The 137,320-nt window shown below is 47.5% G+C and overlaps 13 protein-coding genes and 1 pseudogene across 22 annotated transcripts; 5 read left to right on the top strand and 9 right to left on the bottom strand.

The window, feature by feature from the left end:
• The first annotated feature begins 7,061 nt into the window (after positions 1-7,061).
• On the top strand, positions 7,062-13,478 carry LOC120704141 (annotated as a pseudogene). The gene is made up of 19 exons (XR_005687462.1): positions 7,062-7,188; positions 7,737-7,862; positions 8,008-8,063; positions 8,149-8,205; positions 8,290-8,401; positions 8,514-8,551; positions 8,680-8,781; positions 8,884-8,940; positions 9,019-9,090; positions 9,228-9,329; positions 9,449-9,644; positions 10,113-10,219; positions 10,476-10,670; positions 10,749-10,835; positions 11,668-11,772; positions 12,302-12,399; positions 12,484-12,562; positions 12,888-12,976; positions 13,078-13,478. The product of XR_005687462.1 is annotated as a V-type proton ATPase catalytic subunit A-like (transcript).
• Positions 13,479-14,758: 1,280 nt separating this feature from the next.
• LOC120704140 (glycosyltransferase BC10-like) lies at positions 14,759-25,164 on the top strand. Its single transcript, XM_039988420.1, has 11 exons — positions 14,759-15,073; positions 15,776-16,263; positions 17,065-17,163; positions 17,981-18,081; positions 18,159-18,230; positions 18,372-18,462; positions 18,648-18,728; positions 24,053-24,109; positions 24,195-24,317; positions 24,390-24,428; positions 24,627-25,164. The coding sequence occupies exons 2-11, from the start codon at positions 15,919-15,921 to the stop codon at positions 24,753-24,755; spliced, it is 1,137 nt and encodes a 378-aa protein (XP_039844354.1). The 5' UTR covers positions 14,759-15,073; positions 15,776-15,918; the 3' UTR covers positions 24,756-25,164.
• A 482-nt stretch (positions 25,165-25,646) lies between these two features.
• Positions 25,647-28,921, top strand: LOC120704138 (cryptochrome DASH, chloroplastic/mitochondrial). Its single transcript, XM_039988416.1, has 12 exons — positions 25,647-26,072; positions 26,253-26,392; positions 26,520-26,738; positions 26,816-26,956; positions 27,042-27,233; positions 27,309-27,355; positions 27,527-27,603; positions 27,769-27,844; positions 27,939-28,008; positions 28,105-28,228; positions 28,335-28,384; positions 28,637-28,921. Exons 1-12 carry the CDS (start codon positions 25,766-25,768, stop codon positions 28,829-28,831), a joined length of 1,638 nt encoding a protein of 545 aa, XP_039844350.1. The 5' UTR covers positions 25,647-25,765; the 3' UTR covers positions 28,832-28,921.
• Positions 28,922-28,999: 78 nt separating this feature from the next.
• Positions 29,000-31,343, bottom strand: LOC120704139. 3 transcript variants are annotated; one of them, XM_039988417.1, is made up of 5 exons: positions 31,120-31,343; positions 30,121-30,203; positions 29,890-30,031; positions 29,676-29,736; positions 29,000-29,443 (listed from the first exon to the last, which is right to left on the bottom strand). In XM_039988417.1, the coding sequence occupies exons 2-5, from the start codon at positions 30,161-30,163 to the stop codon at positions 29,264-29,266; spliced, it is 426 nt and encodes a 141-aa protein (XP_039844351.1). In that variant the 5' UTR covers positions 30,164-30,203; positions 31,120-31,343; the 3' UTR covers positions 29,000-29,263. The 3 variants fall into 3 exon arrangements, with proteins under 3 accessions (XP_039844351.1, XP_039844352.1, XP_039844353.1); XM_039988418.1 differs by having other exon boundaries at positions 30,121-30,185; positions 31,120-31,334; XM_039988419.1 differs by lacking the exon at positions 30,121-30,203 and having other exon boundaries at positions 29,890-30,120; positions 31,120-31,330.
• Positions 31,344-61,104: 29,761 nt separating this feature from the next.
• On the top strand, positions 61,105-65,680 carry LOC120704134 (TBC1 domain family member 5 homolog A-like). 2 transcript variants are annotated; one of them, XM_039988410.1, is made up of 5 exons: positions 61,105-61,490; positions 61,953-62,056; positions 62,610-62,786; positions 63,278-64,941; positions 65,282-65,680. In XM_039988410.1, exons 1-5 carry the CDS (start codon positions 61,348-61,350, stop codon positions 65,426-65,428), a joined length of 2,235 nt encoding a protein of 744 aa, XP_039844344.1. In that variant the 5' UTR covers positions 61,105-61,347; the 3' UTR covers positions 65,429-65,680. The 2 variants fall into 2 exon arrangements, with proteins under 2 accessions (XP_039844344.1, XP_039844345.1); XM_039988411.1 differs by lacking the exon at positions 61,105-61,490 and adding an exon at positions 62,159-62,531 and having other exon boundaries at positions 61,507-62,056.
• Positions 65,681-66,026: 346 nt separating this feature from the next.
• Positions 66,027-68,115, bottom strand: LOC120704136 (diphthamide biosynthesis protein 3-like). Its single transcript, XM_039988413.1, has 2 exons — positions 67,725-68,115; positions 66,027-66,357 (listed from the first exon to the last, which is right to left on the bottom strand). Exon 1 carries the CDS (start codon positions 67,996-67,998, stop codon positions 67,753-67,755), a length of 246 nt encoding a protein of 81 aa, XP_039844347.1. The 5' UTR covers positions 67,999-68,115; the 3' UTR covers positions 66,027-66,357; positions 67,725-67,752.
• An 83-nt stretch (positions 68,116-68,198) lies between these two features.
• Positions 68,199-69,267, top strand: LOC120704135. The gene is made up of 2 exons (XM_039988412.1): positions 68,199-68,761; positions 68,984-69,267. Exons 1-2 carry the CDS (start codon positions 68,326-68,328, stop codon positions 69,040-69,042), a joined length of 495 nt encoding a protein of 164 aa, XP_039844346.1. The 5' UTR covers positions 68,199-68,325; the 3' UTR covers positions 69,043-69,267.
• On the bottom strand, positions 69,255-73,433 carry LOC120704137 (putative clathrin assembly protein At5g57200). Its single transcript, XM_039988415.1, has 15 exons — positions 73,199-73,433; positions 72,976-73,045; positions 72,772-72,869; positions 72,378-72,516; positions 71,951-72,078; positions 71,745-71,837; positions 71,582-71,632; positions 71,423-71,488; positions 71,260-71,325; positions 71,084-71,164; positions 70,786-70,863; positions 70,515-70,691; positions 70,348-70,426; positions 70,057-70,175; positions 69,255-69,921 (listed from the first exon to the last, which is right to left on the bottom strand). Exons 1-15 carry the CDS (start codon positions 73,283-73,285, stop codon positions 69,526-69,528), a joined length of 1,728 nt encoding a protein of 575 aa, XP_039844349.1. The 5' UTR covers positions 73,286-73,433; the 3' UTR covers positions 69,255-69,525.
• Positions 73,434-75,779: 2,346 nt separating this feature from the next.
• Positions 75,780-81,346, bottom strand: LOC120704133. Of its 3 annotated transcripts, XM_039988407.1 has the most exons (9): positions 81,265-81,346; positions 80,973-81,128; positions 78,475-79,507; positions 78,109-78,169; positions 77,916-78,004; positions 77,705-77,795; positions 77,282-77,329; positions 76,483-76,558; positions 75,780-76,388 (listed from the first exon to the last, which is right to left on the bottom strand). In XM_039988407.1, exons 3-8 carry the CDS (start codon positions 79,404-79,406, stop codon positions 76,523-76,525), a joined length of 1,257 nt encoding a protein of 418 aa, XP_039844341.1. In that variant the 5' UTR covers positions 79,407-79,507; positions 80,973-81,128; positions 81,265-81,346; the 3' UTR covers positions 75,780-76,388; positions 76,483-76,522. The 3 variants fall into 3 exon arrangements, with proteins under 3 accessions (XP_039844341.1, XP_039844340.1, XP_039844342.1); XM_039988406.1 differs by lacking the exon at positions 81,265-81,346 and having other exon boundaries at positions 80,973-81,249; XM_039988408.1 differs by lacking the exons at positions 80,973-81,128; positions 81,265-81,346 and having other exon boundaries at positions 76,503-76,558; positions 78,475-79,406.
• An 8,270-nt stretch (positions 81,347-89,616) lies between these two features.
• LOC120704132 (B-box zinc finger protein 32-like) lies at positions 89,617-91,094 on the bottom strand. The gene has a single exon (XM_039988405.1). The coding sequence runs from the start codon at positions 90,615-90,617 to the stop codon at positions 89,889-89,891; it is 729 nt and encodes a 242-aa protein (XP_039844339.1). The 5' UTR covers positions 90,618-91,094; the 3' UTR covers positions 89,617-89,888.
• Positions 91,095-95,301: 4,207 nt separating this feature from the next.
• LOC120704130 (protein STRUBBELIG-RECEPTOR FAMILY 3-like) lies at positions 95,302-102,680 on the bottom strand. Its single transcript, XM_039988404.1, has 17 exons — positions 102,171-102,680; positions 100,843-100,972; positions 100,693-100,761; positions 100,460-100,525; positions 100,303-100,374; positions 100,139-100,210; positions 99,972-100,043; positions 99,813-99,878; positions 98,990-99,055; positions 98,356-98,825; positions 98,228-98,281; positions 97,825-98,147; positions 97,463-97,731; positions 97,216-97,354; positions 96,295-96,434; positions 96,005-96,161; positions 95,302-95,875 (listed from the first exon to the last, which is right to left on the bottom strand). The coding sequence occupies exons 1-17, from the start codon at positions 102,268-102,270 to the stop codon at positions 95,789-95,791; spliced, it is 2,352 nt and encodes a 783-aa protein (XP_039844338.1). The 5' UTR covers positions 102,271-102,680; the 3' UTR covers positions 95,302-95,788.
• Positions 102,681-108,184: 5,504 nt separating this feature from the next.
• Positions 108,185-112,570, bottom strand: LOC120704129 (ubiquitin-conjugating enzyme E2 22-like). 3 transcript variants are annotated; one of them, XM_039988401.1, is made up of 7 exons: positions 112,128-112,570; positions 110,047-110,146; positions 109,790-109,934; positions 109,419-109,496; positions 109,166-109,278; positions 108,906-109,009; positions 108,185-108,717 (listed from the first exon to the last, which is right to left on the bottom strand). In XM_039988401.1, exons 2-7 carry the CDS (start codon positions 110,047-110,049, stop codon positions 108,420-108,422), a joined length of 741 nt encoding a protein of 246 aa, XP_039844335.1. In that variant the 5' UTR covers positions 110,050-110,146; positions 112,128-112,570; the 3' UTR covers positions 108,185-108,419. The 3 variants fall into 3 exon arrangements, with proteins under 3 accessions (XP_039844335.1, XP_039844337.1, XP_039844336.1); XM_039988403.1 differs by lacking the exon at positions 112,128-112,570 and adding an exon at positions 110,513-112,104; XM_039988402.1 differs by lacking the exon at positions 112,128-112,570 and having other exon boundaries at positions 110,047-112,104.
• Positions 112,571-113,708: 1,138 nt separating this feature from the next.
• On the bottom strand, positions 113,709-117,239 carry LOC120704128 (ubiquitin-conjugating enzyme E2 22-like). Of its 2 annotated transcripts, XM_039988400.1 has the most exons (7): positions 116,958-117,239; positions 115,586-115,682; positions 115,327-115,471; positions 114,936-115,013; positions 114,736-114,848; positions 114,465-114,568; positions 113,709-114,262 (listed from the first exon to the last, which is right to left on the bottom strand). In XM_039988400.1, the coding sequence occupies exons 2-7, from the start codon at positions 115,586-115,588 to the stop codon at positions 113,947-113,949; spliced, it is 759 nt and encodes a 252-aa protein (XP_039844334.1). In that variant the 5' UTR covers positions 115,589-115,682; positions 116,958-117,239; the 3' UTR covers positions 113,709-113,946. The 2 variants fall into 2 exon arrangements, with proteins under 2 accessions (XP_039844334.1, XP_039844333.1); XM_039988399.1 differs by lacking the exons at positions 115,586-115,682; positions 116,958-117,239 and having other exon boundaries at positions 113,713-114,262; positions 115,327-115,521.
• Positions 117,240-123,855: 6,616 nt separating this feature from the next.
• LOC120704127 (auxin efflux carrier component 2-like) lies at positions 123,856-127,560 on the bottom strand. Its single transcript, XM_039988398.1, has 7 exons — positions 126,447-127,560; positions 126,020-126,201; positions 125,573-125,888; positions 124,768-124,853; positions 124,512-124,669; positions 124,318-124,394; positions 123,856-124,205 (listed from the first exon to the last, which is right to left on the bottom strand). The coding sequence occupies exons 1-7, from the start codon at positions 127,448-127,450 to the stop codon at positions 124,139-124,141; spliced, it is 1,890 nt and encodes a 629-aa protein (XP_039844332.1). The 5' UTR covers positions 127,451-127,560; the 3' UTR covers positions 123,856-124,138.
• Between the last annotated feature and the right edge of the window lie 9,760 nt (positions 127,561-137,320).

Below are 137,320 nucleotides of genomic sequence, written 5' to 3'. Positions count from 1 at the left end.
TCTTATCAAGAAATTATTCTATAAAAGTAAAGGCACACAAATTGCTAGTATGAAATGCGGAAGTTTAAAGAGCAGGATAAGAGATAGCAAACTCTTGACGCGGGTGTTTATCCCGTGGTTCGGTTAGCCATAAAAGCACACCTACATCCACGTTGTTGTAGCACTCACTAAGAGTATTGCTACTCGGCCACCAAGTCTCTTCCGTGAACACAATCACGGTCGTCTTGGCCCCGGGTTCCACTAAGGAGCTTCTCCACAAAGGATGGGGGTCTCCACGTCCCCCGCACAAAGATGTCGTCGTCGCTCCACACCAAGTCGGAGGGTCGATGACGTTGCCGGCGAGCTTCACGCTCCAAGGTGCCAGCGCACCAAGCTCTTGTTTTGATTCGCTAATGAACCACAAGCACAAAGGCTCTAAGCCTTGCAAACTCACTCACTAAGAGCTAATCCTTTACACAACACTCTCAAAGTGTGCTAAGGGCTAAGGATATGATCTTGATGCTTTTGTATGGCTTGGAGATGTTCTTGGGTGTGTGTGGGATGTCCAGCAACTCCAGCAATCTTCAAATGGCCGGGGTGAGGCGTATATATAGGCCACCAAGTCTTGTAGCCGTTGCTCCAACGGTTAGCTGAAAATCTGCGTATCACCGGAAGAACCGATGCCTCTGGCAGGGGTAGCGTCGGTTCATCCGGTCACTCTAAGACATAAAATAGCCGTTGAACTTCTGACTGCTGCTACAGTGACCACCGGTTGAATCGATGCTTTGTACCGATGCATCACCAGTTCATCCGGTGCTTAAGGATCTTCTCTTGGGCGCTGACATCATTACACCGATGGTATGCACCGATGCCTCACCGGTTCAACCGGTGCTGAAGACTTGTCTCTTGCGCGACTTGCATCGTCTCTGGAACATAGGATGCCCAATGCACCGATGTCCTTTTTTGACCCGTCGGTTCAACCGGTGTCTATAGGCTGACTTGGCTTCGACTCCCTTCTGCACCAAAGTACCATGGCGTCGGTTCTTCCGACTACCATCGGATGCTCCGATGCCCATGGCGGAACCCCCGTAGGGGCGGCCCTTCGGGCCTTGCTACGACTATCTTCTCTTTCTCTTTGTCATCACTTGAACCTAAAAGTCTGAGAATGGTCATCTTAACAATCATATTAGTCCAAGTGTTGTGTTGTCATTCGATCACCAAAATCACTCGAAATGACATAAATAGTGCCATGTTCGTTACACGGCTCCCACGGCGGTGCTGGAGCCGCGGCGCGTCCCTGCGGGCGAGCTTCGCCGGTTGGGATGGGAGGCGGCAAAAGTTTTCACGCCCGGAGAGAAGAAGCGTGGGCGCGCCGGATCCGTGGACGGGTACAGCTGCGGGTAGCAGGAGACGTGCAGTGACAAAAGAATTATAGTTTTGTCACAAACATCTCCTAACCTTCAATTTTCACGGGTCTCCACCCCTCCCACCCCCTCGGTTCTGACAGGTGGGTCCAGCGTGAGGGGTACGATGGACCCAATATGAATGAAAAAAAATTTCAATTATTTTCGATTTTTATAGTATAGATTCTCAAACAAATAAGGTAATAACTCCTGTACAACCGGCTGTAATCTGTCCGTTTCGCACGGCCGGCTGCATCCACCGGTGCGACCAGCTGCCCACGCGCTTCTAAGGGCTTGATTGGTTGCCTGATTTCAGCCGAACCAGGCTCTCCAGATGCAAGCTGCTGATGATTGGTTGCCCAGACGAGTCTTTGGGCCTGGCTCACGCGGTGCAAAAATGGTCTGCTGGCCAGGCTCCGCAGATACGAGAGAAATGAGCGTATCTGGCCGGCCAGGCTCGTGCGAGCACAACAGATGCACATTGGAGATCGTGCACTAAGATAAAAAAGTGAATTGGTTGAGCACTGGTCGGGCCAACCAAACGGAATCTCCCATGAGCCTGGTTGAATGTAGACGTAAACCAAACATAACGCTGCAGCACCCAATGAGCCAGGCCCGCTAGAGCCTGCAGCTGTCGTGCGAACCAGGCTGCCTTGCTACATGAACCAATCACGCCCTAATATGGCGGGCCCATGCATCAGCCAGCAACGTTGATTTTTTATTCAGAACATCAATAATGTGTCTGTTCATTTCCTCAGTCCACCCCCCCTCTTGTGGGATCATTTCCTCTCCTCATAGTCTCTCTCTAGGGTTCCTCTCTCTCTCCTCCGCGCCGGGGACATTTGCTTAAATCCAGCACCATCCGCACACACATCTGGGCTCTCGTGAGAGCATTTCTAAGGAGGATTGAAGCGCAAATCTATCCAGGTTGGCGTTCACCCCCTTTTTCGTGCCCTGGTTTGATGGATTTTACTCCCCCTCGCGCATGCAGCGATTTTATTTTTGATTTGTTTCGTGGTTGTTTTTTTGGCGGAGGTTATCATCAAGGTCTCATTTGGAATCGAGAGATTGCAGGAAGTGCAGATCCGTGTAGGTGAGTTGATGCCCCCTCCCCACAAATCGATGCCCCCCATAGTTGATTTGTGCGTTTGATTTTCTGGGGTTTTTGCGAGCGGACGTGATCCTAATCATTCTTGTTTGTTTTGTTTTGGTGGAGGTCATTGGCGAGCACATCTGCGGGATCGAAGCGCAAATCATCTGGGGGTTCGGCGGAACCTCAGATCCGAATCAGGTGGGCAATCCCCCATGCTCCCAGCACCCCCCTACCTGGATGCCCCATGCATGCGCTCTGTGAATTTTTAGCTGCGCATGATCTCAGGCCCGCATGCCCTCTGATTTTTTCTGTGGTTCATACATGCACAGTGTCTATAGGCTAACTGTGTGCTTGTGGTCTGAGATTTTTTTAGCCACGCATCTCCTGTCACTAGTGTTTTTTCTATCCAAGTAATTATATCTGAACATGTCTAGTTATTAGCCTTTTATCCATTCAGATAATTAAATATGAACATGTCTAGTTATTTAGCTAATTAAATCTGAATATGTCTAGTTATTAGCTTCTTTGTATTTTTTCAGATAATAAAATCTGAACATGCATGTCTAGTTTTTTTCTGAACATGTGGTATGTATGCATGCTTACTTTTCTGAACATATTTTTGTCTAACCGCACACCTTGTCATGCTATGCATCAAGTTAAGAGAACTAGACCACACATTGTCCCACTACGTATCAAGGTTTAAGAGAACTAGGCACTGCATGTTACTTTAGACATTGGTTCACACAGAGCACCACCACCAGCACCATTACTTACTTCTTCATTTGTTAATGTGCAATTTTTTCTCTTTCAAACACACACCAATTACCAGCGTGGGCAAGCGCGTGGCGGCACGTGCGGAGCGGAGCAGCGGAGCCGAGCCAATTATATGGTTATTAGGATTTGTTCTTATAATCCAAATGACTATTTAGGCACTTTTCTTGTACGATGCAGGCACTTTTTACATAAATTGCAAGCAAGCTTTCAATATCAAGTATGCAATTTTTATTGTTATACATGGGACTACAAGTTATAATGGTATGTGCTCAAAACATAGGTCCAGTTTTAGTGTCATTAGTAATTCTAGCTACAAGTATTAGTGCATTTTTGGCCTTTTTTGCTATCAATCATTTTGGATTTCTACTAATCAACTTGTGGACTTCATTTGTAGGCAAGTTATGCAAAAGCAACAGGCAAAATATTCATTTTAGATTAGCATTTTTTATTTCTGCATAGATTTGACATGTTGCCAGCACTAATATAGTTTTTGGTTATTCATTCTATAGTGCCTAGTGATTGATTATGCCCTTTGGGGAATTATTTGAGCATCTTGCCTGTACTATTGTGCTGTGCAATTTTTGGAACATGCATTTTTAAAGTTGTAGGTGCTAGGAAAGTGTTTATGCATATATCGATGGGGTATTTATATAATTGACTGGACATTCATTAGTTCAATCCTTTTTTGGACCATGATTGAGGGCAAAAATTCAATTCTAGATCAGTTTGGACAATCATTATACCGTTTTCGTCATGAAATACTTAGAACATTCTACTTAGAAACAACTTAGCATGTATGCTCCTTTTTTCATATCTGTATATTCACATCCCAGTTGTTTCTTTGCTGTACTAGAGAGAAGGGGAGGTATTTTTTTTCTCTAGATAAACTACTATGGGTAGAACTATGAGTGTTGTTTACATCTGGATATGTTCTGTCCGCAGAATTGCTGATTACATCATGTACTTTAGGTGGGAAATAGTTACTGGTTTCTGACATATTTTCAGGTCAGAAAATTGGAGGCATACATAATAAGTTATTGGTTATCTCATTCTTTTTCATATCATCATAAGTATTTCAGTACTTTGCAATAAGCATTTTCATCAAATAGTAGAAGCATTTTTAGTACTTTCCTATAGAGAATTATATCAATTACTAGAAGTATTTTCATTACATTCCAGTATGCAAATACATCAATTACGAGAAGCATTTCAGTACTGTCAATTAGGCGTCAAATAATTGAAGCATTTTCAGAACTAGGCAATAATATCTTTGATATTGTTCTTTTTGTTTGGAATCACCTGCATTAGTCATTAGTCGTAGTGTCTCCTCTCCATTTCGTGCCAAAGCGATAACATGAGCTCATCATATCTTATTTAATTTGATTAGGTCGGCACAACAGTGGGCAGCAGTTGTTTTGACGTCGCAACAGTAGCAACTTCTGTTATCAGTTTGGGCAGGTAAGTATCTCCGCAATCTAGCAAGGTTTTAGATGTTAGATACATTGAAGATCTTTTTTCATGCTATAATATTGCAACTGTTGGTTCTGCTGTTTAGGTCAATGTAATTTTGTTCATATCGTTTAACCTATCCCGTAGCTTTGCTAGTCAATGACTTTTGTTTAGAGCAGCTGCACAGTGATGAATAGGGTGAATCACATCTTACGCATCTAGGAAATCATAGCCAAATTCTTGTGTGTGCTTATTTAAATCCATTTTTATCTTCTGTATCTCCCCGTGCTCAAACCTACACAACCATTCCGTAGGTCACAAATCTGATTAGACAGCAGGATCCGATCATTTTCTTTATATGCATCAGAAGCAACTGGTTATCCAACATAATATACTTCATTAGGCAATAACATGATTCTAATTAGGCAATAATATGATTTTGAACCATGCAAAATAGTTTGCTTGATTAGGTAATGTTTAATTTAGAATTTTATAATCCATTTTTCATTGGTTGGCTAAAGTACTAGGTAATATACAGCTATCAGCATTAGTTTTTAATACGTAGCCTGATCTGACCACATAGGAGTAAATGCTATGTGCGCTGTCATTATTTGCTAAAAAATTCACATAGAAGTAAAACTCAACTTACCAAAATCGTTAGATTCCTGAATGGTTGTGCTTAATAAACTACACTACCTTCGTTGTTGATCCTGAAAAATTTCAAACAAGCAAATGTGGACACAAAACAAGGCAAAGAAACTAAGTATCATTTGCTAATATATCATTTCTAGCATTTAAGTTGAAGCCAAGCTGTTTAGTGATTATTCAATGCCAATTTAGAAATCTAGTATAGGCAGTGATATTGTATTTATTAGACAATAGCATAATTTATTGACTAAACATTCAGTTTACTGTCTGTAGATTGCCTATGCTAAATCAACAAGCATATTGTTCATTTTGTCGTCTACATTGTTTTGAATGGAAAGTATTATCACTAAAGATATGTAGTAAATATTTGTGAAAAACGCTAACTCTGCATAAAGTACAGCTGAACCTAATCATAGCAATTCTGTTAGTGTGTTTTTGATCTTGGTGAAATTGTTTTAGTGCGGGTAACAAGCCCACCATTTTGCTATGTCTTTGACTATTTCTTTTTTATCTCCTACCATCCAAGGTAGTATTAAAATATGATTATGCAGTATGAGGATGCATTAAAGTAGGGATGCATCAAAGTAGGCAACTCAGTGCATTTTATCTCGGCAACTCGATGCATTTATCTAGGCAATAATGTGTTAAGAACATGGCAAACTAGTTCATTTAACTAGGCAATTCTTCTGAATTTCTATTTATGCAACTCAGTACAAGTACTCAGGCAACAATGTGTCAAGAATAAGGTAGAATAATGCAATTCTTTAGGCAATTTTATCTTTCATGCCTCACTATTTTTGCACTGCTACAAGTTCTCTAATCAAAGCATTATTTCGCAGGTCTCCCAATAGCATAGGAGGAAGGAGGTACTTATGTGCAGTCATGCTGATAGTATAGCTCAAGAACTTCAGGAATATATGCATGTGTATGTAGAGCACCGGACAAAAGAAGATTGGGTAGATCTTGTTGGAAATCCTAGATCATGCCTTCAAACTATGTGGAAATACAGTGGATTTTGTGTGTATAAATCTTGGTTATTGCATCGATCTTCCTTTGCTGTGATTTTTTGGCTGAGCAATTTGGTTGCTGCCCCGTCGTCGAATTTGTGCGGCTGGGGGAGACAGATTTGCTTGTGGTTTGGGATGGCGGCAGACAAATTAGGGGGAGTGGATAGAGTCACGGAGGATAGAGGTGGGTCCGCCTGGCCAGCAAGTCCCATTTTTGGGCCCGTGTGCACGTCGCACGTGGGTCTGTCTTGGTACTGCTTCCAAAAATAAAAAGGTTGTACGGAAAAGTTATATTGCAGCCGGCTGTAATATAGCCACGTCCAACAAATAATGACGTGAATTATGGGTGATGCATGATATTATTTATTTTCCATCCAAAAATAACATATTCTATAACAAATCTAATGATACTTATTTTGTATTATGAATATTAATATTTTTTATATAATTTTAATCAAAATTTGAATTGTTTGATTTTTTATAAAACGAGAATTGTATTTTTTTGGATATTTTGGGGCTAAAAGTGGGGGGCAAAAAATTAGCCCAAATAAGCACCCTTGAAGTCTTTTTCCCAATCATTGCGATTATTTATTCCGTGATGAACAAAACGGAAAACAATAATGCGCCGATTTCAATTTTAGCTCGGGAAAAGAAAACGTAGAAAAATCCAAGATCGAGCGGGACCCTTCTCCACCTCCCCCCCCCCCCCCCCCCCCCCCCCCAAATCCGACGCCGGCCTACGACCCCTCAGCCGGCGGCGGCTATGGCGTTCGGCGAGCGCATCACCACCTTCGAGGACAGCGAGAAGGAGAGCGAGTACGGATACGTCCGCAAGGTTCGCCGCCTGCACCCCCTCCGCCTCCTCCCCACTGCTACCGGATGAATAGACCCTGCCGCTCGTCTCTCATGGCATCTGCTGCGCGGGTGCGATAGCCTATCGGATCGTCTCTGCATCACGAAACTTTAGCCTTCCTGTCTGTGCGTGTTGTCCCGATCATATCGTTGGGGGTATCTGAGTGCAGGTATGCGCTGCCCGTAGTTGCCATGCAGCTTTGCTGAAGATTCCAGTGAATCAGAGATATTCGAGTCAAAGTTGAATTGCCAGGGGATTTGTTGAATTGGGCGGTCGAATTTTTAGGGTTCAGATGGTATTTGGATTGCAAGGTGCTGTTCATTGGTGTGGATTGCTGGCATGTTTAGTGCAGCAGTGTGTTTTCAGTTAGCCACTATATGCAGAAACTAGTCTGATCGTATAATTCGGAGTTATGAAAAATTGTTCTCCAGTGTGTGGATAATGCAACCGAGCAATTGTTGTTGGGATTTAGCCAGTTACTTCATACCGCAGTCTCTTATGATGTATTTGTATCTTGTGTCTTCTTCTAGGTCTCTGGACCTGTGGTTGTGGCTGATGGAATGGGTGGTGCTGCCATGTATGAACTTGTTCGTGTTGGTCATGACAACCTCATTGGGGAAATTATTGTCTTGAGGGTGCCTCAGCTACAATTCAAGGTGTTGTGCAGTGCAGTTCCAACTTCCAATCCACATGGTCATGTTGATTATATGGTCGGAAAAAGATTATATTGAGACTTTTTAGTTTTTAGCCAAATCAAATGTACTACTTGGTTTACACAAAAGATATGTAACTGTTTTGCAGTTTATGAGGAAACAGCTGGGCTGATGGTAAATGACCCAGTGTTGAGAACAAGAAAGGTATTGTTTCTGTTGATTTCTGTGTGCATTTGTGTAAGTTTCTTGTTTTCTCCCCTTATAAACGTGTGTTGGCTTTTTCATACAGCCTCTCTCAGTTGAATTGGGGCCTGGCATTCTTGGCAACATTTTTGACGGGATTCAGGTAAATAAACATAACAAACACTCATTTGGAAGGGTCAACACATTTACCTTCTTCTAATGGTATGGTCCTATCACCCTGTTACAGCGCCCTCTAAAAACCATTGCTATTAAATCTGGGGATGTGTATATACCACGCGGTGTATCAGTCCCTGCCCTTGACAAAGATCAGCTGTGGGAATTTCAGCCAAACAAGCTAGGTAATGTGTGTGAATAACTGAATATGCTACATAAAACTAAGTGTGGTGTTCAATACCTCTTTTCACGTTTTATGCTGCACAGAAAGGCACTAATTTTAGTCATTTGTTTTAGGCGTTGGAGATGCCATCACGGGTGGAGATTTATATGCTGTGAGTTAAAAAAATAACTGTTTTTCTTTTTCTTTTTAATTTACTATCTTGCTGAGGGTTTCTGATTACTCCACCCATTGATGCCTGCTGTTAACATGCTCAATTTAATGTTGGTGACTATCTTGCAGACTGTATTTGAGAATACACTGATGGAACACCATGTTGCCCTTCCTCCTGGTTCTATGGGGAAAATAAGCTACATTGCCCCTGCTGGTCAATACAGTTTGCAGGTTTGTAGATATCACACAAAGGCATACTGTTTTTCTGCTTCATTGCCTGTTCATTTTGCTCAATTTTACTTGACCCCCTTTTCGCTATTTCTATAAATGCAGGATACAGTTTTGGAACTGGAATTTCAAGGGATCAAAAAGCAATTTACTATGCTCCAGGTAAAGCATTATTCCTTTATTAAGTGAACTTACCAAAGTTATGGATTTCCGAATAATCATCATGTTTGTGCTCTGCAGACATGGCCTGTGCGCTCACCAAGGCCTGTTGCATCAAAGCTTGCTGCCGATACACCTCTCTTAACAGGACAGGTATTTGGAGCTAGCTATCCAAGACTTGTTTTAGTGCCAATATTTATTGCTGCATGCTCTAAACCCAACATTAATTTTTTCCTACTCCACTCTATTGAATCTTTGTATATCTCACATCTACTGTGAATTGGTTTCAGCGTGTGCTCGATGCATTGTTTCCCTCAGTGCTTGGAGGGACATGTGCTATTCCTGGGGCATTTGGTTGTGGAAAAACTGTCATTAGTCAGGCACTTTCAAAGGTCTTGCTGCTATTCTACTTCTATTTCATAGTTGCCTGTTTTTTTTGTACTGTATATACTAGCCTTTTAGGTGTCTTGATGAACCCACTCCTTTTGCTGACCCAAATTTGCTAGTACAGTATTCCAATTCTGAAGCTGTGGTTTATGTGGGCTGTGGGGAACGAGGGAATGAGATGGCTGAGGTCCTTATGGATTTCCCTCAATTGACAATGACATTGAAGGATGGACGTGAAGAATCAGTCATGAAAAGAACAACTCTTGTGGCTAACACCTCAAACATGCCTGTTGCTGCTCGTGAAGCATCCATTTATACAGGTATACTTATAGTCTTATACGGTTATGTTTCATTCACTTGTATAGGCACGAGTAACGAGTTCTTCGTCCAGATATTTTTTTTGACCAGATCATTTTTGCTTTTCAACAAACAATAATACTCTATCATTGTGAGATGGCATTGTTGCAAGCTTGTATTGCCTACTTATAATCTATCTGTGACTATTATACTACCTCTCAGTTTTATTTTCTAGTGCCATATGGCCGAGATGGGAACAACACAAAATCTGCAGAAGTAAAAGAACATGGCAAAGGATCTATATGCATCCGTTGACAACTTGATATATACCTAAGTATTCTTGTGTACGGAACTACCTAGAGCCCTAAATCTCGTATTGAGTTAATGCCATCAGAGCGGTCACCTACATTCATGCTTACATGCTGAAAGGACTCGATTGATGTTTTCTTTGTCAACAGAATGATGATTTGCGTTTCTATACTTGTACCCAGGAATTACAATTGCTGAATACTTCCGTGATATGGGCTATAATGTGAGTATGATGGCTGATTCTACTTCTCGATGGGCTGAAGCATTGCGTGAAATTTCAGGACGCTTGGTATGATGCTTTTCTTCCTCCCAGTTATTGTTTCCTTTTCGTTCCCTGAATATACCTTGGTCAGTTGTATTGGAGACCACGTCCATGTCTGTATGGCTTAATGCTTTAGTAAGTTTACGGACAACATGATGCGCCACCGTGGTGTCATTTCTGCTCCGTTGTCTTGATTCAGACTATGGTTGATTATGCTTTACTTAATCTTTACTGCGTACTATTGTGATTTTCCTTTTCTAATGGTGCAATCAATATGTTCTAGGCCGAAATGCCTGCGGATAGTGGTTACCCCGCATATTTGGCTTCACGTTTGGCGTCGTTTTATGAACGTGCTGGGAAGGTCAAATGTCTTGGCAGTCCAGATCGGACTGGCAGTGTCACAATTGTTGGTGCTGTCTCTCCTCCTGGTGGTGATTTCTCAGATCCTGTTACCTCTGCAACCCTTAGTATTGTGCAGGTAACAAAACTGCTCCACTACTACAACATACCTAGAACCTCTTCATTGGATATTATTTTTGATTGCTCTTGATTGCAGGTGTTCTGGGGATTGGATAAGAAACTGGCTCAAAGGAAGCATTTCCCATCTGTGAATTGGCTCATTTCGTATTCAAAATATGCCAAGGTTATTCCCTCACATGCCTTGGATCTTAATCCAATTACAGTCCTTTGAATTATCTACAATAAAGCACGGAAATGATTGGAAGAAACAAACTGAGAACTTTGTCTCTGCCCTATACTGACTCTATAGAACATGAGTTCCTTATGATTTCTAATGATAGTCTTTATGAGTTGTCCGAAGTCAAACAATGATTAATTAGATTCACTCATTATCATTGTATTAAATATTTGATATAGTGAATAAGCATATGAAACCTCTGCAATTTGAACTAATGCCTGGGTATTGACTTACCAAACCACATAGGCACATATATACGGAAATAGTCCTTCTGTCCCCAAAAAAAATGCAATTCCAGCTTTGTCTTAAGTCAAGCCATTTTTATTTTGACCAAGTTTATAGAGAAGAGTATTAACATTTTTGACACTAAACTACTATCATTAGCTTCATCATGAAATATATTTTCATAATATAGCTATTCGGTTTTACAAATATTGGTACTATTCTATATAAACTTTGTCAAATTTGGGAAGTTTGACTTGGACAAAATTCGAATTGCATTCTATTTGGAACAGAGGGAATAGGCAGCAGTAACTGATCAAAGGTATAGGCTCCTGTGATATTTGTGTTACTTCCCTGTTTTAAAAAACGTTTTAAAACTAGTTTAATCTTGATTAAACTCTAAACTTTGGCCTAGCGTTGCGTTTAATCACAGTGTCGTTTAATCACAAAAGACGTTTAATCTACGTTTAATCACAAAAAACTCTAAACCATAGGCTAGCGTTCACCTAGCGTCTAGCGTTTTTTAAAACCTTACATACTTTCTTCTCCTCTGAAGGCTCTGGAATCCTTCTACGAAAAGTTTGATCCAGACTTCATTGATATTAGGACAAAAGCTCGTGAAGTGTTACAGAGAGAGGATGATCTAAATGAAATTGTCCAGGTATCCTTTTCCTCTGTGCGCATCAGATGAAATATCGCATTCTGAGATTTTATTGTCATATCTTTTCTTGTGGAATAATGTATAAATTGGAAAAGATAATCCCAATATGAGGGAAATGTGAGTGGACGCTCATGTCAGGGCAGAATTTATTTGGATATTATTTTTATCTAGTATCTTTGTGATTCTATTTTCAAGCTCCTGATCTTTGCATGGTATTTCCCATCACACTGGTGCTTTCCAGTTCAGTGACTCTTTGAATTTGTGAGGTCTATATCTAGAATAATAGAATTGTCATAGATGTTTTGGCTGAAACACTCAAGCAAGTGCTTTTGTTTACCCTGTTCCTTTTCCAGAGACTTTCTTTGTTTTTTTCTTGTTCTAATATACTCTGAATGTGCTTAAGTCAATTCGATTTGCACAGTAGTTTACTGGAAGTTCTGAAAGGTTCCATATTAAGGTTGAATTGTCACTTATGTCTTTATATATTGTAACTGCTGACATCTGTTGGACTAATGTTTTCACCAAACAGCTTGTTGGCAAAGATGCTCTGGCAGAAACTGACAAGATTACTCTGGAGACAGCAAAGCTCCTTAGGGAAGATTACTTGGCCCAGAATGCATTTACACCGTGGGTGCTACTCTAGTTAAATTGATCTGTTTGGGTTTCCCGTCTGTGAATGCATTCTGACCATGGTTCCACTTATCAAAACAGATATGACAAGTATTGCCCATTCTACAAATCTGTTTGGATGATGCGCAACATTATTCACTTCAACACATTAGCGAACCAGGTAACTTTACTTACTATATTACCTTTTACCCCTTCAGGCTTCAGTGTTATATTACTCCTGAAGTTTGATCATCTTTAAAGGATGTGAGTTTTCTCAATGAAACTGGAAATGCTGCCCTTTCGGCCTTGAGTTATCATATTGCTTAATAACAGACATGGGCTCGTGACAGAAGTGGTTTATAACTTGATGTTTACATAATACAATAAAACTTGCATGTACTGGAACTTTTTGTCTGCAAGCATTGATATGCGAAGGTAGTTTATCCAAATTCTTCGTGCCCGAAAGAGAACAAAATTGAAGCCCCAGTAATTTATGATCCTTTCAGGCTGTGGAACGAGCCGCCAATGTTGATGGACAAAAGATAACCTACAGCGTTATAAAGCATCGTCTCGGTGACCTTTTCTACCGTCTAGTGTAAGTTATCAGTTGCATACTCAAAATGTTAATGATCATTGTATTCCCCCTCTATGTGATATATTGATGGTTCTGCTAAACACTATCCCATTGTATGACAGTTCCCAGAAATTCGAGGATCCTGCAGAAGGTGAAGATGCCCTAGTCGCAAAATTCCAGAAACTGTATGATGATCTTACTGCCGGATTCCGCAACCTAGAAGATGAAGCACGATGAATATTGTAAATCCCGCATAGACAATATGACCACCAAATTCCCTGGAAGGTTCTGGGAGCAGTCTGTTTAGCAAGCCTGAGGTTGTAGATGTAAATTACGTATCAGATTTCCCCCTACAAACGCTGTTATTTTTTGTTAATTCCCTTTGCCCTCCGGTTATCGATGGACACACCGTTTTGATGTACCATTATTTATTGTAAGATGCTTGTGCACATGTTCATAGTTGAATAAGCACGATGCCCCTCTGCTCGAACAGCAGTATATATATTTTGTTTGTGAACTTTTATCTTCGGTGCACAAGAGTTTTGACCTATATATGTATCGATTTCTCAATTTTTCCTTCAGTTCACTTTGGATATCCAGTAAAAAAGGAAATTAATTTTTCTGACGATCAAAATGCGGATTCGTTTTCCTCCTCTCTTCAGAAGAGATTGCTTGGCTGTAAACTATATATCAAAAAGGTTACCTTCATCGAATCTAGAACTGGATGACAGTAAAATATGTTAAACCTCATCAAATCAACTGTTTTGACACGATGGATTTCAACAAGGAAGCCCTGGGATAGGGGTAGATCGTACAGAACTCATAGAGCAGACAAGGGGATATCTGCCGCATCATCAGCTGCGACTTTTGGAAGCACGCTGATGCATGGCATCATCCAGCATCCTCTTGGAAGTAGCTGGGGGCGGTGACGGAGCCGAAGCAGCAACGCCCGGCCACAGGCATGGCCATGGCCAGCCCACCTAATTTTGTCTCTAGCACACCTCGCCCTTGCCCGGATGCGCGCCCGCAGCTGGATGGAACGGCCGGCGACCGCTTTCGTTTTCTGTTAGGGCCGCGGATGCTCCGCAGATCCAACATGGCGAGCAGTGAGAATGTTTTTTTTCTTTTTTAGCTGCTACTACTAGGTAGTCCAGGGATTTCCCCCTTTTCTGCTAATGGTCAAAGGTTCTTTTTCTTGGCGGCGCGCGAATATTCTCCGGTGTCTGCAATTTTTGGTATTCATTCACACGGATGTGTACTTGCTTTTGTACCCAAGGTACCGGCAAAGACGAGTATTCAAGCAACGGTATTCCTCTTTTGGACCCTGGGGAAAGTTTTCAAGTACAATTTGAGGATAACATTCTTCTGGAGAAAGGTGAAAACATTAATTTGTCAGGAACAGCCTCAAGCAAAAGTGGAATATTCACAGAAACCGTCTTATTCTGTGGTTACACAAATATATGAATAGTTTGGGCACGGAGAAAAACTTCTGTTAGCGATTTCTACCATGATAATTAGCAAATATGTCCGAAAAAAATAGATAAATTCACCTTTCTCGGAACATGTAAACTTTTCTCATCCTATGACCCTAGTAATTTACAGTGAAATACTTCTACGACATGTCTCGGGATTCAATGCACGGATTGAAACATACTCCAGTCTCTGCATAAACAATCCCAAATCTGGAAACATGAGAAGGATAATTCTAATCCCACGGGAGCTCCGAAAAAGAGAAAGTTTATGGGGTCCCAGGCGCAAAAGCACACGCCCAGGCGTTACTTAATCCAAATTTTCCCAACCCCCATGCTTCCCCTCCTCTCTTCTTCCTGCCCACCCTCCAATTGGAAACCCATCACATCTCCGCAAGCAAAGCAAGCGGCAAGAGCCAGCCAGCTTCCACCTCTACCCCAGCCAACCCACTGAGCATAACCAGCTAGTGCCAATTCTAGCTTAATTAATCCTTTTCTTTATACCACCTCCCTCGTGGCCTCGGTCGCCTCAGCTCCGCCTCCAAATCCGATCGATCTCCGCAGGCTCCAGATCCCCGGCGGCCGGAGGCAGCGAGCTCCCGGCGGTGGACCCCCAAGCGGCGCTCGTGTCTTCGCGCTCTCCAATCAGGTATCGACTCTGTGCCATTCATGCTGTGTTTCTATCTGTTGCCCCTGCTCGGCCGCTCCTGGCATTGGGTTCCGCTGCTGGATGGATGGCGGCTTCTATGCCGTTTGGTATTTCGTCTTGCTGTTCTGGGCGTAAAGCTTCGGTTTTTACGTGAATTTACGAGCGAATTCCGGTGCTGGCGCTGTGATTTGGCTTGCTTTGGTAGTTGTGGGCGGGGGCTGGGCGCTTACTGGATCGAGCCGGTAATGCGATTGAGATGCGGTGGTTTGGCTTGGTCAGAGCTTGACTTTTCGCAAGCCGCCGCCGTGGACTCGCTCGCTGTCTTTTTATGTACATCGCCTGATTTGGACTTTGTAGTTCACCTACCTCGACATAATTGCTGAGTTGCTCTACCAACTTGGAAAGCCTGCATATTTCAGGGATTTGGATTAGTAGTGCCCATTCAATCTTAGTAGCTCGCATCGCAATTTCAGAACAGATCACTACTGATCCATACTAGTTAGTGCATTGGAAATTGTACTAGAACAACCATCAGGTTACTGGGGTGGAGTGCTTGTTTGTAGAATTGTAGGGGCACATCTTGGTGACTGACTTGAATACGCCACAATAAAAAGTATGTAGGAGCATTCTTGGTTGATTTTTTTGAATCATTTGGATGGGTTAATGTACTAATGCTGTGCTTGTCGTGTATTGCACCTGCAGAAAAGATCCTTGACCTGAAATTTCATCAGGCCTCGTAGTAGCTGTTGAATTACTGGATTTTGATGGTGACAAAAGAGCTTTAGATGATCTGAGGATGGTGAGGAGATAGAAGTTCCACAAGTGTACAGTGGGGTGGCAAGGATATGACTGTCATGATGCCTCAGCGTCATCGGGCTGCGGCCAAGAAGCCCATGTGGATAATCGTGCTCTTGTCAATGGTTTGGGTCGTGTTGATTGGGGCTTATGTTTTCCCACCACGGCGCTACTCTAAGTGCTACCTCTTTGCTTCAAGCGTATGTACACCTTTCAAGGATTGGCTCCCTTCTATGGGCCCGCGGGAGCGGACTGATGAGGAGATTATTTCATCTGTAGTCATTAGGGATATCCTTTCAATGCCCATGCCTGTGTCAAAAAATCCAAAGATCGCCCTTATGTTCTTGACGCCTGGTTCATTACCCTTCGAGAAATTGTGGGAGAAGTTTTTACAGGTTGGTCCAAATGTACTTGCTGTCTTTGTGCCACTTTTTTTATTTATTTATGGAAAGTCTTTGTTTTCTTCAGGAGTATAATTCTTTCTAGGATTTTTGTGCTTCCTTTAACTGGAAGGTGTCATAAGGCTTTCAATTGTAGATATGTAGACACCCAGGTTGGGTCCATAGAAACAATTTAGTGGCTTATTTCCTTGTTTTTAATGTTTATTATTATAATAGGATGAGTAAAGACTGCAGTATTATTGAAATATTGGTTCCATAGGAGTGCTTATGTTTGTTTTTTCTGGAGAGGAGGTAGAAATTAGCAGTAGGGTTGAATACTTGAATCACCATGGTATCTTTTTTAGACAGCTATGCTGAATCTTGAACTTGTCTGTGTAAACTGTAATGTCGGTATCCCCAGCAGACATATGCTTGCTTTCTGCAGGGCCAAATGTGGTCCAAATGTGAGAATGAATTTTTCCAATATGTTGATTCCCCTATTAGCCTATGTTAGATAGTGGTAAAACTGCCCAGTTGTGCTACATTAGAAGTCTAGAATCATAGATGTTGCTCAAATTTATGTTTTTATACTTATGCTGATAGCATAGGATTCTCATGCATCTTTTAGCATTGCATGTTGAAGAATCTATTTATCTTATCTGTATAGATAGGTTAAGCATGTTTTCACCTTATTGGTACCAAGCCGGTAATATTTATTGCTAGTAAGTACTAGTCCGTAGTGATAATTCCTATCTCTTATATAATTTATTATTTTAGCTTTATATAAAATTGAATCACTCTAACTTCTCTAAACAGGGGCACGAGGGAAGATACTCCATCTATGTGCATGCATCACGTGAAAAGCCTGTTCATACTAGTTCTTTGTTTTCTGGTCGAGATATTCACAGTGACGCGGTAATATTTTTATCTGTGTTTCACACATTTGGATTTAACTGTCTTAAGATATATCCTTTATCAAGGTTGCCTGGACCCTCCCTCTCAGATTAGTTGTTTTGGCCTAGATATAGAGTTTGAAGCTTGTTCAGTTTGTTGGACAAGTTTAATATTTGGTTAGGATTTCTTAGCTCGGTTTGTTAGAAGATAAGTTAAGATGAGTTGTAAGCTTGAAGGATGCGTAACATGTACCATCCCTATATATATATGAGGGGATGCTGATCATGGAAATCAAGCAAGAATTAAACCTAAATACAGAGTCTCCCTTCGAGGGAGTATACATTTATCCTTGCTCTATCTCTCCTACTTCTCTCCCAAATTCAAATCCCACATCATCTGGTATCAGAGATCTTCAAGATCCTGTGCCGACCTCCCATCACCGCCATTCCCAACCACCATCAAGCCATTGGTGACAAGCTGCTGTCGGTCGTTGAGGCCAACATAGCGGATGTCACACACACAAGACCCAGTACTATTCCAGTCCTTCCCTCAACATTGCTACCCACCTCCAGTCCAAGCATATTGACGGCACGGGGACATCGGCTCCTAGGAAGGCGTCCACAGCAAATCCTTAACAAGATCACTACAAGCTTTTTGTACTGATATTTGAGAATACTAATGGTAACTGTTGAATCCACCTCTTGCAAATTGAAGGGATTGTTGTCCATGTCCATGAGTATGTTCAATTGGATTCTTTTCCGCTAATGGACTATAATACTGCTATATGTCATAATTTTGTGGCTGTTGAATTTGAGCATAGCATCTATTTATTATGCAGGTAATTTGGGGATTGATTTCAATGGTTGATGCTGAGAAGAGGCTACTAGCGAATGCTCTGGAAGATGTTGATAATCAATTTTTTGTCTTGCTCTCTGACAGGTTCTGTCTCTGATTATGGTGATTGCATTTTGATCCTTTTTTCTTTATTATTGAGCCATCTTTACTTTATTTTACAGCTGTGTTCCACTGCATTCATTTGATTATGTGTATAATTACCTGATGGGAACGAACATTAGCTTCGTTGATTGGTAAGAACACTGGAACTTATGTTTCAAAATCAATTTGAAAAAATCATATGAGAATGTTTTTTACTTTTGTTTTTATTTCTTGAAGATGTTCATATATACACTCACTTCGATTCTTGTTTGCCTTTGTTTTCAATATTTAAGTTTCAAGGATCCAGGTCCACATGGCACTGGAAGGTATTCTATTGAGATGTTTCCTGAAATTGACGAGAGGGACTTTAGAAAGGGTGCCCAGGTACGGTTATTCTCTATAATGGTTTGTTAGTATATGGAATACTTGCTGCTACCAAATTCATTCATTTAGTAGTATATCATTTGTCAAAGAAATTACATGGCATAAAGCTGACATGTTCAGAATTTGGTTGTTGCTTACCGAATCATCTTAATTTTTTCTTGTGTAAATTTCTGTTCTTGTTGTAGTGGTTTGCAGTTACGCGGAGACACGCTTTAATGATTCTGGCGGACAGCCTGTACTACAAGAAGTTCAAGCTATATTGCAAGGTATATTTATGGAGTTATTATCTTTGATTAATAGAACAAAACTAGATACCAAATGATAAGGTAGGAAACATGCATATAATACAACCATAACTTGATATGCAAATTACAATATGTATTTTTGATATGAAGTTCAGTGTTGTTTCAGTCTCAGTAAGAAATTTGGAAACACTGTTTGGATAAGATACTAGCATCAAAAAACATCCAGAACTCACAAAACACCTTTGATTTTTTAAAAAGCAAAATGAACTTCAGACACTAAGGTTAAAGAAACTGAAGTAAACAGTTGAATATGTACAGGGACAAAGATAAATGCGTGAATTTCATTGCATAGTTCCTCATAACAATCTAAAAGGTATTAGATATATGTATAACTGACTTGTATTGTACTCCAACTCTTACTTGTACACCAAGCCGTCCCGGCTATATATATGAAAGGTCACCCCCCCAATTGGGTGTGTGGTGTTTCCCAATCTTCTGTATCTCTACATGGTATCAAGAGTCCGGGCCTAGTTCCTCGGATCTCATCTACTCCGCTGCCCTAGCCCCGTCCGCCGCCACCCCCGGCCCGCACGTCCACCACTCCCGGCCGCGCCGCCCGTCCAGGCCGCGCCGCCTCCCCATCGTGATCTGCTGCGATCATGGCCACCATCGGAAGCTCTTCGTCGGCGACATCGGCGGCCTCTGGCACCCCGTCTTCTGCTGCTTTGACGGACGCCAACGCTGCACCGATCTTCGTCAACCCGTACGCCTCCGTCTCGGTTCGTCAGCACGTGCCGTTCAACCTCAGCTTGGAGTGCCCGAACTACTCCAAGTGGAAGGCGTTCTTCACCGCCATGTGCGCCAAGTTCGGTGTACTCGGCCACATCGACGGCACCGTCGCCGCGCGCACCAACGACCTCACCTGGTCGCAGCCGGACGCCTGCGTCCGCGGATGGATCTACGGATGCGTCGACGACACCGTCCTCGACCTCGCCATGGAGCCGGACCAGGCGGCTCGTTCCCTCTTTGTTGAGATTGATAATCTGTTTCAAGCCAACAAAGAATCCCGTGCTGTCATCCTTGAACAGGAATTCCACAACCTGCTGCAAGGAGATCTCTCCATCGACACCTACGCCCAGCACATGAAGCAGACAGCCGACGCCCTTCGGGAGGTCGGCCATGGCGTCTTCGGCCCTCAGCTCGTGCTGAACCTGCTTCGCGGCCTCAACCCCCACTTCGCCAACACTGCCGACATCATCGCCAACTCGGCCGTCCTTCCGGACTTCAAGTCGGCGACCAACATGCTGCGGCTGAAGGAGATCCGCCTCGGCAACGAGGGCAAGACCTCCTCCGACACCGCCCTCGCCGCCTCGACCACTTCGACCTGCACCTCCCCCTCCTGCCAGTCCTCCTCGTCGACCTCAAACCACAGAGGGGGCGGTGGCAAGGGCAAGAGCGCCAAGGGTGCCAAGAGCGGCAACGGCGGCCGACCAGCAGCGGGCCGCGGCTCCTCAGGCCTCTGCGGGCCCTTCCCAGGCTGCACTGCCCACTGGGCCATGGGTTTGCTTTAACCCATGGACCCCTAATCCGGGATGGGCCAACCAGCAGGCCTGGCGTCCGCCCATGATGCCTCTGCAGCAGGCCCACACGGCCTTTGCGCCCACTCAGGTTTCTAAACCTGTGGCCGGGCCCTCGACGTACGGCGCCCCGGGCGGGTGGGACCAGCCGGGTCTCATCGCCGCGCTCAATCAGATGGCTCTGTAGGGCGCCCACGGCGCTAACCCCTGGGTCCTCGACACTGGAGCGACATCACGTATGTCCTCCAACGACGGTATACTTCTTTCCCGTCTTCCCCATTTGCCATCATCCATCACAGTTGGCAATGGTACCTCTATTCCAATTTCCTGTCGTGGCACTTCCACCATACCTATAGCTGAGCATACCTTTCAACTCAATAATGTTCTTATCGCTCCGCATCTTGTGCGTAACTTATTATCCGTTCGCCAGCTTACTCACGATAATAACTGCTCTATTGAGTTTGACGCTTTTGGCTTCTCTGTTAAGGATCTGAAGACCAGGACCCCAATTCTTCGGTGCAATAGTAACGGGGATCTCTACACCCTCCCACACCTCACGCCATCAGCCGCCTACCATGCCGTTGTTTCTCCAGCACTTTGACACTCTCGTCTTGGTCATCCTGCGCCTGCAGCCTTAGCTTCTTTGAATAAAGTATCAGTTATATCTTGTAATAAAAAGACTCGTGGGCTTTGTCATGCATGTCAACTTGGCAAGCACACACGTCTTCCTTTTACTAGATCGTCGTCTAGCACCTCAGTTCCCTTTGAACTCGTTCATTTACTAGATCGTCGTCTAGCACCTCAGTTCCCTTTGAACTCGTTCATTGTGATGTCTGGACATCTCCTGTGCTTAGCATGTCTGGGTTTAAATATTATCTTGTCTTCGTTGATGATTTTACCCATTATTGCTGGACGTACCCTCTCAGGCATAAATCAGAAGTCCATAAACATATTACTGACTTTGTTGCCTATACTCACACCCAATTCAGTTTGCCTGTCCGCTGCTTTCAGGCCGATAACGGCACCGAGTTCATCAATAACGCCACCACCACCTTCCTTGCTGGCCGTGGCATCTTGCTCCGCACCTCGTGCCCTTACACCTCCGCGCAGAACGGCAAAGCTGAACGGATGGTTCGGACGCTAAACAACACAGTCCGCACACTGCTGATCCATGCCTCTATGCCGCCTGGCTATTGGGCCGAAGCACTAGCTACTGCCGTCTTCCTCCTTAACCGTCGCCCCTCATCGTCCATCGCCAATGGTATTCCCTACCATGTCTTGTTCCAGAAAATGCCAGACTATTCTCATCTTCGAGTTTTCGGCTGTTTGTGCTATCCGAACCTCAGTGCCACGACACCTCATAAATTGGCTCCCCGCTCATCTGCCTGCGTCTTCCTTGGTTACCCTCCTCATCAGAAGGGTTACCGTTGTCTGGATCTCTCCACTCGTCGAGTCATCGTTTCTCGACATGTTATATTTGATGAAGCTTACTATCCGTTTGCGGCTGTGAAGCCGTCTCCGGATTCACTTGATTTTCTCCTGCAGGACCGTCTACCCGTGCCAGCTCCGTCCTCGGACGTTGAGCGCACGCGGGAACCCTCCACCACCCTACCGGACCCTGCCGATCTCGACCCTGCTATCATCTGGCACGGTCTGATCGGCCAGGTCCCGGCCCCCGGCGCTCCTCAGCAGGTGGGCGCTGGCCCTGTGCAGACTCCTGTCGATCCGCTGCCGGTTTCTGCTGGCACCTCGACGACCCAGCCAGCTGTTGGTATGCAGCAGCTTTTGGCCGGCGACAGGCCTCTCCGCGTCTACGTCAGGCGACCTCGGGCTCCTTCTGCGCATCCGCCCGCCCCATCTCGAGCGGTGACCCGGTCCCAGACCGGCTCCTTACCGCCACCGCCGGATCGTCTGGCGCTCTCGGCGAGCTCCACGCTTCACGCCTCCCCTCTCCCGGCTACCTATCGCAGCGCCCTCGCTGATCCAAATTGGCGCGCTGCGATGGTTGAGGAGTACAAGGCGCTCATCGACAACGGCACCTGGCGGCTTGTTCCTCGACCGCCCCGCGCTAACGTCGTCTCCGACAAGTGGATTTTCAAGCACAAGTACCACTCCGACGGCTCCCTCGCTCATCACAAGGCCCGGTGGGTTGTTCGCGGGTTCTCGCAGCAGCACGGCATCGACTACGACGAGACCTTCAGTCCGGTTGTCAAACCGGCCACCATACGGGTCATCCTCAGCCTGACTGTCTCCCGCTCCTGGCCGATCCACCAGCTCGACGTGAAGAATGCCTTTCTTCATGGCCATCTAGAGGAGACGGTCTACTGCCAGCAACCGCCTGGTTTCGTCGATCCTACTTCTCCGGATCACGTCTGCTTGCTGCAGAAGTCCTTGTACGGACTTAAGCAGGCACCTCGGGCGTGGTACCAGCGCTTCGCCAACTACATCCGCACCCTCGGCTTCGTTGCTTCGGTCACGAACACCTCTCTTTGTTTACAAAGAGGGCGGTCAGGTCGCCTACCTGCTCCTCTACGTTGATGACATCGTCCTCACAGCTTCTTCGACTGATCTGCTTCACCGCATCACTGATCGCCTACACTCGGAGTTCGCCATAACAGATTTGGGGGACCTTCATCACTTCCTCGGGATCTCTGTCTCTCGATCTACTGATGGCCTCTTTTTGTCTCAGCGACAGTACGCTGTGGATCTTCTTCAGCGTGCTGGCATGGCCGAGTGTCACTCTACAGCGACACCTGTTGACACTCGTGCCAAGCTGTTTGCTACAGATGGCGATCCTGTTGAAGATGCTTCTCAGTACCGGAGTCTCGCCGGTGCTCTTCAGTACCTCACGCTGACTCGGCCCGACATCGCCTACGCCGTTCAGCAGGTGTGCCTCTTCATGCATGATCCCCGCGAGCCTCATCTTGCGATGATCAAGCGGATCTTGCGCTACGTGAAAGGTACACTATCTACTGGTCTTCACATCGGCACTGGATCAGTCGATAGTCTCACAGCCTACTCTGATGCGGATTGGGCTGGTTGCCCTGATTCCCGGCGGTCTACGTCAGGCTACAGTATCTTCCTCGGCGACAACCTAGTGTCTTGGTCATCAAAACGCCAGACCACGGTATCCCGCTCTAGTGCTGAGACTGAGTATCGTGCTGTTGCACATGCTGTGGCTGAGTCTTGCTGGCTTCGTCAGCTCCTTCAGGAGCTCCATGCGCCCCTGTCTTCGGCGACGATCGTCTACTGCGACAACGTCAGTGCTGTGTATATGACGGCTAATCCTGTTCATCATCGTCGCACGAAGCATATCGAGATTGATATTCACTTTGTCCGCGACAAGGTGTCCTTGGGTCAGGTTCGGGTGCTCCATGTTCCCTCTTCTCATCAGTTCGCGGACATCATGACGAAAGGCTTACCTGTACAGTTGTTCACTGATTTTAGGTCCAGTCTTTGCGTCCGAGATTCTCCCGCTCAGACTGCGGGCGGGTATTAGATATATGTATAACTGACTTGTATTGTACTCCAACTCTTACTTGTACACCAAGCCGTCCCGGCTATATATATGAAAGGTCACCCTCCCAATTGGGTGTGTGGTGTTTCCCAATCTTCTGTATCTCTACAAAAGGGTCCATATGTTCAAGTCACCGTTTCTCAAATCTGAACCTATCGTCATTATTTTCACCTTTTACAGTTTCACAAATACTTTTCTAGTAAACTCAATTCTTTTTTCTAAGGGAATTACCTTTCTCCTATAATCTGCAGCCAGCTGAGGGGCGCAACTGTATTGCAGATGAGCATTATTTGCCAACCCTGTTCAATGTCAGTATTCGCTATCTATAAAAGTGACATTCAGCTGTTATTTCTTTAGGTTGCTTGCTTGCTTAATTCATGTCCATAACTTCAGATGGTAGATCCTGGTGGCATCTCTAATTGGTCAGTTACACATGTGGATTGGTCTGAGGGAAAATGGCATCCAAGGTCATATAGCGCTGCAGATGTCACCTATGATCTCTTAAAGAATATAACGGTATGTTTTTCCTAGCTGTATGAGTTTTTCTCATCTTGCACATGATATTAATGTCCATTTTCCGATGTGCAGGCAATTGATGAGAACTTCCATGTAACAAGTGATGAGAAGGTAAGCACAACAATTTGTAGCTGTTATTCTTTCTGAGTTTTGACGAAAAATAAATAAAGAAATTGTTCATGAACTTTATCATGGATTATGCCAACTCCTGAATTGTATTTCACATCCATGAAACAATAAATTTTCCAGCTTCAATGCATCTTAACAATAATTGAATGCTGGTGTGCTAATTTATTTTTTCTATTGCAGAAACTTGTGATGCAGAAACCGTGTTTGTGGAATGGATCAAAGAGACCATGTTATCTTTTCGCTAGGAAGTTTAATCCTGAAGCACTTGACAACCTACTGAAGCTATTCACCAGCTATACATCTGTTTAAGCCCAACCTAATTCTTTGCCTTGGGCATATGGTCTGATTGAAGCCACAAATTCCACAAGATTTTCCATGTTTATGTAAATTGTGAGGTCTATACTTCTTAACAAGGATCAGAGCCAAAAGACACCGATTACCACTGCATCAACAGTGACGACTTGGAGCTCTCTGTCCCAGGGAAGGGCCACAGCAATGTTCATAGAATGACACTGCCCTCATAGTAATTTATTGTGTTCAATGTGTGTTATAAGTAGTCCCCCTCTCCTCCCTCATTCCTTCCAAGAGATTTTTGTCATACTGTCATTATATGATCCATTCTTTGTAGACACAAAGTGATAGCTAGAGAACTTCCACATAACTTTATAAATTTTTTTTTAGTTACCAAAAGGTTAATCTATGAGTTGTAACTTCCACATGAGTTGTTACTTTTAATATCTTAATTGTTACTTTGCTATGAGATTTTCATATACAAATTCAAATCAATATTATCGCGATTAATATGAGACAAAAAAAAGGCACATTGCCTCTGCTTCTAATGAAATCAAAATAACTGCAATTTAATTAGAGATAATTCCCATCTCCGTGACAATATTCTCACATCTAGGTCCACCTGTCAATTCTATCGTGGCCCACAAAAAGGCTCATTGCCCCTGCCGCTTATGAAATCAAAATACCTAGAATTTAACTAGAGATAATTCCCATCTCCTAGATAATATTCTGACATCTAAGGTCCACCTGCCATAATTCTGCCCTGGCCCACAAAATCCACGACCTATTTCTACAGGTCCACATCCAGCCACGTAGCACCACTCAGGTGCGTACACGTGGCACCACTCCCCGCTCCTCCCTCCACCTTCCCCTTCCATTTCGCAAACCGCTCCCTAAATTTTCAAAACTTTCAAATCCCCGGTCCAAGAAATGCTTCTCCACTTCCTTTCTTCCTCTCCGCCTCCTCCCTTTTCTACCCCCGATTCCTCCTCCACCCCAATCCACCAGCCAGCCTCCGTTTCCTCGCCATGAACGCCGCCGCCTCAAGCTCTTCGTCCCGGCCGGTGCGCGGTGCGGCGGTGCCGGTGCCTTCTCTCAGCGCCGACGAGACCGGCGCGGTGGCTGACGAGACCTTCCAGAGGCATACGTCGCCGAGCTTGAGGAGAGGCGGGGCCGGGGTGGCTGTAGTGTGGTTCAGGAACGATCTCCGGGTGCTCGACAACGAGGCGCTGGTGCGCGCGTGGGCGGCGTCCGAGGCGGTCCTGCCGGTGTTCTGCGTTGATCCTCGGATCTTCGAAGGGAGCACGCACTACTTCGGGTTCCCCAAGACTGCAGGTGAGGACCGACCAATCCTGCATTTTGTTGGTTGCTGCTGAATTTGACGCTCGAGAACGATAAGGAGTTTGATGATTTCTTGGCACCGTAGAGCAAAATGCAAGCAGTTCCTGATTGGGAAATCTTGCTGATTTATGTGTATTTGTTTGTGTTTCCGGTGAAATCCAATCACCTGCTCAGCATTGAGGGCACAGTTCTTGGTAGAGTGTGTGGGAGATCTGAAGTATAATTTGAAGAAAAAGGGTCTCGATTTACTAGTTCGAACCGGCAAGCCTGAAGAGATCCTTCCTACAATTGCAAAGGCTGTCAGTGCACATACTGTAGGTTCCTCTGCACAGTTCTGTCACTGAATTAATTCTAGAACAGCTTGATATTGAATTCTAGATCTTCGGGTAGTGGATTCATGGTTGGAAGCAAAGAATAAGTCAGTACGTGGTGTGTCTCCAGGTTTATGCTCAAAAGGAAACCTGCAGTGAGGAGCTCTTCGTCGAGGGCCTCGTGCGCAAAGGCCTAGAGCAAGTTCAGATTACTCAAGGAGGAACATCTGGCCAGAAGAAATCTCCGAACCCCAGGCTGCAGCTCATCTGGGGAGCAACAATGTACCATATTGATGACCTCCCGTTCACTGTGAACAACTTGCCAGACGTGTACACACAGTTCAGAAAGGTAGGGATTTTCTTTTGCAAATTCTAGGCTGTTTTCCAGGAGTGATGGGTTGATGTTGGAGCAACAATTTTTACCAGGCGGTTGAATCCAAGTCCTCGGTTAGGAATTGCAGCAAGTTGCCGCCATCGCTTGGACCGCCCCCTAGTTACGGCCTAGATGAGATTGGAGGGTGGGGGGCAATACCAACACTGGAGTCTCTAGGCCTGAGTGTCACAAAGGCAGGTTTAGTTGAAGCCAGTTGTGCTTTCGTCAGAAACTTCACTAGTTCTAATTTTGTTCAGTATTGTTTCCTCCTCTCTGCAGTCTGAGAAGGGAATGCATTTCAAAGGAGGAGAGAATGCAGCTCTCGGAAGAGTCCATGAGTACTTTTGGAAGAAGGATCAGCTGAAAGTCTACAAGGAGACCAGGAATGGCATGTTAGGTCCAGATTACTCCACAAAATTCTCTCCTTGGCTTGCTTCTGGCAGTCTTTCGCCACGTTACATTTGCGAAGAGGTAAAGAATTCATGATTGACTGAAGAGATCGTTAGCTTTGCATAATGCAATATGTTGTGTCCTTCCATGGTGCAGGTGAAAAGATATGAGAAGCAAAGAGTAGCAAATGATTCTACATACTGGTTAGTGTTCCTTATAAGTTTTACTGTTACCAGGCTCAAGTTCCAGCTAAATTGCCCATGAAATCAAATTTATTATGTTTATATTCTAGTTTCATCTTTCATGCTGAACTTGTTCAGGCACGTTGTTATTCATATATATTGGGCGCATTTTTCTGATATGTGAGGCTTCAGGGTTTTGTTTGAGTTGATATGGAGAGACTACTTCAAATTTCTATCAGCAAAATATGGGAACTCCATTTTTCACCTAGGTAAGACTAAAGATGACGCTGTCTCTCTTGTCCTTAGATTTTGTATAAGATCTTCTTAAACTTTTATAATGAAAAGAATGTACAACTGTTTCATTGGGAAAATTAAATATTTCTTGGATCGTAAATCTTAGAATACTGCATTCCTGCTGCAAATTATTGTTGTAGGAGGTCCGAGGAAAGTAGTATCCAAATGGAGTCAGGATCAAGCATTGTTTGAATCTTGGAGAGATGGTCGAACTGGGTACCATATTTCTCAACTGTTTTCGATATTTCAACATCTGGAACTACCATTCATTATGCCTATTGATTCAGCTATGGTGGTGATAAATTTACAGCTACCCTCTTATTGATGCCAACATGATGGAGCTTTCAGCCACTGGTTTCATGTCTAACCGTGGCCGTCAGGTGACCTTCGGCATCCGAGCACATAACTGCTGAGGAGTTAATTCTGTGGGTCACAAGTCCCGAATGATTCATCTCTCTACCATTGCTTCTATGTAGATTGTCTGCTCATTTCTTGTCCGAGATATGGGTATTGATTGGAGAATGGGAGCAGAATGGTTCGAGACATGCTTATTGGATTATGACCCAGCTTCAAATTATGGTAACTGGACATATGGAGCAGGTTGGTCCTGTCTTTTATTAGTACCCAATATTACAAAATTCTGGATATAACAGTATAAACAAAGAAACATATTCTACTGACAAATTTTATTGCTGTACTCTGACAGGAGTTGGCAATGATCCACGAGAAGATCGATACTTCAGTATCCCAAAGCAAGTAAGCATCAATACTCCAGAGTAACAAATAAAATCTGAAATACTTCTTTGACCAGACTGAACTCTTACCCGAAAAATCAGACTACTGTAATGAATAGGTAAATTAGCTAATGTTGACACTCGTATGCAATTGTAGGTTTTCTGCATCCACTGACCAAGATATTAATTTTACAACATGCTTGTTTACAATCATAGCAATACTAGTGATACCTCAATCAACTGTCGGTGACCGTGCGTGAACATCCTTCTGCAGGCCAAAACGTACGATCCTGAAGGGGAGTACGTCTCATACTGGTTACCAGAACTCCGGTCGCTGGCGAAGGAAAGAAGAAACTTCCCAGGGGCGTCATACATCAGGCAGATCGTCCCACTTAAGTTCGATGGTGGAAATCAGAAAAAAGATCAGCAGTTCAACAGGCAGAGAAGGCCGAACATGTACAGGAGATGAAGTAAATTAACATAGTTGGTTGAAGAGTGAGGATTTACGAATTTCTATATGGCCTTATGCAAAAGTTCATTGAAGGATTCTTCTGTGTTTTGCAATGTTTGTCAGCACATCCAGCACAGAGCATCAGAAGGCATAAACATCCCACATCCAGCACATACACAGAGAAACTGAAGAAAGGCCAAACATTTTCATTCTTGTAACCTCATTTCTCAACAAAGTTTACAAGTGTTTATTCACCAAAACTAGCTCCATTAACCAAAAAAACTAATCAAAACGATATTTACAACACTGCCGATGACATGCTCTAAACACTCAAATGAGACATTTCATACCTTCAAAAGGCACGATGACTCTATATACAAATTAGCCTTGCTGGGAGAAGCAGAGTTACAACTACGTCACTGAGAGGTCATGAAACTGATAAATATAGCTTCAAGCCTTCGTAATAGATCCTTTCGTTGCACAGTAGTGAGCATTGTAGCCCTTGGTCGGTATAGGAATCCCTATAGACTGATCAACACCTTGTACCTTCCATGCACAGAATTGGGCATCATGAACAAGAGGATTGGTTGCACGAACTGGCGGAGACCCCATGAAGTATGGAGGTGAAGCCTGCAGATTGTGAAACCTTCTAGCTTAGAATATCAAGATGGTTTGGTTCCATGTAAAGGGTGGCACTTTAAATTTACCTATGCTAGAAATTTACTCCAACACCAACTCAAAACAGATAGAGAAAAGGGAAAGGAATGGAACGCTAAAAGGCGATAGTATGAATAGAAAACTGGAAGTACATTTCAAAAGGCATCATATAGTAGTATTATGAAAGAACTGTAGAGTAACAAACCTTGCTCAGAATGAAATCAGAAAGATCTTGTGCAGCTCTCAACTCACGATCCCTATACCACCTGAGTCATGAAAAAGAAAATCACGAGCACGATTAAACATCAGAATGTTGAAACTCAGCTTTGTGTATGATAGACTATACAAATATTTAGAAGTACGATGGCAAGTAAGTACCACAACTTCCAGATGGATCAGATCAGAGGGCTGGACCGTACCTGCTGCTTTTACACGGAATTGGACATCTGATCGCTCCATCTCTACTTTCTGGGGTTTGGCAGGGTTCCTTCAATGTTTCTGCTCTCAGACCCTGTAGTCTTTTCATTTCCTCCATTGCTTCAATTCCGTAAAATGGGAAACCTTTTCATAAGATGGTATCTCAGTCACGGTTTCAAGGTTTCCTCCATGCTGAAACTATATTATTATGTGCAGAGAATCACAGGTAGAACCTGATGAAGGATTAGCTGAATTCGTCAAATGTTCCAAACCCATGACAGGAACAGGAAATAGGCTCCTTCAAAAATCAAAGCCCCTACACAATTAAGTACAAGTCCAATGGTTTATAGAGTAAATAAACTTATAAACGGTAAACAAGCGCCTTCGCACATTGGCACCCAATATCAAACACCCATCAACAAAGGAAATAACGATGACCCGTGTCTTCTATCCAGAAGCAGGGTTCAAGTATTCCCAGTATCAACGGCAGAGTTTGCATTTGATGTATTCAGCATCTTTCAAACAGGGACCCAGAATCATTACTGCTGGAACTTCTCACGTCCACAGAGATAGAAAAAAAAATTACTTTTTGAATACATTAGGCATTCTACCCCAAGGTACAACCAAGTATTTACGCAAATTCGCTTCCTTTCCCCCACGAAAGTACCCAGCTTGTAAGAAAGAAAAAAACCATAAACTAAGGACCCGTTTGGATCCAGGTGCTAATGGATAAAAGTGCTAAATTTTGGCACTAGTGTATGCAAACAGGAGTGTTAACAGGATATGCTAAAGTTTAGCCAAGACTCAAAAACTCTGGTCAAGGTATGAGTGCTGAGAGGTGTAAGTTTAGCACTCAGCTTTAGCCACTCAACTTTTGCCCCCTCTGAACAGGGCCCTAAGCCAAATCAATTGGCACCCATCTGGAATATTGGTCCAGTCATCTCAGAGGCCCTGAAGCACCTAAAGATGCAATAAAAGCTCGTATTTTGAACCCCTAAAATCGTGAAATGAACAATGCTACTAATCTACAGAAGTCACCCCACACACGACTCTTGGCCCAACCTAAGCCAAGAACCGCCTCAGCCTTCCGACAATACAGCGATTAATCCACAGCAAGCCGAACGCCGCCTGGAAAAAGCGCGGCCGCTAGCGACCTCTTCTCCGCCACCCGGTGCTAGTTCGCCAGATTGGCGGCCCTCAAGGCCAAGAGGAGGAATCGAAGAGGAACTCACCTGAACCGCCACGGAGAGGGGGCGAGGCGGCGACGGAGAAGGGCGTAATAGGAGTAGGACGTCAGGCGTGGAGAACCGCCCCGCCGTGCCGCGCGCTCCCCGGCCAGCCGCCTGTCCTCTCGGCGAAAGTGAAGGGAAAGCGAGAGGGAGAGAGGTATTTATCAGAGAGGACGGGACGCGACGCAAGCGACCGGGCGGGTGGGCGCTAGGGCGCGAGCCTCACGTGGCTGGGCTGCGACGCGACGGCCGAGGGCGAGAGGATAAGGGAGGGTTTGCGTCGCGGGGACGAGCGAGATCAGAGAGATCGAAGCGAAGCGAAAGAAGCGAGCGGGCAGGCGGCGGCTGACGGCGCGGCGCGTGCGACCGCGTCATGTGCAGTGCAGTTGCGCGGCGCCCTTCCCGTGGGCCATGGCACCCGCGCGCCGCCGTATTGGGATATGGGATGCACGACGACGATTTTTATGGTTTTCATTTTATACTATGCTAATCTCTACCTAGGATTCCTGCACCAAAAGCGGACAAACCATCGCGCCATGTCGCCCGTTAGCCCTCTAACCGTTGGATCTAGCAAACTTACGATATCAGCCGTCTGATCATCACCGTCACGGGTCTCTTACCCGTTATGCCACAAACCCGGACGCTCGCGAATCCGCTTGCCCGCCCACCGTCCTCAGCCTCTCGGTCCTGCCGCACCTCCCTCCGTCCTCCATAGTTCCGGCTGCTGCGCCGGCCACCGACCGACGCCGTGTTCCGCGTCCCGGGAACACAAAGACCAGCGGACGCTCGGGTCGTGACCCTGTCGTCGTCCCTGCGGCGTCGCGGTGGGTCATGCCTTATTGCGCGGCGGCCGCCATGGCTGATACGATCCGCGGATAGAGACTGCTCGATTTTCCGGTCGATTTGTTTTTTGGTCTGCGAGGCGGCGCGAGTCTCAGGTAGAGCACGAAGGCCGGTGGCTGGCTACATCCGGCCGTGAGCACCTGGAGGAGGTGAAGCGGCGGAGGAGGAGTCGAGGACTCTGATTGGAAGGCAGCAACCGGCCGTGAGCACCTGGAGGAGGTAAAGCAGCGGAGGAGTAGCAGCAGGCACCATCGAAGCCATTAGATTAAGGATAATTATTAATACTAATCAAGGCATGGTATCTTATACAGTAGAATATATTCAACACTTAAAAAAATCATATGATAAACGATCATATTTAGGTGAACCAAAATACCAGTGTAAATATTGTGGAGCTATATTACCAATAAATGTAACTAAACTGAGAGCCGGCATATAGCAAACAAATTATATACACAAACTGTTGTAAAAATGGAAAAATAAAGATACCACCATATAAAGACCCTCACGGTTAATTAATGATAAAAATGGCACAAAATCGAAGCATTTCTTATAAAGAATAAGGCAATACAATAGTCTCTTTGCCTTCACCTCAATGAGAGCAAATATAATAAAAGACATTAACAAAGGAGAAGAATCATATGTATTTCATATTAATGGCCAAATACATCACCTTATAGGATCATTAATTCCAGAACAAGGTCAAGCACCACAATACTGCTGAACTATATATTTTTGATAAAAAATGAAATTGAAAATAGAATAAAAGCTTTAGACAGCCTAGAACATTTGTACGCACCGTATCACAACGTACATGATGAAATGGTAGATTCTAAGATACCTATCTTTTGAGGAGAAAAGTTAGATTCACTGGTGTTGACAGTTTCTCACTTCCCACAATGTTATACCTCGCTTCACCAGAGGAACAAGAAAAAATGAGAGGCCAGACACTGGTGGTGTTGATAATTTCTCATTTCTCACAATGTTCTACCTCGCTTCACCAGAGGAACACAAAAAAAAAAGGGAGGACAGACACTGGCCATAAGCGGCAACCCCGCGAGCATTTCTAGTAAATGGAGATTTACTATGCTAAACTTGATAGTGATCTAAACTTCTGGCTGCGCCAAGCCAGTGCATAGTCAATATCCTCTCTGAACTTGATAGTGACATGAGCTAGTGCATATTGTTAGTGTTGCCAAGTCAGTGTAAATTGATGGGTTTGGTAGAGCCAATCTGAAGAACTGATACAATATTTAATGACCGCACTATGCAGGGATCATCCCCTCACTTGGATGTTCACCTTTTATATTTTTTGTTGTTGACACATAGTACATATTATGATGTATACATGTACAATGTTATTGTCAAATTGAATAGATCGAATTCAACTTATTATAGATGTGTATGTGTGTGTGAAAACTAGCATGCAACATGTACGCATAGATATTAGCATGGTACGCGCGCACGCTCCGTGCAATACGACATGGCAAATGGTTTTTTATAGTCTTTCTAGCAATTTATTTAAAGAAATACATTATGCTTTGTACATTTATATGGCGTTATTGTCATTGCATGGGTTGATAAGCTAATGTTTTGTTGAAGTTGCAACCTATGGACGTCATCGAGCCTCCAGTGGTCATGAGTGCTGACATTATTTATTATTTATCATGGTACTCATAACCAGGGGTTTTTTTACCAACCGGTAAGGTCAAACCGCCACCTCCCAGTTCCGGTTTACCGGTCCGGTTTGACCGGAAACCGGTAAAAACGGTCAAATTCAAATTTCAAACTATAGACGCCAGTTCAATCGGTTTCCACCGGTTAGCCGACCGGTTTGACCGGTAAACCGGTCCGGTTTGAGTGGAAACCGGTCCGTTGAACAAAAAACCGACTTTAGTTCAAAATTTGAATTTTTGTATAATATGTTTGTTGGTGCAGAGCGTCTCCGGAATGGAGGGACACTACAACAGTAATGAATGAACACGCAAAACAAGGAGGAAAAGTTTTCTCTCTCTATTACATCTGTTCAATCAATGGGCATGACAAGGAGTATTTATAGGTGGTGTTACATCTCCTATATACAATTACGCTTTTGCACCCTTACAACAGTCATATTCTCGGAATATTCCTAAATGTACATGTAATTTTGCTAGGGCAACGTGAGTGCGCTACAGCTCAGACGGGCCCGTACTTCCAGACGGTCCTCTTCGTCCATCTCGTCGAAGGTCATGGGACCCACTTGATGACTCCTTGCCCTGACAGTTGCGTCGCCAGGTCTTCGCGTATCTTCGTCTTACTACCCGAAGAAAAGCGAAGATGGATGACCTCTACGTTCGCTCCTGGCGTTGGCTTCAACGTACACGCCGTCTGGTCTTCGCGGACCTTCGGCGTCCGATCCGAAGGTGGTGTCCCCAATAGTAGCCCCTCGGAGCCTCGGCTCGACCTTCGGGAGGGGCGCGGCTTCGACCCCATGGGCGCCATTAGCGCCCCGAAGCGCCACCCTTCGGGCTGGGCGCCACGATGGTGTCCGGCACAGCACAGTCCGTGTTACCCTGCAAAAAATGTTACACTTCGGGAGGGGCGCGGCTTCGACCCCGTGGGCGCCATCAGCACCCCGAAACGCCACCCCTCGGGCTGGGCGCCGCGATGGTGTCCGGCGAAGCACAGTCCGTGTTACCCTGCAAAAAATGTTACACTTTCGCCGAAGGAGCAAAGATTTCAGAATTGAGCCGTTGGTTTGTGCTCAAATTATCGAATTAAAAAATTCTTGGCGGGGAATTTTCTCTTTGACTCGTGGCTTTGAAAAGACAAAAATGGCCCCTCGGTTCTCTAATCTTAGACGCGTAGCGCGGGGTATTGCCGTCTTTCCACTTCGCGACGCCGCGCATGATGGGTCTCGCGCTCGCCCCCCCCCCCATTTAAATAGCGGCGTCGCGACAGCGCAAAGCTACTTCACGTTGCCTTTGCTTTCCAGCCTCCTCGTTTGTCATCTCGCAGAGGTTCTATTGGAGTTCATTTTTGTTCGAACTCTTTTGGTAATAAACTTCAAGAGTGGCGACCGCGGAACAATCTGGATCTTCGGAGATGGCTCCGAAGAAGAATCACTCGGGAGCTCCGACGACCAACGTACTCGGCTTGTCGAAGATGACTCCGTCCCTCCTAGATGATTTGGCTCGTCGAGGCTTCGTCTCTGCGGACGATGTCCGCGCTCCTCCGACGGGTGAGACTGTTGCTCATCCCCGCGCCGACGAAGTGATTGTCTTCCGTGACTTGTTCACCGCCGGCCTTCGGAAGCCCTTGGATCCCATGGTGGTGGACATCTTTCATCTGTTCAAGGTGTACTTGCATCAGATGACACCTACCTTGATCGTGTGGCTGAACCTGTACATGTGGCTGGCGAAGACCTGCCGCCTTTCTCCAAGCGCCGAAGGCTTCGCTCGTGCCTTCAGGGTGCATTATCAACCAAAGAAGATTTCTATGCAATCGACCGGAGGTAAGGAGATATCAGCCATTCCCCAATATGGCTGTTACACCTTCGCCTTTCACAAGAACCTTCCGAGTCCAGTCCCCGCGAGCAAGAACAAGTGGGCCAACGATTGGTCATCCTACTGGTTCTATCACAAGGTGACAATGGACCCCGTCACGAAGACCCATCCCCTCGTCATCGACCGCATTGCTGCTCTTGGCGATGTGGCGAAAGCCGCCTGTCATGTCTGAGCCGAAGATGAGGCTCTTCTCACCCTGCTGCGAAAACTATCGAAGACCTTCAGCACGTGCGACATCATTGAAGAGTTTGTCGCATGCGGCTGCTTTCCCGTCAGGGTCGGCAAGGACATCTCCAGCTGGTTAGCCGAGGACCGCTGGATCGAAGGCATTCCGGTACCTGATTTCGTGACCGTCTTTAGCCTTCGGACCGAACGTGAGTTTTCGTGCATAAGCTCTTGTTATGGATGTCTATGCTTCGCTCTTTTGCTTACACTTTGTGCCTCTTCGGTGATGCAGGGGTGGACCCTGTTGTTATCGAGAGACGGGCCGACGAGATGGTCGGGTCAGTCTCGAAGGACGAGTACAAAGCCCTTGTCGGGCATCTTAGCGGGGCTCAATGGAACCAGGTGTTCCACGTCTTGGGCCTCGCCGCTCCTCCGCGGGCGGCCGAGTTGAAGCTTGCTGAGGGCCAGGGCGGCCCGGAGAAGGCGAAGGCTTTGGAAAAGGCAAAACGGAAACGGGCATCTTCATCTACAGAGCCGAAGAAAAGAGGCCGGCTCATCGACGCCATCTTGCAACAGTCTCCCCTACAAAGCAAGGGGGACTCCAAAGATGACGGGAGCGAAGACAGCAACCACGCGGCTGCCGAGGCGCGACCCTTCTCTGTTCCTAGAGAGGCGCCACCCTTGAGGGCGGTTGCTCCGAACCTGGACCTTGAGTTCAGCACCGCTCCGGAGAGCGATGACGAGGAAGGCGACGAGGAGGTGAACATCGTCATCGACTCCCCCCGTCGCTCGTCTGCGATGCCCCCAGTCTCTGCCTCCGGCAAAGATGCCGAGAAGTTGCCTGAGGGGAACACTATGTCCAGCTCCGGGACAAAAAAGAGTGCTAGCGAAGAGTCAAGCAGCACATCGGACAGCAGCAGCTTCTTCGTCCGCAATGCTGACCCCGAAGCAGTTGCCACGGAGCTCGGAGCGAAGCCCACGGCCGTGCGTCTTGGCGGCAAGATCGTCAATGAAGCGTCCCCTCATAAGAGAAGACTTAAATGTGATACAAAGCACCAGTCCCAGGAGGCTGATGCCACATTTATTACATCAGATGGTTCAAAACCGTACAAACCTTGGAGGACACTCGATACAGATAATGATAATAATTAACCAAGCTACGACATAACACCAGACCGCAAACCACATGGGGTCTAGCACGGGCTCAGAGTACTGCGACAGCGGAGGCATCTCGACAGGGCCGGTTCCACAGGCAAGGTTGGGTGCAGAACGATAACCCTACTCAGCGTCGTCTGGCACGAAGTCTGGGTCTTCTTCTAGTAAAAAGTAAGAATGTGGTGAGTACGAACGTACTCAGCAAGTCCAACCACACCCACGGAGGGGGTTATATCAGAATAATATGCAAGGGTAAATCAAGGATAAGGTTACGGTTTAATTTGCAGAAAATCGATATTTTATGCAGGGGTTTATTTTAACAGAAAACCTTTTTGAAAATCAGATTTTGTAGTAACCCGGAGTTCAAGTTTTAAACTGCTACCGGACTCCCCGTCCGTCGTAGCACACGGCACAACTGCCGGACACATTTCCAAAACAACTCACGCTAACCCATCCCAAAGTAAACACTAGCGGTGAGACCACACCGTAACTCGCCCAATACCGTGGGCACGGCTATTCGAATAGCTTTTGACTCTGCAGAGGTGTGCAACTTTACCCACAAGTAGGATACCACAACTCGAACACCGTCGTGTCGGTGTAGATCCCAACATAGCCATTACCCACCTTAGCTAAACCTGACTAGCCATCACGGGATGCACCAAGGGGTCATCGACCGTTCACTTAGGTATAACCGGGCATAAGTCACTCTGGGCTTATCCCTTTTCCTTAGTCACCCGTTGCTCTCAGCTCTCCTGATGGCTATCAAATTAACTAGTGGGATTTATGCTAAGCCGTTGCCCATTCAACGGTCGAGTGGTTTGCACGATAGTGGAGTTAGGTGAGATGTAACACCAACTCGGTCCTTAGGGGTGACAAGATGGATATCTCCCTTCCTCGCTCTGCCACACCGGCACGAGCACACCAACGGCAAATCACACTGAAATGCCATCCATCCCGTCTAGACTCATCTTTCAAAAATCCACTTTTATCCCTTCCCACACACACATTTTCTTTATAAAAATAAAGCATATTATGAGTAAAGTCCTGAGCGTTCTAATATCGATTAACGTCCAAGCAAAATCAGACATTAATCTAGGTGGTCAAGGAATGGTCATCACAAATCAAGGGGTGGCTATCCAACCGTGTTTGCAAGCAAAACATATGCAATTTTATAAAATAGGCCTTTGGGTTGTGTTTATAAAACTAGGACAGAAACATGCATCAAAGGATGGGATTGAACTTGCCGTCTTCGTAGCCTTCGGGGAGGTCCTGTCCTTCGGGCTCGGGGTCGTGGAACGGGTCCTCGTTCACCTGCTCACAGCACTGCTCGTTGACGGGCTCTCCTTCGTTCACACCGTGGTCTATGACACGTACAAACAAACACACAATTAAGAAAAGAAATAAAAGTTTTATCATTGAGCTCGAATCGGAAATAAATTAGGAAACGATGGTAGAAGGAATATTTTTTTTGGAGATTTTTGTATTGCATGGTCGGAATAATATAGGAAATGGTGTGGTAAAGTTTCGGGACGATCGAAGGATTTTTGGCGCATGAAATGATAAGTTAAAGGAGTGTTTACGGGCTAAACTAGAATCTAGGAACCTATCTGTAATTATTTTTTTGGAGTGATAGGGCTTAATTAGGATTTCTGAAAATATCAAGGCTGCCCTAGAAAATAGGTACAATGGATAGTATATGAGTTTTTAGGAACTTAGGAAAAGAATAGATAGAATCGGAGTGGGTATGGATTAGATATTGTGGTTATAAATTGTAGTGCTTAATTAATTTCGAAAATAGAAGAGAGTATTGCTTATGTGCGTGATGTCCTCCTAATTAATAGGTGCTGCGCGGCTGCTAGTCATTGGTGGGCTGGCCTGGTTCTCTAAAAGAAATAAGGGGGGGGGGTTTCTGGAAAAGTACCTAGAGAGTGGGGGAGGGCTCTTAATAGAAAAGGAAGAAAGGAAGGGGGCTCAGCACAAAAGTGCCTTCTTCTTCCTCCTCACGAACGCAAACAGAGCAGGGGAGGGGCTCACGGTGGAGGCCTTGGCGCTGGCTCTTCAGGGCACGGCGGCGGCCGGGGCTTGGGGCAAAACGGAGAGGAGGTCGTAGGGGTCCGATTCCCCTACTCACCTCGCCGGAGGTGGAGCGAGGTGGCCTGGCCACGGCAGCGGCCCGAGCTCGGCGACGGCTCTGGTGGCTGCGGTACTGCAGAGCTTGGGAAGGGGAGGTGGCAGCCGGAATGGCTTGGTGGTGGTGGAGAGCAGCTTGGGGCACCTTTTATAGGCAAGGAGAGGCGGTGGAGGGGAGGACGCGGTGGCCGGCCGGTGCTCTGCACACGGGCAGTAATGGCGTGGGGCGGCGGGGCTTGCGCAGGTGATGCGACGGCACGGGCGCTGCGCTGTGCGGCGTCAACGGCGACAGTGGGCGGGGCGAGCGTTGGTGACGCGACGCCTCGGCGCAGGCGGCGCTGTGCGTGCGTCAACGGCGAGCAGTGGGTGGCGTGCGCGTGCTCGCGTGGGCGGCTTGGCACGGCTGGTGTCGCGGCGTGCGCGCGAGCGTGGCGAGGAGCAGGGCCGGCGCTGGCAGGCGGCCGCGGCGTGGCGCGGTCGGCTCGGTGCGCCGGGGCTCGGTGCGCGCGGGCAAGCCCGGCAGCTCGCGCAGCGGGGCAGGTGAACTGGGCCGAGGCGCGTGCGGTGGCGAGCTGAGCAGCGAGCGGCGCGGGCGGTGCACGTGGGCACGCGCGCGGGCGGGGCCGGGGTCAGAGCAGAGCGGCGCGCGAGAGAGAGTGAGGCCCGAGCCGGGGCGGTGCGCCGAGCGGGGCGGCGCGTGCGAAGCGAGGGAGGGGCCGGCCTGGCGTGCGCGGGCGCGTGCGGCCAAGGAGCAGAGAAAGAAGAAAGGAGAAGGGAGAAGGGAGAAGAGAAAATGGAGAAAAAAGAAAAGAAAGGAAAGAGGAAAAGGGAAAAAAAAGAAAATAGAAAATGGAAAAAGGGAAGTAAAAATGGGAAAAAGAAAAAGGGACGAGGGAGAGGGGGAGTGAGTGCGCTCCGGCGGCGTCCGCGGCCGTGGTCGGCCACGCGCGGTGTCGGTCACGCGCGCGCAGGCCAGGGAGCGAGCGCGGCTGGGTGCGCGGGCCAGGGGGCAAAGGCGCGTGCGGCCGGCGCTAATTGCGGTCGGCGGTCGCGCGTGGGCGATAGGCGGCCGTGTGATGCGGGATGGGACGGCGGTGAGGACAAAGAGAAAAGGGTTCGGTCGGTGGGGAATAAAAATGGAACGACGATTGGAACCGGACGGCGGAAAAAAAATCTAGGAGGGAAAATAGGGTTTAGGGTTAATCGAGCTCAACGATGAAAACGAGTTTTGCACAAAATTTTAGCGTGTGATTTATTTGGTGAATTTTTGGGATGTTACAAACCTACCCCCCTTAAAATGAATCTCGTCCTCGAGATTCGGCTGGCTCCTAAACAGATGGGGAAACTCTTCCAGAGCGTCTTCGCGTTCCCACATAGCATCTTCTACTTCGTGTCTGCTCCATTGAACTTCTGCAAATCCGTACCTCAGATCGATCTTGGAGAAGTGTCTGGCTCCTTTTAGCTGGTCAAAAAGGTCGTTAATTCTGGGGAGATTGTACTTATTCTTGATGGTAACCTCATTCAGGGCACGGTAGTCTATACGCAGCCTCATACTCCCATCCTTCTTCTTGACAAATAGGACTGGGGCTCCCGTACCAGCGACTGCAGGGTTCCGATTGCGGGAAGCCCTCGCAATGCTTCGGGAGGCCATCTGCATATGGGGTAGGGTTTTTGTGAGATTGGGATTAGGTGATGTTTAAGTTGTTTAAATCGTATTTTTGAAAGGCAGCATATAACTACTGCCGAAAAGCACACAACTAACAAGCACACAAAACCAAACAACAAGCACAGCAACTTTATTACTACAAGGGAGGGTGCAACACGGGTAAGGCCAAACGCGTACTACACGTCCGGGTACACAACTTCAAAAGAAAAGGGGCACAGATCTTCTTCGGACCACACGGCTTCATCCCTTGACGGTCGCTAGCACTTTAGGCAGGCTCATCGGTTTGAGTGGGTTCCTCCCTCGGAAGGGAACTCACGTCCTCCGGGGAAATGAGTGGTCCTGGCTCGCCGTCCTCTAGATCTCCATTTTCCCGGGGTTGTGTCGTGGCTTCTCTTGCGGCAGCGGCCGTAGACCTTCCAGGGTTCTCGGGTGGGGCTAGTGGGTTTCCAACGAGTGGTCCCCATCCTATGACGGGCGTTCCGAGCAGAACATGGTCTTCTCCTATTGCCGGGACTGGGGTTCCACTACTAGTCCATTCTTGCATACGCCGGTCTCGGGCTTGCCTGAGGCTCTCCTGAGCAACTGCTTCACTGCTGACCGCTGCTGCGGCTCTTGCCTCGGCTTGGACTGCTCGGATCTGCTGCAATCTTAGCGCGAGCTCTGCTTGCTCGGCTCGATGGGTCTGTTCCCTCAGCAAGTTGGCTTGCTCGTCAAAGAGCTGATCCAAGGAGGCTAGGTAGGTAGCTACTTGGTACAGGAGGACTTCTTCATGGCGGCGCCGTTCCAGGCTTCTCATTCGAGCTTCCCAAATTGGTGTCCTGATGGCTGGTGGAAAGAACCTCATTGGTGTGGGGGTGAGGTGTCCTTCGAAAATCCGGCACAGATAACGAAGTGCTTTCCTGACGGCTAGGGGATAGGTGTCCTGGTGCCTAAACCCTGTAGCGGTCACTCGCCATGACAGGATGTCGGGGTAGCGGTCACTTCTGGCGATGACCAGGATCACCCTGCAGCGGAGAGTGCCATGATGCTCGTACTCTCTGCTGTAGTACCTTGGGTGTTCCGTGACGCCAAGGCTTTCCAGGGCGTTGATCAAGAGGCTGGGGAAACCAGGTGCATCTTGGCAATCGCCCTGGGTCCATCCTTCCTCAGCCATCTGAAAACAAAGATAGGGTGAAAAACTTGCACAATTATTTGAGGTACACAAAAGGGGGGGTAGATGACATTTATTATGGTAACATGGTGGGGTACAACTTTATGGGTACATGATTATTAGAGCAAAGGTTCTAGCTTAGAGACTACTCCTATCATGGGGACTCTTCCTCGATCCTAAGAGGGCGCTTCTTCAGTGGGAGATACTGATCCATCATGTCATCCTCGGTCTGAGTTCCTTTATCCCAGTGGGTTTCTTCAGGTTCTTCTTCTTCAGTTTGAGTCCCAACATCCCAATGGGTTGCCATGGGCTCTTCCTCTTCGGCCTGAATGCCTACATCCCATTGAGCCTCTTCGGGTTCTTCTTCTGCGTCTTCTTCTATCCATCCACCTATTCCCCAGCGGGCCTCGTACCTCCGCATCCGAGCTTGGAGAGCGGCTAGCGAGTCCTCGGCGCGCGTGGCTCTTGCCCGCTGTTCTTCTAGTTCTTCTTCTTTTTCATCCATTTGGACTTGGAGGGCGGCTAGGGAATACTCAGCATGTACGGTCCTCGACCGTTGTTCATCCAGCTCCTGTGTTGCCTTTTCTGCTCTGTGGACTTGCTGCTTCAGTTGTGCTGCTTGCTCGCGATAGAGCTCATCCAGGCCGGTGAGATAGATGGATAGGTGAGAGACCGTGTCTTCCAGGTCTTCTTCTTCTCTTCCAAGTCCTCTCATCCTGGCAATCCATGTGCGTCCTCTTCCTTCAGTCGGCGGAAAAAATCCCATAGGAGTCCGCTGGAGGTGATGTCTGTAAATCATTCGAAGCCGTCGCAGGGCCTTACGGGCGGCTTTCCGATAGGTATCCGGGAAACGGAATCCAGTGGTGGAGATGAACCAAGGGTCCACATCAGGGTAGTGGGTGCTTCTTGCTATGAAGATCATCAGATCACACCGAAGAGTGCCCTTGGAGTCATACTCCCGGTAAAGAAACTCTGGCGGATCCACAACTCCAATGCATTCCAGGCTGAGTATCAACAACTTTGGAAGGCCGGGCTCTGCTAAACAGATTCCGCCGATCCATCCATTGTCAGCCATCTGGAACAGGGCAAGAACCAAGGGTAAGTGTTTGTGTGAGGAAAGGATTAAGGATAGAAAAGTCCTAAGGTGAAAGGTCCTGAAAACGGGTTTCGCTCCTAGGGTCACGTCCTACGGCCAACCTACGGCTCTGATACCACCTGAAGCGTCCCCTCATAAGAGAAGACTTAAATGTGATACAAAGCACCAGTCCCAGGAGGCTGATGCCACATTTATTACATCAGATGGTTCAAAACCGTACAAACCTTGGAGGACACTCGATACAGATAATGATAATAATTAACCAAGCTACGACATAACACCAGACCGCAAACCACATGGGGTCTAGCACGGGCTCAGAGTACTGCGACAGCGGAGGCATCTCGACAGGGCCGGTTCCACAGGCAAGGTTGGGTGCAGAACGATAACCCTACTCAGCGTCGTCTGGCACGAAGTCTGGGTCTTCTTCTGTAAAAAGTAAGAATGTGGTGCGTACGAACGTACTCAGCAAGTCCAACCACACCCACGGAGGGGGTTATATCAGAATAATATGCAAGGGTAAATCAAGGATAAGGTTACGGTTTAATTTGCAGAAAATCGACATTTTATGCAGGGGTTTATTTTAACAGAAAACCTTTTTGAAAATCAGATTTTGTAGTAACCCGGAGTTCAAGTTTTAAACTGCTACCGGACTCCCCGTCCGTCGTAGCACACGGCACAACTGCCGGACACATTTCCAAAACAACTCACGCTAACCCATCCCAAAGTAAACACTAGCGGTGAGACCACACCGTAACTCGCCCAATACCGTGGGCACGGCTATTCGAATAGCTTTTGACTCTGCAGAGGTGTGCAACTTTACCCACAAGTAGGATACCACAACTCGAACACCGTCGTGTCGGTGTAGATCCCAACATAGCCATTACCCACCTTAGCTAAACCTGACTAGCCATCACGGGATGCACCAAGGGGTCATCGACCGTTCACTTAGGTATAACCGGGCATAAGTCACTCTGGGCTTATCCCTTTTCCTTAGTCACCCGTTGCTCTCAGCTCTCCTGATGGCTATCAAATTAACTAGTGGGATTTATACTAAGCCGTTGCCCATTCAACGGTCGAGTGGTTTGCACGATAGTGGAGTTAGGTGAGATGTAACACCAACTCGGTCCTTAGGGGTGACAAGATGGATATCTCCCTTCCTCGCTCTGCCACACCGGCACGAGCACACCAACGACAAATCACACTGAAATGCCATCCATCCCGTCTAGACTCATCTTTCAAAAATCCACTTTTATCCCTTCCCACACACACATTTTCTTTATAAAAATAAAGCATATTATGAGTAAAGTCCTGAGCGTTCTAATATCGATTAACGTCCAAGCAAAATCAGACATTAATCTAGGTGGTCAAGGAATGGTCATCACAAATCAAGGGGTGGCTATCCAACCGTGTTTGCAAGCAAAACATATGCAATTTTATAAAATAGGCCTTTGGGTTGTGTTTATAAAACTAGGACAGAAACATGCATCAAAGGATGGGATTGAACTTGCCGTCTTCGTAGCCTTCGGGGAGGTCCTGTCCTTCGGGCTCGGGGTCGTGGAACGGGTCCTCGTTCACCTGCTCACAGCACTGCTCGTTGACGGGCTCTCCTTCGTTCACACCGTGGTCTATGACACGTACAAACAAACACACAATTAAGAAAAGAAATAAAAGTTTTATCATTGAGCTCGAATCGGAAATAAATTAGGAAACGATGGTAGAAGGAATATTTTTTTTGGAGATTTTTGTATTGCATGGTCGGAATAATATAGGAAATGGTGTGGTAAAGTTTCGGGACGATCGAAGGATTTTTGGCGCATGAAATGATAAGTTAAAGGAGTGTTTACGGGCTAAACTAGAATCTAGGAACCTATCTGTAATTATTTTTTTGGAGTGATAGGGCTTAATTAGGATTTCTGAAAATATCAAGGCTGCCCTAGAAAATAGGTACAATGGATAGTATATGAGTTTTTAGGAACTTAGGAAAAGAATAGATAGAATCGGAGTGGGTATGGATTAGATATTGTGGTTATAAATTGTAGTGCTTAATTAATTTCGAAAATAGAAGAGAGTATTGCTTATGTGCGTGATGTCCTCCTAATTAATAGGTGCTGCGCGGCTGCTAGTCATTGGTGGGCTGGCCTGGTTCTCTAAAAGAAATAAGGGGGGGGGTTTCTGGAAAAGTACCTAGAGAGTGGGGGAGGGCTCTTAATAGAAAGGGAAGAAAGGAAGGGGGCTCAGCACAAAAGTGCCTTCTTCTTCCTCCTCACGAACGCAAACAGAGCAGGGGAGGGGCTCACGGTGGAGGCCTTGGCGCCGGCTCTTCAGGGCACGGCGGCGGCCGGGGCTTGGGGCAAAACGGAGAGGAGGTCGTAGGGGTCCGATTCCCCTACTCACCTCGGCCGGAGGTGGAGCGAGGTGGCCTGGCCACGGCAGCTGTAACACCCCGGGTGTTTGCACAGTAATTTAATTAGGTGTCTGCACAGTAATTGTGTAGGTTTGTTATGCATTATGTGCTTGAATTACGTAAAAAGGATCTTTTTGTAATTATGAAAGGTTATATGTGTAATTATGATTTTATGCAAGGTCCTTTCTGCAGTTGTGTTGAATAGGTTGTGTAATTATAGTTTTAGTGGAGGGTGTTTTTGCAAAATTTCAAAGCATTTAATGCATGGCAGCCATTTTTGCTTTTGAGTCTAGAGTTGAAGTGAATTTGCTTTGAAAAAGACAAATTTCCTAGAATTCAAAATCTCTTCAATGATTTTAATTTTAGCTCTTGAATCTTTGGTCAAATAAATTTTTGCACAACATCAAAGTTGTAGATCTTGAAAAGTTGAACAACTTTCATGTTGGGCACTTTTTCATTTGAGCTTTAGTTTAAAAGTTATTGCTTGTTTACAGAGAGGTCCCTGGAATTTTTGGTAATTACAAATCGACCCTTATGACCATCTCCCCCTCCCTGCTCTGCTTCTCGTCGCCGGCCACCGACAACGCCGCCGTGGAGCGCCTTCCCGGCTTTCCCGGCCATTACTCCGCCGTGCGCTGGCGCCCACGCGTCGCGGACGACCTCTTCCCCCTCCTGTTGCCTCGCGCTGGAGCCTCCACCCCTCGCCACGCACCCCCGCCGCGCCCAGAACCTCCCCGACGGCCGCCACCGCGACGCCGCCGTGGAGCGCCCCCTTCAGAGCACGCCGCCCTCTTCTAGCGAGCGCCCGAGCACTACACCTATCCCAGGACTCGATTTCGTGCACCTCTTTGCTCTATCCTCGCTCCCACGCCGCGGAACACCACCGCCGCCCCGCTTGAACCCCGGCAAGCTCCACCCCGCCGCGGAGCCGCCACTGCAGGCCCGCTCCACCCCTACATCCCCCACCATTAGCCGCGCCTCACCCTCGCGCAACTCCCAGACCGTTTCCCCTCGCCCAATCCTCACCGGAGCACCCTCGCCGTCGCTCGCCTCCGCCGCCAACCCGCCCTGCTCCGCCGAGCCGCCGCTTCCGAACCTCTCCCCGCGACCCTAGGCCACCCAGAGGTGCGCCTTGCACCCGTGAAGCTCACGCACCCCTCCACCCTCGCCGCCGGTGAGCCCCTCGCCGGGAAACGGCCAGTCAAACCTCGCCTCCCCTCTCTGACCCGACCCAAGGACCGCGTGCTTGAATTTGAGAAAGCCCAGGGGGTTATCTGAGATGTCAGTGACTCATTGCAATAGTGCCTTAGGGACTGGTTTGCAATGTTTTTCAGTGATCTTTGAAATTCTAGATCAATTCGTAGAAAATTCGTAAAATGGAAAATCTTGATGTTTTGGAATCCTCTTGAAGAGCTCTATGCAGTAGAACCAGAATATGTTAAGCTTTAGTTGCAAGTTTTTGCTGTAGATTTTGTTTTGTGTTACTAGGTTTATAAATACTAGTTATTTACTCTTTTTCTTATCTGATGCTTGAAAGCTGGTATAGCTATGAAATTTTTGTGGTAGTTTACTCTTGTTACACTAGCTTTGCTATAAAATTTTCATGATCAGTTCTCATATGTAGCTATTTATTTGATTTAATCTTTCTTTAGTAGACTTTAATCATGGTAAATAGTTTCTGTTCTTAATAAATCGTGAAAATATTCCTGAGTGTTCTTCTGGAGTATATTAGCTTGTTCAGGAAGCTTGAGCCTTAGTTCATAGCTAGATCAGGGGCTAAAAATAAATCTTGCTAATCTGTTGTTTGTTTTATTTATTTTCTCAGAGTTATTTCGGTGTAGATAAAATCATGAAAAATTCACAGTAGATAGATCATCCCTGTGTTGATCTACTGTTAAATTTTGAGCTTCTGTTTTGATCTATTTTGATCTGTATAATTCAAGCTTTTACTAGGTGTTGCCTGCATAAGTGATTTATTGTGATTAAATGGTTACATGTCTTGATATGATTTTTGTAGGGTAGATTACTTTGTTCATGTTCTGTTTAGTGTAATTTTGGTAGATTTTATTACTATTTGTACTCTGAGTTGTTGTTTTATTTACAAACCATGATTTAATCGTAGAGGAAATCACCACCACTCATTTTATGAAGTTAGTTAACTTCTTTTGTGCTGTTGATCATGATGCCTTGTGTAGTTAAATTTGTTATTTAACTACTCTATAAACGATTGCTCATGTTTGTTTATAATGTTGTTCTTGCATTGCATATAGACACGACTGCCTTATCGGACGGGACGTACGAGCTGATCCCGGAGTCTGACGGAGGTGATCTCGACGCTCAAGTAAACACTGCGGAACTAACTGAAGCCCCGAACCAAAGTTCGGAAGAGCCTAGCGCTGAAATAGTTAGCAACTACCGAGAAGGCAAGCCCCGGACATAACCTATACTTCAAAATTAATATCATTTACTGTATTATTTTACTTGTGCATTTACAGTTCATAGGAGTTGAATTGAAACCTTAGATGCATGATCCTAGGAACCTATGTACTGAACACTAGACTTGAGTTCGAATAATTTCTAAGCTTATAGGACCGGTACAAGTCGAGTGATTGCCTGTCACTCGCGAGCTTTATAGGAATTGATTGTTTACTTTCTGTTATCAATATAAGGACGACGGACGAGGTTGTGTTCGATATCATGATCTCATGTGAGACCCCGTCTGTGTTGATGAACTTGCTAAGGTCGCGGTGTGTGGTAGTGCTGGTTAAGTTTTTGAAAGTACTAGTCACATGCCGTAAATATGGTACGCGGCAAGCCTAGTAGCCGATTGGACCGGGGAGTGGATATACCTTTCACTCTCTCAGTAGGGATAGGTTTTATTTTTATGTTGCGCAACACTACGACTTCGAGGGACAAGGTTCGGCCTTGGAGCCCTGTAGTCGGGGAGAGTGACCCTATCCACAAGCCGGAAAGAAAGGTCAACGGTTGTTTGGGAATGACCCGACGGTGTTCCAGACGTGTGTGCTAGGTTGTCCTTGCAAGGTTGAATTTCGATTCAGAATCGTCCGCCTCTCACGATGAAATGAGACTGCTTGATCTCTTTGCCACACAGAGTAATAAGAGCAACAATATTCTTATTAATCTTGATGTTTGCCTAGAAGTTCCACCATGATTGGATAGTAGATGCTTACTTAGAATGGTTAATCAACTAGAATCTTGAAGCTAAAACCTGAAAGTAAGTACATACTCTTTATTGCTCTTCAGCAAAAGAAAACCAGAGCCTCACAAACCTTGCATAGTCTAGCTATAGTGGGCTACTTAGACCCGTTGCCGGTTATGTCTTGCTGAGTATTAGAATACTCAGCCTTGCTATTGAAACCCCTTTTTCAGGTATGACTTTTGAGGATCAGATCGCTAGCTTGACCTATCCTTGCTCATTGCCTCCTGGCTGGTCCGTAGAATGGGATACGTCTTCGGCCGGCAATGACTATGACGAGTGATACCATGCTTGGGCTAGCTTGGTATACTTTTGGCGACGTGTTGTAGTCATCGTGTTTCATCTTCCGCTGTTTAGACTCTGAACTTATAGTTATGGCTTGTATAACTGTTTTACTTAAGTTGGCTTTGTAATAAGGTTTTCAACTGGTTTGTAATCATTACTATGCCTGTGTTGTAAAAATTGTGGTTGTAATATCTCTGGACTCGCCTTCGTGCGGGGTATGCTTGTTCGATCCGAGAATCGGTGGTTGTATCGGGACGTTACCCGACAGACCAAAAATTGTTCCGTTTGAAGTGCGTTTAAGCTAATGTTGCCTTTAGGGTGATGGTTTACGCACTTGAGCCGGGATAATTTAGGCGGTTCTGCCACAGCAGCGGCCCGAGCTCGGCGACGGCTCTGGTGGCTGCGGTACTGCAGAGCTTGGGAAGGGGAGGTGGCAGCCGGAATGGCTTGGTGGTGGTGGAGAGCAGCTTGGGGCACCTTTTATAGGCAAGGAGAGGCGGTGGAGGGGAGGATGCGGTGGCCGGCCGGTGCTCTGCGCACGGGCAGTAATGGCGTGGGGCGGCGGGGCTTGCGCAGGTGATGCGACGGCACGGGCGCTGCGCTGTGCGGCGTCAACGACGACAGTGGGCGGGGCGAGCGCTGGTGACGCGACGCCTCGGCGCAGGCGGCGCTGTGCGTGCGTCAACGGCGAGCAGTGGGTGGCGTGCGCGTGCTCGCGTGGGCGGCTCGGCACGGCTGGTGTCGCGGCGTGCGCGCGAGCGTGGCGAGGAGCAGGGCCGGCGCTGGCAGGCGGCCGCGGCGTGGCGCGGTCGGCTCGGTGCGCCGGGGCTCGGTGCGCGCGGGCAAGCCCGGCAGCTCGCGCAGCGGGGCAGGTGAACTGGGCCGAGGCGCGTGCGGTGGCGAGCTGAGCAGCGAGCGGCGCGGGCGGTGCACGTGGGCACGCGCGCGGGCGGACCGGGGTCAGAGCAGAGCGGCGCGCGAGAGAGAGTGAGGCCCGAGCCGGGGCGGTGCGCCGAGCGGGGCGGCGCGTGCGAAGCGAGGGAGGGGCCGGCCTGGCGTGCGCGGGCGCGTGCGGCCAAGGAGCAGAGAAAGAAGAAAGGAGAAGGGAGAAGGGAGAAGAGAAAATGGAGAAAAAAGAAAAGAAAGGAAAGAGGAAAAGGGAAAAAAAGAAAATAGAAAATGGAAAAAGGGAAGTAAAAATGGGAAAAAGAAAAAGGGACGAGGGAGAGGGGGAGTGAGTGCGCTCCGGCGGCGTCCGCGGCCGTGGTCGGCCACGCGCGGTGTCGGTCACGCGCGCGCGGGCCAGGGAGCGAGCGCGGCTGGGTGCGCGGGCCAGGGGGCAAAGGCGCGTGCGGCCGGCGCTAATTGCGGTCGGCGGTCGCGCGTGGGCGATAGGCGGCCGTGTGATGCGGGATGGGACGGCGGTGAGGACAAAGAGAAAAGGGTTCGGTCGGCGGGGAATAAAAATGGAACGACGATTGGAACCGGACGGCGGAAAAAAAATCTAGGAGGGAAAATAGGGTTTAGGGTTAATCGAGCTCAACGATGAAAACGAGTTTTGCACAAAATTTTAGCGTGTGATTTATTTGGTGAATTTTTGGGATGTTACAGTCAAGTCCCTTTGTTTTGAGAGCCGGGACCGTGAGCGTGAATTATTGGCGGAGGCGGGTGGCTCGTTTTGCTTTCCTCTAATGGAAAAAGTCCTGATGGCGAGTGGACTGATGAACATGCTGGAGAGTGCGCAAGATTTGTCGCTGAAGGCCTTCGTGGTTGTGCGCTATGCCGCTCGACAGTTGGCGGCCGAAGAGAGCTCAAAGGCTGCCGTCGCGGAGCTGGAGGCGAAGGTGGCTGCTCTGGAGAAAGAAAAAGAAGCACTGCAACGGCGCCTCGACAAATCTTCCGAAGAAAAGGCGACCCTCACTACGGAGCTGCAGGCAGCAGCTGACCGGGCGGTGAAGGCGGAGGATGCAGCGAAGGCCGCGAAGTTGCTCGAAGACGACGCCGCTCTTATGCACAAACGTTTCCATTCCTTCAAGGAGTCGGTGAGAGCGGGGGCGACCAAGCTTCAGAAAGAGCTTCCGGACATCCTGAAGAAGTACGGGCTTGATGCTCCTGATGTATCTTCGGGGGACACCATCGGGGTGGACGACTTCTTCAAGTGGCTCCGAGCATGTATTGCTATGCTGGACGCTGGGGCTCATTTCAACGAGGATATTAGCGTTGTTGTCGCCGTTCGCACTCTAAGTGTTGCGGTGTACATCTTGTTCCCTTCCGAAGCTGCCAGCGCCAGCACTATGACGAAAGCCCAGCTCCATTGCCTCCACGATGAAGGTTTTCCCTGGCCCGGAGAAGACGCAGTTCGCCTGGAGGCGCTACCCGCTCTTTGCGAAGAACATTGCCAAAAATTTCATGGACCACTTCTTCAAGGGCGAAGGCCACACGATCATGCACCGCGAAGTTGAATGAATGAAGGCCCAGGTACTTTCGTCTTTTTTTATGCGCCTTTTCTTCGCCCTGAAATGCATCTTAACATATGTGGGAATTCGTGTTTTTTAGCTTCAAGCCAAAGCCGACGCTATTGCGGAGCCCATCCTTGCCGAAGCTCTGACTGCTGATGCCGAAGGTGGTGGCGACCACGCCGGCGGAGGCGCTACGCCGCCTTCTGGCGATGATGGCGGTGAGGGAGCGGTCGGCGAGGGAGGAAATGCTGGCGGCGGTCGTGGGGCAACCGACCGAGCCCTTGCGGCCGAAGACCAAGCCACGGGGGGGCTCTTCTCACCCTGCAACTGGCGAGGTGTGAGGGCCGTGGTCGTGTGACAGTCCACTTTTGTGTTGTAATTATGATTTTTTTGGAAACTAACACCTTCGGTGCCTGCGCAGGACCCTGCGTTGGCCATGTGCAGGTGACCGAAGGCGTGCTGCCTCACCAGCTGAAGCGAGGGAATTTCTATGTTGCTGGTGCATCCTGGGCGAAGTTTCATATTCGTTACCCTTTGGTTCCATTTGAAGAATTTTGGGCAGATAGGGAGCGCGTTTACGATCTTCGGAACACCGATACGAAGCGTTTTTTTGTAGAATTTCAGCGTAATCCCGAAAAACACGCGAAGATCTTTGCTGACCGCGTGCTTCGTCGCGAAATAAAACGGATTCTCGATACCGATAGGCCGTATAGTGCTCCCGCCGGTCTCCGTGAGCCAAAACCGGAGCCGGTGGACGAAGAGCCCCTGTCGCCTCATGAATTTATGTACCGACTCAAAGGCATCTTTGACGAGAGCTCTAGTTAATTTGCGTTGCCCTCGGTTTCAGGGGACGACTTCGAAGCATTTCTTCGACGGACAGCCGAAGAAATAATAGATGTGGCGGTCCGGGAAATCATATCTGAGGTGGACCGCCTAGTCTTCGAGGAAGAGGCCTCGGATGTAACTATGTAATTTATTTCTTCGTGCTTTCACGCGAACTGTATCTTCACGGTGTAATAAACATGTACTTTGTGTGTAATAAATTATGTATTTTTTTGGCATTTATCCTTCGACTGTGCACAAATATATTCTGCGAAGCGCCACCCCCCCTTTGTGCAGGCGAGGTTACAAACGCCTTTTTGTTCGTTTATCTTCACTGGCGTCATGTGTGTTTCTTGTTTTGCGAAGCGCCACCCCCCCCCTTCGCTCGACTGGCGGGGATGATGACTGTGAAACGTGTTTTAGCACCTCCGGCCTCTTGTTTTAATTATGCATGCCTTTGACTTCGGCTTTGCTCGTGAGGACTTGCCCAGGGTTCTTCGGCTCTTTTGCCGGAGAGGTTAGCGCCTAGCCTTCGGCTTTCGCGCGAAAGGACTTTCCACCCTTCATTTTCATGCGACGGGATTTTGTTAGGGGACCTTCGGCTCTTTAGCCGGAAAGGTTCGCGCCTAGCCTTCGGCTTTCGCGCGACAGGACTTTCCACCCTTCGCTTTCATGCGACGGGATTTTGTTGGGGACCTTCGGCTCTTTAGCCGGAAAGGTTCGCGCCTAGCCTTCGGCTTTCGCGCGACAGGACTTTCCACCCTTCGCTTTTATGCGACGGGATTTTGTTAGGGTACCTTCGGCTCTTTAGCCGGAAAGGTTCGCGCCTAGCCTTCGGCTTTCGCGCAACAGGACTTTCCACCCTTCGCTTTCATGCGACGGGATTATGTTAATTTCTTCGGAAGTGAAGCTAAGAGGAGCGAAGCCCTTAATCGGGGTTGCGCCTCGTGCTTACTTCTTTCGAGCGTTATGGCTTGCACTTCGCACCGATGACTCCCCTCTTCGCTTTGACGAAGAGGGATAGACGCTTCGGCGCCTTTGCAGCGTGCCTGTTCCTTCGACTCTTTTGTGGGGGCCTTGTTTATATTTCACAAGGGGTTACATAGGGTTCCGCCTAGTTAAAAATCTCACACCTTCGGCGCCCGAGTGGACACTCGAAAGCTTCCCCCGTGAGGAAAAGAGTACGGGCCCTTCGGTACATTGTGCGGATTTACACATGAGAAAAAGGAAAAATGCAAAAAGAAGAAGAATTTGCCCTACGAGCCCCTTCGGTTATTTTCCTCCGGTGGCTTTTACACATTTCCTACACGTAGTACTTCTGTAGCATGTCCTTGTTCCATGAATAAGGGTCTTCGGTGCCTTCTAGCGTTCGGAGCCTGCAGGCCTCTGGCCTTGCCATAGATGCGACGATAAATGGGTCTTCCCACTTGCTGTGCATCTTGCCCTTTTGCTTGGCCTTCGGTATTCTTAGAAGCACCACGTCGCCCTCTTTGATGTTTCTGGGCTTCACTTTCTTATTCTTCCACCTTCGTGTTTCCTCTTGATATTTTCCCAAATTAATTGTTGCTTGTATTTTGCCAGCTTCGATTGTGTCAATTGAGGGCTTGATGTCTTCTTCGATGTTTTCTGCCCCTTCGGCTGTTCTCCAGGATTTGAGTTTGATTTCCTCAGGTGTTACGGCTTCTTCACCATATAGAAGCTTGAAAGGGGTGAACTTCGTGGTCCTGGACTCTGTTGTGTTATGAGACCATATGACTCTCGGCAGCTCGTCTGCCCATTTCCCCTTCGGCAGCTCAGTGACATTTTTCTTGATGCCTGCGAAGAGGATGCCGTTGGCCCTTTCCACCGCGCCGTTGGACTGTGGGTGGTAGACCGACGCGAAGCATAAGTTGGTGCCAAGTTGAGTGGTGAACTCCCTGAAAGTTGCACAGTCGAACTGCTTGCCATTGTCCACTGTAACCTCCTTCGGGACCCTGAAGCGGCAGACGATGTTCTGCCAAAAGAATTTTTGCAGGGCTCCTGCTGTGATGTCCCTGAGTGCTTTAGCCTCGACCCATTTGGAGAAGTACTCTACCGCCACAGCGGCGTACTTGTAATTTCCTGGAGCTGTAGGCAATGGTCCAATAATATCAATGCCCCATCGCGCGAGGGGCCATACCGGAGGCAGTAGCTGCACCTCGTCGGGTGGGAATTTGCTGTATGGGGCATGCCTTTGGCAATTTGGACATGTGCGAACCACATCGTGAGCGTCCGCCACGGCCGATAGCCAATAAAATCCTTCGCGGAAAGCTTTGCCGACCAGGGCCCTCGTTGCGATGTGTGAAGAACACATCCCTGCATGTATCTCTTCAAGCAGCTGTTTGCCTTCTTCGCGTGAGATGCACTTTAGGAGTGGTGCGCAGACTCCCCACGGTATAACTCTTCGCCTATGATTCTGTAATTCCTGGCCCGAAGTGCCATTCTCTTCTCTTCCTTCTCATCCTCCGGGACGAAGTGTCCGTGAAGATAGGCCATTATGGCGGCCCTCCAGTCTTCGCTGGTTATGGCGTTGACGAATTTGGCTGGTTCTTTGGCACAATTGACGGAGGCCTGCTTTAATGTCTCGAAGAAGACATCTGGCGGTAATGGATCGAACTGCGCTGCTGCCTTCGCCAGTTGATCAGCTTGCTTATTCTTCGTTCTGGAGAAACTGCGGATACTAAACCCGAGGAAGTATTTCTCCATGCTTCGCACTGCTGCCAGGTACTTCGCCAATTCTGGCTTGAGAGCCCTGTTTGACTTGTTTATTTGGCCTGTGATCAACTCTGAATCAGACCTGATCGTTAATCTTCGTGCGCCCAGCGCTCTTGCTTTGCGAAGACCCAAGAAAAGGCCTTCGTATTCTGCGACATTGTTGGTGCACCTTTGAAGTCAAGTCTGACTGCGTACTTCAGTTGCGTACCCGAAGGTGCTGTCAGGACTACTGAAGCTCCCGCTCCGTCTCTCAGGTAAGCCCCATCACACTCAAGTTGCCATATTGCTTCTATCTTCGGCTGATATTGCGAAGGTGCGACTGGGGTCCAGTCTGCGATGAAGTCTGCCAAGACCTGTGACTTGATTGCTGATCTGTAGACGAAGTCAATGGTGTGCTCGGCTAATTTCATAGCCCATTTGCCTATCCTGCCGGAGGCTTCTCTGTTTTCAAACATGTCCCGAACTAGGAAAGTGGTTGGAACCTTGATTTTGTGGCTCTGGAAGTAGTAACGAAGCTTGCGTGCTGCCATGACCACCGCATATGCCATTTTCTCTATTTCTGAGTATAGCAATTTTGACCCGTTTAGGGCTTCGGAAATGAAGTATATAGGCACCTGTGTCAATGCCCCTTCGACCGCGCGCTCTTCTACGAGAGCAGCACTTACGTCTGCACCTGATGTGGAGATGTATAACAACAACTCCTTCTCCGAAGGGCTGGACATGACTGCCAATTTCTCAATGTACTGCTTGAGGTCTTCGAAGGCCTTCGCCTGCTCTTCACCCCATTCTAAGTTGCCAGAGCCTTTCAGCGCCTTGAAGAATGGGAGGCACTTCTCTACTGACTTCGAGATGAATCTGTTCAGCGAAGCCAACCTGCCTATTAACTTTTGCACCCCCTTTCTTGTGGTAGGCGGCTTCAACCGCCTAATGGCTTCAATCTTCTCCGGGTTTGCCTCGATTCCCCTTTCGGTGATCATGCAGCCCAATAGTTTGCCTCTTCGCACGCCGAAGACACATTTCTCTGAGTTCAGCTTGAGGCCATGGCGACGAAGATTCACAAATGTTTCGCAAAGATCTTGGATATGATCCTCCTTCTTTTTGCTTCTCACAACCACGTCATCGACGTATGCGGAGATGTTTCTCCCCAATTGATCCCCCAATACTTTTTTGATCATTCTGTTGAAAGTGCATCCGGCATTGCGAAGGCCCTCCGGCATTCTCACGTAGCAATATGTCCCAAAGGGGGTGGTGAAACTGGTCTTCTCTTCGTCTGCCTTGTTCATGAATATCTGGTGATAGCCTGAGAGACAGTCCAACATACTGAGCATCTCCGAGCAAGCTGCTGCATCGACTAGGGTGTCAATTCATGGTAGTGGGTATTCGTCCTTCGGGCACGCCTTGTTCAAGATTGTGAAGTCAATGCACATTCGCCACTTCCCGTTCTTCTTCGGTACCATGACAACATTTGCTGGCCACTCCGGGTACTGGACCTCGCGGATGACGCCCGCGTCCAGCAATTTTTGTACCTCGGCCTGAGCCACTTTCTGCCTTTCTTCGGACATTGACCTTTGGCCCTGCTTTACTGGTTTTGCCTTCGGGTTCACCCTGAGCTCATGCTCGATGACTTCTCGACTGACCCCTCGCGGATCCGAAGAGGACCAAGCAAACACATCTTGATTGTTGCGGAGAAAATGTATAAGCCTGGCTTCTTCGGCCTCTTCAAGCCCTTTTCCGATGATCACCATTCGGTCGGGCACATCTTCGCACAATGGCACCTTCTTTGTGTGTTCCGCTGGGGATACCCCCCTGACTTCTCTGGCTCTTCGCTGTTTGCTGCCTCATTGTCCTCATTTGGGGTTTCAATGACATGGACATTCTTGTTTGCGATTGATGTGTTGTCTTCGCACCTTCTTGCTTCTTCTTGGTTGCCAAAGACTGTGACAATTCCTTCGGCCGTAGGCAGCTTCATGCATAGGTACGACTGATGGATTACTGCTGCGAATTTGACCAAGGTGTTGCGGCCGAAGATGGCGTTGTAGGGGTAGTTAATGTCGACCACATCGAAGGTTATTGCTTCGGTTCTCTGTGTTGCACCTTCGCCGAATGTGACATTGAGCTCTACTTTCCAAGAGCTTTGATTCTCTTGCCTCCGAAGCCAATGAGCGGATACTGTGACTTCTTCAGCGCTATTTTTGTGAACCCCATTTTGACGAAGCACTGCCACACGAGGATATCTGCAGAGCTCCCATTGTCCACCAAGATTCTTCCTACATCATTCCCTACGAAGTGCACTGAATTCTTGCCGATGTTTGCCCTTATGACGAGGGGGTCATTATGTGGGTAGTGCTGCGGCCGAAGGTCTGCCTGCGTGAAAGATATTGGGACATGCGACCAAGTTGTTCGGAAGCATCTGCCCTCACTGACGTGGGAAACGGTTCTTAAGTATTCTTTGCGCTGCTTCTTCGTCTCATGTACTGGTTCGTTAGATACTCCGGAGATGGCATTGATGATGTTGACCCTGCTGTCGGAGGGTCCCTCGCTTGCTCTTTCTGGTATCTGCCCCAGTTCGAGCTTCGGAGGTGGGGGTAAAGTTGTCAGGTCGTAAGACTGTGGCGTGGAGCTCCTCGACCATGTCTGACTATAGTGCGGAGGTGGTAGCATTGGTACTGATTGTTGCGAAGGTGGCGCATACGGTAGCGGATTGTAGTTGAAGACCGGGTATGACACCGGCCAATTTGGCGTAGGAGCTCAAGTGGTTGCCGTCGCCGAAGACTGAGGTGGCAACTGCGAGGTATGATTGACTGGCTTCGCTGGCTGGGAATTCTGCCGGTCAAATTCTTCTTTTCTTTCAATGGCGAAGGGGCATTCATTTGTCCAATGGCCTTTGTCCTTCCCGTGGAAGAAACAGAATGGAATTTTCTCTCTTTGACCGCCACTGTCTCTTCGGCCTTTGTTGTGTCGTTCTTCGCGATGGTGACGATCATTGCGGTTGGATCTTTCTTCGTGGCGGTCCCTCTCGCCTTTGCCCCTGTGATGGTGTCTATGCTCTCAGGGGGGGTTCTTCTTCGGACACGTTGTTCACTGTTCTTTTCTGCTTCGGCTCGTCAGCATGCCATGGTTTTGACTGGGGACCTCTCGCTGCTTCGCGACTTCTCCTGCTCGTTCTTCTCCTCGAGCCTTCTCCTCTTCGCACGGTCGGATATGCAATATTCTTGCATTATCTCGAACAGCTTCGTGACTGTCTTCGGCTTGCGCCGGGATATGCACTCTCCGCATGGTCCCAGGTTGATCCCCTTCACCACCGAATCGATGATGCTCTGGTCGGCAACATTTGGTGCTCTTGCGCGAAGCTTCATGACACTTTGAAGATATTCTTGCAAGGTCATGCTTCTTTGCCTTAGATCGTGAAAATCGCAAGATGTGACTTCGTCGGGCCTCACGGCGTGGAAACTTGCACATAACTCGAGGTGAAGCTGCTTCCAAGACAGAATGGTTCCTGGTGGAATGTTTGCATACCATCGCTGTGCCAAGCCCTTCAATGCGAGGACGAGCGCCTTTGCTTTACACGCGGTGCCTCCTCCTGATGCTTCTATGGTGGCTTCGTATTTGAGGAGGAACTCTTCGGGGTCTGACTCCCCATCAAACTGCGGCAATATTGCTGGGTTGAGGCGATGAGGCTACTGCACCTCCTCCAGTTCTTCGGACAATGGTGATATTCTTTGATGCCTTCTTCGATAATGCTCTTCGGTGTCTGACTCAAAGTGGTCAGAGATCTCTTCGACCGGCACGAGCTTTGGGCGGAACCTTGGTGGTTTTTGTTGCCGCGGGTTGACCCCGATCATCTCCTTCTGCGGTGGTGGTGGTGGAGGTGCCTGCAATTTCTCGAGCTACAGCCGCTGGGCACGGAGCTTCTCCTGCATCGCCTTGCAGCGAAGCTCCTCCTCCCTCAACTTGTTGTACTGCTCTTGACGTTCTGCTTCGGTGAGCATGGTCTGCTTCCCCTTCACTCTCGTCGTTATCTGTGGCTCCGAGGGTTCTGCTTCCAAGGCCTGCTGCTGAGCCCTTCGCACCTCTTCGATGCGAGCGTCGATGCGATGCATCGTCGCGATGTCTTCGGCTGAGACGCCGAGGTCCAGAAGGTTGACTTCAAGCTGGCCATCTACAAGGGCGTCGACGGAGATGCCGTCGCTGCTAGCCCCGTTCGCTTGTGTTGCTGCCGCTTCGCCCTGCGAGGGTGTTGTCGTCGTCGTCGTGTCCTCCGAAGTGGCTCCGGTAGTTCCTCTCTTCTTCGTCGCCGCCATGTGGTGTATCGAACCGACGGGTGGGCGCCAAACTGTTGGTGGAGAGCGTCTCCGGAACAGAGGGACACTACAACAGTAATGAATGAAGACGCAAAACAAGGAGGAAAGGTTTTCTATCTCTATTACATATGTCCCATCAATGGGCATGACAAGGAGTATTTATAGGTGGCGTTACATCTCCTAGATACAATTACGATTTTGCACCCTTACAACGGTCATATTCTCGGAATATTCCTAAATGTACATGTAATTTTGCTAGGGCAACGTGAGTGCGCTACAGCTTAGACGGGCCCGTACTTCCAGACGGTCCTCTTTGTCCATCTCGTCGAAGGTCATGGGACCCACTTGATGACTCCTTGTCCTGACGGCTGCGTCGCCAGGTCTTCGCGTATCTTCGTCTTACTACCCGAAGAAAAGCGAAGATGGTTGACCTCTACATTCGCTCCTGGCGTTGACTTCAACGTACACGCCGTCTGGTCTTCGCGGACCTTCGGCGTCCGATCCGAAGGTGGTGTCCCCAATAATGTTTTTAGCCTAAATGAACCCTCCAACCCTCTTTTGTACTACTTTTACATTAATATAGTGTATAACATGTTTTACATTGTATTTGTATACTTTTGTATGCACGTTTTTTTGTTTAACTTCAAATGCCCGCAAAGTATACTAAATGAACGAATATTTGAAAAAAATTGACACCATTAGATTCGTTGCAACTTGAAGTATTTTTAGGATTTTTTTTATTTTTTTGAATTTAAATTTGAATTTTAAATTTGGGCCGGTTTGAAACCGTCTCAAACCGGAACCAGTCCGGACCGGTTTGACCGGTTACCGCGGTATCCGGATCGGTTCCGGTCGGTAAATTTAACCCTGCTCCTAACACCATCTAATACAATATAAAATGCTCGATTTCTATTTATTTATTATTTTAATTTTTTCCTTAAAGTGGACTATGTCATCTTGTTTGCTTGTACAGCGTCATTTGTTAGGGGCTTAAATACTTTTTTTCCTTTTTTTATGGAGGGTGAGGAACATAATGTTACCGAAAAAAAATCCACCAAATACCATGCGCTATTGAAATTTGCATAGCCATGTCTCCTATATCCATTTTGCTGTCAGGCTTGAACACAACAAAATTTTATTGGAGATAAAAGAAAATGCTCTTTTCAAAAATAAAATAAAATGCAGAACGTCTTCTCTAAGTTTCTACTTAACAAGTAACCTAGTAAAATAACATGGAAGTAAATCTTAACTATTGATAGGAATGTCACACCTCACCTTTTGACATTTAAGCTATCTTTAGCACACGCTCATCATTTTATTGATTGTTATAATTCTTATGATTATGAAAACACAATTGATTAAAGGAAGATTTATATAAAGGACCTCAAATGTACTATAGATACCATACTTATTTCATGATTTCAATATTTGGCACATGATTTTCACAATTCTTACAAAAGAGTAACTTATTTAGATCCTGAGCTTCAATGTGGTATAAACATCATGTTATCACTCGACAAAATGATCGCTCAACAGGGATTAAATTTCAGATATGTCTCATTAATGTTGGGTTTTAGCGGTAGGCTGCGGCGAGATGACTGTGATAGTTTTATTAATTTTGAAGCACGTTAATCTAGTATACTCCCTCCATCCTGGAATATAAAGTATTTTGTTTGTTTATAAGTTAAAGTAGTCTAAATTTGATCAAATTTAAAGAGAATAACAGATATTGTATTAAGTAAATTATAAAAGTATATTATATAATTGATCTTATTATTCTCATTTAATATTCAAAATATTGTTAACTTTTTCTATGAATTTGATCAAATTTAGAGTGGTTTGACTTAGAACAAATTAAAATATCTTGTATCTTAGTTAGGGAGTGAGTATCGTGCATTAGGATCTCTAGCATGAAAAAACTAAAAAAAAATGATGCAACTGAGGCGACCGTGTAGCAGCGCCCGAGGAAACAGGGCGCTGTAGCAATTTATCCCAACGACAGCTGTGATACAAGTCACCGGGGGCGGAGCCTCCCCGTTCCTCCCTCGCTTTCCCCTGTTCCTCGCTTCCTCCCCTTTCCCACGGCAAGAAACCACGCTGCCAGCCTGCCACCGTCCCTCGATCCCAATCCCTCCCTCTCGCGATCGCAAACGGACGTCGACTCGTCCGGTCGGCCCCGCCTCGCCAATCAGCCTCAATCCGCCGCTTCCTGCTGGTGTGTCTGGTTGGTTCGTGCTCTGTGTCGGAGGCTGGAGCCGAGATGACAATGCCAGGGTCTCCGGCGAGACCGAGCTTCTCGTCCCTCCGCGGCGCCCGGTGGCGCGCCGATCTCGGCATCCTCCCCGGCTCCGCCGCTGTCTCCATCGACGAGCTCCGCCGCGCCGCCGCGGACACCCGCCGGAGGTTTCGTCTCGGGGCATTCCATTTCTTGTTGCGTTCCACCACGGAGAAGCTTCATCCGTTTCTTGAAATGTTTAGCTACTCGGCAAATCTTTTTTCTTTTTGGACCTAATTTTCTTGGATCGATCTATCTTAGACTCTGATCTTAAGAATCCTTGTTTCTTGAGATACCAAAAATGCGATGCGATGCCACTGTTCTGTTTATCTTTCTTGCATTTTGTGTTTTGTTGGATTCAATGTTAACAAACTAGCAAGCGATTGGAAATACTGGATTGTAACTAGTGCACTCTCCTGCAAGTGAAACAAGCTTATGGCTTGGATATGCTGATCAAGTAATAAAAAATGCAAATTATCAGGAACCGGATGATCTTTGTTGTTACTGCTTTTTAGTATGGGGTAAAAGATGCAAATATTGTTAGGCCTCAGGTCTTTTGACTCTTGAGCTTCAATTGCTGTTTGATGCAGATATGCTAATCTGCGGAGAAGGCTATTAATAGATCCCCATCTTTCCAAGGATGAAGCAGGTGCCCCTGACTTGATTGTGGAGAATCCACTGTCACAGAACCCAGGTAGGTACTAGCTTTTGTCTTTAAAGTATGTTCTCTGAGTTGTCGTTGCTTGCAATACCAGGCATTCACTTGATATACTCACACTTTAATAAACACATGTAGATTAGACTGTTACATAAGATGTTCAAGCGCACTTTGCCAGCACAACTGTTGCATAAGATATTCAAGGGACTTTGTTTTTTGAGGGAAGATATTCAAGGGACTTTGCCAGCCTCATAATGTTTAATGCATTGAGATTTTGTAAGAGTTATGCACTATTCATGCTAGAGTAAGAGATGAGTTGCAGTGTGCGGAGAAGACAATGAGATGTTATATACAGTATTCTTTTACTTAAAGTGGAGGGGATGCAGGCAGAAACGTTTCTGTTGCACTTTCATCTCAACGGATAATAGACTAGTTACAACCAACAGAAACACACTATTATTTTCCCATCAGTCAGACATTTTCTTGATTCAGCATTCAATACTATAGCAATGTAAGAAAGTGACACCTTTCGCAACTCGCCATTTGTGACATTAGTGTTTTTTAATAAATTTGTGCATCTTGAATGCAGACAGCACTTGGGGTCAATATTTCAGGAATGCGGAGCTTGAGAAAATGCTTAATCAAGATCTATCACGGCTGTATCCTGAACTGGGGGACTTCTTCCAAACAAGCGCATGTCAGTCTATGCTTGGACGTATATTGTTAGTATGGAGCCTTAGATACCCAGAGTTTGGTTACAGACAAGGTAACGCATTGACGCTTCAATCACTATGAGATTTTCTTCTCGTGAAAAATGTTTGATATCAATGGTTGATGGAAGATGTATACCTGCAACATGGTATGCCTAAGCAAAATCACAGCATACATTGCCCGTATCCCTTGGAGTTGGCTCCTAGATCTTGCGTTCATTCATTTTTTACCATGGAGCCACTATGGGCAACCAAAATTTCACTTCTAAAATAGCAGCCTAGTTCTTATGGCAAGTATTAATCTAATTTTTGTTGGGTATATCTATGCTGCACATTGAAGTAAAGTTTGTTTGACCTGTTTAGACGACTAAACATTATTTCTGCCAAAGGCAAAAACATAAGTGCGCGTCTTTGCAGTGATATGCCAAAACCTTTCTAAACTGCCAAGTCCAAATTAGGAGGAGTTCAACTTTTGTTTTATGATGACATAAGCATCCCTCTCTCCTATTATATGCGTTTGTCAACGTAAATCACTTTCCTCCTACAGGAATGCATGAACTCTTAGCTCCTCTTCTCTATGTCCTTCATGCTGATGTGCAGCACTTCAAACAAGTCAGGGACCTTCATGAAGAGCTTCTGGATGATGATTTTGATGGTCAAACTTTTCCAGATCGGTCAAAGCTGAACAGAAGTGACAGGAAAAACAATGTTGAGGGTAGAACATCTAAAATTAGAAGTTTGGCCGACCTTGATCCTGATACTAGGGATCTGTTCTTGATAAATGATGCATACGGAGCAGAGGGCGAGCTGGGCATTATTTTATCAGAAAAATTTATGGAGCATGATGCGTACTCTATGTTTGAGAATTTGATGAATGGTGCCCAAGGAGTGGTTGCTATCACTGACTTCTATTCTCTCAGTCCTGCACCAGAATCAAGCACTGGTTCAACACCTGTAAGGGAGGCATCATCTGCAATATATCACTTGCTTGCTAGTGTGGATTCCTCTCTTCATAGTCACCTTGTGGAATTGGGGGTGGAACCTCAATACTTTGCATTGCGATGGCTCCGTGTCCTATTTGGTCGTGAATTTTCACTTGACAATCTTCTGTTTATTTGGGATGAAATATTCTCTTCTCCTAACCATTCATATTCTACCGACATCAGTACGACTGACTATCAGTTTAAAGTCTTAAGTTCTCCTCGTGGGGCACTGATTTTGTCAATGGCAGTCTCAATGATGCTTCATCTCAGATCCTCCTTGTTAGGGAGTGAACATGCCACTTCTTGCCTAGTGAGGTTGTTAAATTTTCCAGAAGATATTGACTTAAAGACATTAATTGAGAAAGCCACGATACTGCAATCTCTTGCCCTTGAAGCAAATCTTCCTTCATCTTCTGTGAGAGGAAAATCTCTCTTGACTACACCCAACTACTGGGAAGAGACATGGAAGATTCTCCAATCATCAATAGACCAAAAGGGTGGTGATGTCTTCAAGATGAAGGGAAGGGGCTTCTTGAGAAGAAGCTTGTCTAACACTAACACTGAATCAAATGTTTCCAGAAGCAAGGCTGCTAATTCTGAAAACAACAATTTTACTTCAACGGCTAGGCAGCCTACTATTGATGAACTTCGCAATACTAATGTAGTTCCTGCAAAGCTCATAAATAGTGTGCCACACATTCCTATAGAAGAACAAAAGGATCATATTGGTCAAAGTATTTCAGAGGCTATTGGGAGTAATCCAAAGAATGCTCATGAGACAGGCCAGCGTGATGGTTACTGCTCAACTTCAGGTGAAATTAAGGATTCTCTTGGAGCAGCCAGTGGGTATTTATCGAGGAGCAGTAGCACCTCTTTGTCATGTGGTACTGAATACGATCGTGATACCCATCATATGGAAGAACCATGTGTTCCCTGTGATGACAATGTGGTTAATGAGCCTTATCCACACTCCGGGTGCAGAGATAGAACTGATGAAGCAGCAACCACAATGAATCGAACATCTGGAATAGTGGATAGTCATCCAGTTCAACAGGAAAGACTCTGTTCTGGTGATGGAAAGTTGAAAATAAAATATGACCAAAATCCCACTATGGCTGAAGGTGGCCAAAAGGAAACATTGGTAATACGTTCGATTTCAAATACGGCTGATAAAGAGTTAACCAGAACATTAAGATATCTCGGTGAATCAATGGTTGAGAACATTCAGGTAACTTGCTTGACAAAAGCTAAAACGTGTATATTTCTTATCTGATTGATCCTTTCCTTTTGTAAAATTCATAATGTATATTGGTGATCCTATAGGTGTCTTATTCTTTTAGGACTCATAGGCTTACATTCTGATAATTGTTGACACTAGAAATGTTTAAAAAACAGTGAAGTTTGTACTTTCCATCCCCCCTGCTTTTCTGTCTAGTAAGTAAGAGGAAGAAAGGTCGGGACATGCATATAATGCGCCAGTTGTTGGATATGTACATGTTAAGCTTAGGTCATGCTGTACCTTTTGCTCATCTCTTTGCCCTTGTCTAATTTCTTAGTTTATATCACAGGCTATCGAGTTGCTATTTCAACCCAGTTCACTCTCAACTTCGGTGGAAAAACTTGAGAAATCTATGTCTAGAAGCACAGAGCAAGCTAAGGCGGTAGCAGCTCTAAAAGAACTAAGGAAGATCAGTGACCATCTACGTCAAATCTAACCAGTACAGCTATACATATTTTTTCTTCTCTATATATACGGTTTTATAGTTTCTATACATATCTACATTTGATAATGGATTTGATGTAACATGCCAACAGTGTATAACCATCTGATTGATTGGTAGATAGTAGTTTGTAAGATAAATCCTAATTGTACATCTGAACAGCTGTTTGATGGTTGCGAAGTTAAGGCTGAATATATATTTTTTTGGCTTGTGACCCAATAATAAATCTGCAAAGTTTATTCCAAATGTCCCGTTCTCTCTTTTTCTTTTTTTCCCTTTTTGAAAAGAAATCTTTCCTATTTTTGAGAACCAAAAAAAGATAGCTGTTATTGTCCCTGTGAGCCTCATCAGAGGTGCATCAGCTCACTAGAAATTCACCAAGAAAAAAATAACTCAAATCATATGCCATGTTGCTTGCGTCAGGTGCAACTTGACTTCCAGTTGATTCCGCTGTATAGGGTCCAGGTGGTACCAGGTGCTGGACTATATGGTGATCCAAAGAAGGGATCACAAAATGTATGATATGAAGTTCTACAGAGTAAAACAGCACCATACAGGTGAAATTTAACATCTTGAAGACCTGAACAAGGAATGAAGTAGATGCAGTGTCTATACGACACAATACCTTAGCTTCATCAAGAATTCACAAGGTGGATGAATATACTGACGATGAATTGGGATTGTATCTTGCTAAAGAGAGATCGAGGCAAGAAAATTCACAAACAAAAATTTGAAGCATAAGTTGTTATGCCACCTTACAATAGTAGGTCACCCATACAAAAAGATAATTTATAACAACCTAAGCTTTAATAGTATGCCTCTGAGCCCACTCATCTAAGTAGTGGTAGTTGTACAAATGCTCTCGTGGATGTCAAACATCAAATCTCGTTTCTTTTCCTGCCCTGAGATCAATTCAACGCCTCCTGCAAGCAATGCAAAATAATGTCAGCAGGATTCAAATATGAAACATCTGTGGTCCTTCAAAAAAAAAACATGATAACACTGGACTACACATGCAGCGAAGATAGTAGAATGTGATATCTGGTGTGAACCAAACTACTTGAAAATAAACTATTAACTTTCATAGTATGAACCAAGCTATAAAAATTGTACATCATACTACTCTTGGAAATCATTTTGGTAAGTATATGTATAACATGGTCTCCCTGTGCTGTCACACTAAATCAAAATTAATCTTGTAATGGTAACCACACAAAATTGACCCACATAGAAGCTTCCAGTCAGATACAGTCAAGGAAACAAATAACTAAGGCACAGAATGTGCAAAATACAACCATGCACAACTCAGAAAGGTGAACACTGTAAGAGACTACCAAGATGTAGAGCTAGAATTAGATAAGAAATTCTCAGACTAACAATCAGGACCCACTTATATTAACCAAATCCATAACTCATCCTGCCAGGTAAAATAAGATACAAACAGCTGCGAAGTAGTTAAACAATCATGAGCCCTGTCATTATGGACAAACAAAATGTAGTTGGCTGGCATAGATTATTTCAATTCTAATGTACCTGCCTTAACAAGATAACCAGGGAGCAAACATTGAAATGATGCATACATAAGCCAGCAGGAAAATGATAGCTATGCCACATCAGTCAGCAGACCTTGTATGTCAGCCAAGAAAAACCACATCCCAAAGCTCGTATCAGCCACTCAGCTGACAGAACCATCAAGTTTAATTGTCTTACTAAATCCGGAGTCCTAGCCAGCAACAAAGTCTCAACTCTGTTTAACCTAGGCAACAGAGCGTAAACAGAAAAAATACTCTGCATGGCAAAGCTGTGGCCTAGGTGTGCTCGGTCTTTGCCCAACCAGCCTTCTAAGACACTGTTAATTCCACAAAGATGCAGCAATTACTTGGATGGATGACAAATGCCCAAATGTTGACATATACCCACAATAATTCTGCAGGATTCTATCTTCTTGCCAATCAATGGCTACCTAATGGCTAACCAAAACTTTGGCTTGGGCCAGCAATTTTTTTTTTTTTTGGCAAGGTTGGGTAGGTTGTGACAGAAATTAAAGACACAAAGAATCAAACTTGTGTTTTGTAATCAATGGTAGAATCAATACTCTCCATTTCTTCAAACAGCAATCAATAATCCACAATTCCACATAAAAGGGTGATAATCCAACCATATAACCACAGTTACATGCTTCAAAAAAAAAATCTAGCTGGATTTTACTCCCCTAATCTTACTGCACCAAAAACTACTAAGATGAAATTTCCCCATAATTACCGAAACCACAACGAAATTGAGGCCTTACCATCTCGCCGCGCACGGGGGGGACCGCCTCAGGCGACGGCGACCGGGCTTGGGCCCGGCTTGTGGGGCGGCTCCTTGGCGTCGGCGAAGTCCTCGGCGTTGTAGACCACGGTGAGGAAGAGGGAGCACGAGAGGCACCGCGCAATCTCCTCCCCGAGGCGGAGGTCCTCGAGCGTGATCTGGAAGAGGTCGCCGCAGGGGCACGGGTACGTGTACGCCTTCAGCTCCGCGTTCCACTCCATGTCCTCGATCTCCACCTCGTCGTACGCCGACATCTCGCCGCGAAACCCTAGCCTCCCGACCGCGCCCGCAACCAGAGAGAGCCGAGAAGACGCGGTCGGTTTTCCGCGGCGGAGACCAGCCTGCGGTTTCCGCCCAAAAGGACGCACCCGATGGCAGGCCCGACTCGGAACCGACCACCAGCTCTTTTGCGGAAAAGCCCTCGACCGGCTGCTATATTACCCGACGCTCCCCCCACTTCTCTCCCCAAGTCCCCCACACCTTCGCGACCCCGCCACGGCACAGCACGCGCCCGCCGCACGCGCAGCTCCGTCTCCCAGGCTGCAAGCCCCGACCCTAACCGCGCGACGTGAAGAGGGTCCATGGCGCGCGTGCTCTCCTCCCGGGCGGCGATCCTGGCGCGCCGCCTCGGGGCCCAGGCCCAGCCCCAGCCCGCCGTGGTCCTGAGCCGCCGGCACAGCCACACCCGCCGGCGTGCGGCGGAGGTTCCCGAAGCGGACGCCGCGGGGCCGTCGAACACGCCAGCCGACGCCGCCGCGGTGGCCCGGCGGCTGGAGGAGGCGATCGACGGCGTCATGGCGCGGATGGCCGAGCCCGAGTGGGCGCCGTTCCGGCCCGGGACGTCCTACTTCGTGCCGCCCCGGCCCGCCGGCGCGGCCCTGGGGATCCTCGCGCTCGTCAGCCACGGTGGTGGGTTCGTGGAGTCAGCGGCGCCGCGGCGGGAGCTCTCAGCCGACGAGGCCCGCGCCGTCGCCGCCGCCTCCCGCGGGTACCCGTGCTCGACCTACTTCATCGATGGTAAGCAATTGGACTACTTGTGATCTCCATTTCAATATTCCAATGTGCGGCACAATCCTGAACTGAAACGCATTACATAAGATGCCAGAACTGCTAGACTTCAGAAATAATAAGTTTTTTTTTTAGTTTATCGTTTTGCTATGTTCCTCTGCAATCCGAGTTGATGTGTTGCTCCTACTTAGTGAAAATTCTGTCTTACACGGAGTATTGATGAATATGCAGGCCACTTTCCGGATGAAATGAAGAGCTCAAGTCTGGATAATCCAGCTCAAGAGGACTGAATGTAAGGGGGGCTACCTGCTACCTGTTGCACTGGATGAAATTGGGGATCAAGAAAAGATGCCCCTTTTCATGGTCTCCTATCACTTACTCCTATTGTACAAAAGTTTGTAACACTGAATTCGTGATCTACTGCAGACCATAAAATTGTACCGAATTCATGTGATCTAATTTTTATGTAAGACGTGCCAATAAATAAAATCATGATTTCGCGGTCTTTTCTGATATTGTCTGACTTCTGGGATGTATGATGGTAAACATGCGGGAATGTTTGGTGATATTGGTGTACAAGTCAAAACTGTGTATCATATGGACATCACTGTGGCCATATTAGTTTCCAAATATGACTATATGAGTACTACAGCAGTACAGAGTGTAGTCATAGATACAGTATTCAAAATTTTTGAACTATACAAGTTGCTCCTCAGAATTTCCAATGCTGTGAATGATGGAAATTAGGGTGCTTTGGGAACAAAATATGCAATTCAGACTAAATTTGAATTGCTTTGTTTTGGCGGAGTAGCCATTGCAACGAGGCTACTGAATGGATCACCAAAGGGATTGGATAGCGCGGCTTGAGAAGGAGCGCCAGAATAAGGAGACTGCTGCTGGTATGTTTGAGGCGGCAACATCACCATCTGTTGTTGCTGCTGTACCTGAAAGTACTGCTGCTGTTGTGCCTGGTAATATTGCTGCTGCTCTGTCATCATAGCTAACTGCACATTTGACGGTGGCGCGAAGCTGTTTGACATGGCAAATGGATCGTTGGAGTCAAACGGGTTTGCTGCAAGACTTCCTGTGTAGGTCACACTGGCTATTTGCTGCCTCCTTGCCTCATCTTCATAAAGGCTGTCTAGCAATAGCTTGTCAAAACCTCCAGCCTGTTGATCAAATGCTAAATTATAAGCTCTGACTGGTATTACTTAAATTTGTTATTAACTTATGACCGCATCTTTTGCTGTTAATAATCTGTCCCATGATCACATTTTCTCTAGCGATACCAAAGTTATACATACCAATTGATTGTCCATTTGTTGATTTGTGTGGTTACTTGGAGCAGTAACCAGTGCCAATTCCCATCCAGACTTGTCAAGGGCAAACAAGTCTCGAGAATTTGACATCTTGTTTTCACTCCCTACATTTAAGAGACAAATTACTAATGATGGTGCAATATGCATAGCACATATGATCTTTCTAAAGTAAAAGAATTCTCTGCACAAAATAACATCAATTAAAACTGCTGATAGTGCAGTTGTGCTTAATATAATTTGCTAATGAGCAGTGCATGGATATCATAAACACTGAACCTGGTGCCACAATAGCCAGAGCCAGTGCATTGCTTGCTTCAAGGTCTGCAATCATGGGGTTTACCTCTTCATCCAAGTTCTGCAAGTAATATAGTAGCAAGAACATGAGGCTTAGAGACTGATACTGAGCTGAACAGTACATTGTTCAAGGGACATAGAGGAAATACTAATAGGTCTCCGGTGATCGTTGGTGGTTCAGGATCCACTGCTTCTTCTGCAGGTTCAGCAGCGAGTTGCGGTTCTTCTTCAGGTTCTGCAGGTACTTGTTTTACCTCTTCAACCAGTTTCTCGGTTTCCTGTGGAGCTGCTTCTTCATTATCACTAGGTTGATGCTCCTCATTTTCCTGGTTTAGCAAATAGCAAGAATAATCATAACATTATCATTTTCTCCTCCAGGTTCTGGCCTTTTACGGTGTTCCTGATACTGAAAGCACTCACCAAACTCTTACTCTCAATGTTGGCTCTGGGTGCTTCTCTGATGTACTCTTCCATAGTCACAAGAAATGAAGGAGGCGGCTGCATACCGGTAAGTAGTAGCACTATCACTATCAGTAAAAGACTAATAGTGCAATCTAGTGTGCGTAGGGCACACGTTTTATGTCATTTCCAAATGAGATTTAAATGACTAGCATTTTTTACACTTGACTGGTATAGTCAGTAATGTAAATACTTATCTTCCCTAAAATTATGGAGATTTATCTGTTAAAATCAGTAATTAATGACCGATGGAACATACCTGCCTCAGTGTAGGAAATTGGAAAGTCCTGGCCAGATCAAGATGTTTGCACTGGTCGTAGAAATTAGAAAGCTTTTCTGCCTGTGAAATTGATGAATCCACACCATGACAATATTAGAAACAGCTAGTTCATCCATATATGCTAGAGAAGATGGTACACTGCGTAGTTTCTATACCTGCTGGCCAGCTCGTTTATAGATTTCAAGGGCCTTGATCGCATCATATTTTGGCATCTCAAAATACTGCATCACATAAGAGATACAAGGATTTCAGCTTATGTTCAGACAACGGACATATACATACATGGAAAAGGCATCTCAGTAAGAACTGTTCGCATACCATATCAACAAGATTGATGATGCCATCATTGATTGAACAGTATATTTTGAAACTTTCCTTCAAAACCTAGGGCCCATAAGACCTCTGTAAGACTTAAGACTATAAGGAAATGGACACTATCCTTTACTAAAAAGATGTCAGAACGAGTTTCAGACTCACAAGGGCTAGCGCATACTGTACAAGGTAATTTGCGCAGGCTGCACCTTCAGGCTGCAAAGTGGTGATGGAAAATGAAATGGCATGCCAATATCAGAGAGTTGCATCCACTGGCTTGATACAGTTTCTTATTTTCAAGCTTAGTACTGTTCCTTATTCTTCAAACCTGGCAGTAAATAAGCCTGAGAAGCAGTTTCTGCAGTGCAGGCAACTGTTCCAAAAGATCCGCGAGTGGAAGGGTTCTTGTTCTGCTGTGTGCCTGGAATTCATCAAGGTTCAGCAATCAGCACAGCACTACTCATGGGTCAAACAACTCAAAATGATGCCAACCAAGACTGCAAGATGTTGGTTCGAAAGCATGGAAAAGCTGACCTTGCCAGACGCCTGGGGTAATTTCAGCAGACGATCAGCTTCAACATCATACTTGAGAACCCTGAAGCACTCCACCCGTTCATCTAGGTAGAGCGCGTACGTGCGAACCCAAGCAGAGCAATCCCAAGCTGGAGGAAGGAGTGAGCAGAGAAGTCTGTTCAGATATGAACCACTGGGAGGCCACATTTTTTTGGACTCCCCTAGAAAAATGCAGATTTGTTTAGACCATGGACTTTGTGACAGTTATACAATCTACATCCTTGAGCCATAAATTTGGCTCCTTTTCAGTAGCCAAGAGGCTGCAATTATGTAATATATAGACAAGATCCCTATCCCTGCTCTCGGTTATCTATATTCATATATAAATATACGAGTTACACCCCCCCCCCCCCAAAAAAAAAGACAATGCAGAATGAACCCAACCCACCTAATGGGCTGGAGTCATCCTTGAAATGAGGGATCTGCAGAATGTTTCCTCTGTACGAATAGGTCAGGAAATCCTCCCTGAATGTGCCATCACCTTCTCTGAGTAGCCTGTGGATCACTATCAACGTTTTCACTGCAACCTGTCACCAAGAAATGGGTCGAGATCCAGTCATGCCAGTCCTTCACAAGATGCCACAGAACGTGCAATTTTCAGAAGCTATTCATCTCTCACGGTCGGAAAACGAAACATAATCGGGCGGGGCAGCCAGAAAACAAATGACCCAACCCAATCAAGGATCACCATCGGCTCATCATGCGCAATCAAGCTAAAGAAATGATTGGATCGAGGACCATCATCGATTCATGAACAAGGAGCGAGGAGGAGCAAGACCCACTATCCAATTCTTGGTCTTGGTCAGCCTCCTCGCCAGCGTGCATATCGAGTAGGCGACGTCAGCCCTCGGGCGATGCGCAGAGGTCGCGTAGAGTATCCCTGCGAGGAGTACAGAGGACCCAGCCATGAGCACCTGCCGGCCCCAACAGGATTCGATCCCGGCGGATACGATGATATGATCCGCATTTTAATCACGGGCACTCACTCCTGAGGTGGCGCTCCTTGGGCGGGCACTCGACGTGGTTGGTCGCCTTCACGATGGCGATGTCCAACTCCTGCGAGAGATTCAGAAATTAAATAAATTAGGGGCGAATCTTTTTCTCGTAGTGGATGAGCGGAGAAGCGGCGAAGCGCCATGGCCGCCGGCCGGAAGGAAGATCAGGATTGGGAGCAGATGGGGGGAGGCGCCATCGATTCATCGTCGTCACCTTGTACTCGCTGTTGAAGTTGGCGAGGCCGACCTTGGTGGAGTCCTTGAGCGCGCCGTAGGCCTTGCGCCACGTCCCGGAACCCATGCCCGCGCGCCCGGCGCCGCCGTGCCCCGCCGCCGCCGCGCGCCCCCACGGGCCACGATCGCCGCTCACCCACCGGCCGGCCGACCGACCTCCCCGCGTGCCAGCCAAGTCGCTCCCCTGACCCAAGTTTAGCGCGCGACGGACGGAGAGGGCCCCACCAAGGGAGGAGGACGGGAGGCGCGGGCTCGCGTCGTTTTGGTGGGAAAGCAAGCAGGGCGGCGACGGGCGTGCGCGGCTGGGCCGGGACTCCCTCTGCCAGCCCTTGGGGCCCGGCCCAGCAGCAGATAGCTCGATTCAAAAATAAATTTATTTTGATGGTATTCAAAAATAATTTGAAGGTGGGTAGGGATGTTTCTCCACCTATTTCTGTGTTGGATGTGTTGTGTCATCGGAAGCCATAAGATCCTCATATCCACCAACAAGTACTTGGTCCTGCATGACATTGTGGATACAGACAGCAATGAAGAACCTATTACCAGTATTCGAGATATGGGCTCAAGTTCAGGAGCTCTGCACCTCTATTTTTTAGCAAGCTCAGAGTAAGTTCTCTGGCTCTTTAACTGTTGATTTGCAAGCTCAGAGTAAGTTCCTATGCCTTCTATTTTATTACATTCATCTGTAATAGGAATAAATGATTGTGTCACTTGTAATCCAGGATCATGTATAACTAATTGTAGTGTACCTACCAGTAAGCCACAAACATCAAATATCGGTGATAGATGTTGGGGAAGTGAAGTTTGTGGTGTGGAGAAAAAATCTCCTGGGATCTCTGCAGCAGCCTTTGATGAAGAACAATAAACACCCAGGTCATCAAATGCTCAGGCGGAGGAATTCCTCAAGCTTAATGGAGAATAAACGGACTCATGACCCAGGAGGAGGATGTACTTTGAAATCCATGTGTGTGAGGGTGTGCAGTTTGGAGTTAGGTTCAGTTTGCCACGGTTAGCTGCTTATCAAGTTCAAATTTGTTGGTTCAATGTTGGTAAAAAATACCGGTTTCAAATGCACACGTTTTTCCATCACAATTGTTAGTGGACGGTCAGTTCTTCGTTACGTTATATTAGCTTGTCAATGCAGGCTGCATCGTCTTCGCCCCCGGCTGCGGGCTTGTGCTGCTCTCCAAGCTAGCAGCAAGAGTCTCGGTGCCTCCGCGCAGCACCGGCCTTGCGTGCTTCCTCCTGGTCGACGCGGCGCAGCACCGATGCCCTGTACAGAAGCGGGCAATGTCCAGCGCCGTGCGTTCTGCAGAGGTGGGGGCCGGGCGTTGGTGGCCATCGCCCGCCATTGTTAGGAATCAGAACGCCGGCACGCTGCGGCGCCGAGGTGGGATGGGGAGTCTCTAAACCCGATGCCTGTCGTCAATGGCGAGGCCGCATACATAGCAGGAGCACGAAGCTTCAAAGGCTTCCAGCCATGTCGGCGTCCGCGCCGACGGCCGGGCGCCGCCAGGCCGGCGTCCTGGGCTCCTCCTGGCATTGGCTAGCAAAACCGATGAGCGCACGCGAGCGGAGCGGCCATGCTCATGCATCAGCCCGCCGCACGTTCGATGACGGCTTGGGGAGCTCGGGCCTAGAGGTGGAGGGCAGGAGGGCAGGCGTGGTGGCGCCGCCGATGGAGTCAGCCGGCGGGCGGTGGACGGTGCTGCAGTCCGGGGTGGACGGTAAATGAAATACCGTCCACCCCGGATTGCCTGAGAGCCGTCGGATGGGAAATGTGCGGCCCAAATTTTCAGAGCATACCGTTTATTATATTTTCTTTTTAAAAAACATTATCATTTTTTTTCTTCTCTTCTCTTCTTCCTCGCGTGCTTGACCGGTCGCCGTCCGTTCCCCTGCGACGGCGAGGCTACGACTCCGGTGACACGGGTAGCAGCGATGAGAGATCTCGATGGGTTGGAGAGAGCGCCGCAGATGCCAAGGTCAACCACCTCTGTTCGTGCCCTGGCCGGTGGACGGACGGAGGACTGGCCGCCTTCGGGTTCCCCAGCCCGGCGGCGTGGAGCGGCGGGTGGTGTGCTCGTCAGCTCGTGTCGTTCCAGAATGCTGGTGCAGAGAGTTCGAAAGGCTGACCTCCTGTTCTTCTGTACTCTGTAATTCTGTTTCGATCTTGCTCGGATCAAAGCGAGGACAACGGTGGGAGATGGCCTTCAGGTTCCATGACAACGATCTGATGTTGAGGACAGAACAATTGGATCCTCCACAGATAGTCTTCAAAGTTCAGAGCTAAACAAGTCCTGCAAGCAAGGACATTTTCAAGCAAAAACAATGAAGACACTGAGTGAAGCCTTCATCGACATCACCGGGAGTTTTACGAGGCCCCCATAGACGATGATAATCGACTACCCAAATCAGTCCTCATCATGAATCACCGGAGCTCTTCAAACTGTCTGCAAAGCTATGCTTCTGCAACATCAGTTTAACTTAGGTGCCATGACACATTCCAAAGGGTGTCTTTTAGCCTTTTTCGGTTTACGATAGGAGTTTACAGAGATAGGATGAACGATGACTGTGACACTCGGGAACTACACATTGTGATTCAGATTTCTCAAGGAAACTATATATACATTGTGGCTCACTCTTCCAGTCATATGCATGGATGTTTCTGGTGTGAAGATGACAGCTCTAACACACCAGTTTACAATCCATGCTAAGTTGCTAACAAAATCGACCGGCGGCTTCAGGCCTGCATGATACAATACAGCCTGGATTTTGATCTCTCTGTCTTTCTCACACACGCGCACACAAAAATTAGAAAAAAAAAACTTCCAGTCTCCATAGCAGTGGGTAAGCATCCAGCTGTATCGGCTTTTTACTCTTCCTTTCTTTATATCTGTATGGCTTTTGGTCTTGAAATGCCTTTTCTTTGCTCTTGTTTACAAAGACACCAAAACGCACAGTACAACGGTGCATTGGGCGTGGGAAGGGACTTTCGCTGTGGGAAGGGCTGAAGGCAAGATGCATATATACACACCATACATCTCTTCTAGTTCTAACTTCATCTGGGAAAAACCGAACCACTGTATTGACGCCGACTTGTGACAGGACTGGTGCAAGAACTCCCTGATTGTATGCTTCTTCTTCCCCTTTTAGTCTGTAGACAAAACCTGCTCGAAAGAACGAAAGCGATCAGACCTCACACACAGCAGTAGGGTGAAACCGTAAGACATTTCGTTAGCTCTTAAAGGCTCAATGTGTTACCTTCACATAGAAAAACTCACATCTGGCATATGTACATCTTTCAGCATTTCTGATTGCTCCCCAGACGATTCTTCAGCTACAAAGATAAAAAATCAATTAGACTAATTTCAAACAGCAAATCCATGGCAAATCTATACTGTACTCAGAGTTCTAATAGGTATGACTGGTGATCATGTGAGCCCAACGATACAATCATCAGGTAATTTCTCATAAGGCCCTATAATTCAGTTTCTTTTGACATGGAGTTCAGTTTCTCTTCATGGAGATACTCGTTCATCTTCTTAGTGATAAGCAGTGAAGACCAAATAAACCCAGTGTAACGCTTGCTTGCTCCTAGATAGAATTTTCAAGTAAAACTATATAGAGCCGATTCATCTACTCTGCAACTGATCGAGCTTCAGTCAAAGCACAAGAACACATAATTCCCTGCCTGCAGCCTTGTCTTTATTTTTTATGAAAATATGTTGTGTTAGGTAAGTGGCTAAGACCATCAATGCATGCATAGGAGCACATGACTAGATGATGATCCATATTTTACTATATTTTCGTAGTTTTACGAACCAGTGGATGGCCCTTCTAGATCAAGAGGTATCCCAAAAAAGGAACATCATCTCCATAAAGAGGAAGGGCTCAATTTTCATTTAAGCAAGCACAACGCATCAGACTATCAGGTCAAAAATAGAAAGAAAAACTGTAGTCAGTTCCCTGTTTGTCCTGTTCATATGAGGAAATAACACTTATGGACATGATGCAAATAATGTGCTGATCATAACAACTTCCAGTATCAGAATGAACATACCTTATTTATGTACTTCAATTGCTCAAGAACCTCATCAGTCTCCAATTCCTACAAGGAAAAAGATAATATAGAAATCGATTTCTCAAAAAATGGTAGCATTTTTAATTAAAATGGTACGAATAGTGTAAAGTAGGAACCATGATGTTATCATTTATTACATAGAAGTTCAATAGCTAAGTCAGATTTTTCAAACAGAAGCAGATGAAAATGTACTTGGAGCTGAACATGAATAACATCCAAAGATCAAAAGAAGGGATGCCAATAGATAATATAAACATAAGGAACCCACATAAGGTACCATCAACTGTAAGTAGCTTGCCTTAATCCTAATGCCGTTATACGCTGACATAAGACAAGCAAGCGCCTTAACAAAAGGCCACAAAAAACACAACTACATCGAAGTCAAGTATGACAGGAATGTACCTGCGGAACAGCACAATCAGCGTGGATAGGATCCCAAATAACCGAACATGAACAGTCCCAGTTGCTTGGTTGAACAACAAACAATGGTGCCCTGCCAAAGGTCCATGCAGTAAAAAAGGCATAAACATATGTAACGTTATGTGTTAACATGGTCGCGTATGCACAATCGTAGGAATACAAGAAAAGCAGTCATTTGGAATGGAGTGTATACCTCCTCCATTTGCCGCATGCAACTCCTGTGTCTAGAACTTCTCGGCACTGGATCCAATTACCGATACTGGTTTTCTTATCCTGTAAACACTGCAAGGGCAACACAGGATGTCAGGAAGGGTACCTCGTAATAAGTATTAAGGAAAATTTCTACTGATTATCATTTATCAGGTTCAAAGTGGGCAGAGACATACACCCAGCATCGTTATTTCATTAGGATCAAGTTCAGTGGGCTCAGCAAACTGATCTTCGTTGCTGCACAAAGAATGTGGCACTAGCATTAGAGATTGTATATGGTAACAGCAAAGTTGCAAGAAAGATAGCACAAATAAAACTGCACTTTCACATGTTTAGGTACACATGTAACTTCAGAGGATTTGAAAAAGAAATCTAGCGGCGAACATTATATGAGGTGAAAAATATTGTCTGGACCAACTCCAACAATTTCTGATCAATAAACGTAGTAAATTCTTCAGGAATAGTAGTTAAGTTGAAGTTGCCTCTCCCATCGCATAACAATAGAAATCAAAATAAACTTTATCAAGAGTAAGGAGGCATACCTAGAAATAGGACCAGACCATTCTGGAACATCTGCTTGAAACTTGCTACCAATCCTCACCTCACTTTCATATGATTCAGCATCCACCAACATATCTCGAATAGGACCAAGACCTCGGCGAGGTCTTTGAATGTCCTTGGGTAATTCACGTCTGGGACTCGTCAACTTCCCATAGTGCCTCTTAGGTTTCTTTCTTTTACAGACCAGGCAATACCACGCTTCTTCTGGTATTTTCTTGACACGTGGTTTGCAGCACGATAAATGAAATGCACCTTCACAACAATCACAAATTAACATTTTGGATGGATCTTCCATTGACCCACATTTCATGCATTCAAATAAAGGACTGCTTTGATTATCATCATCGTCTATGGTACTTGATGTTCTGCTAAGTTCTGAACATTTAGTGGGGAATATTTCACTTTTGAGGATGAATATGCAAAGGTCCCTCGCTGATGTTAATTCTGTTAATGGTTTTGCAGCGTTAGTATCAGGCAATGAACACTCCCAAGCATCTTTAATGCTCTGACCATTGTAAGGCGACACGCTTGATGCAGATGATGCCTGTTCATTATTGCCATTAGAATGTGATCCTGCTGTAATTTCTGCATTTGAAGAAATCATACATGATTTGCCATCTGCGCTGTGTATTGGAGATGACATATATCTTATAGTTGTGAAGTTTCTTGCTGTGCTCTCTCTCATATTTCCATTTGCCAGAAGGGGGTCATATTCCTCATCCATCTTCCTTCGTTTATTCAAACAAAAATCATCTTCTGATGCAGGAATTGAATAAACACTGTCGGCGGGCAGCAAATTTGAGTTCAAGGATGAATCGACGATTTTAATTACAGATGATCTGAATTCCTTCTTCCGGCATAGATGAGGTTCTCTGTAGATTTCATCTGAGCGTCTACTTGATTTTAAAGCCATGTCTTCAGTTGAGAACAACTGTGATGCTCCCACCAAAGTCAAAGGCGCAATAGATAGCTTGCTTTGGCCAAGGATAGTGTAACTGAAGCAGATCCAGTGCCCTATTTATTTCCACAAAAATTAATGGAAATACTCAGAAGTGAAAATAGAAAGCAGACAAAGATATATAGGATTACTATGTAACAGCTGGGACAAACAAGATAAAATAAAATTGTTCAAAATGATCAAATCAAGATAATAGTATACTATTAGTATGTTTGATGTCTGACATTCCCTAACTGTCTATAGAGCGCTTCACCCAGTGTCATCTAGATAAGATCTCAAATACCAAAATCAAACTCCAATTGAGGTCCAATAAGTGTTCAATATGACCAAAACTGGAAAAAAAAAAGAGAGAGAGAAGGGGAACTGGAGTGTTTGCACAATTCGTACTTGTTTGAAAAAAAAATGGGGTGAACAAATACAAATATAGTGCAACTGATCAAATTTAATGTTCGTGTGAGGCTGCTGAAATTTAGTGCAAGCTTGACACCCATGGCCCATGGGGCTGCTGAAAATATGCAGAATCTACTCTCATGCTATTGCTTGGAACTTGTCTAACTCTAATGGGAACGTATCTGGTGCAAACTAACCCCTTCGTGCAAACCGTGCAAATTTCAAACTGGGCCACCGGATCAACACCCAAGAGGGTGCGCAGGGGGGGTGGGAGGGGGGGTCTACAAAAGTGTGATTAGGGCGGGTGATTAAATGTAAAGTTACCCGATCCCCCCATGCCCCTTGGATGTTGATCCCGTGGTCCAGATTGAAGTTTGCACGGTTTGCACGAAGAGCTTAGTTTGCACCTAATATGTTTCTAATCCCAGTAGATAGGGTGTAGCATCTTTTGTTTACTTTGACCAAAAACATGTGCCCAAGATCGAGAAATGAGGGGAACACCTCAAGATCAAAATCAGGAAGCTTACCACCAATGAAATTTGCCAAGGAATTTGAAGACACAAAAATAGCAGTGACCTAGCTGAAGTGCCTCCAAGAAACACTTTGAGATGGTATCATTTGGGAGGCGAAGTGGTTTTGGGTTCTTGCAACGGAGATAGGTGGCCTTTATTTTTACAACTAAGGATTTACGGTGAGAAATGAAGGGACGGCGCGTATAGATCTAGGGTTTCTTATACATGGTAATCTAGAAATTGTAACTGTAAAATGATCGATATTCGCTATGGTTAAACGGGTACCGGATCCGAACAAAAGTATTTAAAGCACACAAAATACATTCCATGATATAGGCACAATAGCACAAATTCTCCAATCCCCACTCATACATATTACACCAAATCCTAACCAAATCCAGCCAACATCTTTACCCCGAACACCCAAATCTGCACAATCCTAACCCCATCAACAACAAGCTAACCACCTCCACCAACTCGGTTTGTGTGCTCAATTACAAAAGAGTGAAACAAGTATATCAATCGGAATCAATCACTGCGTAATATTAAGTAAAAGTTCACCGCAGAATGAAAGTTCCAGAACAAATCGCATCGCAAGGGAGGGGAGAAGAGAGGTTACCTAACGCTCCTCGGTGGGCTTCGCCGAAATGGACTCTGCAGCAGATCCGCCTGGTCCTGGGAGGATTTTATAGCAGGAGGCGGGGGAGATCACCGAGGTTTTCTCGCTTCCAGGGCGCTCGTCTCCAAATGGAAATGGCAACGGTAAAGCTTTTTTCTGCGTGGTAATAAGCCGGTAGTGCTTGCTTAACGAACAGATAAAAATGGGAGTGGGGATAGAGAGAGAAGGAACGAGAGAAGAGAACAAGAGTACGATCACCCACGACCGAGGATAATTAGGATGTAGTAATTACCGGCCTGAGCAGCTGTATTTATCCGGTCAGGCCCACGATCAACCTTAGAGAAGAGAGACTTTTTTTTTCATTTTAAGTATTTTTGAGAGAAAAAAAGTACTTAAAGTAAGGTGTATGACCTGTACTCAATAGGCTTTTGAAAGAAAAGGGATCTTTGGAGAAATAGTTTAATAGATTGGTATAAGCAGGGCTAAGAGCAACTCCGGTAGACTCTATCAAACTCTTTACTCCAAATTTGAAGGATGGAATTAAAAAAACAACTTCAGCAGACTATCTATTCAAATCCTCAAACTAGCGAGGCCTCTAAATCTCCCATTCCATCCTCTAGTCTGGAGAGTCCCTAGTAACTCCTCCATCTGTGAGCCCCAATCATCGTCTGGAGGGTCTATAGGAAGCCCTCCAACCGTAAGCCCCACTCATCAGCCTCTTGTTGGATGGATGGAGGCTGAAATATGATAGCGCTTATTGGACTTGGATATATTATTTGGAAGCTGTGAGATGGGAACCAGCTCCTAAAAGCTATACGAGGAGATGCTCTAAAGCTCTGCCAAACTTTTTCTCTGGATATAGATGCATAGCTCATATACACTTACGTATATTTACCCCTATAATTCCACATATAGCTCTATCTTTATGGATATGTCTGAGACAATGGATCAATGGACCTGTGAGAAGTAATTCTTAAATATGGAATGATTTCATGACTGAAAATAATTTTATATAATAATATAATCGAAACCATAAGAGTGAATGATTCAATGCAAATAGGGAATTAATAGATGTTAGAGTGATTCTATGATTGAAAATGATTCTATATGATAAACCAAGTTGAACTATAAGGAGGAAGTGATTCTATGCACGGAAGAAATAAGAATTCAAAATTTAAATTTGGGGAAGTGATTCTTTGGGAATCAGGAGAATCTAGTTTTTTCATTTCAGAGAACTATGGGTGAAATGGGTGAGTCATTAGCAACAAATGCAAAGTGACCTTTAATTTAGTTTATACATCAATTCTTTAAATTTTACCAAGATCCGAACACAAAACCTCTAGTCCTGATACCATATTATACTGAGCTTCATGCACTAATCAGTTGCTCCTAAATATCTAAATTGATGGAGAAATATGAGTAATCCACTTGTATTTCAACATTATAGGCCAAATTAGACCATACCCGGGTGAGTAAGGCCCTATTTGTGCTAGCTTTTAGCCGATTCAAAAAGGCTTAATTTTCGGAGTCATCTAACTTTTGGATTTTTCAAAATTGAGTCTTTAAAATCTGCCAAAAGCTGAAACAAACAGGGCCTAAGCACATCTAACTTGGTTGGATTATTAATTTGTACTTATAATAAAACTATCTAATGAGTGTATAACGTGTGCACGACTTGTATGTCATTATTGACCATGATGCAAAGGTCACAACAAACAAAGTTGGTTAAAAAGAATAAATTGGTTGACATTATTTTAAGGCTCACCAAGAAAAGTGGACAAAAGATCAAGCCTTAAAATATAACGTGTGGTTAGAGCCTAAGAGAATCAAACCCTGTCTTTTAGTTAAGACACAATTACTTGGTGTCTTCTGTTTGGTTAGAATGTCTAGCAAGATAATTTTATTTAACTATTTATCAAATTTATACAGTTTGAAATTTTCAAATTAAAATCCGCTTTATAAAAGTGGACAAAGTGATTGTAGTTTTAATGTCATGTTCTCATTAATCATACACATGTTCTTATATCCAACTCAATATTAGTTTCCTATAGACCTATCATACACGCATGCTGCCTAGTCATCATCGACCAACCTTTCCTATCACCACTCTCGTAGAAGTTGTTAGATCGAACCACCAATCGCAACCTACCTTTCCTATCGCCACTCTCGTGGAAGTTGTTAGATGGGACTGCCAGTCGCGACCATCCATCTCACCTTCGTCTCAAAACTATGTTGGAGTTCAATAGAATCCCATTAAACGGCGATAATAGTATCCTTCATCCCACAACTTTAGTAGGGCTCTAGTGAATCCCTTGATCAATGCAAGTGGTGAACAACAAAACTAGGAAGAGAATGGCAATCCTACGAGCGAGACAAATCTCACCGTCTACTTATTAACGATGTGAAAATATTGAGTTAGATTTGTAGGGGAGAAAAGGTCAATTGAGTATTTCTAAATCTAAAGAAAACTAAAAGAATCAAATAATACTTTTTGAGGATAGAAAAAGATCAAATCGGACTAGGGTACAAGGTCATATGCATCTGGACACACCTTGGAGGGGAAAGACTAAATTGAAAGGTCAAAGAGGATTGTTTATTGTGAATGTCATCATCAATACGGCACTCATGCAATGGTAATCTATGTGATCAAAGCTCAACCAAAAATTTCAAGCAAAACCATCTAAATTCAGAATAGATGGCCATACATATACCAAAGTGGATCTAAAATATGGCTAAAACATGTTTGATGAAGAAGATGCATGTGAATTCATGCATACCTTTAGATTGGATCTAGATCGGCGAGTTTTAGATCGGATCTGTATCGGCGAGTTTTAGATCGGATGCAGATGGGAAGCGCTTCTCCTGCACGACATCGGGAGATGATGTCTCTCCAATTCCTAATGGGATGATCAATAGTTGCGCTAAGACTCTTCTCGTATTTATAGATAAATTTTGAGAAGCGGTTTTCTGCTTAAGTCCAACATTTAAACCAAATATAATTCTAGTCTCCATATATATATATATATATATATAAACCATAGTATAGGAAAATAGACTTGAATATCTTGCACAATAAGGCACACAATATTGTACCATTTTGATGGTACAGGCCAACACAACACATATATTGACTATTGACCCCTGAGAAAAATAGTATAACAGCTCTGCTACAACCTGCTGCTGCAAATTGCAATACGTGAAGAACACGTGTGCAAATCAGCCTCTCTAACTATATGAAGAAAAACCTACCCGATAACTAGAATAAGGATTCTATCTCTGCACGCTATGGACTTGCAGCGCCCCAACATGCTTAGGAAATTGTTGGATTCAGAATCAGGACTCTATCTACAATTGACATGCATAGAGACAGAGTCCTCTTCTGTTTAGGAAAAAGCCTTAATCCCCAAGGAATATATAATGCGGCAGAGGTTGTTAAGCCTTTTTATATGCCAGTTTCCGAAGTTTGCTCAGAGCCAAAGAATTCCCTGCCATGGGCATTGAGCAATGCTCCAATGGGATGTGCGCATGTGGGCAACAGGCCGCCAGGCAGGGATCAGGCCATCGTCCTGCTCCTGCCTGCGGCTGCGGTATCCCGCGCGCAGCGCGCTGCAACTCCGATGACCCAGCCCCGCCGGAACCGACCGGACCGTGCGCCAAGTCGCCGCCAACTGGTTATTGTGCTTCGCCGGCCATGGGCTTTCAAGCCGGTCCGAGGCAAACGCCGCAACCTTTCCCTTTCTTCTTCTTTTCGTCGATCCACCACATCTCATCCCGTCGCCGCCTCTACTTATGCCTGTGACTCGGGTGGTCTCACCGTCGTCGCGCCGGCGACCACCCGCTGTCATCTCAAGCTGCCAATGGTCCAGACTAAATCTACAACAAACTATTTATATTAAATATGCACTGCAAACCAACTTACACTATAAAAAATCAAACCACACCACCCCATCAAAGATAGAGGGAAAGGTGGAGATCCAGAAGTAGAGCACGAGCGTGCTGGTGGGGGTAATTTTAATTTCTACGCACTACTAATGGCTATTACGATGAGCACTACTAGCAGGGGCGGAGCCAATTGAGGTGCATGGGTGTACAGATGTACACCCAATAATTTGGACAAAAAAAATTTAGCAAGTGTGTGTGTGTGTGTATAGATAACTAACTAAGTTAGATCATGTTTATTTGAGCCCAAATTAGAGAACTAGGCCCATGGGCTGGCCTGCTATCTCAGCCACACTGCCTCACCCTCACGCCAATCCCCTTAAGGAGCTCAATGATAGGTTTGATGAGGTAAACACTGATTTGCTTATCTATATGTCATCATTCAATCCCAAGGATTCATTTGCTGCATTTGACAAGGAGAACTTGATGAAACTTGCTAAATTTTATCCCAAAGATTTCTCAGTCACCGAGTTGATGTGCGTGGTGATGAAAGATTTAGGAAGGTGAAAAATATTGCAGAGCTTTCAGTCTTACTTGTTGAAATAGATAAACATGCCATATACTCATATGTGTACAAGCTTTTGAAATTAGTGTTGTTGCTACCAATTGCAACAGCAAGTGTTGAAAGGGCATTTTCAGCTTTGAATTTTGTGAAGAACAAGCTAAGAAATAGCATGGGGATCAATACTTAAATGATTGCTTGGTTCCATTTATTGAGAAGGAATTTTTCCTACGTGTTGCTGATGAAGACATCATCTTCCGTTTCCAAAAGCCACCTCGTCGAGTTAATTTGTAACTTTTTTATTGTATGGATAATAGATTAAGAAACCATTTGTATTGTATCATGTAACTTTAACTTTATTTTCATGAACCTCTATCTTTTATGTGCGATGATTGTTCGGTTTCGGTAATACGCATGTACACCCAACCTTGAATTCCTGCCTCCGCCACTTACTACTAGTCAAACAAGTTGCAGGACGTGACCAACAGTTGCTCGGCTCTATTAGTATTCCAAACCAAATCAAACCAAACCGTACCTCTTGTGAAACCAAACTAAACTATATTGATTGCTAGATAAATCATTTTCCACCAAATTGAAGTAGCACCAATGCAAAATCCGAACTGCTGCAACCGGTTTCCACCCAAACCATTAGCAGCTTGACTGTCATCGCTCTTGTATTCTGCACCGCTTCACCTACCATTCGCTACCCCAGCACCTCCTCTCCTTTGCTAAGTTGTGGTGGCTTGTTTCTAGCACCAACCTAGACTACCACTCTTCTTCCTCTCAGTTAGTAGTACCTCCTCCATCTCTTCTTCCTCTCGGTTAAGAGTACTCCGCCATCTTGACCAGAGACGTCTATTCACCGCAACTGTGATTGGATGAGTTTCAATTGCAGTCGCACCCTCGCCCGCCCTCCGGCCACCGTTCTGACGTCGTCATCGCTTTTGGGCCGCCTCCGCCACCCACTCCAACATGACAACGTAGAGCTCCCCCACCTAGTCCTGGCCCACCGACTTGTAGGGATATGGGCAGCGAAAAACAAAATTTTCTACCCATAACCAGGAACTACTGCTGTTATAGATCACGAAATTACCACTAGACGCACGAGTGCGGAACTTCTGAAGCGCGTCGATGTCGTGCAGATGGAAGCCGGCAGTGCAGTTGCGAGAACCTTCTCACGTGCGGCTCGTCCTTATGCAGCAGATGCAGCACCTCCAAGGTATCCACACGCACGAAAAGAAGTGTCACGCTCCTGACTGCTAGATCCGCGAGAGCGACCTAGGGCTTGGGCGCGCAGGCAGGGCGGCAAGCAAGAGGGGGCGGCGGCCAAGGAGAGGGGCTAGAGTTGGACCCTTTTGGGCGCCCCCCTGCTTTTATAGCCCCTGGGGCGCCCCCTAGGTGGGCTCCTCTTGGGCCTCACCTTGAGCACCCCCTTTTGGGCCTAAGAGGTCCATCAGTTTTCAGTCTAATTCGGATCTCATCCTTATCAGGCTTCTTTTCTTTAAGTGTGTGATTTTATGGGCTCACATGCGAATAGACATGGCCCGAGTACTCTTAATCGGCCCAATAGTAGACAATGGCCTACATGTCAACTCCTATACGCACGCAAAGATATATCAGACGGGCCGACACAATGTCATATACATGTTGTTCCTTTTACTTCACGATATTTGGTCTTGTTCTAAACTGATCTCTCTTTCTCGATGCCATGATTCAGATCCTTGGTTAACACTTACCCTCAGCATGGCCATGCACTTCTTGATCTGACTCACTCGAGGGGCCCAGAGATATCTCTCTCAGATAGAGAGGGGCAAATCTCATCTCAACTGTCCATGTCTCACAGCATGCTTCTTGGCAAATCCGAAAACCACCTTTATAACTACCCAGTTACGGAGTAGCGTTTGATGGCTCCTAAGTAAGTCAATTCACATCTTGAGTACATGCGACAATCTTAGGTCCAAGGACACAACGTACATATTGTGTAATGAGAAATCACCATCTCTTATGTTGGGTCAGTTCAGACTCATGTCTTACATGAGTTCACACTATTAGTTTGACATCTTCATATCCATGACCTATGAAACATAGTCATCAACTAATACATGTGCTAGTATAATATTTATGTGTGTCCATGCATAAACTCCAACTAGAAACATTTTTAGAATATACATACAAGTAAAGAGTTTCACAAACAATTCACATAATCGTTAATCAATACAAGTCACTTTTTATGGATATTCAATGAACACTTTATTAATTATGAATACAAGAAAATATGATCATCTCTATGATTGCCTCTAGAGCATATTTCCTACACAGGTGTGTCCTCCTCTACTTCCAGAAAAACGAAAAGTAATTGTTCCTTCCTCCACTTTTCCTCCACACCATCTGATCGAAATCTAAAGTCCAACCGATCCCCACATGAGTGGGGGTTAATTAATAAGGAATAAAACAGGGCAATTTTCAGATACCGCTCTTATACTTTACGGGTGTACTTTTGATTGTTTGGACGACGCTGGCAAGCTTCTGGTTACGCTCCGCCGGCAAAGTCACGCACGCCAGCTCCTTGCACAGGGCCAAAAGCTGCTAATGGTTCGGTGTCAAACCGGTTTTGTTGGTTTGGACTTCAGCTGGTTAATCATTGGTTTGGTTTAAATAGGCTGGCCCTAGAAAATGGTTTGGTTCAGTTTGGTTTACCAGTGAGAATGGTTTGGACAGATTTGGATTGAGCTGAAATGGTTGTGGTCGATCCAATACACTATTACTGTCATTGTTAAGGTAATCTCGATCGTGTGGCCCTTACCACTGTCCCGACAGGCCACCGACGTCCATATCTTCTAGGAAGAAGCGCTGCTTGCAGGGTAGTTTGGTTTGGAACCGTTTGAAGATATGGGTTAATAAACATGTGGTTTGGTTTGGCTTGGATCCCCTAGGCGGCGGACTGGTTTGGGGTGGATTAGTAGGATATGTAATTAGTGTTACGGGGTGGGGTGGTTTTGGTTCAGTTTTTGAACCATTAGCAGCTTTATGCACAGCCACCGCGTCACGGCTGCAGCATAGAGGGCCCGACCTCCCCCGGTCACAGCAGCGTAGGGATGCAAATGGATAACTGGGGCAAATAGATAACTGTTAGATGCATCTCCAACCCTCTTTGCACGTCTAAGAGTTACCCATTGGCACGCCTATAGCAGCGGCTGCACGAGCGCGGCGACAGCGGAGGTGTGGCGCCGGCGCATCTGGGGAAGCAAAGGCGCCTCAGCGGGTAGCAGGGGCGGGCCTACCTTATAGCAAGGGTATTCAACTGAATACCCATTATTTGTGGCAAAAAAAATTATATATGTAGTGTATCATATATATATAGAGCGAAAATACGAATATTACACAAAATAATAAGCTTCCAAACTTTTAGTTTTCTACTCGTGCTGAAAAATCATAGCAGCCCACATCCCACCCCTCCTCACTTGATGGCCCACAGGTCCATTAGTGGTCAAGTAGCCAGTGAGCTAGCTTGACTGACAGGCCAAGCGTCCATGCACCCTCTCGGTCCCTCGATTCCCAATCCCCATCTGCAAGACCCTAGCTCCTCGAATCGATGATCACGGCGGTGAGGACGCAACGAGACCAAACGGAGGTAGGGGCTCGTCGGTTGTGAGGATGAACGGCTGTAGGGGCTCCGGGCGGACGGCGTCACGGGCTTGGCAGCCGGGCGGGCCATGAGACGCGGGCAGCGACCAGGCTAGCCGCAGCTAGGCAGGGGTGCATGGTTTGGGCGTGCATGACATGGCGCACGCGGCCAGGGCATGGCACTGCCCCTTCTCTAGTGCGGCAGGGCCTGCACAGCTCCGCCGCTCCAGCAGTCCGTGCCCTTTGGAGTGTGAGCGAGCAACCAGAAGCGGGTCTGAGTGAAATCAAAACCTGAGCGCAAAGTGAGTTGACTAGTGATAAATTTGATCTTAAGTTTGAAAATTATCATTATAGTTCATAAAATTTGGCTTGTCAAAACAAATTACATCTTTTGAAATTTTGAATATCCATCTCTCAAATTCTGGGCCCGCCCCTGGCGGGTAGAAGCTAGACTAGATGTAGCATACAGTCACCCCTTCAGATGATTTGTGTAGCTGAACTTGTCGATCTAATCTGTTTAAAATTCAGCTCCTAAACTACTTTATTATTAAGAAAAGAAGAGAAGACACGAGCAGTATATATAAGGAAACCGTTCAAGTTTGCCAATTGCAACACACTAACTCATAGTTTTTTTTTCGAAAAGTATACATTCCGAATCATTGCAATTTTCGCAAACACTGTCCCTACTTGAGCCACTATCAGCTCACAAGCAAACAACCCCTAACCACGAGATTTCGGTTTGCTTAGCACGGAGGCAAACGGTAACAAACAAGGTCCACAAGTGTGAAGTTTTGCTTCTCATCAGTCATGCTCGAGCAAGCAAAGCACACAGCTCAGGAAAGAAAGGGAGATCAGGGACGGGCCGGATTGGACTTGGGCCCGGCCCACGCGCACTCGTCCCAGCCCTCCTCCACGGCGGGCCCCCGCCTGCGGGCGCGGGCGCGCGCCAGGAGGGACGTGGCCACGGCCACCACCAGCCGCGCCGGCACGTGCGCGCACGCCTCCAGCCGCCGCAGCGCGTCTCCGTGGCCGTGGCTGGCGCCGCCGCCTCCCGCCGCCACCTCCCGCCAGAGCGCGGCCGCCATGGCGACGCGCGGCGGGACGCGCGCGGCCGCGGCGTCGGACCCGCGGGCGCGGAGCGCGCGCCAGGCCGCCGCGGCGCGCAGGCGCGCCGCCCCCGGCGCGAGGCCCATCCGCTTGGCCCACGCCTCGAGCACCACCTCGGCGCGCCCCGCGGCCGCGGCCGCCGCCGCACCCCTCCTCGGCGGCCTCCCGGCCCGCGCCCGGCCCCCGCGCGCCGTGGACGCCGAGTCGGCCGCGGACACGCACGAGCTCGCCGCGGACGCGTACCCCTCGTCCTCCTCTTCTTCTTGCGCCGTCACCGGGGGGAGGAGGAGGAGGAGGCGCGTGCGGCGGTGCCGCGCCGCGAGGAAGTTGGCCCCGTGCACCTTGGCGTCGCACGCGGCGCAGAGGAACGCCGCGTCCGCCGCGCAGTGCACGGCCGCGGGCGCGCCGCAGAGCTCGCAGCCGCACCCGGCCGCGCCCGTCCAGGCGACCCCGCTCCCGCCGCCGCGCCCCATCGCCTCCCCCTCCCGCCGCCGCGTCTAGCCGCGCGCCGTCGCCTCCTCCTCCTCCTCGTCGTCCTCCCGCCTCCTCACTCCGTCCTGCCGCCGCACCGGCTCGGTCTTGCCCTCTCGCTTCCCGTCCACCCGCGCCGCGGCGACGCCTGAGAGGTAAACGCTTCCAGTCCAGCCGAGGTTGATCGACGGAGAGGTCGGTTAGCGGTGAGCTCGGCGCGGCGCGGCGCGTATTTAAGGAGGCGGAGGCGGTGGCCGGGTGGCCGCTCGCGGCTGTGTGTGTCCGTGACATCGCGGGTCGCCCCCTTCCACGTGCAGTTCGGAGAGGGGGCCCGTCCCTCTCGCCAGGACGACGTGGACGCAAGCGGCGTCGCAGCCGTCGCTCGACGCCTCGCGCGCGCCCCGCCCACACAGCGAAGGAGACGTCGGCGTCTCCTCCTCCGTTCCCGTGGCGCCCCTCGTCTCGCGCGATCACCGCGCGACACTTGGGCAGGAGCTCCCACCACGCGACCAGAAATGCCTTGTTAACTACTAGTATAACAAGTGGTTATAGTTAACCGAGTGGGAAATGATTGGCCGGTCAGCTCCACCCCGTCTCGTCCGCGGCCACAGGCCGCTCGTTGCGGGGGTCGGTGGGCGTGGGCTCCTCGGAGGCGTTGCCGCCGTACGTGCGTAGAGCGATCCCCGGCCACACAACCTCGTCGCGGTCGAAACAAATCGCGCGCGCGCAAACTTCTTCGCCCGCCCGTCGTGGAAAGGCAGCGGCGGCCGGCGGGCGACCGGAGCGCCTTTCGGCCGCCTGCTTGCGTTCCTCCCTTGTCGTTTCTGCAGCTCCGGAACGAATGAATTCGAGCCAATTCGCTTGATGCCATTAAAATTTTAGCCAATCTCTTGAGTGCCATTGACCCCACATGTCATAGACAAAAAAATCCATTCAATGTCATTTAGTGGCATTTAAGGGATTGACGAAAATTTCAATGACATTCAGAGAATTAACTCAATGAATTCCCTCGCTTTCGGACCATGGCTAGATCTGGCCCCGTTGGCCGGTTTGCGTGTGTCGATGTTTGAGGCAACGGTCTTCGTATTCGCTGACGACACGGCAGATCCGGCGCATGTACACGTACAATACGTATTGGCCCGATCCGCCACCGACTAACTGCGAGCGACCGACCACGCACGCACCATGGCTCCCGAGTCCACGACGCGTCGACGCCGCGCGGCGATACGTGACCGGCTACCCTCCCATCCGGTTGCGTCGCGGCAACGGAACGCTTCGTTCGCTGCTTGCTTGCCGGGGGAAGAAGGAAGAAAAATATCCGGGGCGAGGCGAACAGGGGTGTGACACGGTGCCGCGCCGGGGGCCAGGAAATCGATTCCGTCCGCGGGGTAGCTAGGCAGAGGCCGGGCGCGCGCGCGCGTGTCGAGCCGCGCACGGCGGGGCAGGTCATCTCGGCCGTGAACTTGTGGCGTGGGGCTCGTTCGTGGTGACGTGCCACGGACCACCATTTTTAATTTTTCCCTAATAACCAGCCGTTAGGGTCTAGAGAGAGAGAGAGAGAGACTCGCGTGAAACGGAGGCCACAAACCCCGGCGGCGAGTTTGGCGCTGCGTGTGATCCGGGGACGCCAGTGGTGATGCGAGCTCGCAATGGAATCCAGGTAGAGAGAGGGACTCTCTCGTCCAAACCAGGCCCGTTTGTTTAATGTGTGGGGGCGCGGCCTCGCGCGAGCGCTCGGTCGGCACGGCAGCTCTTGGCTCTCGTTCGCAATGTTCTTCTGGAACCTTCAGCTTCGCCTTTCTCTTTGTGCGGCTACATGCTTTGGGTCCCAAATCGTGTGGCCAATGGAGTACTCCTAGCCGACTAGTGCGGGTTAGTTTTACCGGGAGCGTCAAACCATGCGTCCGTCGTCCCCCAAACACCCAGAAGCCAGAAGCTAGCTTCGTCGCGTACGGGCAGTCACAACCGCCTCCTTTTTGCATTTGCGTTCGTGCCATTCATGTTTATTGGCTGTGTTTGGATCCAAGGGCTAAAGTTATTTGGGCTAGAGCTAGCTAATTAGCTCAAATAAATATCCCTTCAATAAAATAGTCTTTGACATGTTTGGATCCAAGAGCTATTTAGCTTTTAAAACATTTTTTCCTAATCATTGGAGTTCTATTACCTCTCTTGCTATGGTGGGCTCCACCTGAAATAGCCCAAATAATCACCATTTGGGTGAGATAGTTTTTTGAGGTGGGCTATTTGCAAATAGCCAGAAACTAGCCCTCATGTTTGGGGATTTTTGGCTATTTTGAGCTATTTTAGGCTAAAAATAACTCTATCTCTTGGATCCAAACACGCCCATTGTTGCAGCTCTTCAGTCGGTTTAATTTGTTGGAAAAGATACCTATCTTCTAGTATGTCACACAAACTAATAAGGGCAGTCCTAATGGTGCATTTATATTGGTTTCTATTTGCATTAATTAGACAGTTGCATAAATATTTTGCTGGCAAGAGATTAGTTGAAGAGAGAGAGAGTAGAAAATGAAGAAATTGTTTCCTGGAGGAGAAATCAAGTCTACGCTCACACCGAGGTGCTAAAAAACCAGTCAAATCTCATTGGGGAGACCCAGATCGTTTCTTTCCCTCCCACTCCGGATCTGTTGCGCCTCCCCTACCTGTGCAAGAACGAGGGAGAGAAGAGAGCAGTTGTGTGGTCTGCATAGAGGATTTTAGGAGCCAAGCCATGTTGATTGGTTCATTTCTTATCTGGACATTAGAAGAATTTTCTCAACCGGAAAGACTAGTTTCTTAATACGGTGTCCTATGATGTAGAACTATTCTAGTTTCTTTCATTGTGACTGCCTTAAGACGGTGGTTTATGGAAGACGCGGTTTATTTTTATCAAAAAGCAAACAACAAATGAATTCTTACGTGCACTTGCCTCCGCGCTTTCAAGATACCGCCCATCAAATTCTGGGGTTCGCACGATGTTACAATGATGCGCGACGCTTGCATTGGTGGCTCCGTTAGCCAGGCGGCAGGCACTGGTACCCGTAGGTTTCGCTGTTCTGCGTCAATCCTCCGGGAGGAGATGTTTCCGCGGCAAATTAAAATCCGCACGCGACCGCTACGAGAACCGAATAGAAGCGGGATCGGCCAACGTGGCGGCACCTCGTCGGCGGATCGGATTTGGCGGGCGAAAGCGACCGGCGGGCGCGCGCTCCCCCCTGTAACGTGCGGCCGGGCCAGCCGCGCGGACGGGGCCCGGGAAAGGAGCGACGGCGACCGCGGCCAAGCCGGGGGGCCTCGCGTCGCCGGCGGGCCACTAGTTTCCGGGGACGCGTAGGCCGCTCCCCTCCTTGTAGCTGTGGCCGGCTCCCACGCACGGACGCCGCGCGCGCTCCGACCGTGCGGGTGGCGCCACGTATACGTCTCTTGTCTTGCGTCCGGGTGGCTCCTGTCCAGACGCACTGTGGCTGGCCGTCGCGCGCGAGTGATTAGAAGCGTCCGGAGAAAGTTCGTGCGTGCGGACACGGTGGTTCATGTCAGGATCGAGCTGCGATGCTACTAGGAAAAGAAGATACGGGGCCTCATTATACGATCCCAGCCTGTACATGAAAATAGGAAAATAAATAAATGGTTTTTTTTATTTATGCCCTGTGCCCAGTGCGGGCGACCCAGGTCTCAGAAAAGAATACTCCGACGCAACTTGTGCCCACTGCCAACCACATGGCATCCGCAGCAACTCCACAGCTCCAAAACCCGACGTCGCAGAGGCAGAGAGCTATGTGCGCGGTGCGTGTGCCCCACCGCACCAGGAAGAACTGCATCGTCTTGTGGCGGGGCGGACGCGGGCTCGTCGCTGTCCTGACGGCTGACGCAGTTCGCAGCTCTCATTGATCGAGAAGTTGTATGGAGCACGTCATACTGGTTCGAATCTCTCAGTTTCTCAAGGCAGGAAATGGTTTTTGCAAAAAACAAAAAAAAAAACCGAAATCATCAGGTTTGTCATCTCCTCCTATGAACGAAAAAAGTGCATGTACAAGCAAATGATAATAAGAATAAAGTCCTGAAACTACAAGATTAAGATTTTTTGAAACACGCTTGAGTTCGCAATTAAGCAGGGTGCTAGTGCAATACACAGCTAGAATTGACAACTGACGCGAGGAGTCCCAATCTGACAGTACAAGGACAAACATGGACCGCAGGCTTCGATCAGAGGCCAGCGTCAACCACAAAATGCCGGGCAACATGACATTCATGAACTGACCGAACGGGAAGCAGAGCTTGCGGATCCATACCAACCGTGAAGACCCGGACGCAACCAGCGGCGTCCGTCTCTGGTGGTCTGCTTCACGAATCACGACGTCCCACAGGCCACGGTACATCATGCATGTTGGTGGAAAGTTTGCTGGGCCATTGGGTTCGCGATGCATACCTGATTGTGTCAAGTTGTCAAGGGCATATGCGGCGAGGAGAACGGAGAACCTGACGCAGCCACAGCCCACAGCTTTTTCTGGTGGAGCTGGAAAATTGAGCGTCTGGATCCATTGAGTGACTCTTATGTTCTCTTTCTTAGCGTTTACAGAGTAGATCCATAGAAAACTGTCACTCTCTGGTCTCAGCATGCCAACACTGGAAGATTGGCACCATTGGGTTTTAAGTATCAGAACAGATTCAGCATTATAAACACACGAAGAATGGAATAACTAGCTTTAGAGTGACTGATTTAACGAATTCCTGAGTGTAAGTTACAAGAATTCAGGATCCAGCTATAATATCACGTCTGCAAAAATTACATGGATTTTTTTTATCATCAACAACCAGGTGCACAAATGGTTGCACCTCCAGCCTCCTGTCTTGTGTAAATGAAGCTCCAATTTTACACGAGTTAGTGTAGAATTCTCTCCGAGGAAAATTAATCTTCACAAGATTCTCCTCGCAACAACAGAACATTGACGGTTCAAAAAAACAACAACAACAGAACATTGAGTGTAGAATGCTCTCCGAGGAAGATATATCTTCACAAGATCCTCCTCGGAATATGGAGTGTAGAATGCTCTCCGAGGAAAATAAAGCTTCACAGGATTCTCCTCAGAATGTGGCAAAACAATTACCTTCCCAAAATTTGTACAACACACAACTTGGTCACGAGGTTTGTATTTGTATGTCCTCCAGGATTTGTCTGTTACTCTGATTCCTCACCAGTAGCATTTACAAGTCTAGCTAGGTCTTGGACAATTTCAGACATTGGCGGCCTGAACTCGGGCTGCCGCTGCAATACAAAAGATTCAGATCAGACATATGATCCCTTCTCCAAAATACTTGCAAAGAATGAAGAGTTCAGATGCATGCTGCTTAAAATTTGCAGATTAGCATGAAAGAAGATTGTAAAAGTGACTACCTGGATACAGCGGCTGATTATGTCAGCAAATCGTGACAATGCTTTCTCAGAACATTGTCCACGTATAGATGGGTCCACCATCTTGGACAGGGATTCAATGTCATGAAGCTGAGAACTGGCCCATCTAACAAGATGTTGTTCATGACGTGGGCGTGAACTGCGTATTTTCACATAAAGCAGACATGTGAATCATAAAGCCGTTTCCCTCCCTCTTTACTTAACAATAAGGATCTGAAATAACTGGGGAAAGATACTGGTCAAGCTAAGCTTTACTTTTAATAACCCCTTACCTGTCATACGGTTTACGGCCAGTAAGAAGTTCTAGCATCACTACCCCAAAGCTGTACACATCACCCCGTTCTGAAATGTCCCCAGAATCCTGGAACTCAGGTGCTTCGTAGTACAATAATGCGCGCATCCGACCTGAAAGCTGTAATGAATAAACAGCAGCTGTGAGTACACTTGCAATTTCTGGCCTTGGGCATAAGAAGATGAATTTACCACACCTTAGCAACATCAAACAAACTAGGCCCACTTATTTGTGATAGAAATCGGAAAGTATTAGGCATCCACCATGAGTAAATAAGATAATCAACACCTTCAAGTAAATCAGAATTTAATCGCTTCCAAGTTCAAACCAAAGGGCTATGTAGCATTTTCTAACAAGACGAGTCAAAGGCTGATACAGACCCATGGCAAGCCAGGGTCTGTTTACTCAAATATCAGGACCATCATCTTCGTTGTTCGGGCCTTAGTTGCAAATATTACATTATTTTTGCCATAACATTTAGTTACTCATTTCCAGATTTCAATAAAGCATATAAGTTTACTATAATCAACAGAATAACTATAAATGATTAAAACTTGCTTCTCAAAGAAATGTGAAAAGACAGAAATTATTACATACTGATATCAAAATACACAACTGGCATAAATAAGTTTTTTACAGTTTATGACATGGGAAATCCCTGGCTTGTCAACACAAATTATCCTACAACGGCCAACGGGCAAGCAAATGTTATGCCAGATTAACTCATGGTTAACCATTAACACCTATGGATTCAGATGCTATTCTAGTTTTGAGCTATTTAGGCCATAGCAATGTCCGCAATTCAAACATAATGGGAATGATGAAAATATGCAGATTAAATCATGATTGCATTATCTCCATTCTTGGGTGTTCTAAATGAACATGATATATTATAGCTTACCTGAGTGACAGAACCTGATGGCATCAGTTCTGCCAGTCCACATTCAGCAACGCACACTGAGAACTTTTTATCAAGGAGCACAATAGCTGGTTCAAAATTTTGGTGCACAATTGGAGGTTGGAAGCTTTCATGCAGATACCTGCAGGGAAAAATTAATTTGAAAATAAATTGAGGGAAAGTTCAAATGTTTTTTAAGAAGAACACATGTGGATTATTATACTGATAATAGACCAATAATTTCACTTACTCTAAGGCTTTTCCTGAACCAAGAGCAACCTGAAGGCGAGCATTCCATGACAATGCACTTTCAGTGTCCTCTCCATCATGAAGTGCATCATCTAGTGTTGTTCTGCTAAAGTGATTGTACACGAGTACCCTCTGCCCATATTCAGCACAATATCCAACTAGCTCAAGAATATTAGGATGCTTAATCTCTGATATACATTCGACCTGTTCTAGGAAATCATCTACTGATATTCTTCCATTAGCGTTGTCAATCTTCATAACCTCCAATAACTACACAAAATACAACAATAGTATCTTAGTACTTGAACTGAATGCTGGGCCTAATGACTGCTGTTTCATAGACAAGTAATATTTAGTTCATACCTTGCCATCAGGAAGCTCTGCTAGGTATACTTTCCCTAATCTGCTCTCTCTTATCACATTCTCCTCTCTGAAGCTATCTGTGTATTGCTGAAGAGATGCAACGGAGAATGGTGTGGCAGAAGTCGGGGTACTTGTTCTTGGTGGAGGACTATATCTCTTTTCTGGTGGAACAATGGGATTTGCAACAACTCTTTCAATTGGGGGTAGTGGTGGTGGTGGAGGTGGTGGTGGTGGTGGTAGACCAGCCGAAAAAATATCTGAATCTGTTCGATCAAAATTAATTACGTGCTCCTTTTGGTTTTCAGAAGACTTCTTAGGGAGAGCTGCAAACAATTGCACACAAACTTTCAGACATTCAAAGCTGGTGAACAAAACTTAGACTGTAGTTCCAAGGACTTTATACCTGCTGTTGATGAACTTAGCTCTCGGCCCCTCCTATCAAGTGCCTCACCTTGCCCTGTCGAATAAACAATCTTACAAGGGCAGTAAAAATAAAAACTAAGCTATATAATGCTCGGACGAAAGGTTTACCTTTTTTAACATCATCCCTCTGTTGCACTGGAGGTGGCTTGATTTGGGGTTCAACCCTATGATGCACCCTTGCCAGCTGACTTCTATTATTATCATATCTTGACTGTCTCTCTTCATACTTGGATAGACAAAATAATACTAGGAGGACCATAATTATGAACAGCACTACTCCAAGAAGAACAAAACCAACAATCTTAAGAGTTGACGTATTTTTTTTCCTAGGTGATGAAGTACTATCTCGTGTAGTTGATCCTTCGGAAGAGTTTGATGTTGTCTTAGGCGGTGGAGGAGCTCTTGAAGGAGGTGATGGAGGTGCTGATGCCGGTGTTGAATTTGAACTAGTAGGTGCAGATGCTGGTGTCGAAGCTGGTTTTGGTCCTGCTGGTGTTGGAGTTGGTGCTGGTCCTATTGAGGGTGAAGGTGGTGATGCAGATGGGGCTATGCTGGTATTGAATGGATTCCCATCCTTTCTGCAATGGTATACTGTTAGTCGCTTAACAAGTCATGCAGAAATACAGAAGTGACTAATTAAATTATCTACTTATTTAATAGATGAAATCATGTCCTTGAAGACAATGAAGTAAGTTTTTACGAGGCTGATTAAGGGAAAGGTGAAAGGAAGAAGGTTTCTCACTTGAAGTTCGGTATGTTCAGTAAACTTGCAGGCACTGGGCCAGAAAACTGATTGTTCTCTATATTCCTGTTCAAAGTCAGGAAATTAGCAAACAATTATTAATCGGAATCAATATCCTCAATACAAAAACTATTTGTGGTTTTAATTATTCAAGTCAAGGACAATAGTATAGCAGCCGCATCCTATGAATGTAACTCTCAGAGGCTGAACTGTTGGATTCTTCCTAAGTGCTAATGAAGTGCTCATTTGCAAGATCATGGTAAGCAAAGCATGCATTAGTTTCTCTAAAGAAGAAAACAACATTGAGAATCATTGCCACCAGATATTAATGTAGGCGAGATGGAAGAAGTGCAATTCCAGCATACTACAAGGAAGTAACAAGAAGAGCTCTCTCCCTCTCCCTCTCCCTCTCCCTCTCCCTCTCCCTCTCCCTCTCTCTCTAGAATAACAAGAGCTAGCTAATAAAGATTCTTACTTCTGATACAATCTGGCGAAAGTTTTGAAAAGCACAACAATTTGAGTGTTGGCCATCAGCCAATCACAATCTATCAGATTATTGTCTCAAGTAAAACATGTAGTGAAGTGAGCCCATATGAATCCAAAACACCAAATCAGTAGCGAAAACTGAGGTCAAATTGTATTGCACTACCATATACCTTAGGGAAACTTCTAAATAGAAGCACAGTAACTTAAACAAGAAGATAACTAAAAACTGGAATGCATTCAATTATCTGTACAAACAATTTTTTTTCTCCTCAAAAAAAAATCTGTACAAACAAATAGAACAATGGATCGAGGGCTATGAGATCGTGCGAGGAATTACAAGTCTTTCAGAGGGAGATCCTGCAAGACATTAAGTGTCCCAGACAGTTGATTATCTTGCATGTGCCTATCACAGAGAAGGTGAGGAAGAAGGAAATAAGTTTGGGAAAAATAAGGACAGGAAAATAACATAACGAAGCCCATGAAAATGTAAACTTACAATGTAGTCAAAGATGCCAAGCTTTTCATTGAAGGTGGTAACACGCCAGTCAAGTTATTAGAAAAAATATCCCTGTAAACCAATGTATTGTCAATCAATCATCATCATTATCCGCATGCACGCACATTGTATAGATATATAGCGTAGGAAACTAGGACACATCTTACAAATTCACAAGTCCATTGAGTGAATCAAAAGCATCTGGCAGGTCTCCATTTAGATTGTTGCCATTGACTGACCTGCGAAAACAAGGATCATAGAACATGCAGTTTACAGACCAAACTAGCATGAATATGATGATGCTCAGGAAAAAGAAGGGGGAGAAAATTACATGGCTGATAGATTTTTGAGCTTTGACAGTGAACTTGGGATGCTTCCAGTGAGCTGATTAGCAGAGAGGAAACTGCAGCAACAAGGGGGCACAAGCCATTTTGTGAAATGAGTAATCTCAGACCAAATGGACTGCAGAAAGAATCGATAACACGTACAGCTGCTGCAATGTAATAGGTAGGTCTTCTGGTATGTTTCCACCAATCTTATTGTTACTAAGATTTCTACAGAAAGAACAAATTGATTAGGCACTCAACCTGGATACAAAGAGAGCATAAATTCAATCAGTAGAAAATTATAGTTCTGAGTGAAACGTGGCAGTGATCATGGCACAAGGATATAATGATGAGCATCGAACAAGGAATAATAAATTCAGTGCTATCGCCCTTACATGGTGATGATCGAAGTGAAGTTCCCTAAACTGCCCAGCTGCCCTCCCAAGTTTGCAGCATTCATGGTTCTAGAAATCAGTGAGTTGATAAGGGTGAAACATAATCAAATCTAACACACGAAAGGAAATGCAGTGAAGAAACTGACATACATTCCAGTTATAGTAGAGCCAGTGCACACAATACCCTGCCAGAGCTCACCGCAGGGGTCTCCACCATTTCCAGTCCATCCAGGAAGAGTTGGCGATCCCAGTGCGACGTACAATCCATTTATGGCAGCGACTAACATGATAAAAAAAGTATGAAGAAACAATTAGCATTGGACTAACCCTTAGAACAACTCCATACTGCCTGCATTGCATGACACATGAACTGAAAACAGTATATGCAAGAAGATGATTGCACTTCGAAAGCATCTATGAACTCAATAATATCAGGAACATGAGCCCACATCAATACTGAATTGACTAATGAACCAGCGACAGCAGTAATCAACATTATTGCCACTAATTAGACTACCATCCTAGGATCCCAACACTAGTACCCCTACGTGCACTATTTGCAGTACAATGTGGCAATCAAGACAAGTATATGATTAAAGCTCGATTAAAGCTCCCCGTGCAGTTTTTTTGTACTGCCAATGTAATTAACAAAACCATCCTGCTATTTTAGTACTGCAAACAAGATAATTAGCAAGCCATCCTTTTCCCCTGCATGCTATCCACTTCCGACAGATCCAACATGCGAGCAGACCATCCGTTTCAGTCATTGCTTTGCTGTCACGAGAGATAAGACACGGGCAAACGACAGCGCGGTTCCGATAACGCCTCAAAAGTTGCTTTCGTTATCCCTGCCGACAGCGACGGCCGCGAGCGCTACGAATCAACTGAACCCCAAATCACGCCGGTGTTACAGTCGCGACCACCCTGCGCTAACCGGCGGCGTATATTCGAGATTGCGGGGGTCGATGATAGCGGTGAAGCAGTCCGATGAGCTCTGCTGTAGCAATCCGCTCGCTCGCTCACGGAGTCGAAGCGGACGAAAAGTAATCCGCGGGAGCAGAGCTGCAGAGCCCCCCCCCCCCCCCCCCCCCCGCTCCTCGACGCTTTGGCGGCGACAGACGCCGACGTAATCTCACCGCGTAACAACAGGCTAGCGGAAAGGGAAGGGAAAAAAAAGTGAGAGCAACAGGAACTGCCGCTCCCCATCAGCGCAGCGCGGCCACAGCAGTACAGCACCCGCACCGGACTCCACAGCTCGAGGAACCAGTCCGATCCCCCTGCTTCGGCGCCGTCGGCTCTCCCCCCACTAGGCCACTACCAGCGACAAAACCGGAGCAACCCGCGCCGCCGCGCATGCAAGCCCGAAACCAGCGCGCGATCGAGCAGGCGGCGGAGCACGAGCAGGCGAGCGGCGGTTCCGCGGGACCAACTCGGCGCGGACAAAAAAAAGCAGGGGAGGGAGGAGAGCGCGAGCGTACCGTCGGCCGCGTCGGTGGCCGCGCGCGCGGGCCCGGGCGCCGCCGCCAATGCGAGGAGCGCCGCCGCCAGCAGCAGTGGGAGCTCCGGACCCCGCCGCATCGCCTCGCTCCCGGTTCCCGGCCCGCCGATCACACCATTCGCCGCGCGGGCGCCCTTCAGCAGCCGAGCGCCCAGCACCCGCGTCAGATCGCAACCGCCGGGAGCGCGAGGCGAGGCCGCCCAGATCCGAGAAGCAATGGGGCGCGCGCTCGAGAGAGGGAGAGAGGCGTGGACGGGGAGGAGTGGACGGAAGAGCGAGGCGGCGGCGGCGGAGGAGGAGATGGATGGCGGGGTGGTGGTGGTATGGGACTGGGCACGAGCCGAGCCGAGCCGAGCAGCGACGCAACTGGCGAGGCAACTAGCAGCGCGAGCACGCAACAGCGGGCGTAAACAAAAAGATGCGGGCCGAGGCCAGCGGGAGGGGGAAAACGCGAGGGCCGGCTGGGTCTCTGCCTCTCTGGGTCGTTCGCTTCGCTGGGGGTCTTATGTTTACCGCGGCGTGGGATGATTGGGATCTGATTACGTTGGCGGGCGCCGGGGGCGGGGTGGGGGGGAACGGACGCCGTGGCCGCCGTGCCGGCTCGAGGCTGGCTGGCTGGCTGGTCCGCGGCGGCAAGTAGTTCTGCTAATGGGTTGTAACCCGCACCATATCTAATCCCATCTAAAATTAAAATATTTAGATATCCAACTCCACCCAACTCAATTAGTTAATTTCTCAACTCTAACCAACCCGCCCCATTATAAGCGGTTAACCCATAAAAACCCATGGGTTCTACTATGTAGAGGAATTTAGTGGTTCTACATTTAATGTGGGGACCACATATATATCTAGCCACACTACTTTGCACAGAGTATCTGTCAGTCATATTGACTCATCTCTAAAAATTTCAGTCAATTTCGATAAAATTTTATAGTGTGAACGCGAGGTTTTAATTCCAGGGTCCGGCTCTTGATGTGGAGCCCACGTATAGTTCTAGTCACGCTATTTTGCACAGAGTAGCTGCTAGTCGTACTGAGTCATCTCCAACAAATTTCAGTCAATTTCGATAAAATTTTATAGTGTGAACGCGAGGTTTTAATTCTAGGGTCCGGCTCTTGATGTGGAGCCCACGTGTAGTTCTAGCCACGCTGCTTTGTACAGAGTAGCTGACAGTCGTACTGAGTCATCTCCAACAAATTTCAGTCAATTTTGATAAAATTTTATAGTGTGAACGCGAGGTTTTAATTCCAGGGTCCGGCTCTTCATGTGGGGCCCACAGGTAGTTCTAGCCACACTGCTTTGCACAAAATAACTGCCAGTCGTACTGAGTCATCTCCAACAAAATTCAGTCAATTTCGATAAAATTTTCTGATATAAACACGTGGTTTTAATTTCAGAGTCCAGCTCTCACGTGGGACCCACATTTATATATAGTTATACTATTTTGTAAAAAGTATCCATTTCAACCCACCCAACCCGCCTCAACCCGCATTTATATAGAACCCGCCCCGACTCACCCATTAACTAATACAATCCATTTTAAATCATCCAAACACACTCCATTTCAAAACCTACTCCATAAAACTCATTTAAACCCAACCTATTAGCAAGCCTAGCGGCAAGCGGTGTGGGGGGGCGTGGGGCACAGTGCGCGGCGTGGACCGCGGGGGCGCGCATGTGCGGGGGGCGGGCGGGCGGTTGTCGCCGCCGCGGCCGGGCCGCTGCCGGCTGGCGGCCGCGCCCTCGCCCCTCGTGGGCATAGCTGTTCCTGCCGGGGTGCCCTCGCGGAGTCGTGGTCCTCGCACACGTTTCCCTTTCCCATGGTCCATCTCTGACGGACGAGGCACACAGCTCCATCTCACCAACTCCCCGGTCACAGTGTTTTTTTATTTTTTTGGGAAGAAACCCGGTCGCAGTGTTGAGTTCGAGTTGCGTTTACTGGCAGGTAACTTGGCCTTCTAGAGTTCTAGACTTGGAGTAGACTCGTAGCTCCTGGGTCTTGTCTCCGGGCTCGTGATCGACGCAAATATTCTCGTGATCGATCCAGCTGACGCGCACGGCACGGACGTCGACACGACGACAGCGATGGCGATCCCTTTCGAGAGCGAGCGAAGCCACCTCGGCAGTGTTAGTGCGCGAGGACCGCGTCTACTGGAGCTCGCGTTTAGACTGATGGCCGTCGCTGCATTAGGAATTGACTAGCTGTTTCTTCGAGAAAAGACAGTTCTGGTTTCTACCGTGCTCTTACCTACTGCCATCCACACGTTTAACATAACTGTTTTTGGAGGACTTGAAAAAAACAGAGTCTTCTAAGTTCTAACGGGCCGGGGACAGCTTTTCTCCGTCGATGGAGCCACGTCAGGATCCTGCGAAAAAAGAAAGAAATTGCCAAGTAGCGTCGGGTGACTTCGCTAGCCAGAAATTAAGACTGGTACTGCCACTTGAGCTATCGCTGCAGTGTCAACCGTAGAAACATTCCAAGGTGTAAACACCATGGAAGTTGCTACCGTTAGGGTCAACCCGTCCCCGAGCCCATGACTCGGGTACGGTGTTAAAAATGACGAGGCGCAGCTTGGCCACCGCGAGAAAACCCAGCATGTCCCTTCCGTTCCGGGGGGAAAAAAACAAAAGAAAGAAGCAAAGAGCATGTCACCATCTTGAGACACACATGTCAGCTTGGGTGACATTTTGGGGCAATGAGAACTCCACAAGCGATCGATAACCCTTATCCTTTGCCTGACGATGGGTTGACTAATAACCAAACGAACATGTCCAATAAAAAAATAGGTGCTGTGATTGGGTGCTTAATTAAGGGGGCATTAGGTGCATCATCAAGGACGGCTCTTAAACAACGGCCGAGCGGACATTCCCCCCGTGAGATGGCAGATTTGGGCATTTGATTATAGCGATCATCATTAGAGTAGAAGGGAGTACGTGGTCACGAAGTGAACAACTGCTAGTAGTTACTAAACTTATGCAATGTAGGTGGAGGCGCCCCCACTTGGAAACAGAGAATCTTTGGGCGATTGGGCACACAAGCACACCAAATGCCATTTTCTTAAGCCCCGTGTTTCAGCTAGGACTAACTCCAGAACGGTTCTTATATAGGAGCGTACTGCAACGGTGCTACTTATATTACCAAATCCTAACACTAACTGGACTTGTGACACTTGACATAAAAAAAATTGAGTGCAACTTGGTGGGTCGATTTCTTAGTAAGTCTGTTCTGGTGGCAACTAGCAGCAGTGCTTTTCTCTCACACCAAATCAGCACCAACCAGACAGCGGTACTTCTCTCTTAGCACCAATCATCAGCCACAGCCAGCCGACCAGAGCGAGTATAGTTAGCAATTAAATAACCAGGGTTCAGTTCGTCCGGGAAAAAAAACTAACCAAGGTTCAAATCTCTGTCTCCATGTCTTGCCAATAAGACAAGATTACATTCTAATAGTTTATTACTATAATATGGCGGTAAGGCAGTTAAGTTTTCCAGACACAACCGCCACGCGCGCTCGTTTCCCTGTCCGTGACAAGTGGCACTAGAGGCTCTTCCTCCTCCTCTAGCTGCACGACCAACCAACGAATATTTGCGCTTGAAACACCTCAATCCAAAAGCTTTTTTTGACCATCTGGATAAAAAGCCTAAAAACATGTGGCCGGCGGCACCAAAATCGCCGCAACTTTATGCCGAGATCGCTCGCGTCCCCGCCGCACTGACCTCGGGCTGGCTTGACGAGCAAGCAGCGTATCCCCGTTGCATCCGGGGAGGTGGCGTCGAGATCGCCACCTTTTCCTGCCCAAGCCAGACGTGCGTCACCGGCCATCAGAGGATTCTCTCCTAGCTCCGAACTGGCACTGGCGTCCACGCTTTATCCTCTCCTCCTCCCTACCCTTTGGGCTTTTCACTCTCTCCTGCCAAAGTAACCCAAAGCGAAAGCGCGGGCGAGCTAGGGAAAGGCGCAAAGCGTAGCCAAGCGAGCAAGCCTAGCGGCGCAGCTGCCGGTGAAAGTTCCTGAATCCTCTTTGGGTTTCACGAGAACTTTGGGGGCGGAGGAGTGAGTGGACGGGTCATCATGGGCATCGTCGGGGCATGGTGGTAGCACATCACGGCAGCTCTCAGTGTAAAAAGCTCACTTGGACTTTGCCATCTGGAAGCCTTTCTTGGATCTTGACTGCTCCTACTCATGACAGTTTGAAGATTAGTGATGATTACAGTGTGCTAGATGGATGGATTGAGAAGAACACTGTTGATGCAGCTGACCAAGCAAGTTTCAGGAAACTGCTCGCTCCTAGTCATGGTCGCAGTTACATTGTTCTAGATGAATTGAGAGGAACTTGTTGGCACTTGTTGATGCAGCTGACCAAGCAAGTTTCAAAACGAAACAGAGACGATATATTAATTAATACTCCTATATATCTTGTAAAGGGGGGGAGAAATTGAAGAAAACGTATCTCGGAAAGGACATTCGACATGACCTAGTGCTTGAACAAGAGAGAGTGCTGGAGTGATGTGCTTCTAGTGGGATGGGCATGGTGGTAGGGAGGTTAGTGTTGGTAAAAGGCCTTTCCATACCTGAAGGATCGAGGTGGCACGGCATGAGATTGCGGCTTCAAAAGGGCGACAAAAGTAAGTGGGCTGAGAATCGGTCCGGAACACGGTTTCCCAATTTAGGTCCCAGCCCTACTGGATCAAAAACTCGACGGCATGTGAGTCCTCTCTCGTTCGACTTTACCCTCTCTACAGCAGCCGGGGCGACAGCCGGGCGATTTGCTCGATCCCGGCCGGATCCAGTCGATTCCGCCCGTCCGGTGTCCTCGCAGGCGCCGGCGGGAGTGGAATTGGCGCCGGATCACGGCCGTTTGTCTATATTTCTATCTATAGTTGTAGGTCTGGTAGTCTGGTTATACCGTAGGGTAGGGTTCCCGGTGATGTCCTTTCCACCGGTGTGTCGCTGCCTACGAGCTGTCTCCGGCGAGTGTGGCGTCGAGGTGTCCTCCGGTGATGGGCTCGTCAGGTTTGCTTCCTCTTCGACGGTGACGAGGAGGTGCTTTTGTCTCCGCTGCTCCTTCTCCGTTGGTGGTTGCTTCTTGCCTGGCGGCGGCGCGGTTGGTGCTGTTGCTGCGGGGAGCGTATCCAGGGCCGGCGGTGTTTACAGCGTGAGCTCTTTTGGTCCCTCCCTCGTTTTGGGTTCCAGCGGAATCCTTGGGACGTTTGTCTCCCTGCGTGGCTTCTCCAGCGGGCGACGGGATGGGTGCGAGGATGACTTCTCCTTCCACATCTCCGATGTCTCTGCTGGTGACGGCTGCAGTGGTTTGTCTACCAACTCTTTGCGAAATCGGGTTGGTTCTTCTGTCCCACCTCTCTTGGTGGTTTGCTCTCTCTCCTGGGAGTGACTTCGTTCGGTCTGATGGGTCTTGGCGGATCTTGTGGCGTCGAGTCTCTGTCCCTCCGGCGAGGTGACGGCTGATGGCCATCTTCAGAGGCCAGGGCGTTCAGTGGCGTTATGGTATGCCGATGCAATCGACATGCTATTTTTTGGTGCCAATCAAAAACTATATTCCGTCGGAATGGGGATCGGCTTCCAGCTACAGAAGGTTGCTCCGATCGTCGGCGACGAGCATGACCGGGCAGTTCTTGCAAGGACCGGGATGTAATTTTTGTTTCTTTCAAGGATGTCTTTGTAAGATCTAGAATGTACACCATCAGGGAAATATATAAAATACAACCCGGTTTTCTCAAAAAAAAAAAGTCCCAGCCCTACTGCTACACAAAGGAGCAGATTTTGATCTAGCTGAGCGATCGCTATGGTGGGGAAAAAAGAGTTTGTAGTGTCTACTGTTGATTGGTTCAGGATGAGAATCTACTGCCTTTTTCTCTTTAGCACCCAGCTATTCGTCAAACAAGGCTTCAGGTTCACTGAACTCGCTGCTCCATGAAGCAACTATCTAAAACACAGCCACACAGAAACAAGACTAAACAAAGTGATAGTGGGAATCAGCAGAAAAAGGCAAGTATTCTTCCAAATAAATGAATGATAACTGTAATTGCCGACAGTTTGTCCCAAGTCCCAACAGAGAGCACAGACTACCAGCCATGAGATGCCTCTCGCGCTGTTTGTCCTCTTCACTTTTCTTTTCAGTTCTACCAGGCATATGTTGAATCTAGCACTAGTGAAGAGATCATTATTTTATCTACCACTAAGCACCCCTCGCCTCCCAGGATTATTCGACTACAATCTCTTCAAGCTTTTCTTCCTTGCATCCAGCTTCTTCTTATCAACTGGAGCTTTGGCAGCATGTGGCGCATCCTTCGGTGCAGTGGATGCTCCTACAACAGGATCAGACGTAGCAGCATTCTGATCCTGCGAGTTTTTACCCAATGCTTTCGCCGCAGCAGTGGTTGCCAAAGGTGTGTTCTCACCGAGAACAGTATTGGACTGGCCCACATTTAGAGCTGTGGTTGACTCAGAAATAGCTCCACTCTTCAACTTGTTCTTAGGCCTGAGCGCATGGATGCCAGTGTATAGCCTGCATGTGGAGAAAAAAAATATGATAATCAGGGACTCGTCATAGCTTTACAAGACACTTCAGCGCAACAGATGTCATCTGACACATGTATTGCCAACATTCCTTGCATGCTATATCCTAATAATTTTTGCCATAAAGGAAAAAAGTTGAGGCTAGCCAAGGATGAGAACATGAAATTGAAGGCTGACCTTGCATGCCGTGCATACTCCTCATAGTTTTCAAGTAGCATCTTTCCAGCTTGTTCATTGAGGGCAGATTCAGGAAATGGTTCAATCAGAAGGCATCTCACTACCTGCCATACAGGTGAACAAGCAGCTCATAATACGTCCTCGCATGTTGTAACAATAGTTTGACCTCAGTCAGAGGTAAATCAGACCTAGCAATTGCTTACAGACACATCATGCAATTAGCAGTAAAACAGAACAAGGGCGTTGCACTTTCAGCTTACCAGCAGAATGTGTCTTAATCCAAGACTAGGATTCCAATCCTTCTTCAGTGTGTTCACACATATCTCACCACTAGTCGCTATGTTTGGATGGAAAATTTTTGTCAAGAAGAACCCTGCAGTAAGTAGAAAACCAAAGGCTTCAAGATAACAACTTTACTAAAAGAAATAAATTTACTGACGAAGATTCTGAAAGTTTCAAAAGGCAATAGCATTTTGAAGGAGATTGAGGTTAGTCACGAGATAATAACTTTACCTTTTGGAGGAGAATGAGGGAAGTCACGAGATAATAACAGCTTCATCCTGAATACTCCATTCTCATATGGAGTTCCAGCTGCACCGTTTTGCAATTCACATTTTCAGATCAAAATATATAAAGTAGTGCAAGATAAAAGGAACTTAGAAACTTCAAAGCACTCTTAAGTTCTGTCATATGAACTGTCAGATGGACAAGCTTCAAATACTTAGCTCAAAACAAACAGTGTGCTGAAATGCCATTGACTGAAAAAAAAAGACTAACACTTCATGCAAGGCAAGTACAAAAGCGTGATCAGCATAGGTGGATGAAAAATTAACCATGAAAGGACCCAAAAAAATAACAGGTGCAAACCATTGCCAATATCTTACCTGGGCCCTCAATATCAGCAAAAATAGTGGTGAAGTCATCATCATTAACACTAACTTTGATCCCTTCCGGAGGTGAGTCATCAAGATTCTTCAATTCTTTAGCCAACTGCCTGATCACATTTGGTGGGAGGTTCTCATTGGTTGCCTTCAGTGATCATACAGATATGCTATTAGAATCATGAAAGATAGCACAATTGCTTTGCAGGGATGCTCACACTGAAAAAGTAACCCTGAAATGTTAAGCTTCAGATACTAACCATGAGAGCGAAAGTGGCAGACACCTTAAAGCCACCTCTTCAGCGACTTCAATTAGAAATCCTGAAGTACCAGAAGAACACCTTTGCCACCAATTCGGCACTGTGCAATTGCAAAAGGTATTTATGGTATTAGATATGATTGGGTGAATATAAAGAGCATCACAAAACCAAGTAAGAATTTTCAAAAAGATAAAAACTAAGGAAAATCAAAGATGCATCAGGTGCACAGAATGACATTCTTCTAGAATGAATAGAATGAAGGGCTTGTGGAAGTCATGTACTGGTGGATTTAGAGCAGCTCTAGTGTGCTCCAAATCAAACCATGGTGAGCAGAAAGCGAACATTTCACATATGAACAGTTGAATAGTTATTTCAAATCCCACGGCCAAATTCCAAACTCAGTTTTCAATTGCAAATAAAATAGTTTCTGTGCATGCCCGTTGCTCTTTGCTGTTGAGTAACCAACCCATGTTTGTTGCATGTATCCGGAGACAGTGCATAACAGCCATCAGATATGTCATGCAGCATCAGAAGCCCCTCCCCTCCTCTGCTGTGGGGGTAGATTTGGTGGCCCCTCGCCTGGTGCTGTCAGCAGCAGGCGGTGATCCACTGATCCAGCGTGGAGGAACAGTCTCTGCTGGCAACGCGCGAGCTCTGTGGGCTCCAGTGACAGCAGGATCCGACACTCATGGAGATTGGAGAGGAAGAAGAGGAAATCCAGCCTGTTTTGTGCTCCAACGACTGGATCAGCCAATTTTGTGGATCCATGGCTGGATTTGTTTTCGGGTGCGGGGGTACCAAATGGAACATACAGAAGCTTCATCATAATCGCGTGAAGGACAAGAAGAGAGGATTCTTTTATTAATTTGCCTCTGGGACCCACACATATTGGAGCAGCTGAACCATGCCCATTCAATTTGAACATAAGCTAGCTGTGCCCTTAGGAAACAGTTACCAACACACTAAGCCTGTTTCTTCCAGTGGCAGATCACGTGGCGCGGGGGCAGGGGGGGTGGATTGAAGCCTTCAGTGCCCCCCTGCCCCCTGGCTGTGAGCTGGGTCTCCCCTGGTTTCTTCCTTCCTACGACATATTTGTATATCACTAATTCTTGTAGAGATATAAGTACACCTAAGGAAAATGATCTCTGATGCAAATATCAAGAACCATTTTATGAGTTAAGCAGTAATTAATGATAACACCCGACAAAGAATATCACCATATGAGCGACTTCTGTAAGGGTACACCGGATACCGACATAAGTGACATAGAAGCAGAGGGGGGAAAGAACTTCAGATTTTTCAGACAGACTGCTTAATTGAGGTGCATATGGAATGTTCGATATCCAAAGTAATTGTAACTTTCTTGATCTATAAAGGAGCCATTTTCACAGCCTAATTAATCCTTTCCTGGCTACTCAAACATCAATAGCAATTGGTTCCTAATAAACATACCAACTTCCATAACTGGCTGTCCCCTCGTACACGGAAGTATACACGTACACAACCACGCAAAGCGCACTTAAGAGCTGCACTAGCAATTTAATGCTGCTAAAAAATTATGCCTCAAGCACCAAAACAGCAATCTAGCAACATACAAAACATGAAAGAACTAGTAATTATGTGGATGGCACAATTAAATCAGAACATTAATTTCCCTACTGGCAGTAAGCCACGGTATATTACATTTCATTGCTGTTCCACAAGCTATTCACTGTGGTTAACAACAGAGAAAGAGGAAACAGCAATGCCTGCTAAGCATATCAAACTACCTTAACTCCAGGTTACTAAATCCAGGATCGGGTGCCGTAAACTACACTACAGCAACACAATGGCAGTTCCAACCCACATAGAAGAACTAGGATGCAAACCGAGTCCCCACCCCCATACATAATTCACAAATGCACGTCTCTGTTCATCAAATGATCTATGTTGAGTAAAGGAAATGCGAGATCAATCAATCCACGAATCGATTGCCCCAGAACATACGGCCACGAGATTGGCTGCGCATCTTCTTTTTTTTAAGATTAGATTGGCTGCGCATCTGGGACACCTCCCTCCAACGTAAGAAATCGGGTGCTTACCCCCGACGGGCGGCAGGACCGCAGGAGTCGTAGGACGGTAGGGCACCCCCCCCCCCCCCCCCCGATCTCCCCCTCGCTGGCCTTGGCCTGCCTCCGCTTCCCGCGGTACGTCCAGAGATCGCCACCGCCGCTCGTATCTACCCAGGCAATGACCGATAGGGGAGCGCAGGGTTCCCCTCTGGGGCGGGGCCGCGGGGCGGCAGGGGAGGCGAAGGGAAGACGCAATTCGGACGGACGGCGGTTGGGGAGTCTCTAGCGGCCGGAAGGGGCCGCCGCCGTGGCGGTTGGGGTAGTGCAGGCCTGCGCTGGGGGAGGAGGAGGAGGAAACCCTAGGCGCGGGGAGAAGCGAAGGGCACACCGCGGAGAGGGGAGGGAAGAAGAGAGCGGACGAGGCCGGAACTGAGATTTGAGCGTCGAGTTGCCGAAACGGGAATTCGCTGCCTGCCTGGTGCCTGCGAGGAGAGCGATCCGGCGGCCGTTGACGTCGAGTGGGCCCGGTCGATCCGGAGCACGGCCTGCCGGGTGGGGCCGGGAGGGCTGATGGGTCCCACCTGCCGACGCGTTCGGTCCGTCCTGGCCCGCTTGGCCCCCGTGGGTAGCCGTTGGTCCTCCTGTGTCCTGCCCTGTGCCCACGGATTCGAAAACCAGGCGAGGAATAGGACTGTCCGTTGGTCGCTCTCCAGCCAGCCGAAGTGCCGAACGAGACTGCGTGAGAAACAGAAAAACTAAAATCGATTTGGGGTCTTGGCTTCCAATTATTCTCGTACCATGTCGACGACTACGAGTGCGTATGAAGATTGATTCGTTAACTTTTCTCTGAAAAAAAAAACGATGCCGTGCCAATGGCGAGAGTAACCGGCTGGCGAGTCCTTTTAGCTTACAGGCAACGCTCTGACAGCAACTAACGACTGCAACCAACAACTAGCCTACTAAGCTACTCCACGTATCAGATCTTACCGCTGCTACCAGCCTACCGCAGCAAAGATTATCCACATAGACAGATGGTGAAGGCAGCACCCCCAAGTATACGGACATTCTCCATGCGTAGAAGTTTTCCAGCCAGTTACTGAAGCAATGAAGAATGAATGAGACATTCAGACGCACAAGTGGTCAGGTAGAGCCGTAGGGGCAATGGTGGTGGGAGGGACATTTAGGCCCTATTTAGCCCGTAAACCCCGTAAACACAAAAAAAACATCACATCAAATATTTTGACACATATATGAAGTATTAAATGAAATCTATTTACAAAACTTTTTGCATGAATGGACTGTAAATCGCGAGATTCTAATGAGCCTACTTAATTCATGATTTGCAACAGTGATACTACAGTAACCATCTGCTAATTATGGATTAATTAGCATCATTAAATTCATCTCACGATTTACAACCCATCTGTGTAAAAATTTTTGTAAATAGACTTCATTTAGTACTTCAAATTAGTAAGATTTCATCGCAAAATTTTTTTGCTTTGGAACTAAACACGGCCTAACGCCCTGCCGCTCTGCCGGTTGCTCATGGTACGGCCAATAGTAGGCATGCTGGTCGATTTGCATCAATTGCACATCAGACAAATGAGAAACAACAAAAGAAAATAGGCAGGTGGTCTTCCGAATGATTGGAAATTGCACATAATACAGTTGTCCCGAAGGACCCAGTTCACATTATTCCTTTCTGGCCCCGCCCCCTTCCCCCCTCTTGTCCCGAAAGCCAGATCATCAGATGTCTCCCCACTTATTTTTGCCCCCCAGTTTCACTAAGCATCTGCTGAACTCGGCGGCATGCGAACAAATTTGAATCCTTTTCCCGGGATGTTTTCGCCTATAATCTCTTCAAGCTCTTCTTCCGCGCATCCATCTTCTTCTTATCAAGAGGAGCTTTGGAGGCCATTGGGCCATCCTTCTTTCGTGCTGCTGCAGCTCCTACGGCAGGGTCAGAAACAGTTGGGTTCTGATCCTGCAAGCTTGTGCCAAATGCTCTGGATGAAGTGGATGTAGATACTGCTGGTGGCATCGATGGTGTGTTCTCGATGGAAGCAGTACTTGACTTGTCCACATTCAAAGCTGTGGTCGACTCAGAAATAGCTCCAGTCTTGGACTTATTCTTAGGTTTAAGTGCATGGATGCCAGTGTATAACCTGCATTATGGGCACAATGAAATATCTTGGACATAAGTGGTGCGATCTGATCGATTTCTCAGATGGTTGCTGTAGTAGTAGTAGTGTAGTGTGAGCATTGCTGGCATAAAGAATCCAATGATTCTAAAACTGCAACTTTTCCTAACAAGAGAACATCTATGAGCTCTACTTGAAGTTGATAATATATAAGTATAGGGCTGACCTTGCATGCCGTGCATATTCCTCATAATTTTCAAGTAACATTTTCCCAGCTTGTTCATTCAGCGCAGATTCCGGAAACGGTTCAATCAGAAGGCACCGCACTACCTGTCAAGCACACCAACAAGTAACTCAATATGTTTCCACCATGTTGTGTCAGTAATAGGAAATTATTCCAGCTGTTCTTGAAGCTTAAATTGTTTCGAAAGAGATTTTGTAATACAACTAACAAAATATTGGGCTAATGGTTGATGTATGCTGAACTCCAAGCTTACCAGAAGAACGTGTCTTAATCCAAGGCCAGGATTCCAATCCTTCTTCAGTGTGTTTACACAAATCTCACCACTAGTAGCTATATTAGGATGGAAAATTTTTGTCAAGAAGAATCCTGCAAATCAAAGGAAAATGTCAGAAGGCTTCACTTCAAGAACTAGTTTAATTATGAAGAACTTTGGAAATCTGAGAAAACAACTACCTTTTGGGGGAGATTGAGGGAAGTCGCGAGACAATAATAGCTTCATCCTGAACACTCCATTCTCATATGGAGTTCCAGCTGCACCATGTCCAGATTAAATTTTTCAGATGTAATATTGAAAAGTAGTGAAACAGAAAAAAAGGAAACCATCAACGCTTCAGATTATAATATGCAGTTATACACTCCCAGAAGGGGAAATGCACCATTAATACTTAGCCCTAAGCATTTTTTGAAAAGATAGCCCTAAGCAAAGAAATAAATAATTATGGGATGACGTAAGACACAATTTTACTAAAATCAGGTAGAAAGCATTATCAGCATGTGCATGTAAATTTATAGAGCAAAGCCCAAAAATACTGGCCGGAGTAAACCGATCTTGAAAGAATGTTACCAGGGCCTTCAATGTCAGCAAAAATAGTGGTGAAGTCATCATCATTGACAATCACGTTAATCCCTTCTGGAGGTGACTCATCAAGATTCTTCAGTTCTTTAGCCAATTGCCTGATAACATTTGGTGGGAGGTTCTCATTGGTTGCCTTCAGTGTCATACACATGCCATCAGAATCATGGGATACAGCACAGTTGAATTGCAGTGACGTCTCCCCCACACCACAGAAAATATTAAACAATTGAGAATTTTCAATACTCACCATGGAAGCAACAACAGCAGATAGCTTCAAACCCGCCTTATTCTTCACTTAGAAATTTCGCTGTTCCACTCTTGGCACTCTTGGTGCCACGAACGACCTAGGGAAACCAATATATTGTGATTCAGCATTTCGTGTAGGACACTTAAATGAGGTAAGTACGATACCTGTGTTGATATTTCCTTAATCTACATGGCAACGTTAAGTTAATATCTAAACACCCGAACACTGAAAAGGAAAATCCCACAAGATAACAACTTTTATCCCCACCCTGTGCCCCCTCATACAGCAGGTGTGTGCACACATCAATGCCAAGTGCGCGCACACAAGTGCTACATTAGCAATTCAATGCTCTAAAATGAAAACAAGGTGTATCCATTAACGCCCCCAAGCAAGGAGCTATTACTGCCACGTATCAATATCTTCCATAACTTAGCAACAAGGGATACAGGACATGCCACTTTACCTATGTTAATATTTCCTTAATCTACACAGGCCACGTTAAGTTAATATTTAAACACCCAAACACTGGAAAAGGAAATTCCGCAAGATAACTTTCTTTATCCCCTCCCTGTATCCCTTTGTACAGCAAGCGAGTGCACACATCAATGCCAAGCACACACACAAGTGCTGCATTACTAATTACTAATTCAATGCTCTAGGAAATAAAAAAGAAAAGGTGTAGCCAGTAACTCCGGCAGGCAGCAACTATTGCCGCGTATCAAAATCTTCCATAAATTGATACGGCTGGGCATTTCGGCAAGAACATGTAACTGACAATTTGGCTCTAAATACAGTACATTCCAAGTCCCATACTCCCATGCAACAACGATCACGCTAATCTAGCACGGTACCACTTCCACGAGCTAAGTTTATTAATAATATCATGACCATAACAGGATGAACCATCACTGCTGGTACTGAAAGTAGTAATTGTACCCTCCCTCCTTACACCCACAAGCGCGAGTGGGTACATGCACCAGCCCTGCGCCACACAAACCCCTGCCGATCCATCTAGGCCTGGGCAGCGTGATAGAACAAGGCACGCCCCATGGTCGGGCTCACCCTCTGGGAATGTCAGAAATGTCTGCCCAGAAATTAGGTATGGGGAAACGCGAGGAGAGAGACCAGTCGATCGACCGCTCGCTTACAGTTGAAACGATCGGCGCGGATGGATCTGAGGCCGGCCGACATCCCCTCTGCCCCAGAACGAGAAATCGACTACCCGCTCGCTCGCTCCGCGGCTCTGTGCTCGCCCTACCTCAACACCAGTCTACGCCCTCCGGTGGCCCGGGGACGAGACCTCCCGCACGGCAGGTAGGTACGCACTACGAGGGCAATGATCGATCGGAAAACTGGAAGCGCAGGCGCTTACCTCGGGTCAGGGCGGGGCGGCCGTGGCGCGGCCGAGCAGGCAACCTCGCGGGCGGCGGCGGTAGGGGAAGTCTCCGGGCGCCGAGAGGAGCAGGTGGCAGCGGCCGCGGCCGCCGGCTGGGTAGAGGATGCTCGGACGGCGGGGTGGAGGTAGCGAAACCCTAGGCGGGGAGGAGGAGGATTTCAATTCGGGGGGGAGAGGAGAGCTGGAGACTTGGAGAGGGCCGGGCGGACTCGGAAGGTGGGGGAAGGGAGAAGTGGTTGAGAGCCTTGATGAGAACCTACTGCTGTCTGAAACGGGAGCGGTGGATGATAGAGACGAGAGATCCGACCGTTGAGTCCGGACGGGGCCCAGGGCCCGGAGCGGCGCGGATGGCGCGGGCCCACGTGTGCGCGGCGCGGCGCCGTGCACCGACGCGCCCGTTTGGTTTGGTGCGCCCGCACCGGTCTCTCGACCGTTGAGTCCGGACGGGGCCCATGGCCCGGAGCGGCGCGGATGGCGCGGGCCCACGTGGGCGCGGCGCGGCGCCGTGCACCGACGCGCCCGTTTGGTTTGGTGCGCCCGCACCGGTCGTGGTAGCCGTTGGGGATCGAATCGGGGCCGTGAGAACGCCTGACCAACGCCTGACCAACGCCTGAACAATTGAAATCGGCGCCGAGCGCCGCCGCATCGCCGTCTCGCCGGCGTGCACGAGGCGGCGAAACCTCAATAGTCAGAAGGTTTTATGTTGGCCGAATCGGTGCGTGAATTCGGAGGATTGAGATTCGGTGACATTCCATGATGATATTGAATTTTTTTGAGTCTCACACGTCAGTGACTCAGAGGATTGAGATTCGGTGACACTCCACGATGATATTGAATCTTTTGGGTCTCACACGTCAGTGACTCAATGTCACCGAAAATATTATCATAGAATGCCACTGAATCTGCGTCTGAATTCGGAACTGATGACGATGAGTGGTAGTGGACTTTCATGTGATGGGGAACTTTTGCCTTTTCTAGATGGTTGGATCGACCTGCTGGAGGGCGATCAGTGGAACCGATCCAGGTTCAAAGGGGGAATATAGGATGAGATGCTAATAAGCTAAGGCGTTTGTAAGTTTTTTTTAAAATTTGCAACGGCGAATGGCAATGTGCATCCTTTTTTGTTTTTGAAAGATGGCAATGTGCGTTCTTTTTTGTTGATGTAGCGGCTGCTCTAAAAAAAGCTGAGGTGTGAGGCGGAGCTAAATTATTGGATATCTGTTTGTATTTAGTTATCATGATTGTTTGGTGTGAAAATGCCGGTAATGAAATGGGGATGGCAATGTAATTTTTTTAGAATAAAACTAGATGTGGCGCTGTAATAATTTCATTGTTCCTAGGAAACCAAACGGTATCTGCTTCAAGTTAAAGTAGGAATTTTAAGAAGAAGATGGATAGCTGTAACTAACCTGCAAGACGCCGTTTCGATTCCACTCAGCAGATGTTTTCACTTAGCAACGAAGTGCAATGACTAATGTTTTCACGTACAGATCACATTTCGTTCGCCCTACTGATCTCTAGTGAAGTCGGGCACACGCACACGTTCCCTGCTGAGAGCATATGATTGATGTAACAATGTAATTCATCGTTTACCCAAAGTCATTCTTTTTTTAGTGGCTTGTGGTAAAAACCATGTTTTAACCGTGTCCACCACCAAATTTTCTTCAGATTTTTTACAGCGGGGAAAAAATGTCTTCATGTTTCTTCCGACGGAAAGTTAGGAGCGGAAGCCAGCTGAGCACCACAGAACGAACCTTCCGTTAGCGCTGGATGGACTTGGCGCAGATTTAGAGTAAACACATACGAATGCGCACAATTGCGTAGCGAGCGACAGCACGGGTGCAGCGCCGATTCTCAGGGCGGTCAGACCGGTTCACCGGCGAAGAATGGCGAAGTCCGACGAACGCTCGCCCAGGAGGGACCCCGTCAGAGCAGGTGCACGTAGGATTGTTTTAGAATCGGCAGGCCACCTAGAACGTCTTCAGACGTCGCGGAGACGAAGAAAAAAAGCAGATAGGAGATTGGAAAAGCTAAGATTTGGAGATAAAAGTAAAGACAATAGACATAAAGAAAAAGTAATGTATTGATGTATTTTTGATCGATTGGATACACTCAATTGGCTGTGACCCTTTATATTTATAGGGAGGGATGGTCTTATCCCATTAGCAGTTGAAAATCTAATTAATTCCGTGTCAAAATACAACTCCTAATTCGAACTGGGCTGCCTGGACCGGTCTGACCGCCCTGGCCAACTGGTCTGACCGGTCTGGGTCTGGGTCAGATCTTCCCGAAGTCACAACTCTCTCATCCGAACTCCAAATTGGACATTCTATATATGAATTTTGATCTACTCGACGAGAGCTATCTAATGGTGAAGGCTATTTTGCATTTTGAATAAGTTGATCAGACCGGTCTGGCCGATATAGACAAGCGGTCTGACCGGTTCCACCAGTCATGCCAATTTTAATCGTCAACAGACGCAGCCACAGATTCCACGTCGGTCACACGGCACGTACAGGCCGGGGACAAAAAGAGGTTACCAACTGACTAAAAACTCGCGCACATCACGCACGGGTCGGACGCACGCATGATCAGGTTGGACGACGCGGGCGACGCGCTGCGTCGATGATGATGCCCCGCACGACCGGCATAGCCAGGGCCAGGGGGGCGTGCGTGGGACACGACTCACCGTCCACCGACCCGACCCCCGGCCGGCTCCTCCACTCCACACAGTCACGGCACACCGAAGCGGCACATGTGACCTAGCCAAATAAGCCCAGGCAGACGCGGCCCCCGGTCCGGCCCGGCGCGCGCGTTCCCCGCCGCCGCCCTCCTGTAGTCCTGTCCCCGACCACCGCAGAAAAGGAAAGCCGGTGCCAGCCGGCCGCCGTGGAGACTCTGCGCCGCCGCCCTCAGGTCAGCCAGCGCGACGCGCCACCCGTTTCACCAGCGCCTCCTGGTCGATCGATACGGGTGGTCACCAGCGAGCTCCGCGCCGCGCGTGACCACAGGCAACCGCGCCAAGGACAAAGGCTGGAGGGGATTGATTGCGCGAGCCCCCACCGGCACGGCTCGCCGAACCGACCGGCCAGCGGTCGGCACAGCGCCTGTGAACGGTATCCATAGAGCACGCGCCGGGGCCTCGGGTGAAGCGCGCGGCAGCTAGCGGGCGCTCTGTCGCTAGCAGGTGCCCGACGGCCGGTGTCCTACTTGTCCTGCACCAGCTAGCTAGGGTGAGGAGAGGGGGGGCTGAGGAGGGTGCCGAGTAGTGGATAGCAGGGTCGATGGCGATGCTGCTGTGCGGGAAGGAGGAGAAGGTGCTGGGCGGGCAGAAGGCGCCGGGGAGCTGCCCGTACTGCGGCGGCGGGGTGGCGGCGACGGACGTGGAGGCCAAGTGGGTGCTCTGCTGCCTCCCGCTCTGCCGCAGGGCCAAGCGGCGGTTCGCCTGCACCGCCTGCGCCAGGCGCCTCGTCACCTACCCGGCCATCCTGCACGACGACTGAGATCGTCTCGGCCGGGACGATCCTTGTCTTCGTTTCCTCGCTCTTCGCCCTCGCGTCGTCGTCGTCTCCTCGCCCCCGGCCCGGCGGTCTCCGGACGAAGCGCGAGGAGGATGGTGGTGATGTGGGGTTTGGTCGGGTCGACCGTTTTGGTAAGAACTCCGTCGGACCCTCTCTATTCGGCAGCATCGTCATCGCTAGCGACTCGATTCTCAGCGCGGACATGCGTGTTCTTGGACGTGTAGTCTTTGGTAATTAATGAGATCGGGGTCGCCCGTGGCTATGTTTTTTTTTTGCAAGAGTAGTCTTTTTGCGAAGATCTTGTATCGAGACCTTCGATCTGTCTTTGCACATTCCTCGCCGATAGATTGTTTGTTTGTCAAGAAAAAGAAAACGAAGAAGAAGAATTGCGGCTTCGTATCATAGCGTGGCCGCAGCTTGCTTCCCCTCAGGCGTCAGGCCTCAGCGAGCCGCTCGCGATCAGCCCGATCCCGCGGCAGCTCGATCGAGCGAGAGAGACGCGCGTGCCCCTCCTCCTCCTCCTCCCTACGTGTGCGCGCGGCCTCGGATTCGCGTCTGGATTCGCGTGTGCGGCGCCGGTGGAGTGCCTTCCGACGACGATCGCGGTGGATTCGTTCGCCGGATCCGTTGGCAGCGAAGAGCGCGGACGAGCATATATGCTTCGCTGATGCCCACGGAGAACGAAGTACGTGCCATCTTTTTTTTTTGAAACAGATAACTAGCTTTTCCAGAAAGCGAATAACGTTTTTGCAGTACACTGAGAAATGGGGAAACCCAGAAAAAGAACGTGCCATCTTTTTTTAGAGAAAAAAAAACGATGTACATACATACAGGCTGGCCCTGTCGCGGCATCCCCACCCACGACGGGGCCCATTCGATTTCTGGCCCACCTAGAAGGCCCGCGATCCATCTCTGGCCCAGCCCGCCCAGGAAAGCACGCGGCGCGCCTGGCACCGCCGCCGCGTGATCCGCGAATCGTTGCCTCCCCCGTCCGCCGGCGTCCGCCACCGTGTTCATGCTCGGAGGCCGGCGCTCCGCAGTCTGCACCGTGCCTGCAGGTAAGCCTCCTGTAGCCCGTCCTGCCCCTATCTCTATGACAACTGAATCCAAATCGATCGGAAGCTTCCATCTCTCCTCGTAGCCTAAAATGTTGTGATTAGCTTCAGGCGTTGCGTGTGGTGAATGAAGGAGTTGCTAGAGCTAGGAGCCCGCAGTTCGATGTTTGAAAGTAGCATTCACATTGGAGACACGAGTGTTCCCAGCACGAGGGTACGGAGTAGTAGTAGTAGGGCACCCGCAACGGGTGCCGCTCTCTGCTAGTGTCTAATGTCTGGATCGCGATTTTCTTTTAAATTTTAGTATAGTAGTATTTTCGTTATTATTTGACAATTAATATTTAATTATAGACTAATTAAATTTAAAAAATTCGTCTCATCATTTACAATTAAACTATGTAATGAGTTATTTGTTCAGCTGCATATATCCAAAAATTTGATGTGACGAGTACTATAAAAATATTTTTGAAAAAGGAGATAGAACAAAATTGCTAGAGCTAGCGTTGCTAGCACGCACCCCCATGCTAAGTGGGCTCCGCATGTGCTGAGTAGTGCAGATTCGTCACGGGGAGAGAGGAAAGGTAGGTGGGCCACACGCTCAATAAAATATGCTCTCTCTGTTTCAAATTAGAGGTCATTTGATTTTTTTTAAGTTTGACTATTTATTTTATTCAAAAATTTATGTCGAATATCATTTGTTTTATTTTGAGTTGTTTTATCAATACAAGATCTTCAAAAATGATTTAAATTTGACAATATTTATATAAATTTTTTGAATAAGACGAGTGGTCAAACTTAGAGTCAAAAAAAGTCAAACGAACTACAATTTTAAACAGAGATAGTATGTGTGTGGATTCTATGAAACTTGTGAACTGTGTCAACAGTAAGATTGTTAGATGAGTGATCTATGTAAACTATCTATGGATGAGGTGTACATGCTTGTAGAGAACAAGGTTACTTTACACATCCTTAACAGTATCTAAGAGAATATATAACTTGAAATGGAAATGAATCATTTATATGAATGCATTTCGTATTTTTTTTTATGATGAATCTAGTAACGTTAAACTTTTACTGCTAAAGCTATGTGACCGAGTCACACTGAAGGCACTAGGAGAGTACGTATCCGTTGCACATAAACACCTAGGGGTGGGGGTAGATCAGTTCAGACTTCAGAGTAAGCAAGCTTGCTGTTCAGGCGATGAGCTGAAGATTTCAGAGATGCATATCTTTCTTGAGATTCCAAGACCGATGTGGAGTGCTTGACTAACCAGCACAGCAGTATACTATCAATTATCACAACCCCAGACAGCCTGAGCTGGTCTAGGTTGATTACTGCCACAGGCTTCCTTCGATCGGATTCCATTGACTGTCCTATACTAACCGATTACTTTTGCTGACATTTGGAGTCCAGGCCCAATCAACGAAGCACCGAGCTTTACCTCTCTGCTCCACCAGTGCTCGAGCATACTGAATTCGGCTTGATCGGTCTCGATTTCTGAAGATGCAACTGAAGGTGTTCTCTTTTCATTTCACTTCAGATATTCTGATGTTCAGATTAGGCGCCAACTTCTGACAGCAGCCCTCGCCAAATGGTCCAGGCTCTGAAGGCGGCCTTCATGAGGCGATCAAGGATCACGGCTAAAATAATCGGTTACTCAATTAAAATAAGCTCAGGACTTAGGTTGATCTAGACCATATATCATGCGTGCTCCATGCAGCAAAGGACAGCCCACTAGCAGGCAGCAGCAAAAACAAAACAGAGGTTTCACATGCGTGTGCGATGCGAGCAGACCATCTACTAGCTGACATTTGACTCCCTCACAGTTAACCACCACTAATTGGGTTGGGCAGGCAGACAAGAGAAAAAAAATGGCAAGAACATTAAAAATCACAAGAAGATGCTTCCTCATGTGGTCCACTGCTGAATCCCTAGGAGGAGCCAGTGCGTGCATGCCTGCACCGCTTTGGACTCTTCAATGCAAGCTGCATAACACCTTTACATATCAAAAAACTAACAATGCTGTAACTAGATACTAGCTTGCTAAGCATAATCCGTAGCAGATGCAGCTTCAGAGCTTAGCAGTTCAGAGTTACTACTGGTATCTGATAAGATCTGTGCACGCAGGCAGGTACTGAATCGAAGCAAGCTCCAGCTCTTTCCCCAAAGCCGTCAGGCTGGATTGGTCTGACGATCTTGCCATGCAATTTGGGAACCGCTTCTATTACTTTATCCCGATTAGCGTGTGCGAGATCAGGCAGAAATTTGCAGATCATATGTCTCTGGACAGAGGAATCAACCGGTGGGAATCTTTAGTACCAAGTTGCCCAATTAGCGGTTCAATCCTTCATACTCAAAGCCCTAACCTTTACTTTGGATCTAAAGCAGTAACAAAAAATTAAAATAATCGAATCAAGGATTTTCCCCCCTTTCCTCTAAATTTATCTCTTCTAGGGTCCTACTTAGTTTTCCCTATTTCTCTTCTCTCATGATCTTCAGGTCTTCAAGATAAGCGATGTTTTCTCCTCTTTGCATGCATTCATCGCTAGATTCCTAGAATCCTACTCCCTAGCCGGAAATCTAAATTCCAAGAAGAACATAGTAGAGTATCGTGATTGGAAGCGCGATGAGCATCCCGAAAATAACCCTGAAAAATCACAGCACAAGCATTCAGGATGTTAGCCTCTGCTGTTTGTACATACAACAACAGCTAAGCATGAGATGTGTGTCTCGCAAACTTTGAGCATGGATTTGCTTACGCTGTGCTAAGTATTTGAGGATGGCAGTTGTACTCCTTGGCAAACACAAAGGGGACGATGCCTTGTGGAAGTGCAGCCTGTAAGTTGATCAATCACATATTCCAGTTTTCACAATCATCAGTACGATTACTATGTTTTTTTCGGAATGTTTTCAAGAAAAAATAAACTACAGTATATATGATGGTGATGCCAACCTGAACAATGGCAACGTGCAGGAGCACTCCCCGGAGCCCAATGGCGATGGAGGTGGCGGCAATCACCGCCGGACCGGTCAAGAACCTCACCGCCATTGCGAACGTCGCCACCCTCTTACCGCAAGAGATGATCTTTGGTTGGAGCGCCATGAACAGGCCTAGGTCACATGTAGCACCGTCAGAATTTCTCGGTTCATATAAAGAACAAAATATCAGTTCCAATGAAGAACAGGTATCAAATAGCCAGTGCTTGTACCTAAGCTGAACATAGCCATTCCTAGCCCTGCATCGGACAGTATCGATATCGATCCCTTTATAATTGAGGGCATCTGGATGTTCCACCTGAAAATTCAGAAACAAATTGTGTTAATCAACCAGCATGATAACAGAATCATGCAATTAACCAGCATAGGCATGTGCTCCTCGCCCCTACAAATGCCTGCTGTTTCAAGCTCTCCTCTGGATGTGCCATGCGATGCATCTCGTGTAGTAAAATAGTACAGCGATGCCTGCTTATAATTGTACTCTTTCTAGACACGAAGCATCGTGCAATTTAGCCATGGATGAGCCCGCCGATCATGTCTGTGCCGCCCCGGACGGGTGGAGACAAACACGGCTGCCGCAGCTGATTTGGTAGATTTGGTCTGCTGCAAAGCTCCAGGGCTCACACATAAGACCTGCATCGGCGTGCATGTGCCAGATCCGAGACCGACGTACCCCTCATGTGCTCTCACATGCAAACGCTAATCCTGTGCTAGTTACAAGCAAAGCAACCTAGTAGTAGTGAACGACATGGAAAACTAGATTTAATTTGGACCCAGTGAGTCAATAGACAAGGCTCCATTTGGATTCGCTGAATCTTGCTGAATTTGAACTGCTCGATCCGTTTGGAATTCATTCATGTGTTTTTCGATAAGGCGGCGCAAGTGTTGGAACTGACATAAGAACTACTAGTGCATGAATCCATGGATATATAGGTGTAGGTGTATCTTTTCAAAAAAAAAGGTATAGGTGTATAATGAGCAACTGTTTTTTGAAGCTAAGGTTAGAGTAATTTGCACCTGAATGAGACGAGGGCCCAGACGAGGCCGACGAGGCTGGAGTAGGTGTTGGGGTTCCTGATGAGCTTCCTCCACACCATGATGAGGATGAGGCGCGTCATGACGCTCGCCGGCGGCATCGGGTGCGCGGCCTCCTCCAGCCCCGGCGCGTCGGCGCCCTTCTTGCGCGGCGCCACGTACGGCGAGCCCGACACCGGGAACTTGGCGCCCAGGCCCGTCGCGGGGCTCTTCAGGCCGTCCTCGATCTCCAGGTCGCCGGTCGCCGCCGCCGCCGCGTCCACCTGCTTCTTGATCGGCGTCACAGTGCCACTTGCGCCTGAAGTGCAAGCAAGCATGCATGATGCGCAGTGGCAAGAACGATTAGCGCTAGTGTTGCGGAATGCGGCGATCCATCCTCAATCGCGTGTTCTTTGAATGGAGGAATCGTCTGCTGCGTTAATTAATTACCTTTTGGAGTGGCGCCGTCGACTGGCGCGGCCGGCGGCGGTACGCCGGCGAAGTCGGTGGAGGCGGCGTGGTTGACGGCGTTGCGGAGGTTGGCCTCCGACACCGGCGACGCGCTGGAGCTCCATACGAACATGTGCAGCTCCTTGTTGGAGTTGGAGTTGGAGCCCCCGAGCTCCTTCTTCCTAGTATTGCCAAATGCAGATGACAAAGTAATTCAGCATAAGACAAATTTCAGCGATATTTCCCCGTTAATAAAAATCAGCCTTTTTTTTAGCAAATGAAATTCCGCCCAACACTGTTCATTGGGCCGTATGCATTCATTTCACCATGATTGCTAGCGAACAAAAACTCGTTACTCAGTTATTGGGGTGTTCAGAATGGAGGCATACTTTGCCTCAAAAAAAAAAAGGAGTGGATGCATATATACCGTGGCGGTGGCATCATGCCGGGGTTCGGCGCGGGGTACGCCGTCGTGGCGTCGCCGCCCTGCTTCCCGGTCGCGAACTTGTTGGCCACCTGCTCGTCGAGCCCCGGCGCGCGTGCGGCGGCGCCGGGCTGCGCCAGCGGGCTGGCCATCTTGCTCCCGTTGAACATGGCGTAGAAGTCGGACTGGTTGAAGCTGGAGCCCCGCGGCGTGGGCTCCCGCGACGTCTGCAGCGAGTAGATCTCGACGCCGGTGAGGTTGGAGGCGCGCGGGGTCATCGCCGACGAGGGGCCGTAGGGGCGGTACCCCACGGCGGAGCGCGCGGCGGCGCCGTGGCCCGTGGTGGAGGCGGACGCGGAGCGGCGGATGACGACGTGGACGCGGCCGTCGCTGCCGACCTCGGCGTCCGCCTGCAGCGCGTCGCGGCCGTTGAGCGAGACGACGTCGGAGTCGACCCGGAAGGAGGCGATGCTGGCGCCGACGTCGGGCGGGAACTGCTCGGAGATGAGCGCCTTGGCGCCGCGGTACTCGAAGAGGAAGAGCATAAGCGTGTACCAGATGACGCTCTGGAGCACGACGATCTGGACCATGAGGTTGCCGGAGAAGTCGCCGTACATGGCGCGGAGCAGCGGGATGCCCATGACCAGCGTGTTGGGCAGCGTGGAGAGGGAGAAGAGCGTGATGGTCCAGTCGAGCGAGGCGGCGCCGGCGCCGCGGCGGTAGCGGGAGAGGACGTTGTGCCAGACGGCGAGCGCGGCGAGGATGACGAGCTTCTGGAGCGAGTCGGCGGCCAGGAACCGGTACTGCATCGCGTAGGGGTCGTTGGAGGAGATGAAGTGGAAGGAGAGCAGCGGGACGGCGAAGACGGCGACGAAGCGGTTGATGCCGGAGCACTGGTCGGGCGTGAAGATGCCCCACCACCGCACGGAGCCGTAGGCCAGGAACATGGCCACGTACAGCGGCACGATCGCCGCGAGGACGTCGTAGATGTCGCGCCCGTTGATCATGGCGGCGACGGCGGCAGCGGCAGCGGCAGCTGCAGCTTAGCTTGTGGTGGCCACGCTAGCTGCTCTGCTTCTTCGGTTTCTACAAATTAAGATCTGGTGGTGGAGCTGGCGCGACGTCGCTGAAAAAGAAAGTGTGACAAGAGAAGCTGAAGAGATCGTTATATAGGAGTGGGAGGTGATCGATGCCCACCACACTACCACAACAGGGTGCTAATTAATAAAGATAATCCAGTGTTAGTACGCGACTAATCGAGCTGTTAAATATACTAAGCACGGTGACCTGTGCTGCGTCCATGGTGTGTGTGTGCGCATAGAGAATCCAAGGGGCGGCGTACAAGTTGCAGGTAGCTTCATGCTACTCCTAGCTGCAGGCTGCAGGCTGCAGGCTGCGGCGTGTTCTTCAGCGGCTACGGCTACTGGTACAGCCCTAGCCATAGGCTCCATGGACGCATCGATCGAATGGTCAGTTGGGCACGAAGAACAACGGAAACTGATCGATCGAGAATTGCACGGTCGGCAGCAGTACGAACATAGAGATGGGCTTCGGTTGGGATGATGCTGCGGCCGGCCTCGTCGCGACGCCGACATGACAGCATGGTCGTCCTCCGCACTATTACAAAATTCTATTTTGCGAGATAAAAAGACCTCGAAAATAAGCACTTTGAAAAAACCGCCTCGGTTAATGCCTGCGATTAACAGAGACGGTCATTTTCAATTAACCGAGGCGGACGTCATAAGCCAACCGCCTCAGTTAATCAAGCCCAGCCCGATAGTCCAAACGGCCCAATTACAAATACACATATATATACTAGTCCTTAGGGTTTCCCAACCATTCTTGTCTTCTCTCTTCCCCCAGTCAGCGCCGCCCCCTCCTCCCTTTCCCTCTCTCCGTCCACCAACACGCAAGACTCACGGGAGTGAGTCTAGGGAGCGGCTGTGCCTCTCTCCCCCTCCTGCATCACCGTGGTGCCTCTCCTAGGGAGCGGCAAGATGGAGGCGGCGCCGCCGGCGGAGGTGAGAAGGGCCAGCGCGAGCCTGCCGGTGCCGGAGCCCGCGCTCGACGGCGACACCCCGAACCTCAAATGGCGGCGCGACGGCAGGCGCTCGGGCAGCCCGGATCAAGAGGTTGCGCGGCAGCGGGCAGCCGGGCAGCTCGGATCCGACGCATGCGCGGCGGCGGGCGCCCGAGAAGCTCAGATCCGGCGGCTCCGCGACGACGGGCAGCCGGGCAGCCCGGATCCGGCGGCTGCGGGCGGCCGGGCAGCCTAGATCCGGCGCATGCACGGCGGCGGGGCCCGGGGAGCTCGGATTCGGCGGCTCCACGACGATGGGCGGCTCCCCCAGCGGCCGCGCCCCTCCACGACGGCCGCTGCCCCCCGACGGCCGCGCCCGTCCACGGCGAGGAGCCCCCCGGCGGCCGCACCGCTCCCCGGCGCGTCCGCTCCAGATCCGGTGGCAGCGCGGCCGCTCGAGCTCGGCCGGCGCTCGGAGAGGGAGCTGCGGGATGGCGCGGAGCAGGAGCAGCGGTGCGCGACGGCAGCCCGGAACGGGAGCGGCGGAGCGGGCGCAGCGGCGGCCCGGAGCGGGAACGGGAGCAGCACGGCGCGGCGGCGGCTCGGAGTGGGAGGCGGCCGAGCGGGGCGCGGCGGCAACGGCCGATGTGCTCACCGGGCTTTCTCTTTCTTTTTTTAATTTTTTTATTTATCGAGGCAGGCGCCAAACCGCCTAGTTAAATACTCCATTTACCGTGACGCCTGCTCGGAGGCGTTTGTCATACCCACCTCGGAAAACCGATTTTGACCGCCTCGGAAAATGTTTTCTGTAGTAGTGTCGTGCGAGCTTTTGGACTGTTACTCTTAGGCCTTTAGGCGTCCGTAGTGGTATGGCGATTTGGTGGATAGAGAGGAGAGTGGCCGGTGTTGGGAAGAGCGTGCGTGAGAGGGAGCTCTCTCGGCGACTGTCCGAGCTAGCGAACGAGTCGCTAGCGATCACTGTGCTGCAACTGTTGATCAATTAAAAAAATCAAATTGTTGGCCAAATCGTTGCCCACTGCGGAAGCCCTTAGGGTCTCTCTGTAGAAATATTTGGTGAAATCATTGTGTGTTTAGTTCGCGAAAAAGATTGAGTTTTGGTACTGTACCACATTTTGTTGTTATTTGATAATTAATGTCCAATTATAGACTAATTAGGTTTAAAAAATTCATCTCGTATAAAACAGTTATACTGTGTAATTAGTTATTTTTTCAACTGCATTTACTGCTCCATACATGTGTCCAAAGATTCAATGTGACGGATACTGTAGGAAATTTTTTGGCAACTAAACAATCTCATCAGCACTACCTTCACCGTTTCCACTTTGCCTCAAACATAAACATATATAGTAACAAGAAACACAATGAAACATGCTCATGCACATATGCAATCCCGAAAACCCTTAAACTTGTTCTTGAGTTGTTTGGGCAGCTTAAGCTCTAGCTGCTAGTTTTCTTCGAGTTGTGTTGGGCTGTGTTCAAGACTGCTGAATGGTGTACCCATTCTCTGCGCTGTAAACGATGACGGTCTTGGCTTCGGTTAAGACGGGTCCGGATCCCCTAAAACTCTAAAAAAAAAAAACTTTTTACACCATGCCAACCGCCCATCACATATGACAACCATGCCACTTCTCAACGTGTTTCCAAGCCCTGATTGATCCGAGTACCATCTATTGCTACCAAAAGAGAAGTGAAAAAAATGGAACGTTGCCATGAGAAGTCAACTGCCTGTTTCTCTTTCCTTTTTTTTTTTAAAAAAAATGTTAAAACAGAGTGTAAGTAGCCGTTAGTTAACTTCGAACACACACGGTGCCATTTCTTTTTTCTCTCACTTTTTTTTGACAATATACTAGCACCGTGTTGCATCCTGTTCTCATGTTGCATCCGCGTGCGTATACAATATACTAGAAGTACTAAACGAGATGGAATACTGGTTCGCAGGGAATACAATTCATTTTTCATTCACACACAACACAAGACGACCCCTGGCACGCCGCGCTGTTCGCAAGGTCAACACATGCCATGCCCAAGTCTGCCAACGGCCGGATAATATCAGAGGAACCTTTTGCGTAGGACACTCAAAGGGAGGATCGATCATCTCACGCGCATTCACATTCATCTTCCTCGCGCCCGGAGCGGGAGGCTGCTGCTGCTAGTTTAATCCCACCGCTCGCCGCGGTTGACTTCGCAAGCCAAGCAAACAAAGCCTTCTGGATTACTGCCCGCTGTCTCCTTCATGTCCCCTAGCATGTACTCCTTGATCACTACCGGCACGCGTCCTGCTGGTTTTCACTGCTCCTCCCATGCATTGCTTGGTGGCGGCGTTCGAGTTCCAGATGGCTCGATGCATTGTGCTCTCCATTTCGGACACCGGTCGACATCGGCGGGCCGCCCGGCGCCGCAGCCGCCGCCAGTGTGTTGGAAATCGCTGGTGGTGGAGCTGACGCGAAGTGGCTGAAAAAGAAAGCAGATACGAAGGCTGAAACCAACTGAAACACGTTGAGCCTTTCTCAATCTTCAGATGCTGCTCCCTTTGTAAAGTACAACAAAAGCAGTCAGCATGTAACTCTTTGAAGAAAACACATATGATAGTGAAAGAAAAATACACAGTAGCATCAAAGGTACAACGGAGATAGAATTATCTGCACATACACATACCAAGCAAAAAGCAGTTCAATTTGTGTCCTGCGTTCAAATATTGCACACCACAGATTATCTTCGTATCCCAGAAACACTATTCAAACTCTACATTTCACCCAATTTTAGGTTACTATTAGGATCCAATGACAGGCTAATATAAATCATTCTTCGTGCCGCGCTGTTGTACTAATACATAGTATTCCTCAATGGAAGAGGCTAAGTAAAATCTGACCATCCAAGAAAAACTTTGCTTTACAAGAGTAAATGCACAGAACTGAAGCATCAAGGCTTTTTTTGTTTCTTTCCACAACGGAGAGCCCACGAATTTCATTACCATGTTACGTTGCAATGAAATTACAGTCTTCCACTCATAGCTATACCAGATTCTACTCAGTATAAGTCGGCACCTCCCAGTGATGCCCAGCAGGTCAACAACAAAAGGAGCGCAAGGCGAATTTACAGACTACGGTCTCTAGAAAATGCAACACAGGTGAACTAAATAACAGAAATACATCACACAATAGAGAGCTCCACCGCTTGAGTTTTCACAGACGACTTCAGGAGGTCTTCCCACGAGGTTACTGCAGCATTGTCGTCCAAGTGTATTCGGGGACAAACGAACACTCCCCCACGATACATGCAGCACAGGAGAATGAAACAGCCAGAAATACATCACACAAAAGAGAGCTCCACCGCTTGGGTTTTCAGACGGCTTCAGGTGGTCTTCCCTTAAGTCCCTGTTTGGATCCAGGTGCTAAAAATTAGCACCTCCACTTTTAGTCCCTTTTAGCTCCAATGGATCCAAAAAGGTGGGACTATTTGGAGTTATATTGAATTAGCACCCTCCAAAAAATTAGCCCCTCCAAGGAATGCTTATTGGGGCAATTTCTGCGTGGACCTCACTGAAAAGTTACTTTTCTCCTCACCCCCATGCATAGCCAATGATTGGGATTAGTCCTCAAATTAGTCTATGAATCTAAACAACTCTAGAGGCTAAATTTTAGAGGGCTAATTGAAGAGCTAAACTTTAGTCCTTAAATTACTCCAAGGGCTAAAGATCCAAACAGGCCCAGGATACTACAGCAGCACCATCCTAGCGAGTAGCGTCCTTGGGGGCTTGATGTGGATGGAACTGGAGTGCCATCTCCTTGAGCACCTCCGCGCCACCCAAGTCTTGTCGCCATATTTCTGCAGCTCAGACCAGTAAGAGAGGAATGAGCTTGACTGAGCATCAAGGTACTAAATTGATAACTATGTTTACAGAATTACATCTGTCTATACAAGGAGTATTTGATCTGCCAACAAACATTATCAGTAAGTCTGAAAAAAGATAATCATTGTCAAGATCACAAGTTTACAACTGCTTAGCAAGTAACAAATACAACAATCAATCAACAATTGAAATCTCACAGTTGTAAAGCAGCACGACAGAAATAACAAAACTCAATTGCAATACTTAATTGTACCCAATGTTGAGATATGGTCATCTCCAGCTTTGACCGTTGACTTTACTCGCTTCCTTGCAGATGGAAACACTGAAGCCTGGTGCTTCATATTGGGGTAATAACCACATTTTCTACGGATCTCACCCACCCCTTCCTTGATTTGAACACCTCTTCTGATTTTGAAGTATCCGTTCTTGCCTCACTTTCGACCATGGCTATTTTTTTGACAGCCAATATGGTACCCCACGCTCATCTGGGTCATAACCAACCACCAAAACACGATGTTTCCCAGCATGTTTCCTATTTTCACTCGTTGGAAAGAAATCATAGTCAAGGATACCCCCTGTGTAGGTTGCAAGAGCTGGAATCCAATCGATGTAAACGGCAACTGGCTGTTTGGCTATAGCCCTTTGAAGATCCTCTTCAGCTCCATCAGTAAGTGAAAAGCTCTCAATTGTCACAGGCTCACAGCTGGCACCATACCCTTTGACTGGCATATCCCATGCCACCTGTCCAATCGCTGTGGATAGGCTGCTTCAGTTGTGATACCATCAAGTGCATACACAAATCTCCATTGTAGGTAGCCACCATGGCAATCATACGGGACACAATCGGTTAGTTGCTGAACTGAGAGTGAAACTAATTTTCCCATAGCAATTTGGTGACCACCCTCAATTGCACCCACAGTGGCATGTGCCCAACAATTTCTGCAACAGAGTGCCTTGATTCCTCACAGGTGTAACATCCCGGGTTGAAAATTTGAAATTCCGGAAGCTCCGGGTTCAAAAATCGGAACCTCCGGTTTTACTCTGGTCCGGTGGGCAGAGCACGAATCGCGGCGCGCCGCACGTCGCCACCGCCGCCAGCCATCCTCGCAACACGCACCGGCCATCCTCGGCTGCCGTGCCGCCCCCTCACTCCTCTCCTCGCCTTAAGGCCCGACCGGCCCCTTCCCCTCAAACCCTAACCCTATCCCTAGACCCAACCCGCCGTGGCCGCCGCCCCAGAGCTCCGTTGCCATCGCTGATTCGTCGTCCCCGGTGAGTGCCGCGCCAATTCCTCGCATGGGGAGCTTCCTTGCGTCGTCCTCCTCCGATTTCCTTCCTTACCCGGCCCCTTCCCTCGCCGTGCAGAGCCGTCGGCGTCGCCCTCCGCCCGCAGCCGCTGTTCGCCGCCGCGCCGCCCACTCGCCGCCACTCCCCGTCCGCGCCGTCGCCGATGAGGTCCACCGCCTCTTCCTCTTCGCTGTGCGCGCCTCCCCCGGCCTGCTCCGACCCGCCTCATCGCGCCGCCTCGCGCCGCCGCCGCCGCCGCCGCCGCCGTGCGCGATGTGCACGCACGCGCGCGACGCGCCACGCGCGCCGTGGCCGCGTCCACGCCACACCACGCACGCCATGGCAAAGAGCGGCAGAAACCGAAACCGCCGGTTTTTAGAAACCGGAACTTCCGGTTTTGGCCTGAAAAGTTCTTAAAACCGGAACATCTAGTTTTGCAACCGGAACCTCCGGTTTGAAATTCCGGAACCTCCAGTTTTGTCAGGGTTGCATATCCAAAATGCTATTTCATGTATATCTTTTAGCGCATATCATTTCATGCAGTTTATTTTATGCACAATCTTAGCATTGCACTAACGCATGCATTTCATTCATGCATTATAGTGACCGAACCATCGGAGGTCAAACCCGTGGAGCCCACCGAGTCCGTTGAGCCTGAACCCAAAGTCCAGTTCGTGGTCGAACCTGAAGTTAACCAAGCATGATTCCTTGCTCATATTTAATCTGAGTTAGATAGTTATCTCACCGGGTAATGTTGGGGTTATATGTATATTATGTATGTATTGCATTCTTGTACCTATCTGTGTGCATTATCCTTCCTTGATTTGTTATCCTTGTTCTTGGCAATAGTTAGTCAGTTAATCGCTTAACTTGACCAGATGCTTAGCCCTGCTTAGAATATTTATATCGCTTGTTAGACAGGAATAGTTTGGAGGATCACATTTATCGGTTACCCTTGATCGCACTGGTTCAGTTTGGTTGTTAAGGGTTTGGTAGCCTCGAGGTTCGAGCGGAATGGTAGGGCCTAGTGAATGGAGTCACATGGGCAAGTCCGCTTGGATCGTTTAAGGACCGTCCATGGATGACGTCGGCTTTGAGCACCTTTCCGTGCTACCACATATCCAATATAATGGTACGGATAAGCCAATTACCTTCTTTGACTTGATCATTGATGTGCAGTCCTAGATACGTGGCTAAGGGCTATGCAGAGAGACTTAGTGTGTCCCCGAGTGGAACTATGTGTAGGAAAGTTTAGAGATGTCCCCGATGGAACTAAGTCTCTACGCATAAGCTAGGTGTGAAAATTTCAATGATCGAGCCTTGTTGGGAACGGTTGACGTGAGTACCCCCTTGCCCGGCGTGATCGGTTGGGTGAGTCGCATGGTCCTCGCGTCGTGTGGGTAAATTAGTACCCCCTTGCCCGGCGTGATCGGTTGGGTGAGTCGCATGGTCCTCGCGTCGTGTGGGTAAATTAGTACACCCTTGCAAGGTTATAATCAATTCGAATTGACGCGCTCTCGGTTATGAGCACGCTCTTTATCCCATGAACTCCTCGTAGAAGTGCGGACATGTTGGAATGGATTTTAGTAACTCGGGAATAACTATATTATTCTTAATATGTTCTACTAAAATTTAATGGAGGTTCGGGCAACATTAATTAATTTTGATAGGTGTTAGTTTAGAGAGCTCATGCTTATGCAATAATTAGTTAACCTTAAATCTTTTACTTGAGCCTTTGCATGATTCTTGTTTATTTAATCGCATAAGTCTTGCGAGTACCTTTGTACTCAGGGTGCTTCTAACCCTAGTTGCAGGTGAACCGAAATTAGTGTTCGGCCACTTCTACCCCGCCGTTCCAGGTACGGGGGAGGAGTAGGTCGTTGAGGCTGGGATGGTGTCCTTGAGCAAGACATCATCATCGTAGTAGGTTTTATCGTAATCAAACTCCGTGAGAGCATATAAATATAATAATCTTTAAGTTTCTATATAAGATGGCTTCTGTGAGCCCAAGGCTTGTAATGGTGATTAGTTTGAACCTTCCTATGTTGAACTTGTAATATTATGTTTTGAACTCTGATAATGTAAAACTGCTCTTTGTGGTTCATTGGCGATGTATTCGATTATAAACGGTATGTGTATATGCTGATTATGGGCGTATGTTAGAGCACATACCGGGACTACCGGATTTAATATTATTTTAGGCGAATGACGTGTCGGTTATTCGTGTATCTAGATGTGGGGTAACATGTGGCACGCTCTCTGGCAAGCACGTGTTAACTCTCATCTGGAAGATAATGACTGGCGGTTCGCTTAAAATAGTATTAAATTGGGCGGTTCTCACAACAGGTGTGACTGTGCTCATCTTTGACCAATCCACACGGTCTGATAGATAACTTGCGATAGATAGGTTTAGCTAACTGTTAGAGCCACAAATTACGTAATAGCTAAAAATGATTGTCTCTTTAATAATTTTTAACTATAATACAATTGATCATGTATGTCGGGTGGTAAACCCAGCCAGTTTGCAGAATGCACCCGCCTAAGCCCTGAGGGTGAATGAACTCGGGGGTAGCTAGGATTAGTCCGATCTAGATCAAGAACACGATGAACACAGAAGGTTTAGAGTGGTTCGGGTCGGCGGAGCGTAATACCCTATATCCACTGTGTATTGTTGTAACATCCCGAAAAAAAATTCACCAAATTAAATTACTCGCTAAAAATATTTTTCAAAATATTTTCATCGCTGAGCTCGAATCTTTCCGACAATTCATCGCCCGGACACCAAAAATCTAATCTCCGTCCCGACACCGAAATCAATCATCGTTTATAACTTTGCCTGTCTCCTCGTTTCTCATGCGCGTCGCTTCTCGTCGACGCCACGCCCGGCCCGCGACCATCGCCGCAAATACCGCCGGCATCTCCTTTTTCTTTTTCTCCTTTTTTTTCCTCCTCTCTTTTCCCTTTCCTCCTTTTCTTTTCTCTTTTTCCTTCTCTTTTCTTCCTTCTTCTCCCTCCTTCTCTCTGCTCACGCACGCCCCTCCCCTGTGCCATGCGCTGCAGCACCCCCTATGCCCACACGTTCCACGCGCCGTAGGATGCTTGGCGCGCCGCTCGGCCTCTGCCCGAGCCGTCCCGTCGCTTGTACTGCTGCCGCAATCAACGCCGGAAGGGTGCCTCACCATGGGTCGCGTCGTCCTGCCGAGCGTCGGAAGCCGTGGATGCTGTGTGCGGTGCTCGTCGAGCACAGTACACCGCCGAGATTTTCTCCCGTGCGAACCGCCTTTGGCTCCCTATAAATCGAGCTGAGCCCTCGCCGTTGCGCCCCGCACAACTCCCGGCCACTGCCATTGCAGCACACAGCCGAGCCGACCCTTTTCTTCTTCCTCTAGCTGTGGTACAGAGCCCCGTCGATCTCCCTATCGAAAGCCGCTCCCGTTGAATCGGTCCGCAGGTGAGCAAGCCGAGACCTCCAGCTACCTCTCGACACCACCCTCTTGGCTTCTCCCGCCCTCCGCCGTGCTCGTCCCCAAGCTCCAGTCACCCACGGCCATGGCGCCCAAGTAGTACCCCTTCCCCACGCTCCTCCCCAAAATCTTCCACCCGAGAGAGATGCGCCGTGGCCTGAGGATCATTTTCCCTCACTCCATGACCTCACCCTCACCCTCTCGAGGAACGGATTTGAGCCCTCGAGCTCTGCCA

Source organism: Panicum virgatum, chromosome 4K (genome assembly GCF_016808335.1).
Source record: "Panicum virgatum strain AP13 chromosome 4K, P.virgatum_v5, whole genome shotgun sequence".
NCBI classification, from domain to species: domain Eukaryota; kingdom Viridiplantae; phylum Streptophyta; class Magnoliopsida; order Poales; family Poaceae; genus Panicum; species Panicum virgatum.
The sequence above is the reverse complement of the archived record's forward strand: the minus strand, read 5'-3'. Positions and strand labels throughout refer to the sequence as shown.

Bases quoted from the DNA above. Each gene is read 5' to 3' on its own strand.
- LOC120704140 (XM_039988420.1), top strand. From the start codon at position 15,919: ATGACTGTCATGATGCCTCAGCGTCATCGGGCTGCGGCCAAGAAGCCC. The intron at 18,463-18,647 runs GTACGGTTATTC...TTCTTGTTGTAG, and splicing joins ACTTTAGAAAGGGTGCCCAG to TGGTTTGCAGTTACGCGGAG. The intron at 24,318-24,389 runs GTATGTTTTTCC...TCCGATGTGCAG, and splicing joins ATCTCTTAAAGAATATAACG to GCAATTGATGAGAACTTCCA.
- LOC120704138 (XM_039988416.1), top strand. From the start codon at position 25,766: ATGAACGCCGCCGCCTCAAGCTCTTCGTCCCGGCCGGTGCGCGGTGCG. The intron at 27,356-27,526 runs GTTAGTGTTCCT...GTGAGGCTTCAG, and splicing joins GCAAATGATTCTACATACTG to GGTTTTGTTTGAGTTGATAT. The intron at 28,009-28,104 runs GTGACCTTCGGC...GCTTCTATGTAG, and splicing joins TGTCTAACCGTGGCCGTCAG to ATTGTCTGCTCATTTCTTGT.
- LOC120704139 (XM_039988417.1), bottom strand. From the start codon at position 30,163: ATGGGTTTGGAACATTTGACGAATTCAGCTAATCCTTCATCAG. The intron at 29,737-29,889 runs GTACGGTCCAGC...TTCATGACTCAG, and splicing joins ATTCCGTGTAAAAGCAGCAG to GTGGTATAGGGATCGTGAGT. The intron at 29,444-29,675 runs GTTTGTTACTCT...CACAATCTGCAG, and splicing joins CTGATTTCATTCTGAGCAAG to GCTTCACCTCCATACTTCAT.
- LOC120704134 (XM_039988410.1), top strand. From the start codon at position 61,348: ATGACAATGCCAGGGTCTCCGGCGAGACCGAGCTTCTCGTCCCTCCGC. The intron at 61,491-61,952 runs GTTTCGTCTCGG...TGTTTGATGCAG, and splicing joins GCCGCGGACACCCGCCGGAG to ATATGCTAATCTGCGGAGAA. The intron at 64,942-65,281 runs GTAACTTGCTTG...TTTATATCACAG, and splicing joins CAATGGTTGAGAACATTCAG to GCTATCGAGTTGCTATTTCA.
- LOC120704136 (XM_039988413.1), bottom strand. From the start codon at position 67,998: ATGTCGGCGTACGACGAGGTGGAGATCGAGGACATGGAGTGGAACGCG.
- LOC120704135 (XM_039988412.1), top strand. From the start codon at position 68,326: ATGGCGCGCGTGCTCTCCTCCCGGGCGGCGATCCTGGCGCGCCGCCTC. The intron at 68,762-68,983 runs GTAAGCAATTGG...ATGAATATGCAG, and splicing joins CTCGACCTACTTCATCGATG to GCCACTTTCCGGATGAAATG.
- LOC120704137 (XM_039988415.1), bottom strand. From the start codon at position 73,285: ATGGGTTCCGGGACGTGGCGCAAGGCCTACGGCGCGCTCAAGGACTCC. The intron at 71,838-71,950 runs GTCAGCTTTTCC...GATGAATTCCAG, and splicing joins TACCCCAGGCGTCTGGCAAG to GCACACAGCAGAACAAGAAC. The intron at 70,427-70,514 runs GTATTTCCTCTA...TATTACTTGCAG, and splicing joins CGATCACCGGAGACCTATTA to AACTTGGATGAAGAGGTAAA.
- LOC120704133 (XM_039988407.1), bottom strand. From the start codon at position 79,406: ATGGCTTTAAAATCAAGTAGACGCTCAGATGAAATCTACAGAGAACCT. The intron at 78,170-78,474 runs GTATGCCTCCTT...TTCTTTGTGCAG, and splicing joins TGGTCTGGTCCTATTTCTAG to CAACGAAGATCAGTTTGCTG. The intron at 78,005-78,108 runs GTATGTCTCTGC...TTGCCCTTGCAG, and splicing joins ATGAAATAACGATGCTGGGT to TGTTTACAGGATAAGAAAAC.
- LOC120704132 (XM_039988405.1), bottom strand. From the start codon at position 90,617: ATGGGGCGCGGCGGCGGGAGCGGGGTCGCCTGGACGGGCGCGGCCGGG.
- LOC120704130 (XM_039988404.1), bottom strand. From the start codon at position 102,270: ATGCGGCGGGGTCCGGAGCTCCCACTGCTGCTGGCGGCGGCGCTCCTC. The intron at 98,282-98,355 runs GTAAACCTTTCG...TTTATTCGACAG, and splicing joins GAGGGATGATGTTAAAAAAG to GGCAAGGTGAGGCACTTGAT. The intron at 97,355-97,462 runs GTAAGTGAAATT...TTTTCCCTGCAG, and splicing joins GGTTCAGGAAAAGCCTTAGA to GTATCTGCATGAAAGCTTCC.
- LOC120704129 (XM_039988401.1), bottom strand. The intron at 109,497-109,789 runs GTAAGATATTGG...AAAACGGTGCAG, and splicing joins TGCTGATATTGAGGGCCCAG to CTGGAACTCCATATGAGAAT. The intron at 109,010-109,165 runs GTAAGCTGAAAG...CCTGTATGGCAG, and splicing joins GATTAAGACACATTCTGCTG to GTAGTGAGATGCCTTCTGAT.
- LOC120704128 (XM_039988399.1), bottom strand. From the start codon at position 115,489: ATGTGTATGACACTGAAGGCAACCAATGAGAACCTCCCACCAAATGTT. The intron at 114,849-114,935 runs GTAGTTGTTTTC...TTTGATTTGCAG, and splicing joins CCCTCAATCTCCCCCAAAAG to GATTCTTCTTGACAAAAATT. The intron at 114,569-114,735 runs GTAAGCTTGGAG...TGTGCTTGACAG, and splicing joins GATTAAGACACGTTCTTCTG to GTAGTGCGGTGCCTTCTGAT.
- LOC120704127 (XM_039988398.1), bottom strand. From the start codon at position 127,450: ATGATCAACGGGCGCGACATCTACGACGTCCTCGCGGCGATCGTGCCG. The intron at 125,889-126,019 runs GTAATTAATTAA...CTTGCACTTCAG, and splicing joins CGACGGCGCCACTCCAAAAG to GCGCAAGTGGCACTGTGACG. The intron at 124,854-125,572 runs GTGCAAATTACT...CTGAATTTTCAG, and splicing joins TGGGCCCTCGTCTCATTCAG to GTGGAACATCCAGATGCCCT.